Raw genomic sequence first — 144,179 nt, 5'->3', positions numbered from 1 at the left:
CATTTCTGACACTGGAAATGATGCGACCGTCTGTATCTCAGCTGGCGTCTCAGGTTTGCAGGAGCTTCGTTATTTGACACATCGGGACTCAAGAACAAACTTGTTTTTCACTGTTTGCATTTTTTTTCTTAGATTCAATTCAGCATCTCACCTAATAACAGACTCCATGGATGTATAATATTTGTCATAAACACAAATGTTTGCACTCTAAATTGAACATTTATACCTGTTTCTATGCATTTTTAACACGCTGAGCCTTCATTTATTTTACATCAGCACAGTATTAAATGACTATGTCAAAGAAATGTTGATCGAGAGATCCTGCGTAGCTTTGTTTTCAATATGCTTAATCGGTCTGAACGAATCGCTGCGCTGAACTTTTGGCCGCAAACCTGATTCTGGAAATCTGTGCTTGAACCTCGCGGAGCCGTCTGTGATTAACAGAAAGGGAAGTGACAATGCCGAGATCACAGGTCGGCATCTAGCAGCCAGTTAAGTCCACATCTATTATCTTTGTTCCTCATTTCAAAAGCCAGTAATCTATAAACCTGGCTCGACCCGGCTGGCTCGACCCGGTAGCTCAGCCAGCAGCAGGAACCGCTTGGCTCCTCTCACAGGCCTCATTACAGCTTCCTTTCAGCATTCCAGCAACTACGAACAGACCCAAACCGCAGTTTAGCGCTAATGACTCCACGTTGACCCGTATGGATGCACTCAGGTCAGCGCCCTTTAAAAAAGATCCTTCGTATTCATTCCGTGAGTCAGCGGTGGTGTCGACGAGTCCAAAAAAGGTAAAATGCAGGAACACAATCAGCTCTTGACTCATTTCTGTGAATTTTATCCCAACACAAACTGAACCCACCGGAGATGCGGAGCTAAAGACAGAAGCTAACGCAACCGGGCGGCTCGTCGGTGATACGATCGGGAACCTCTCGTCATCCCTTTAATACGGTGGAAACAATGAGTTTTTGTAATTTGTCAGTCAGTCTAAATGCAACACTCCACCTATCGGTATCTCATGCGCTGATGCAAAAGAATGTGGATAAAGCTAACCTCATTTTAGGCACTAAGTTGTGCTTGATGAATAAAGCGCCGTGGAGATAGCGATCAGAGAGGACCCAACTCCAAAGGCAGTCTACTTGCCTGGCAGCGCTTGATAATCTCTTCAATGGTTTCCCTCAGATCCTTTTAATCTGACTTCATATAATCCTTTTTTTTTACCCTCCTGATCAAGTAAATGCTTAATTATGGCTAATGAATTCCATCCAGAGTTTGGTAAACACGTCTATCAAAAAGATCACGCTGATTTTTAACTGGAGAGGGAAAAGAACGGAGGGACAAACACGGGAGCGAAATCACCAACTGGGAACAGGATTCGTGCCAAAAATGACTCTCAGGGCTCCGTTTGGACTTGGAAGAGGGACAAAATGGCAGCTGTTTACCGCTAAAGGAAAGAAAATCTCTTTGTTCTCAGAGCAAAAACCCCAAACCTGCTCTCAATTCATTTCTGTTCATTCTTAGGAAGCAGGACAACCAGGTAACGTGTGCTATTTATTCCTCTGATTTACAAATGCACAGCCTCCAGTGAGGAGGGATTCCACAAAACTAGTCTTTTTTTTCCCAAAGGAGAGTCCAGGACAGCCCAGATGAGGTGAAAATGTCACCTTGGATAGGAGCAAGAGGTGAGATGAGACTATCAAGAAGCCTGACGTTATTTAATCCTTTATCCTGTTTGTTTATTTAAGCTCACTGTGGCTCCCAACAGTTGCTGGTGGCAGCTCGTTACACCCTTAAATTTCTCTCCATTTTAAGGCATTCTGCTATTAAATGTAATGCGGTTGAGCCATATATGCCCCGTAGAAGACAGTGGCATAAATACAATAAGCTGCAACCCCCAGCGGGTAAAGTGCTTTCCTTCCGTCCATGACATCCGTTGCCATAGCGGTAGCACGCGGTGATTGCCGCATGTAGCCGAGCAAATTCTGTTCTGTTTGTTCGTCTTTTGTTTCTCGTGTCAAACACAGTTAAATATATTCATCGAGTCGGATGAATTGGAATCTTCTGGCAGGAAATTTGAGGTACAAGTGACTATAAGAACTCCCAAACTGCAGCCTTGAGTTGTGGCTCAGCGTGGTTCTCTGCTGCTTATTATTATTACCACACACTCTACCGGTTTAAGAAGCTTGTCGCTAATCTTGGCTTCAAATGTTGTTTACTGCAGGATTTGGGGCAATTTAGGGGAGCCCACTGTTTGCTTTGGCTCGGCTATTATCATTCTCCGCCCATGCTTGACCGTTGGGCCCGAACAATTTGTGCTTGGCAACCTTCAATAGGTCTCCCCTAATGAGGCTGATAGAATGACCATTCATCCACAGGGGGGCTCTTGATGCGCCACAGTTCAAATGTTAATCATCCAGGCTACTTTGGCAAATTGACAGAGCCCTATTCACTGCTCGCTCCGTGAATGGCTCCGCTCTAAAAGCCGGGTTTGTATGTCTTCCCTCATTTCTCGACGTGGGTCCGGCCCCAGGAGTCCCTGTTGACCCTGTTTTACAGTCTTCGGATCACACCCAGCGAATTTCTTCTGTTAACGGACAAGGGGGTGGGGGGGCTTCCTCGTCCCCAGTGTCACTGCGGTGTGGGGGGGGGCTGTGGCCTGCTGATGGGGTCCCATCCGGACTCCCTCCATCATAATGTCAGTCCATAGTGAGAGCCCAGTCTGCTGAACAAAAGCTTCCTGTTCACACTTAAACCTTAGCTAACCGTCTTTTCTGTGTGTGTGGGGTGTGTGTGTGTGTGTGTGTGTGTGGGTGGGTGGGTTGTACAGCCCCATCAGTTAATCTGGACATCGAAACACCCTGCATTTTTAGCATTAATGGTGTTAGCATGCAGAGGAAATGAAACACGGTGAAGCTGAGGTTCTCTGGAGTTGAACCAGGATTCATTTTTGTTGGTTTATTGTATTTTAGTCATATATACATATATTTATATTTAAAGAGTGTCATAATTTCGGTGTGCTGACATCATGTTTTGCTCCTTGCCAGCAGCAGAAGCCGCCAGTTTGGGGCCTGAGGCCAAATATTTCAGCATTACATCGTGTCTCTTCCCGGTGTTTGCACGTTAAAACACCCCAGAGGACAACTGGAAGCTGAAAACTTTCAAAGTAAAAACAGTTGCGAAAGAATTTGTGCTGAAGCGTTCATGCGAGAAATTAATTGGCTTTGTTTTATGGTATTTTTGCAACAATTTTAGAATGCATGATAACCTAAGTATGCTAATTAGTGAACTTTGATGTAATTTAGAGGAAAATATAAATATGAAGCAGCTCCCCCCCGCTTGGCTGCTGGAATGTTGCGCAATTCAAATCCGAGCAGCTCAAAATAATCAAATAGAACTAGATTTGCTTATATTATCTGATAATAATCTGTCAATAATCTATTTTTTCTTTTAAATTAATGTCTAGTTCCCTTCTCCCGTTCCAACCGCTGGCTCTTTGCTGTATGCAGTACTCCTCTTCACCACTAGGTGCTGCCAAATCCCGCACGACAGAGTTTAAGCGTTTGATTTCGGATTGAACCCTTTGATTATTCTGCTACAAAAATAAATCCCGTCAAGAAAGGTAAAGAAGGCTTTATTGACGGAGACCACCGACACGGCTCAGGAAACATCCTTTATCCCTCTTCCAGGTCGAAGACCAAGCACAAATCTTAAAAGCACACGTGTATTTGTTTGACCTGCAGAGGTTACACTTTTTTATGGATCGTCCAATTTTGCCTTTAGCGAAGAAAGCCGACCTTGGCCGTATGTTAGTTCAGGATCAAATCCTCTTGGGTCATGCTTATGGATTTTGCTCCGCTGAGAGCAGAGAAATCTATATTTATGTCGCAGTTCAGCAGCATGACGTACAAAGGATCCTGGGGTGGCCAGCGCAGAGGCCCAGTGAATTGTGGGTACTCCATCATAGACGGCACAACCTGTTCATTCAGATCGGCCTATTACACTCTGCTAGTTCATGACTAGCACACGTCGCCGCGCTTTGGCTCAACCTCCCAGAAGCCGCGCCCCTCCCCCGAAAGGGGTGAAGACCACAAGTGTTTCTGTTCCCAGCTGGGAATCTGGTTGTGAACGGCTTTGTCTCCTGTCCGAGGCGTTTTTCTGACACCAGACCGAGCCGGGTACTGGTGGGTTAAACCGGTACTTCCCACCACGTATGCAAATTGCTCAGCCGATGTTCTTGCCTGAATGTCGCACGCCGACGAATTCCGGTCTTGCTGTCACGTTTTGTCGGCTTTGACGAGGCTCCTCCAGCAGGCCCGGACGGCGGCAGGGTGTTCGCGGCATCTGTCGCTGACAGTGATGAAACAACCGTTTAACGCAAGGCGACAACCGACGCGTGTAGAATCATCACTTTTCTCAAGGTGTGGAAGTAGAACTGTCATATTCTTAATCATAATATTCATCCCAGCTCTGAGACCAGATTAAACAGCCCATTACCCCGACTCCCATTAAAGTGCCGTCAGACACCTTGATAGGTCGAGCCGCTTGTGTAGTGGCACATGCGATTCTTGGCAGCGTGACTCCAAAAATGGGATAAAATCCATCATAATTGCATTCTCATATGGTCGACAATGTCAGCATCAGTATTATTTCCATTACTGTCTAGTTTAAACACTGAGTGTATCCGTATAGGTAAGCAGGCAGATACTGATGCGCGTGGCTGTGCTTGTTTGATCTGTTAGCTCAGGAAATCTGTTAGCTCAGGAATTCTGCTTTTTGACACAGAAGTTTAGGTTGTTTTTTTTTAATTTTTGGATTTGCTTTTCTGTCTCTCGTGGTTGGAATCCACAAGACACAGTGCAGATAAATACATGCTAAGTTCTCTGATGACTGTCTTAGCTAGCTGAGCTTGGATAAGTTTTTTGTTTTTTTCTGAACAATTCAAGTCTAATGTTCACCATTAGCTGACTGTCAAAACTGCCATGGTCCCAAACAGCTGAGGTCACTTCTCTCTGAGCAAATAAAGGCAACGTGCAACAGTAATAAAACACGCTTTAACCTGAAAAAATAACTACTATTTATTGCCTGGCGGCTTCTTAGCCAAGCCTCACATATACAAGTGTCAAAAGGCAGGTGAGATAACAAGCGCTAATCACCGCTGTTTACACTGCATCCTCAATGTTAGACTGCTGACACGACAGAGAAGGTTATCAACCAAATTATAAGAGGTTGTTCAGCATTTTACGTGGGTGGAAAATCCAAGGAGCGCCAGCCTGCACATGCTAGTGTTGATTCAAGCTGGAACTGCGAGGCAGAGGGGAGGGAAAGATATTTTCTAGGTAAATGTATCGCTACGTTGTGGGTTTTGCAGTGGTCGTGGATGTAAAAGTCTTTTTTTTTCATATCACTGGACCCGCATCATCATCATCCTGAAAAATAAACAAATTCAGAAGGCCCATGTTTTCTATTTTCAGGAGAGGGGAAAGCATGAAATAGACTTTTCTTCACCCTCAGGAGAAAACTGTATCTCCAACCAAGCCCTCAGGCTGCAGCCATTCTTATTAATTTATTGCATCATCTTTAAAAGCCCACAGATTTGATTTTCTGCTGTAGGTCTGAAAACACCGTCTCTTCCATTTCCTCCTTCTACAATGATGCTTTTATGCGTCCAGTGCTGTCTGTGCCTCTAATGCTCGTTTTCTGTAAGCGTCCTTCTTCCGAGGACCTGTTCAGAAGGATATGATTTAATGTCTGTTTTCAAATGACAGATGAAATGAGGTCACAGGAAGTTTGGGGTCCTGTGCGCTCCGTTCTGTTTATAACAGAGATTAACTTTAATGACTCAGCACAATTTACAAACCTACTGAAAGGAAGAACGGGTGAATAAGACGGGCAGATGCTGAAATCTACAGCAGCCTGTAGTACATCACGTAGGGGTGCTGGAGCCTATCAGTCATCGGCTAACAGCAGGACACACTTAGCATTTACTCACGCAGTTCAATTCATCTTTATTTTTACAATCAATATTGTCTTGAGGCACCCTGCAGGACCAAGCAACCCAGGATCTGACCCCCAACAAGCAACAGTGGTAGGGAAAAACTCCCTTTTAACGGGAAGAAACCTTGAGCAGGACCAGGCTGATGGCCGGTGGGGCAGAGAAGATGGAGGGAGGTCAGATTAAGGAGATAATAGACATATCATGCGAATACATTTAATTACAATGAGCTGTCAATACTAGAGCTGATTGTGTCAGCGGGGTCAGAGGTTGGCAGATCAGCACACAGCTTTGGATCAGCAATACCTGAGATGGGGGGAGGAGGTGGGAGAGAAGCACAAAATCTACACAATCATTTAAAGGCCCCATTCAATCTAAATTGCATGACCTTGACTGTGGGAGGGAACCAGAATCCCCAGAAGAAAGAGAGAACTCCAGAGAGAAAGTCTGATCTGGGACCTCCTCACCGCTGCCCCGGTTGGTGCTCACACTAAAACATGAAATAAAGCACAAAGTACACTTTTGTTCCACTCGGATACGCTCCAGTGCTACTTCATCTTCCAGAAATGTTCTGTATGGGCATCATTAGGGTAGATATAGATAAGATAAAAATAGAGGTGAGAATATGAATTTAGAATCTTTACATTAAATCACATCTTCCCTGGTTGCCTCCTACAGGATGCCATTGGTTGCTGGGTATTCCATTAAGAGATTTGAGTTGCTCGCACCGTCTTTTTGCAGGGCTGTTCCGACTAAATAGAACAGACTGACTAAAGAGAGAAGTTTCTACCTTCCTCCCTTCAGGCGCTGAAACTTTTAAGGTAAATCTACAGTGAGAGGCGAGCGAGTCTGTGCTCTTCATGCTAGAGCTCACCTGGGAGACTGACAAGACCTTGCTTTATGGGTCTGCAATTCCCTTCATGTACAACATTCGAGTTAATAGAAGTCTTCATCCCTGACCAACTTCATCAGGAGCTTACTGCCGAGGAAATTATGGGGCTAAAAATGGCCACGCAGCAGGAGCAAGGTAACTGGGACGTGATGGGGGGAGGGCCACTGAGGCAGGAATCATTACGAGAGTAGATGAGATATGGATGTCACAAAATAAAAGCCCACGCTCGATTCACTGGCACAGACATCAGTGTGGGGGTCAGACCGCCGGCATTAGAACCAGAGGACCACAAAAGAAGTCATTTCATTGATCCCAAAAAAAAAAAGAGCTTGCTTAAAGAATCCGAAAACTAAAAGATTCATCTAAAAACCCAAAAGAGTAATCGAATTATGTCTGCTTATAATCGGTGATCCGGCATGAATAAAGCTGTCTTGTTTACCGTTTTCTTGGATGTCTCGAGGAGCCTTCACAGTGATGCATCGTGGGTACGAACAGGGTCGTGTCAGATCCATGTTGTCGCTGCCGCCTATGAGGGAAAATCACCAGATAAGCATATGGGCCATTCAATCTTGGTAGGCCTGGGGGGATCCAGGCAATAAGGAGTTCCATTTAGGGCCGAATGCTCGCGTGTTATAACTGTCGGCCATTTTAGACTCCTGTTCTCTCGATGCTGGTGCTTGTCCACCGGTAGCGTTACGACAGTGCCAAGCGGCTCTGTTTTGTGGTGGAGGACAGAACATATTGATCACATTGCCTGAGTAGAGTCCTCAAGTACATTGCACAGTTTCCTCCGAGGACACTGGGAGACGAACTTAGCTGCCCAGAAGACGTGCCAAGAGTCGTGATGGATGAGACAGGCGTTCACAGACCGCACGCCTTTGCCAAGCTGACGCCCCAACCTTCGCTAAAGGATGGTTAAAAGAGAAAGCAAGCCTTCCCCGCATTCACTGGAACCTGCAAGGAGAGACATCTGTCATGAGCGGCAGGAAAATTGGGGTCATAGCTTTGTTTTTTTGGCATTTCTTCACCCCGTTGGATGGCTGGTGAAAATAGTCCCTTTTCCTCGTGTCGAAAGCAACCGGCCAGCTGCAGGATGTCAGTGGATTCCAAATGACACCTGACCCGTTCTGTAGAAAGTAAAATGACCTTCAAGCTGTCCAAAGAGCCATTGTTTACAGGCAGGGGTCCAGGTTTCCCAGCGACCTCATAACGCGGCGACATGACTGACAAAGAAAACACAGCTTTTCCGTGTTAACGCACTCCGTAGTTGTTACGAGACGGGGTTGAACAGGACCCGAACGCAGGCCAGGACACAATGGTGGAGTGGTCAAAAAGCTTTATTTACGGGGGGAAGCACACAAAGAACATAAAGGCAGCCCTCCAGGACTGCATGGCACCCAGGAAACGGGCGCCGCCCTCCAGGGCACCGGGAGCAGGAGCGGCCCTCCAGGAAACATGGAGCAGGAGCGGCCCTCCAGGGCCACGGAAACATCAGCAAACCGAAGCAGTCCTCCAGGACCGCCGGCGTCTGCCCTTCCCAGGTCTACCGGTGAGTCCTCCACCACCAGCAGTCCTCCTGGACTGCAGAGAACTCAGGAGTCCGGCGCAACGCGCTCGCCAGGCCACGGAAGGCAGAAGCAGTCCCCCACAACCGCAGGTCCTGGACTGCAGGAAACTCAACACACAAAAAGGGAACCGAACAAACAGCCACACAAGACAAACAGACACCCTGGCACTGACAGGCAGGCACAACCTGCTTAAATAGGCAGCAAGATGTAAATTGCCTACAGGTGCTCCTGCCCGTAGTGCCAGCTACCACCAATTGTGCTCCACACCACCCCCTGCAGGACAACAACCAACACAACCCAGAAACCCCAACAGTAGTAGAGGAAGACAAAAAAAGGCAACCTCCTGTGCGGCCCATGTGTGAAATATTTGTACTGACATCCAGAATAGTTGGCACATATGGATGCTGTGTGCAGCGTTGGCTGTGAGCAATGTCATTTTTAGCTCCTTTGGGAATGAGCGTGGCAGTCTCTGACATGTCGCCATCCCTCAGAACGTGGAACACACTCATCCAGCAAATGAAATCTTCCCTCAGAATTGAGGGCATTTCTATTCATATATTTGTTCTCCCAACAATCTAACGGGAGAAAAAAAAGTATTAGAAGCAGAAAAGATGGGAAAGGCTGTTGCCATGACATCGTCAACGATAGCCGTCAGAGTCTGTCAATAATTGCCTCTTAAAGTAAATGTAAAGTAAAATAGCTGCTGGGACTGGGACAGGACGAGGGACGACCAATATACCTGAGCCTGCGCAGGGCGCCACAGACGCTCGCTCTGCCAATCCAGTCAGAGGGAATGAAAATGGCGTCGCTAATGTACATGAGGACCCTACTGTCAGCAGCTGCTACAGGTGTTGTTTAAACCCAGAGTAAAGTTTCGTCTGAGGTGCGTCCAAAATTTAAAAAAATGTCCCCGATGTGGGCGGGGTTTCTGGAGCAGTGGAGACACACTCCACCGCTCCCCAACAACCCCCATTAGCCTCAGCACCATCGCCACACATCAACACTCATGCTAGCTACCATGCTGTCCTTCAGCGACATTGCTAGTAGCACGGACACGTTTGCCAGGGAGAGCTCATTTATCACAACCACAGCGGTCCAGAGCCGTCCCAGTTCAAACCCAATTCTCCCAGTCCAACATACTTGTTGTAGATCACAGTGTGGACAGGTTCTAGTTATTACAGGGAGGCCGTAATAACTAATGAACAGTGGTGGTTCGTGACAAAAGCTGCCTCCAAAACCATCTCAGCAGGAGCTAAATCCCCTTGTAATAGCTGGGTTTCAACCTATAGGGGGCAGTACTTCTTACTGTTTTGCATCAAAATGTGCCAAATAGAAGTCCCAAACTCAAGAGTTGGTGCAGATTTAACCAACCACTCTACTGTTTATGGTTTAATATCTCTTTAGAGTAAATTTTTTTGGCAACACACGATGATTGAAATGTAATTGGATAAAAGTGTGAGGCTAAACGAACATTCCTGGAGGCAGAGCAACAATAGCTATTGAACTAAAAACACAATTTTGAAGATTGTTCCACAAATATTGACATTAGCAGGGGTTAGCAGTCTCAGCTGCTAGATTACTTTTTACTAGATGCTGTCAAAATTTGCTATAACAGGAATCCATATAAATGTAAAGAATGGGATTTACACACCAAAAAAAGGCAAATGAAATAACAATTATCAAATAAGTCAATTATTCTCCTCTCAAATGCTGCCACTGCCTACAGACACACAGGACTGGTCACCGGTCCGTCTCACTGGGGGCAGATGTTCCCTCACACCCAGACGCCATTTAGATTCTCAGTGCATGTGTTGTCCACTGTGGGAGGAAACCAGAACCCCTGTGGCGATCCAACACGGGCGCAGTCTTCGTAGAAAGGCTCTGAACCCAGTTGCTATGAGCAGATTATGCTAACTGCTATGCAACCGCGCTGCGTGTTCTCTGTGCACGATTGGTTGCTGTGACACACTCTATGAGTGGAAACTGCAGAGATTTCGGAAGTGGAGAAGCTAATACAGGTTCTTATAGCGCAGTTAAAAATTAAACTTAATTAATGTGCCTGACTAATTACACTTAATAACAGTAAACCAGCCATTGATGACTTTTTTTATTCAAATAGATCTCCTAATACAGATTATTCTTTACAGTTGACGATAGTCTGTTTTGCATAATTTGCACATGAATAAACAGTCGTGTGATTTGGGGGATTTGTAATGCAACCTAATTCGGCTGAGCATCAGCCTGGATATTTTTACTTGCTTAATCAAACTGTGAGAAAGCCTAATGCACACGACTAATTGGATTGTGTCATTTAATTCAATAATGAACACAAGCGAAAGAAATAAACAAATGAGCTCTCCTGCTCATTTATACGATTCCTTCCAAACCGCATGGCAAGTGTCAGTACGCAAGGAGTTCGGAGTATTAAAAGCTGCTCCTATGAGACCAGTAATAGGGCGGCAGAGAATATTCGCCTCGCTCATAAAGAAGTTTTCTCCCCACTCTCCTCCACATCTCGCCTATTTTGATCGGCTGTGCCGCACAATCAATCAACAAATCCTTCAGGGTGCGTCTGTGGCTGTATGTTAGCGGCTCCGTGTTCCAGCTTGCTGGCGCCACGTACCTGTCAGGTTTGAAAGTGCCAAGAAGGTCCAACAATCTGGGCAGCTGGAGGCGTCTTTCCCAGGAAAACCCCTGGACAGATGGTTGTTGCCACTCTGGGACTTGTTATTGTGCAGAGAAAGAGTCCCGTCGCTCCAGTTAACTTACTAATGACAGAATGGAGTGAAATGAAAAGGTATACTGGAATCCCGAGCATCAAGTTTTTGGACCCATTTTGAATCCCTTGTGCTCGCCAGTCTGGCACAGATTACATGGGGAGCTAAAGGCTAGCGCTAATCTTCCGTAAGGCTAATAAGACTCTGATCACATTTAGTCCATCCTGATCTGGCAGGTCAACAAGCGTGTAAAAACCAGTGTTCTCATTAGTGCACGGAACATTGATTAAGATTAAAATTAAAATGCGCGGGGAGGCCTGGGGTCTGCACGAGAGCCTCGGCCATGTTTCACGCACCACTGCTAATATATGCCCGCTGAAACTTACACGCTGTTGCTTTTTTAAACAGCTGTCGATAATATCAGTGGGAACAGGAAATAGATCATAGATCCACCTGGTCCTACAGTGTGTTTTTCCACATAAAACACATTTATTAATGACTCCATTTAAATTACATTAAGCATAGTAGCGGAAAAAGAGTGTAGTGGATTGAGGCGTAGACAAGCTGGGCACGCTGAACCCTGCAGGGAGAGAGAGAGAGAGAGAGAGAGAGAGAGAGGGAGGGCGAATGACTTTAGGACCGTCTTGGGTCCACTGATTATGATCAGCCAGCGTCAAGCTGCTCCCTGTAGATATCAGCACATGATCTCAGGTTTAGTACAGCCTCTTAATCACACCAGACACAAAAATCCATTAGTCTCTGTCACTTTCTCCCAAACTCAGGAAACTAGATCCCAATCTGCCATTTGAATGTTATGCCCTCCTCTTTTTTTTTCATTTTTTCTGCAGTCCCCCCCCCCCCCATCCCCCGTTGGCTCCATCCGCATGACCTCTCCCCACACAACTTTACCGTTTCCTAATATCAGCCTCGTATTTTCCCTATAAATTCCTACAAGCGCATGAAAACCGACGTTAGAATGCGTATTTAATATATGCGGTGAGGTGAACCATCACAAGCCAAACACAAACTTTTGCATATTGATCTTTTAAATAGCAGGCGGACGTAACTGATGGCTCTAATTTTGTTTATTCCTCTGTGCGCACTACTTTTGCTCATAGAAAAATCAATAGCGCTTGAGTTATCAAATCCAGAGTGTGATGGGAAAGAGTGCCAAAGGGGTGAAGCGAGTGGCGGAAGAATCGATCCTGAGATACGGCCTCATTTAACAGGCTCCATAAATAGCAGCATTATGATGTTAAGTATTGCCGAAGTTGCAGGGAGGACGAGGGGAGGTCAGAGCGCGCCACACTTACTTTGCCAAAAGCTCCGACGTCCCTTCCAAGAAACCAGACATCCTTCATCACGTGCACGTTCAGCCTATGGGGGAGCTCCCTGCAGCCTCGCTATCTAATCGCATTAAGTCACGTTAAAGACTTAATCAGAATCACTATCAGTGAATCAAGGTACGTCTGGAAGCTAATTCAAGCAGCGTGCGGATTATGAAGGTGGCGGGACAAACAACTGGACAAACGGGGCAACATTTTATTTTGATTTGTTGGGGTTCATCTGTCTTTCTGTGCTGCTTGAGGCCTGTTGCCTGGTGCAGCGTGGTGGCCTACAGGGTCCCGAGCTTGCTAATGAGTACAATGGTGAACTTAAACATGTGCACATCACACAGACATAAAAGCACCGTATCCATGGCTACAGATCTGCATAAAACCCAAACAATCGTAGAGATAAGCTTTGGCTGCAGTCTCACACTGGTGAAAGGTTCACTGGGGTAGTTACTAGATTTTTATCACCGTCTTGTGCTGGTGAATGAAGCTCACAAGTATCAGTGAACAAGATATGAATACGCACGTGTGTGTGGGGCCACAGGGGCAGATGTGTGTGTGGTTTCAGTTCCTTTCTGGGGTTGTTTTTGGGGTTGTTTCTTTTCTTTTTTGTGTTTCTCTCTTTTCTCTTCTTTCCGTCACTTGTTTTGTTCCGTCACATCTGCATGTTGGAATTGTCCATCAGTTTACAGGTTCTCAGCAGCCGGGTTCAAGATTCATTTAGAAAGTAAATTCTTCATATGCATCATGGTTCAGGACGGGTTCGTCGGGCCCATCCTGGCAGAAAAAACTGTCTGACAGCGAGATTCATTCAGACGCCAGTTCTGCTGCCTCATTGCTTCACGGGGGGGGGGGGGGGGGGAGGATTTGATTAGCTTAATAAATATTCCTAAAAGTGACCTCTGAGGCTCGTGGTGTGTGTTGAGTGTTCAGGTTGTCTGGTGTGTGTTCTCTCCTGACTACCCTCATGTATCGCTGTGTCTTAATGTCTCCCCCTCCTCTTTAAACCCACCTTTCCCTCCCTCCAGGCCTGGTTTTCCTCTCCTCTATGGCATTTAGCATCGCCGGCCGTGTTTTTCCACCTGAATTTGATTGATTTTCCCGACAACTGGACTCATTTTAGGAGGATTTGAGCTTGGACTCAAAATCAAACTTTAAAACTCAGGGCTGGACCAACTTTGGACTTCAGTTTAGGTCAATAACATAAAACCCAGACCTCCACACGACACAGAGGCTGACAAATATAAATAAGAAGAACGTGAAGTCATACTCAGTCACAACTGATATATGTTAAAATGCAGTTTTGAAGTAATATAATGCTAAATTAGCCTGAATTTTGGTATAAATGTATATAAATGTGATTAACTCCATCGTTAGCTGTTTGTGAGGGACGATGGATTAAAGCTTTACAAACACACACCAGAAATCAGGAACACGTCTGAAGTCGTCGGGAGCCGCAACATCAGGGGGCTAAACTTAGCCATTGATTATTAATCAGCTGATATCATTTACTGACTTGTGGACGCAGAACGGGATCATACATCTTGTAAGAACATTTTCAGGGGTTATGTGAAGAATCTTGAGTCACTGACCCACTTAAAATCTTAAAAATATAAAGTCAACAAGGATTTCGAGCCAAACGCTGTGACACGAACAAGCTGGCAGCCAAAATGACCAGAATGCTTTGCAGCAGCTGTGTTTTCCCCTTCGTCTGCCTTCATGAGTAATCAAGCATCCCCTGACTTTCCAACACCTACACGGAGGCCAGAATATATGCAGAAATATGCGAAGAACAGCGAATATATGAATCAAATGTAAATGCGTCACCTCGGGTTGTACGATTGAACCATGAAATGTTGAAATCAGAAGCCAGCAAACAAATCACTGGAGAACAGGTAATCAGGCATAAACCCACCATCAACTCGCGCAATCATGCACAAATAAGTGTGTTTTTCCCTCTGTGCTGTCAGCTGACCAGTCCAGTCAGTGAAACAGGGAAAAGTGGGCGGGGCTTCTTTTATTTTCTTTTATTTTGCACTTTGCTGCAGGTGACACTCACATGTGACCTCTCCTTAATCGGTCCCCCTCCCGCCTCTCAACGCCGCATGTGTCTTCTTGGCAGTACTACACAGAGAAGGGCGTAAATGAATCTTTAATGCTGTTGCCCAATATCACACTGTGATCTCATGCTCAATATTCAAGGATAAATTTTGCTCTGATCGTAAAGGGCATCAAGTGGGCCTCTTCTGTTCTGTCTAATTTCAATACAAATCAGTTTTTTTCTTTAAATAAAATGCATCATTTTTGTTATTTAGACCATCAGTAAATTCAGGGATTACGCCCATTTGATGAGCACTGGATGAACCTCAACCAAAAATAAAGTAAGTGAGTGTATATTTTCAGCCAACAGGATAAGGAATGTTGAAAAGTAGACGAGCCCGATCCTAAAGCAACCTACACACACAAGGAGTTTCTAAATCTCAAGGGGGACCGACAGAATCGAAAAAGGAAAAAGACACATCGGGGCAAATGGAAAACACAGCACGCAACATGGAGGAGGACGTGATGGTGGCGTAGGGACTATTTCTAATGGAAAAATCCCAAACGAATGCAAGAGGTGACTATAGGGAAAAATCCTGGAAGCAGCACAAATACGCCTGTTTTTATTCCTGCGTGCTTCCTTGTTCCTCGGTCAGTTTCCTGATTGGCTGCAGTCTTCCCTGTCCTGACTCAGGCGTCATCGCTTTCTAGTCTCACGTGAAGATTTTTGGTTGTTAGTTTCGTATTTACGATTGTCGACCTCGAACTGCTTTCAGAACCGATTGACGGAACAAATTTCCTGGGAAAACACCTCAGACCAAAGATAATCACAGAAGACATAAGGTGATCGGGCAGGAGGGGGACAAAGGGGACAAAACTCGATTATCTTTGTGTGTACCCCACTTACCTGGATCCCCCCGCCCACATCCATGTTGGTTCAACATTAAGGGGACACTATTTTGCCATGAGAGGTGTGAAGAGAAGCCCCCCTCACTCACGAAGGGTTGGAATTGTCTTCCAAACCCTCTTCAGGTACATTTTTTACATCAAAATGTGACTACTTGGGTGAAACGGCCGCTCAAAAAGGATCTGAGAGCAGCGCTGATTATTTGCCAGCTAATCTTTGAAAGAGTTGGACACGCGATTTGAGCTATATCGACTTTCCATTGTGGACATTCACAAAATGTGGTACAGTTGACGGCAACAAGATCTTTCTGAGTGGCAGCTGTTCTCTCTCCATATTGACTAGATCTATAACCAACTGGGAGTTGTCCTTGTCTTCGCACAGAGACATCAGAAAGTGTCTCAGTTTCATGTGGCACAGATGAGCTTGATCAAAAGCTTGACAAGTGCTTCAAGGAAGGGAAGCGAGGAGCAGGAAAACAAAACCCTGTATCCAAACTAAAGAGATCACTTTAGGATTTTTGTGCTACTTGAAGACACCGTGTTACTTCCTGTGATGAATTCTATTGTTAGAAGTGGCCCCTTTTTTTCCTTTTTCACCCGTCTCAATCATCAAGTCAGAAAATATTACAGAAACATTTTTATTTTTTACCTGAAAACGGGCAAGTTTCGCCTATAGTTGCTCATTTTAGTTGGCCTCAATGGATATTTCTGTTTTAGGATGTGAGGTTTCTTTTAAAAATGACAATAATGGCTTTTCTGTAAGAGATGAGCAGGTGGGAAAGTAGTTTCTGGCAGGTTATGTGCCTGACTGTAAGAGTCCCCCTGTCTGCAGGTGGCGCTGTGGCGCTCACAAAGCAGGGTTGAATTATCCAAAAACACCAATAAGAAGGCTCCATGTTCCCATGATAAACGTGTGCCCACAAATGTTCCCTCTAAGCTGTTCGCTTGCGCAATCGCGCACTGCTTGCACATACTCAAGAAAATCTATGCAGCGCACAACATAAAATTCAACAGAAACGTATTAATTAATATCTAAATTTAGAACTGATATAATCTAGTTAATTAGACCAGAAATATTGTTTTCTGTACAATTTCGCAACGTAACTCAATGAGCGACAGGTGTCCAGCCAATAATCCGATACAGTTCACTTACGCTATGCAGCCAATCAGCATTGACATTGTTGTGTATGTGCCCTGCCTTTACTCACTGTGCAGGTTAGCTAGCTAACAACAGTGCAGCGGAGTTAAGAGACGCAAATGCTAATCCCTCATCATGTCGAAACGAACGGGCAGAGCCACATCCACTCATCAAGCCAAAGTAGAAAAGAAATGCGGTTCTTTTAAGATGGAATGGCTGTCGGAGTATGTGCAAATAGAAGAACAAGCGGTCAAACTGAGTGAGATTTTTTCAACAAGATTTTTGTCTTTTTCATTTTACGTCCTGCTATCATTTGATTCCAGGTAACTTGCTATGATCCAAGGTTTTGGTGCTCGCCAGTCTGGCACAGATTACATGGGGAGCTAAAGGCTAGCGCTAATCTTCTGTAAGGCTAATACTGGTGTGTGGCCACAGCGTACCCATCTAATGTTGCTCACAGTGGTCCTCAGTGTGCTCAGGGAGCTTGTGTGTCTGACACATGAAAAATTAGAGGGAACATTGGTGCCCACCTATATAAAGTACACGCTGACCGCTCAAACATACGCGTTAAAAAGGCGAAGCTACTTTTAACATATATTAACGAAAGGATTTCTATATAAATGTTGAGTTGATATTAGAAAACCGACTGATTTTGTTCCCATTTTACCTCCAAAATGAATTCCAGATTTTCAGCCTTCTGCTGACAGTCAAAGACGGCAAAACAAGGAAAACCAAGACGTAAATCCAGTCAGCTCACCTGTACTATGCAGGTTGATTACGTTGATTAATCTATTGAGTTGATTCTGGATTTAAACCAAATGTTGAGTTTTACATTATTTACTCCATCCTAATGTGTCGAGAATGGACCGAACCACCAAGGAGCTGAGGATTTCTGTCTTTTCGTTAATCACTCACTGGTGTCAGGTGGGGTTTTTATATGCTGCTGTCGAACTAATTAAGTGTTGATAGTAAAGCGATGTGGCACGTTCCCTTCGAATGCATCTCATTATTTTGCGGCGGTTTGCTCAGCTGTACTGGAGTCACTGGTGGCTGGAGCTAAACAGATGAGGTCTCTTTCTCTGAGCAGCTGTTGCGGGTTATTGATGACCTCATTAGAATGCTGCCCGCAGCACAACGGCTGACTTTGAAGGACTTCCCATATGCGATGGCACAAACCGCCGAGGAAACGGCGCGACGCTCGCTCCGTGCCAGGCTACATTTCCTAACGGTCTTTTTTAGTCAGAGAAGACACATTTTGGGCCTGTTCCATCAAATCTGAGGCTCTTCCTGCCTTTTTTGTGTGTGTAAATTCTGGTTTACACTCTTCTTAAACACTTTAATCACCGATAGTTGCAATAAATGTGTGGTAGACGTCATTGGACTTACAGTAAGTAAGATGTGCAGGAGTCATAACTTGAATTTAGCCCTTATTTTTAGATTTTCTTTTCCAAGTTATACCTCATTATATCACCTTATTAAGAGGCAAAGCACATGAAACATTCTAATTACTGCGTGGGCCCTGCGTGTGACTGTAAAACACGTATGAAACATGTGGCGGAAGGAGACGCCGGCTAACCGACTGAAACATGGGGAGCTCTGCCAAGCGCTGCAACGTCAGCCATGTCCAGAACCGATGCGTCGGCGCGGCGTTTCAGCCGGGCTCCTGGAACGAGACGTTACCGCTCATCTGTCCGGTGAATATTCATGGCAGCACATGTTTTGTTTGTCAGCGTTTCAACTGAACCCACACCTAAACAAGTCCGGAGCAGCTGCTCTTTGGTGAAGCAGCACAGAGCGGATTCACCGGCACCGCCAGCCCTCGCTTGGACTCCCACACACGGTCCAAGAAAGAGGTCTCTCCAACTGTCCCTTCCCTGTTTAATATTAATGAGCAGTTTATGGAACACAAGCCCATTTACTTTAGCCTAAATGTGCAAATTATGGAGTCTGTTACTCTGCTTCTCACTAGCTTGCTGGAAGTAGTCAGATTTAATAGCATTTTTGATTGAAGAGATGTAGAATTAGGAAAGTAACATACTGGGTTAAGGATCCATCTGCAAGCTGCTCAAATTGGCCTTCACACCCCATAAACTTTCTCCTTCCCAGCCAGACAGTCTCACACGTAGACACACCATAATGTTGGTAATGAAAAGACTTTGCCATCGACACTGGAGGCCAAAATAAACTTAAACGTTGGTTGTTCTGCTGACTGAACCCTATGCACAGAAGGGCTGATGTATGGGTGTAAGAGAGGAGGAGCGGACAGCTGCAGCACATCTGTGAGTAAGCCAGGCAAGTGGATACATCAGACCAGCCCCACAGAGTCGGATCAGGGCCTCTTTTAACGTGATCAATCCATTTGGACCAATCAGAAGCAGTTCTGTTTGAGGGAACGTTGAACCTCTTTGTTACAAGGCAGTGAATTGCAAGCAGGACTCAATCATTTGTCAGATTTTAATTTTATTTGATGATGTTGATGCAGATTCTGGTGGATTAGGAGAACCCCCCCCCCCCCCACACACACACACACACACACACACAAACATCCCTTAAATAGGGGTTTAAAAGGCCCCCAAACAGGAAATATTTTGTTATTTTGGCTCAGTTTTTATTTGAATCTCTTTGAAATCATCACCGTCACATCTGCCCCGTCAATAACAATAAACAGCACCTGCTTTCAGACAGATACTGCATTTAGCCCGGAGCATAAAACTGATGTGTAGACTGGCTGCTTGTTCGTTACCAGCCCGTTTCTCAGCGAGAAGCAGAAACTGGGAAACCTATACAGCCCCCCCGTGGTTCTGGGACATGGCGCTGAGCTGCCCAGCCCTGAAACTGAATGAAATTTGCTCTTATACGCTTTATCCAAATGCCATCTATGTTATTGTCATTGATGCAGCAACATCAGTGACATTAATGCAATGCTCTCCCCCGTTTCATCTAAAACAGAGTTTTTCTCAGCGTGGACTTAAGGGCTTGAAGCTTTCAAAGGAAGCTCAGCCTTTGATGGCTGGATAACATCTGACATTTTCTGAAGCAACTTAAGTGAAACATTCACAGTGGCAGCACATTATCTATCTATTTATCTATTTATTTATTTTATTCATGCCAACAGCGTTTGGCTAGCTTTGCTAGCTCCATTATTTGGACTGCTGAGTGATAGCGGATGAAAGTTTAGATATTTGAATTTAAACAACTCAGACTTATATTTGACTAAAATGTGACCAAACTGAAGCTGGCACATAGTTTACTATTTAATGACACCCCCCCTTTTTTTTAATTCATTTTATTTTATCTTGTGGCATCCTTGATGCTGAAGTCTGCCTACAGAAAAAAGGATGTTAAAAGATACAATTAAAAATTGTGTTTCCAGTGGTTGGACTAAACTAGCTTGGTAGGAGGATGCTAATGTAGCCAACAGGGTGTGTGATTAAAAAGCTGAAGGAAGAAAAGACACAAAAACTGGAAAATCAGAACCGTCACTCAAAGTCAGACGAGGATGAATCATTTTTAATGATTCAGCTGCAGCCATGTGCACAGACCTCGTGAGAATACCCGCCGAGATAATTAGGCACGTAAGAAAGACGCCATAAGATGTCACATGACTTCAGTGTTGGCGAATGTCAGGGCCTGTTCATCTATCTATCTATCTACTTACTCTCCTATATATCCTCTCCTCTCCTCTCCTCTCCTCTCCTCTCCTCTCCTCTCCTCTCCTCTCCTCTCCTCTCCTCTCTCTCTCTCTACCCAGCCCCCCCATCAGCAGGAGGGTCCCCCTCATGAGCCTGGTCCTGCTCAAGGTTTCTTCCTGTTAAAGGGGAGTTTTTCCTTGCCACTGTTGCTTGTCTGGGGTCAGGCCCTGGGATTCTGGAAAGCGCCTTGAAATAATTTTGATTGTAAACGACGCTATATAAATAAAGACTGATTTGATTTGATTTGATTTAAAATGTCCATGTTGTCACCAAAACCAATGGAAGTCCATATGAAGAGGTAAAAACACCAAGACAGTGTGGTGAGACACTGGGAACCAATGTCCAAACCTAAAAGTTGCCAAGAGTTTACAAGGATTACATGTAAAGCATTTGCTGTTTAACTTTCAGCTCTCTGTAGAAGAAGGAGAAGAAGAAGATTGTGCAACAGCCAGCGTGGCCTCTGTCCCACCTTGCAACGATGGAAGCGGCCGTTTGATTCATTGATTGTATTCATGGATGTCTCTTCATAAAATTGAGCCCTCAGGCCTGGAATGTCCTACACAAAGAAGTACAGTCAATGCACCACGTGTTCAGGTTGTCATTAAAACATTGTGTTCCTGTTGTTTTCCTCATCCAGTGGAAACAGGCCCAACTATAATGCACCTCCCTCATATTTCCCCTTTCCAACTTTAAGCTCAGTTCACACTTTAGTGCGAGCTGGCGATGATAAGACATCACACCTGAAGCGTGATATTCTTTCTGGCCTCTCTGTTAGCTTCAACGGGTCTGATCATGCCTCGACACCTCAGTATTCCACTTGATTGATTTTGTCTGCTCTATAAATCCTCGGTGAGCCTGTAAAAAGTGACCAAAACAAGGCGTGAGCAGCACGGGTGGCGCTGCATGTGCAGCTGAAAGCTTTACCGGCCGTCAACAGTCACGCATGGTTGTGACTCCATCTCAGAGGAGGCCAGTAAATGAAAAAATACAGACCTTCTCGACAAACTGCTCCACACGTTCCCTCCTGTGAGTGCCATTTTTACAGCCATGAAAACGTCCTTTCGTCCCATATTTATATTCCCGGAAAGTCTCCGGTCGTTGTCAGAGGACACAGAGTCACGCAGAGATGGCGAGACATTTCATCTCTTTATCGGGGCCGTTTCACCCCGAGCCGACTGGATAATTCAATATGACGGCGAAGATGAAGCTCCGATACTGATGTGTCAGTTATTTGCTCTAAAAAGAAAAGACGGTGGTCTGTTGTAAACAATGACTTTGTCCCCCACTAAGCTTCTGCCATATGTTGTTGTCATGTTGAAATATGATGCATCAACTCCCTGTTCAGGTCCTGCTGTGCGACACGTCATTAGAGAAGGATGATGGCTTGCTGTAATTACACATCATTCATTAATTGGTAACCACTTGTAACGTTATTGGGACGGACGCTGATAAGTTAGCGCTTCCCGACGCTGCGCGCGTGTCAAGAGCAACCATGAGATGAGCTCCTTATCGTCGGTAACATCCGCTGAAGTGATGTTTGTTCGTGCTCTGCGGTGTGTCACATTCCAGTTCCAATTTCATCCATTACAAAATAAAAAATGAGGGGGAAGAAAATGCTGAAATGAAAAGTTTTTAGATGAATGACTTCTGCTCCGACCGCTTCACGTTTATGCCGATCTCAGCTTTCAAAGGGGGAAATCGGCGATGAGAAATGATGGATTAGCATCAAGCCTGGCTGCCTTATGGACACACACTCAGTCCGGATTCAGAAAACCCAAACGCACGTTTGTGCCGCCCACATTTGGCAATATTGATTCATTTAAGGGCTGCCACTTAATGGAAATGCACAGCTAAACAGAGCAAGAGAGCGATACAAAGGTGATACAGAACCGATCCGGTGAAATACCGGCCAGATGGGTGAAGCACAGAGGCCAAAATGACATATAAAAGGCCTGATTTTAATTTAAATTAATTTAAATTTAAGGCTAATTTAAGGCTTACTATGAAGGGGAACTTGAGGCTTTTTTGCTCAGCAATAAAACAAAGATTGAGGGGTTTATTGTTGTTGGTTTGGGGTACTAAATAAGCACGTTGTGGGTGAATCCAACTGGTCAAGAGCAACGAAGCACTGTGCAACAAGACTCTCTGAAGATTCTGGACATCCAGCACTGGAGCTGAAAAGGGAATGCTTCCCCAGCTCTGGTTCCACCTCTCACGTCTTTTATTGCCAACACTCGCAAACAGTAGCCACTGGTTTTTCACCTGCATACAAGTTTGTCACGGCGTGCTAATCCGGCTGTGCTGCAGCTGTATTGGAAGAGTGATCGATGCACAATAGAGCGGTATTGAAAGAGCAATCGTAGCATCATCAGCCTGCATGCTGAGATGATCTGAGCGTCGTTTGTGTGTGCAAACAATCTATATCCAATGTGGAAATTTCCATATTCAGTGAAGAAAGCCTGTGTTTGCAAAGAGGTAATTAAGCTACAAAGCTGGGTGAAACAAGAACCTTTTTATCACAACTCTATGCCTCTATATGACGTTTTAAATGACACTTTTTGATATCCTGGGAGATACAGTATATTCAGACCTGGAGGAGGGAATGCCACCGGAACATCCATCAGCTACCACATCCAGAACTGTGTCAACTGTGTTTAACTGACGTCTGATAGAATAAACCTGAAGCAAGTGAGTTATCAAGAAGATGGTTCTGGGTTTAACTCCAGCTGGAGCGGAGTTGGCATGTTGTGTGTGCGTTTGGACTTCCTACCTTTTTGTACTTGCTCATCAAAAACCCTGCCCAGCTGACCCGAGCCTTCACCTTCCACAACCAAGAGCTTTGAATTAGGGCAAGGCAGGTTTTTCTGCTGTTGGGGTCACGGGGAGGGGGCGCATATGGGTGGAGGCAGGTCCACCCCTGGATGAGCCGCCAGTTCATCATAGGGCCCTATATGAGCATTTGTGGGGGCGATATGTTGCTCAAGGGCACCTCAACAGTGCTCTGAAGGTGCCGTGGAACCTTCCACTACTACCAGAACCCCTTCCTTGTTTTATCTGCACCGGGGCTTGAACCAAGAACCCACCGCTTCTCAGCCCAGTCCCCAACAGACTGAGCCCATATTTTAATGTAATTAAATTCATTAATCTCCATTAAGCACTTTCTTCCTTTGTTGAAAGACTGTGAAATGATTTCAACAGAGCAGTAATCCCCCCCACCCACCCCCCACCCCACCCCTACTTGTTCATCCAGGCATCATGGGAAGATCTGAGCCATAAGGATGGAAATTCATGTGATTCCAGCAGTGGGATCTTTGTCCGCAGCAATCGTCATTCAGCTGTTTTCTTTACAGCTTTACAGGCAGCACCTCCTAAAGGAAATTGAGTTTTCTGGGACAATGACAACACCGAGCAAGGTTCAGCGCACACTGGCCCTTCTATCAATCCAAACCTCTGCTGCAGCTACAGATGGCTCAAGCCGACAGCTCCGGAGAGACGAGCACAGCTCGGCTTGGATATTTATTCACCCCCAAATGGGTCAGTGATATACAACCATCAGGCTCCACAGCTGAGGAGAGTCAGGCACAAACATCACCCACTGACAGGTAATCAAAACCAGAATTGTTCTAAAGTCAGGAAACTAGTCCAGACCGAGCCAGCTGGGACAGACATGCTAGCATTGGATTGGACTTTCCTCACCTAGCATTTTAGCCACGATGCATTTAACTGAATAAAAACAAGGAAAATATGATTAAAACAGCAGGGAGTGTAAAAACTACCGATGATGCGTTTAGCTGCAGCTGAACAGCCTTAAATCAACATAGATTAGACGCCATAAGAAGCCCTAATGTGACTGAGCAGCCACACATACAGCTGCCGTCGAAGGCTGATTCAGTTCATTAAATGCTATTACACTGCGCGGAGCATTTTGAAGATGCTTCGCATCTTAAAATAGTCTGTATTTGTTGACCTACTTCCTGAAGTTGTTATCCATATTTTCCATCAGCGGCTGGCTCCGTTGCCAACCTGGCGACAGAGAGATTCTTTAAAAGGACGGGCAGGAGGCAGCTCGTAATTCTTTTTCCTGTACCTGGAGTCTCCGGTATTGGTCTTGGCATTCTCCCTCTCATCGTTTAATGTTCCTTTTATTTCAGACCGTTTGAATTCCCACACTGTCTCCCCTGGATCGTATCTTGTTACGAACCGAGGCGTTTTCTCTGTTTTGTCATGACTCCCCTCCTCTACCTCCTCCCTCAGCCATCTTGCCTCTCTTACCCGTAGTTCTTCTGCCTGCCCGGGTCTGAAAGGATTAATTGATAGTGAAAGATAATAAATCTTCCCATTAGGCCCACGGGCCCTCTGCCCGTGGCTCATTATGCGGCTGCTGCTCCTCGGAGCAACAGTCTGGGTTTTCCTGATTGTGCCGTTCCGTCACCAGCAGGGTCAGTCCTCAAATGGTGACCTCACGTCAAGACATATATTCCTTCGCGCAGGGCCGCTTAACTCGCTTCATTCTTCTCTGTCTCTTCAAATGTTCACATCCAAAAGTCGGCTGAAAAGGAAAGACGAAGCGCCATCACACGGGGGGACGTCTGCACCCACAGATTTAATCCGCGGACATCTTCAACCCACCTGTCAGCCTCTAGTTCAGACTGGTTTTGGCCTTTTCAGCCAGAGAGTCCTTGACAACATTCAGGCAGTCAACAAAGTGCTCTAAAGGTCACAATATGTAATGTGGGCGGGAGGGAGTGCTGTCAGCTGACATGGCAGGCTCCGCATGATGAACTGGTGGACAGCCGCCTGAAACCCCTGTTTTTTATCGCTATGACGACATGTTTTCGCTATATTCTGCAGTTTGAGCAGGAATTTCCTGTCCGGCTGATCGCGGGTGCTTTCTCCATGCAGCTTTCTCCAGCTTCTGTCAAAAACAGAGACGTGGCGCATTCGGGAATCGGAGTGCCGGATCGCCTCTGAAACAGACTCAAAAAGGTGCTGCTCCGTGGGCAAAACACAAAAAACAGAGCTGGCTGCCAGAGCTGTAATGCTGCACAAATGCAGCTGGTGGATTTAATCGTGGGTCAAAAGACTGGATTGATAAAAATATATGGCAAAAGAAATCTCCAACCCAGCTACAAACATGATAGTGGATGAGAATAGTCTGAATCTGCTCTAAACATCAGTGGAGACTGGACATTTGTGCTGCTCATCCTGGAGATACTGCAGGTCTGAGGGGCTGCCATGAGCGCTGGATGTTAAAGATGAGGTCGGGTTGAGCCCCAAAATGTCGTGCACGCAGTGAGGAGAGTCTCCCGGTGGAAGGAGCAGGTGTGAATGGGTTCAAATCGGTGTTGGAAGAAGAAAACGTGAAGGTTTTAGGACGGACCGGGTCATCGCAGCTGCGTCTTTGCTATTTGCACAAGCGCAACATTATGAACGCGTCATTTACTCGTAGTTGCGCAATGTGGTTGGTTGTCATGGAGATGCAGAAACATGAGCTCAGCAGGAAATGTGTGATTTGTATACTTTTTTATTTAAAACTTCATATAACCCAAACAGCAAACTGTACATTTGAATTATTCACATTATGTGTCAAAAAGAAAATAATTCAATAGCGTTGCTTTAACAGTTCCATGACCCCCCCATGTTCCATGTTTACTCTGATGCCAGTTATTTTAATGTTCTCTTGACACATACAGTTACTAGGAAAACAGGATCTTTTTATTTTTTTTAATTTTTTTACAAAACCTTACAAAAAACTATATTCATAGAAATCCTGCATGTCCACCGAGAGAGAGAGAGAGAGAGAGAGAGAGAGAAAAGACAACCCAAAAGACAATACGACCCTGGTCGGCACCAACAGATTTGTGTTCCAAACGGTTTCTGCCAAACGGCGCAACTGAAAATAAATAAATAAATCAAAGGGCGCTCTTTTTCTAAAGAAGTCGAAACTGCTAGTAGAACACGGGTCACGTTGCTCGCGCTTCGCCATTGTTTTCTCTCGTCTCGTACAGTTCTGTGGAGACGCCTTTATTATTCACACGGATTTATGTACTGAAATAAAGAAAAGGAAAGTAAGATACAGCAAATTCAGCAACCGCACTGACTGAATCAGTCCGTCTCCCTGTAGAAATCCCAACAAATCTTTTATTACAAGGATTTTTTTTTTCTTTTTATTTCACATGTTACAGAGGTGAACGTTACAAACCTGTGTCTAAAACCACCTGCATGGGGCGCTACAGTACACATGAGGAGGGGAGGAGCTAAAGTAGAACCACGTGGTGGCGGCGGCGGTCCTGCTTAAACCAGCTCTGAACCCTGGTTCCAGAGCAGTATAGGTCCAGTTAGGAAAGATAAACTCTACTCTTTACACATTTAAGGTGGCCACCCACCCCCGCCCCCCCCTGGTCTGGCCATCGCCACCATGGATGCAGATAGAATATACCATAATATAATTCATTTTCTTTAACTAAATAAACAATGTTTCGGGCTGTGAAAGTTGGGTGAAGAAAGTAGGTAAGCATCTATCATTTATTCCACTTTAAACATAATTAATTTCTGACCATATAAATTTAGCAAAATACATTTTCTCCTGCATATCTTATCTACATACTCTACTCTGCAGAAGGAAATCCAGAAACAATTATACACAACAGCTCTACCAAACCAACGCTAACTTTTATGCGGTTTATTTAAATCGTGGTGTTATTTGTTGTTTTTTTTCTTCCTGGCATTTCGACAGAGAAAAACCTCACAGAGGCTCGTTGTTCGCTTGGCTCACAGGCGGCGGCGGCGGCTTCATTCTCGACCGTGGCGTCGATGACGTGCACGTACACAACTGGCACCAAAAAGTCAACCAGAGCGCGCACAAGCAGCTTCCTTCGGGATGTTTGCGCACAACAAGTGTCTCAGTCCGGGGGGGGCTACTCAAACAGGAGACACAACCTCCGCGATCCTTGAATATTACTCATCACAGCCGGTTTCATGACACCCAAATCAGATGAAAATGCTTTTCGGGGGGGTTGCAGCAACAGCGGAAGTGGCCTAAAGTTCAAAGGTCAACATTAGACTTCATAACTAAAGGCCTGATCCAATGTTGCCCCCAGTGAGACCATTTTTTTGTGCGTTTCTTAGCTAAGTAAGCACACGTTTGAAATGATATCGTGTTGATTATCCTTCTAGGATTATAAAGAACCAGCTTTGTGTTATTTACATTATAGTGTTTGTTTTCAGAAAGATAAGAAATATACAGTGAGATGATTGTGCCAAATACAATTCACTTTGGATATCTATTACCCTGCATGGCTGATCGGATTTCTTCCTAATCCCATTAATCCCAACTTCGGTTTACAATTTATTGACGTGGTGGACTAAGTGTGCATGAACCGGTCCGTTCCACACAGTTTTGCTGCACCGTCAGGTCTTTGGCAATTAATGTGATTTGGGTTAAGTCGTGTAAAATTCCATGATTAAGAAAAGAAAAAAAAAATCCAATGAAACGTTATGATTTAATGGCCCGAGGTGGAGTCGACGCCGTCTTTGCTGTGCTCGGATGAGAAATCGCTTGTGTAACAATATAGGCGAGTTCTCTTTGAACGGAGGGTTGATGTTGAATCCTGGTTTTGACGTGACTGCAGTTCCCCTTTCCTCCCTCTACATCTACCATTTACTGCCGCTATTGCCAAAGCATTGCGCCGTTTGTGGACATAATCCGGAAAAATCCCCTCCGTTGGTATTCCCTAGTCGTTTTGCTCACGTAAACATCAGACCTGAAACGGATTATTCGTTTCCCCAGAACATTTCAGAAAGGCTTCTATTTTTTGTGTGACGTTTGTGATCCGGAACACAGTGATGAATGCCGTCATACCTGTGTGGCCGACGCTGCCATTTTCAGGTGCCCGTGTTTTGTTAGTGTCCCCATGTCACTGTGGTTGATGGTGAATCTGGTGATCCCGTCTATGCCATTGTCCCTAGTCTCTGGCACCACCCCCGAGATGTTGCTCAGGAGGCTTTTGGCCTGGGGTGAGCACATTGTCATGGAAACACGGGAGTCATCCCAGTGCTGCAGCTCATGTTGTCCTTTCCCGGGAGTCGTCGGTCGTTGTAGGCGTGCATGTTGATCACCGCATCCGTCTTCACCATAGCTGGAGGTTGAGGTTTGTGCTTCACCCGCCTCTCGCAGGTGAACGACAGTCTGATCTCGTCCACCATGGCACTGCACAAAGACCTCTGGGCATAAAGGGAGAATGCGGGGAGGAGAAGAGAGGGAAGGGGGACAAGAGGGGAACGGGATAAATATCTTAGCTTTAAATTGTTCTGGCAGAATGTGTCGACGGGCTGAACATTCATGGTGCGTCACAGCGAGCGTTTGCTTGCGTGCATGTTCGCACAGCCGCCGGCTGCAGCCAACATGGTTCTTTACTGCCGCTGCGTCGGTAATAGAGGAGCAAGCAGAAGTGAGCATGCAGCTGCTCTCTTTCTGCCAGGAAAACGGGAAAAAATGCTATTTTGACATCTTCAGCGACTAATAATGGACTTATTCCCTCACTCTAATTTGCAATAATGCCAGTAAAAATCAGTAATGTGGCCAAGGACTCCGCGAGATTATTTTAAGACGTGCAAATCCTTTTAAAGAAACGTCTGAACTGAATATGAGAGCGCAGCCTTGAGTCGGAGGCGATGCATGGCGTGTCAAACATTTACCACTGGCTTTGCTGTGAGGATGACGTTAGATTAAAATCATTTAATAACCTAAACCCGCGAGGCAAAGATCAAATTCAATGTCTCGTCTGTAGAACTCAAGCTCCCAACTGGTGGGGTTCCAGATTGCAGCAAGAGGATCCAATTATAACTCATCTTGACATACTTTAAATCCAAGAACCCCTTAAAAAGCCACTACAGTGGGACCTCTACTTACGAAATTAATTGGTTCCGGAAGTTGTTTCGTAACCTGAAAATTACGTAAGCAGACACGCGTTTTCCATGTAAATGCCCGAATCCGTTCCAAGCCCCCAAAAATTCGGACATAATTTTTTTATAAATCATAAAAATGCATCAAAACATGTAAATACATGTTACAATTAGATTACAGCTTTAGCGTATTTTTGCCTTTCGTATCCTGAAATTTCTTTCGTAACAAGAGGAAATATTTTCCAGTTGAGAGGTTTCGTAACCTGGAAATTCCGCATGCAGAGACGTTCGTAAGTAGAGGTCCCACTGTATTTGATTTCAAACTTGGGCTGTGATTATTATTATTAGTATAGAGTGATATGTAAAAGTACATTTCTAAACTGGGACTAATCTGATTGATCCTTAGATATTCTGTAATTAATCTGATCATTAGAGAGCCCTAATTAAATTAGCTCCATTGACCTCGTCCATACAGTGGGATGCATACAATAATATTTAGGGACATATACCTGCTCGCGCTCTGCAGTCTTCCTCAGCTTGTAGATGAATTCAGCGATCGCCACGAACACCGACAGCACCAGGCCGGATGCCAGCACAATAAAAATACCACCCAGGTTTTGGATACCCATGGGGCCCGTCTCGCGGCGCTCCTCATCCAAGCAGCTGCTGCCGCTCCACCACTTCTCCTTCAGCATGTGCAGGCGCCCGTCCTCCATGACGCTGAGGATGGCGATGCTGATTTTGTCCCTGTATGGAGACCCTGGAAGGGGCGGAAAGCATGTTTTTATGCTAGCATCCTTACACAATACGCTTCACTTTCACTATAAAAAGCCCCACCCTTTTTAAGAATTCCCAATTATGGAGTAAATATTGGAAGCTCTGTGGTTACCGAGTGGCGTGCCGATGCCGTAGCCTTTGCTGTCGATGAGCCCGCCCACTTTTGTCAGGTTACAGTTCCGCCTGGTGATGTAATCGATGGTGGAGGACTCCATGAGGAGGGCGTAATTCGACTGCATCACCCGCTGAACGCCATCTTCAACAGATTTCACCAGCGACGTGCTCGGCCTGCTGCTCATGAAGGCCCACATCTTCTCAAACGTAGAAACCTTGGATTTCTGAAAGGGGAGAGTTTGCAGCACGGAAAATGCAGGCTCGGTTCGAAACTAGGCAACTTTTCCAAAGTTAGGAGCGCACGTTAACTCGTCGCAGGTTTTATGCTGCACATTTATGCTCATAATGGTGTTGAAAAGCAACAAAATACCTTTGCATTCATCTTCCACCAGGCTTTTTGGTATTACACGCAGTATTATTGGGAGGTCACGTTAATGCCGTGTCTAATCCCGGATAATTACTGTCTGAAGACTCGCAGCCATTTCGAATCGGGAGCGACGCTGTTATAGGAAAACCCTTCATTGCGGGAGAGACAACCTCAATTATCAAGAAATGTCTGATAGGTTAAAACTATTCTGTTACAATCCAAAGCCAATCTTTTCAAAATGATTTTTTATTATTACAAAATGAGGTAACATAGGAAATTAATCTACGCTGAAGAGAAAGCTAAGGAATGATCCATAAAGACTTATTTTAAGAGTTCACCAGGGCCCCAAATCACTCGCAGTAATGTTCTTTCTGCTTCCAACAGAAGGTAAAGGTGAATTTTTAACTGCTGCTCTTAAATACTGGGTAAGACTGGCCACAAAAACAGAACTTTTTTTCTCTACTATGTTTCTGCTTTTACAGTTAGTGTTTCATTAAAAAGTAGGTTTGTGTCAACTGTGAGGTTGGAAATAAAGCTGAAGTAAAAACACAGGGGACACGTTCAGATGCTTTTTACAGGGTTCACAGGTGTCGGACCCTCTCTCACCCGTTGGACCATCAGGCTGCTGATGTCCAAAGTGCGGCAGATTGTGGGAGGAGCTAGTTTTGAGCTTGTCCCGAAGCGGCGTGACAGATACAGATAATATATTTGGCATCTGTGCACCAAATGGGTTGATAGATCGGTAACGGAGCTCCAATTTTGGGGCGACGTAGGTGTGATTCTGGCAGAAGCTCTAGTGGCAAAGATGTTGAATCAATTCCACCGCCATTACGTGGCTTTCAAAGCCTCTCTGCGCTTCCAGAGCTGCCTTCAGCATTTAAAGCGCCTCTCTGCCTCGTTGAGTCCACATAATCGGGCCTTTCTGCGAGCCGGGGGGCGGTTCAGAGGGCACGGGAGCCGCGCCACTCTGATGAGGTAATTAAACACCTGCGTCTCCTTCCATTACTCAGTTCACTATCACCCCTGCGGTTCATCAAAGTACACAAAACCATCTAGAATAACTTTCCTTCAAACTGCTCTTCAGACAAACCGAACTCAAGGTCGATTTATCATCAAAGGGTTGAGGAGCGGCAGCTGGAGCTGAGCTCCTTCTCAGTCTTGTCATGTTCTTGTGTGGAACCTACAGAGAGTAACTCGGTGTTGTTCCTATTTTTAAAGCACAGGATTGAATGTTTTCTGTTATGTGCTGTACAAGAGACAAGAACCCACATCCTGAATGCAGCAGCGGGACTCTTTTTTTTGGGCTGGGGGGGGGGGTCCAATGCTCAGGCATCATTCAGCAGATTCAACACAGCAACATACAGCATTTATGAGCTCAGCTGCAAACTTCTGGGGGTGTAACAAGTAGCGATGCCCTGGAAGGGTCTTTTTGTTCTCTTGCTGTCGACTTGCCGGTTTATTCGGCGCCACGGCAACAGAGGCGGCGGCACAACGTGCAAAAATAAAATGAAATAAACCCGAGCTGAAGAGCCTGCAGGCGAAAAGCTTGGGAAGAAGAGCTTGTGATGGAGGAACGCATCGACCGGCGCAGAGAAGAGGAGAATCCTTAAACAAATGTGCTCGCTGCAGGAATTAATATCTATTAAAACAAAGTAGCACACGCGCAGACATCCGTTCTGGTGCACGTTTCGACAGGCTGCTTCATCTAAAATGGATTACGCGTGCTCCATTTACCTTAAAGAAAGTCATGGTGGCGCCGTCTTTGACCACGCCGTACTCAATCTTGGTCTGCTTAGCGATGTCGTCGGCCGAGTCCACCGGCGAGTCCATCCTCTCCACGGTGAGGAAAGCGGCTAAATTGGCTGTGTAAGACGATATGATGATGAGCGTGAAGAACCACCAGATCCCACCGATGATCCTGGTCGACAGGGCTTTGGGCATCAGCTCCGAGCCTGGATCACCACAGAGGGAGGAAAGAGTTACCCAGAGTAGCAGGAGCCTGCCAACACCGTCGCTGAATCAGACAAATGCAAATGTTGTTTTTACTTTTGTTAATTAGTCTGAAAATGCTTTTGGAAGCCTGGCTGGTGCTGATCAAGGTGCTACCAGTGAGAGAACCGCTCACACAGCCAAGATTGGCGGCTAGGCTAATATCTGAGCTAGGATTTCACAAAAACAACGCGCCTGACCTGCTCCCCGGGGTTCGACATTTGTCATTGATGCGCCTCCTTTCAAGGTGACGGGAACCTGAACGCATCGTCGCGATGTAAAATTAAAGCTTTAATGTGTAGTCAGTCCTCTCACAGCGGTGTCATTAGCAGTGCGCTATATCATGAGCTTCAAAAGTAGAAGACACCCCATTTGCACACCCTGTCCAGAGCCTGATTCATATTCTGCAATTAGAGAACTGTTCACAACTGTTCACACTCTGAAATGGTCTGAAAAGTGTAGCTGAAACACTCTAACAGGAGATGTTTCAGGAAAATAAGAGCATTTATTGCGTATTATATCTTGTGATTATGGTTCTTAGTGGGCCAGTTGGAAGTTGGCAGGTTGGAACAGGAACAAAGTTCCTTCAGATCTCAGGACGTCCACACACGTTCCCTCCTGAACCTGGCCTAAAATGCTGATGCCAGCAGGACACGGCGATCCACCCCGACACGTCCCAACTCCATGAACAAGGTCGGTCCTATGCTGCCGTGTCCTTCAGGAAGGATTACAGGTTAGAGTAAGGCCCCCGGGAATATGTCAGGACATCGGCTGTCAGATGAATGTTGTCAATGTGTGCTCAGCACAATACACGCTATCACGCCAAATAATATATAATTAGTTGATTCCCAGCTCCCTGACACTGGAGAGAGTGTGATCGAATAGATGAAAGAGAGAGAAAAGATCAGAATCATATTAGAGGAAAACCCACAAAACTGTACGGTTAAAGTAATTCATCCATCATTTTGACTGAAAGGCCAGTAATTAAGAAATTAATTTGTAATTGTGCACGTTTTTCACTTTGAGCAGTTAATCTGCGATGCTGAAACGTGCCGAGAAACCAACTACTGCCAACAATCTGCTGCAGGAGATGCAGCTACAACACTTTCTCCTCGCTCACAATAACCAGACCAACGTGTCTGGTGAGGATGCGTTCAGGTGCTCACAATAACCAGACCAACGTGTCTGGTGAGGATGCGTTCAGGTGCTCACAATAACCAGACCAACGTGTCTGGTGAGGATGCGTTCAGGTGCTCACAATAACCAGACCAACGTGTCTGGTGAGGATGCGTTCAGGTGCTCACAATAACCAGACCAACGTGTCTGGTGAGGATGCGTTCAGGTGCTCACAATAACCAGACCAACATGTCTGGTGAGGATGCGTTCAGGTGCTCACAATAACCAGACCAACGTGTCTGGTGAGGATGCGTTCAGGTGCTCACAATAACCAGACCAACGTGTCTGGTGAGGATGCGTTCAGGCGCATCGTCTCCTCCGTGGAGCGTTTTACTGACTTTCCCAGTCAGGTGGTAGCTTTTAAATAATGACGTTTCTGATGAAAGTCTTTATCGTATTGACATGAATTAGAACGAGTGGCAAATTCACTCTCCTCTCCAGCCTTGAAGACAAAAAGCCGCCACGGCTTCTTTCTGACACAATCTAACGAGCTCTGAATGTCGCCCGTTTGGCCTAAAAATCAGTCTCTTATTAAGAGCAGACATATTTTTCAGGAAATCAAGGAGAAAGTGGAAGCGAGAGCTTTGGGAATAAGCCAACTTTTGAAGTCTCTTCAAAAGTCGCTTTAGACGGGGGGGGGACAAATTAATGGGGAATGATCAGACATATGTTTGCTGTGGGGAAAGTGCACTGAGACCCCCAGGAACGCTTCTGACGGGCACAAAGTGTTTGCTTTTGCACCTCCTTACATTTTTTTTGTCCTTTGTGTTGTCGACGACACCTTCCTCCCACAGACAAGCTGCTAGGACCCCCCCCCACCACCCCCACGGTTCTCGGTTGTCCTCAAAGGCTTCCATTTGCATTTTGAGCGTGTCAGAGAAATGGCTTCCGTCTCAGCTGCTGTCACCGTGTTTGGCAGACAAGCGGAGAGCGTCTGTTGATGCGACACAGACAAAATATATCTGGCTGCCGATGCCACCTCCCTGCTTGTGTCACAGTGTGTTACGGAACGCCAGCAGCAGCCCCCTTTCAGTCTGAAACTCACAAGTAAACACCCAGTTTGTTAATCACTCCGCCATAATCAGGCAACTTTAAAGTCGCCTGACATTTATAATCAAGCGAGGCGACGACTCGCAAGAAAAAGGAAAAAAAACAAAGTCAAACCTCGCACGAACACACCCTCATTAGCAGGAGCTTCGGGGTTTCGAATTTGCAAAACAATGGAGGTTTGGGCACCGAGTGGGAGTCACGGGGAGAATTTTAATGGGGAATTCTCCCCTGTTTAGCTTAATAATAAAGGCAACTAACTGGCTCGTTTTGGCTGGATTCTCTGTCCTTCCTGACACGTCGCCGCTGCACTCGCAGTCCTCTGCCCGCACCGGCAAATTGGCCGAGCGCTGCGGAGCGTCTGGCCTTAATGAATTGCTGAACGTGTTTGCTGTCCTTACGGGAGGAGATCCGCCGCCGAGCCTCCCTGAGCCTCCTTGATTTGTCTTGTTACGCGGAGCTTTGGCGTTTTATTACGATAGGGTCCTTTTCCTCCGCCGTTTTCCCGCTCCCTCATTTATTCATCTAACCCCTTAAAAAGTGCCCAGCGTGCGTAAACCCGTTAACGTCCTGTTGTTTCATTTTCAGTCAAATGGACGTTTTTTTTTTCCTTCAAGGAGAAACGGCTTCGGTCCTTTTGATTTAAACTAAAGCGCCACACAAGGCCGCGCCCATCAGCGGGGTCCTTGTCCCACAGCTAGAAGCAGATGCCCGGCCCGTCTGCGGCGACTCGACTGTCAGCATCGCACCAGCCAGCCCTAGCGCGGATGACAGCTGGCATTTGTCAGACATGTACCCTTTTCATCCCCGCATCAGAAACGTCTTGAGCGGGGCCAACGACTCTGTTTCCGGGAGACGGATGTGGCAATGTTTTCCATCCTCGGCTGACAATCTTTGACAAGTGCCTGGCACCTACTCCTGCCTTTTTAAACAGCAGCTCGGTGACAACAGCCCTCCTTTGTCATGGAAGACGGAGCTCCGCGGCTCCCGACAGGTAACCGTCTTGCGAAACAAGTCGTGGAATGAAAATTGGGGAGCTTGTCAGTTAAAGAGGCAGAGAGCGGGAGCTGGGAGAACACAGGGAGGCGAAGGGAGGCGTGGTGCTACTGGGACTGACGGGAAATATACCTTGCTGCATTAAAGAACCGACTCCAAACCAGAAACTGTTGAGGAGGGTGAAATTGTTCTCCACCACATCCGAACCAGGGTTGCACGGATGGGCGTCGTACCACTCGTACGGGCTGAACCTGCAGAACGAGAAGCAGAATAACGGTTAGAAATGAGGAGAAGAAGGGCTGTAGGAGAGCAGCGCCCGGTGGCTTGTTAGGTTCTCTCCTGGCTCGGAGCTGCTGCGGTCTTGCGGTCCTCCCTCCTTCGTGGACGGCGCTTGCGCGGCCATTTTCAATTTGCAGAGGTAACAGAGCGTCACTGCTGGCGCCTCGTGGGCTAAAACTCCCCCGCCCCCGGAACATCTTAAAGGAGGAGATTCAGGCAGCGTTTCCTTTGAGGTTATCTTTGGACGCACGTTTACCTGGCGACACATTCTGTTTCTAGTTCTCAGGGTTTCCGTGATTGGCTTAATCGCTTTATAACCTTGACAACTGCTCTTTCGTTTGAGGAGTTACCTTCAACATACATGGTTTGTTCGTTTGTTTTAAATTCGGGGTGAATGTTCTCAGCTCACAAGAGCCATCACGGAGGTAAAATTAATTTTCCCAGACTGAAATTTATATTCGTCTCAGAGACAGACCCACTCAAATTTAATTATGTGCCACAAAATAGTTCCTCAGATGTCAGCGGTCTTTTTTAATTAGGGCGCTGAACAGGCCTGGAAGTCAACCGGGAAGCTGCTTTTGAAGTATCTCTTCGCTAAATTCCGCCCTCTGACGTCTGGTACTGGTGGGTTTTGATTGGCAGGTTCGTGTTTTCTTACATGTCAACTTTAGCTTCTCTGTGTCCGAGTGCACAGAGCTTCTGCTCGCTCGAACCATCTAGATGTGCTGAATCATGCAGTCCTGTTATCTCTCAATCAAGTTCAAGAAAAAGGTGAGATGACGGGAACAATAACAGCTTTTGGACCCTTCCTGTAACCAGGGCAACGCAAAAATCCGGCCGTCTTCCCGGTTATCATCATTTAACTTGGAAATACACAATGTAAGGTGACATTTTTAGACATGTGCATCGCTCTCTGCTGCCAGATTACTGCTCGGGAAAGAAAAACCTGCTTCTCCAGCGTCGTTTTAGTAAAGTTCTGGCTCATTCATACGTGACTGACACCCCCGTCGACACTCTGATTGGCTGATTCGGTAGCTGTGGATTCTCATTAGGAGCAGCTAGCAGGGAGGAAGCTATGCTGCTTTCTGTACCTCGATTTCCTGCCAGGAAATAGTGATAACTTATGTTTGAGAGATTAATAAGGTGTCAGTTTGCGTCTCGTTGCACTTGCTGTAATGTACTCACGGCTGCGCTGCATTTAATGGCAGCTTTTCAGAGGTGTCGGGATGGCTTTAGCAGGCGTTTACTGTTGCTGTCATGTGAAGCTAAGACTGCTACCACAGTGAGCTACAATAGCTTAATATCATATTATAGTCTTATAGGAAATCGGAGCTTACATTCAAAGTTTACAACATAAAAAGGCAAACTGAAATTTACCATAATTTTACATTTACCGTAATTTCCGGACTATAAAACACTACTTTTTTCTACACTTTAAACACTGCGGCTTATTCTACGGTGCGGCTTATTTATGTTTTTTTTTCGTGGTGCACTATCACAACTATTGTGAATCAGTCATTTTTACTAACCCTCATCAACAAGGAAAATACTAGAAGAAAAGCATATGATGCGACTTTTAAGTTAAAAGCGATCACTCTGGCGGTTGAAGAAGGAAATCGAGCTGCCGCGCGTAATCTTGGCAAACATTACGGTAATCAATGGCGAGAAGGTGGAGACGCCCGCCTGAAGACCTGATCCAAAGCAAAAAGACGACAAAAGCTTTTAGACATAAACATCGCAGGTGGCCCGAACTTGAGAACGTTCTGGAAGACTGGGTGAACACACAGAGAGCAGGCGGCTGCGATGTTTCCGCTGTACAAATCAGAGGAAGGCAAAAGCAATCGCCACCGCCATGAAAATAGAAGATTTTAGAGGTGGGCCATCGGGGAGTTTTAGATTGTTCATTGTTTGAGTAAAAAAGCATAAACAACGTAATTTGTGTGTAGCTGATACAAACGTACTGTATATTTCAAGGTAGCTGCATTACAGACACCGTTAGAAAAAAAAAAAAGCATTTACCGGTACAATATATTTGTTTATGTTGCTAAGCGGATTAAATTAAAAGAAAAGTTAAAAAATCCTGACGTGATAAAATTTGGATTTAATGTCTCTGTATAAACATACAAGTGAAAAGAGTGGCTGTTGTTTCTTACCTGTCTGTCACTCATCAGTGACTGGTCTCTTACGGTAATAAAAACATATACAGGTACTGAATGTTTTCGATTTATTACTATATATTACTATGTGGGATACCTGCAGCTTATAATCCGGTGCGGCTTGTATAAGTACAAAATTGATTTTCTTTCTAAAATTACATTATGCTGCTTTTAATTAGGTGCGCTCTGTAGTCCAGAAATTACGGTACTTGGCGTCCATATTCAAGATGAACCAAACACACTTTGACTATTATGCAGGTAAAAATTAAAAGACTCGGGGACGCATTAGAGAAACTATATTTTACTATAGAAGTTATGGAATAAGAATTGTGACTTTTATGTACGGGGAGGCCGTGAGCTGACGTGGCAGAGTAGAGACGTGATCCTCGCTTACTTTATAAGCAAATATTTCTTTTATCCAGCAGTAAAACACGACAGCATGTAGGCAGCTGCTGCCGTGGCTCGTCTGGGGACGCCATCCTTCAGCCTTCATTTCACTTCATCAAAAAGTCAAAGCTACAGCGAAACTTTAAATCTTGACTTAATAGAAAATGTCCCCATCAGCAGCAGAGTGAAACCTGAGACGCTGAGCGACGTGCCCCAACTGAAAGGCACCTATACACAAATAACCCAGCTGTAATTAAGACAAGACGTCTAGTTTCTGCTAAAAATGCCAGAGTGCCTCCATATCTCCAGTTTTCGAAAGGCCTGAATGCAGTGAAGGATCCTTCACTGCGCACGCCACGACTTTAGCAACCTGGCCGACCCGAAAAAGACAAGACGCGACAATTTGAGCTGATTTCACGGGTCTCACAACGGCACCAAATGAAGACAGAAGAGTGCAGCTGTTTGCTCTCCAGCCCCCGAACTCTCCAAAAATGGGCTTTTTGGAGAACTTCCTCAAGCACCAATTTGCATGAGAAGCCGCAATGAGGAAAAAAAACCCTGAAAAATGGTGCCTGCAGGATGTTCATCACATTCATCACCAGAAAAAACCCACAAGTGAGACACTTCTCAGGCAATCAAATCATTATGTGGGATCATTTCATGACTTATTATTTGGAATGATGAATCTTCCATGTGAATTCAGCTTACCATTTATAAATACACATCAGGTGTGTGTTGTGGTTCTTGCAGATTTGCATTATTATTTGCCTCAGCCAATATTTTATTATTTAAAAACTGTGTTCTCTGACCAATTTGAAATAAATGACAGAGGAAAGGAGAAGTTGCACACTTAAAATGACAGCGACTTCAACTCAGCTTGAGGTTGTTTTTATTTTTTTATTATTATTTTGCTTCCCTCCCCCTTAAGAATGGTGCCATTGGTGTAAATGACCGTGGAGCCAAAGGGTGCTTGTATAACGACGGGGCGGAAAGGGAAATAACTTACCTGGCGATGACGAACAGGACGCAGCTCACTCCCAGGTAGGCCAGCAGGATGTAGACCCAGATGTCAGGAGTCATGGGGTTCAGGAAGGAGAAGAAGCCGTTTTTGGTGGCATTGGGTTTGCGGTACAGGATGCTGATGCCGGTGTTCATGAAGGGTTTGGTGAAGTCGATGGCCTTTTCCCGCATGTAGGTGATGGTGAGAGGAGCCACTGCCAAGTCTGCTCTCTGGGAAAACAAAACAAAACACAGATATGATGGAACAAGACTTTTACAGGGAGTGAATGATGTCATATGTTATTGTTTATTGTTGGCATAAATACTGAAATTAATAAGAAAACAAAAAACTAGTGATATTATGTGTCTAAACTATCGATATGGCTAATGGCACTCACAAAGTTAGCAACAAATCGACCCATGGTGCTAATTAAAAGAGGAAATAGCAAACTGAAACAATAAACCAGGTTTGACGGTTGCAACGCTGATACGCCGAGCGCGGTGACAGATGCAAAAAGTAGAAATTTGAAATTTATTTCACTGTCAGTAGTTGAGAAAGCATGACGCTAATGTAAAGGCCCTCTGTTGCTGTGCATGCTGGGAATGTCCCAGTGTGTGTCTGATGAAAGCCCCCTTGATTCAGGATTATACCAGAAAAAACATCCGGAGCCAATAAATCGTTTAAAAGGGAAAAAAGACAGAGAGCAGGGCCATGACATGGACTACTCACTCATTTAAAAGGAAGAAAAACCAAAAACACTAATATCAAGAAAGAGTAATAAGCACTTTTTAGCTCAAATCACTGACAGGTACCCAGTGGACAGTTTAGGCTAATGGACAGGGACATTGTCCGACACGTCCACCAACCAGTAAGAAGACATAAGTCAAACCAATGACGTTCTTCAAGAGAGAGAAGAAAGATTTCTATATTAGCTTTAGAGTATGCTGGCCTGGGGGCTGCTAACTGATTCCATGCACATCGTCCCACACAGCTGACATGTCCTGTTAGCTATAGCATCCACTAGCAGAAACGTGAAACCTAACAAAATGGGGTAGATTAGTCTGACATTCTCTAAGGTTACTAGAATGAACTGTGGGAACTGACAATTCTATGCTGGAGATAAAGATCTATACATTGCGGTCAGTTATTACCACATACATCCACAAGACAGCACATCCAGAAGGTTAACATTTATTCCTGCGGCCCCCACAGCCCAACTCCCCTGAACACAGGCTGGACAGGAGGTTAATGAAAGCAGCAGCTGGTTCATGCTTGGATAGCTTTTTTCCTCCTTTCTTGCTAGCATATAATGAAATGCAGCAGGGTATCTTTACAGCTACAAGGCTGTTTTTCCTACTTAAAATCAGATCTCATGTTTTTGACATTATAAGGAGTCGGTAAAACTAATGATTGGAATCAAATGTTTTTAAAAATACAGAAAATCTCAATAAGCTGCAAAGAGACGGAGCTCCATGAAGCAGCCGGGGCGCGGTCCCTTTTGAATCGCCTCGTATCACAACCTTTCCCTGTTTCTCGCTTTTGTGTTTTTCCGTCTCTTCGGTCACGCGGGAACACCCGCCCGGGCCGTAAACAAAGGTCGGCGCGAGGTCGTTCCAGCAAGGTGTCCCCCGAGGAGACGGCAGGGTGAAGAACCCTGCGGTGCCTCTGCCGCCCCCCCTAAACTCCTCAAATTTCTACTTCCCAGACGCTCCCTCTGTTCTCTGCTGCCAACTGCAGCTTTGAACCAGCCTGCCACTCAGCCGGAAGATCAAGCAGCTTGTGATTGCAGACGCCTCCACGGTGGGCTAATATACATGCAGCATGTCCTTGTTCTGCAGGCTGCTTTGCTACAGGAACTGGGCACAGGCGAGATTACCTGATAGTGCCCACTGTGTGCCACATGCTTCCCTGTTATCTGGGTGTGCAGATGGCGAGCTTTGTGGCGTTCCCGCTGCAGACGGCCTCACCTGACGACAGCCTGTCAGGCTCCGAGAAGAGAATCCACTGGGCGAACATCAGAAGACGCCGTCTTTATTTACCAACGCCAGCTTCTGTTCCTCCACGTCTATTTACAGGGAGCAATGTTGCAAACTGGGGTCGTGCTAAAACTTTAAATTCTATAATAGCCGCGTGTTGCGGCTCGGACGTTTAGGCCAGATGCCAGAAGGATGTTGTGGGAGTGACTTCTGTGGCACTCGTAAACAACAACAGCTCATTGGCCCGATAAACAAGGGCCTTAACGTGAAGCTTCTGGAACATGATTAGAACATTGTGGATTCACGGCGTGTTGAGCCCGTGACTGCGATTTCCTCAAGAGGTCTCTGACAGGCAAGACGGGCATGTTTGCTGTTGAGGCACTTGACCTCTCGGCCTTGAAGCTGTGGGTCAGCCGCCCTCCCCTCCTCCCCGCCCGTCACGTCGCATCAAAATCAAACTTGTCGACTCTCTTACAGTCACACATCTTCCAAAAAAAAACTTGAAATTGAAAAATCTTCAAATGATGCGATCCAAATTAGAATATAGGTGTATTTAGCTGGAAATGTACAGTAGAAGAAGAACCCTCCAGTATAGAAATGATGTGGGTTGGCTTCAGCAGAGAGCAAACGTTCATCACCGCGACACAAGCAATGATGTGCTAAACATGCTATTATCATTTACAGCGATAACCTATTGAGAGCTAATCGAGTATTTCAGCCATGTTTAGCACCTTCCCAGCGGAGCCCCGTGGCACCGTCGTGAACTTTGAACACTCCACAAACGGCTGCACTCGTCAGTGCTGGAGTGTCTCCTTCATTAGGGGGGTGCATTGGTGTTTATCTAACACTATACAAGTCAGATATATACACCTCGCTCTGTTTATGCATAATTTCTCCATGCGAGATGATTAAAGGGTTGTCTTATCTGTTAATATACCAATGAGTTATTGTGTTCTGGAACGGTAACTCATGGTTGCCGCATTAGAAACAAATAAACGGCCAACAAACGTCAGACTAATGTACTAAAAATGAGCCCAGATTCTCAACTGACAATTTCCTATTTTGATTACATCAAAAATCTCAGCTAGGATCGAATAATCTCGAACTAGCACCTTTCCAGTGCTTCCTGATTTGAAAACCTGAGGTGTGACTGCTTTTATTAAACACTTCCAGATGGTCTTTACATACAGATGTTGCAGAAATCGCGTCGTGTATAGGAAAACCTATGGACAAAAACAGTTGGAGGCTAACCGGACGGCTCTGGTTAGAGGATGAAATTCCCTGTTCAGTAGTGGGCGAGGGTGCGCCTGGGTTAAATTCACCAGATTCTACATCTTTGAAATGTAAACCTACAGCCTCCTTTAAAACAACCTTTTATTTAATCCCCGTGATTGATAAACAGACCGGGGCCGCCCGGAAGGAAGGCCCCCGGTGCTGCCGCTTCGCCGCAGAGTCACGCGGCTCCACTCGCTGCCAGCATTCCCCGCCTTAAGTAATCCATTTGTTCCCCTCAAGGTAATTGTCATTAACGCCGATCTTCCAGAAAAGCCTGGATGGAGGAATAAATGGCTGCATTGGCGGCTCACCTCTTCCGACCCTTTCAGCACCCAGCCGCCGACTCCTGCCGCACTGTTCTCTGCACCAAATGCCACTTAAGCTATTACAAGTTTGCAGCTGAGTACAGTGCTGACCCAGAAGGGCTAAGGACAAAGACAGAGTCCAGACAGGGACACTTAGGAAATGCCAAGAGGGAATTGCCACAATCTTCTCAATGCGAGGCGTTTCCGCGGACGCCGGGGCTCCGAGTGGGACGCGGACAGCTGCGATCGCTCACCGCAGAGATGGCGACCGGAGCGTCTCCGCGTCCGGCCTGATCTATCTCGCCGCAGGAAGCGGTTTGTCTCCCCGAACGGCGTCGGCTCGCTTGTAACTTTTGGGCAACCTTGACATAATTGTGCCATAAATGTAACTGACAGCTTTGCAGGCTCCTCCTGACTCGTGCTCAATCATCACTATGTGGCTGTCTGCTCAGCGGACGCCCTGTTCCCGTACCGTCTTCTTCTTCTTCTTCTTCTTGTTTAAATGAGATGTATAGCTGCGTCGCTTCATTCTTGACACACCAAAGGCAACCTTTGGTTGTATGGATTTTTTTTAAATTATTTTGCAAGTTTAACCGTGCCTGTAACATGTCAAAGTGCCACAATATTCTAAAAAAGATGACATTGCATGGGAACATCCCCACGCTGGTTTCATGGCTGGGAGCAGCAGTCTCTTCATTCCCCATCTGTTGCCTGTCATATGTTAAACTAAGCTAACAGGCTGTTGGCATCTGCTACACATGGAATCATATTTATGGCAGGAAATGAGAACGCGTGGATCATTTCTGAGAAAACTACCGCGCAGTAAAGATTGAATAAAGCACCCGAACACTGACCGAACCGTAATCAACCGATAACTTACGTGTTCTATGAGTTCCCTGATGATGCCGTTCCACTGGCCCTTCTCGTCCTGGGAGCCATATTTCCCATCAGGCACCAGGCGGATTTCGTAGGTGAAGCCCAGGATGCCGGCCAGCTCTTTGAGCAAGTCGATGCAAAACCCCTCAAAACGGTCGTTCCCGACCAGCGCCTTGTCAGACTTCTTAAGCATGACGTATGGCTCCTCCTGCACGGACCCAAACGATCAAAAGGAGACCAATGGTGAGGTCAGCTGCTTCAATTTGTTTCAGCACAAGCAGCTAATTGGAGCAAAGCGACTCGAGCCGATGACTCGCCGTTGCGTTAAACTGACATTGACAGCAGAGTGAGCCCGGCGAGCGGATACGGGAACGTGCTAAAGTGTGAACGAAGGCGGAGGCCTTTCCTTACATCGATGTATTAACGAGAGGAGACCTGAGGGCGCAGAAGCCAGGCGCGGCGAGTAAAGGGGCGGGGAAGGGCAAATGTGGCCAGGCTTTTGGTAACACGCAGGAAGAAAGACTGTTCAGACAATCAATCTTCCTTCCCGTGGTCCTCCATCACACACACACACACACACACACACACACACACACACACACACACACACTGGGCTTTGACCTATACAGGCGAGCCTCTGGTCTGATGTTTTTATGGTCAGGCAGCCGACACTTTTGATTACCCTGTAATATCCCGGCTGGCTGCTCATGATTTGACTTGCTCAGGAAACCCGTCCACGATGTGGTCTCAGCCAGTTGACACCGACCTGGGAGACGAGGCGACGGCTACGACGCCCGTCGAGACGGCGGCGAAGGCAAAGCTTTCCTTTATTTACCTCCCGCGTCCACGTCCCTGTGAAACCGACTCCCGCGCCGCATTTTAAAGCCCCGTCGGTCCATTTAGGCTGGGCTGTAATGCAATTTATTGCCTCCAATAGCAAGTTGTATAATTTACAAATGCGGTAATTGATTCTCCAGCGAAGGTGACCTCTTCTTGTCTGTGGTTTATTCAGTCAACTCCAGCGTGTGTGGCGCTAAGTAAATAGATGGGAATAAAGGCAGCCGCAGCAATATTTATGCCTTCAGACGGGAGTTTTGCTCAGGGAGGGGGGATGAAGAGTAGATGAGGCTGGAGGTGGCTCTGACATTGCGTTAAATGCTGCTGGAATGTGGGCGGAGGCACCAAAAAGTCTGAAAAAACCCTGCTTAATAGCGAGAAAACTCCGTTTCTGACGGGCTCTGAAATAAATAACACAATACGAACGCTCGGCGACAATGCATTTAGGGGCTGAGCGCACAAATAGCCACAAACTTTGCACAAGTTGTCCAATTAAGTTGATCAAAAAGTTTGCACGTTATGGGAAAAGTCATTACCATCTGTTTCTAGCCTTTCTTGCTATTCCCCAAGGTTTGCTCTCAAATCCGTTTTGGGCTTTTTTTTTTTTCCTTTCCCACCATTTCAGACCTCAGAGTCTCAGCAGGGAGGGGGGTGCAGAAGAGACAGAGGAGGGAGGTGGGCTCTCACAGCCACATCATAAGCAATGGAGTGCAAACAATTAATGGAAGAGGGAAAACACATTAAGCGGCCTAATCTCTTTGACAAAGTTATCACTGTAAGGCTGTCAGATGTCTTAGTCACGCGTCACTGCGATCGGCTCCATGCGCTATCACATGATGCTGATAGCTGACTGTTATTAAATTTGAAACTTTAAAAAAAGTAAATTACTTTAAAGAGATGACATCAACTAGAGGTTTTGCAAGTATTCCAGGAATCCAGCGACATTTGGAATGACTTAAAAATTGAAGAAAAGGGTAAAAAAAAAAAAAGATCTGGATGAACAACACGTCGTTGGCGCCCCGATCACGTCCCGACGTAGCATCCAGTCCACACGTCCTTTATGTCCATAATAATTAACATAGGGCACTTCTGATGGACATTAATTATGCATTTCCTTGACCTCCCTTGTCACAAATACAATTTTGCTGTCAAATACAAGCATAATGATAGTGTTTATCGCGGTACGATATCTATTCAGGGAAATTTGGATGTGGAAATACTCACACCGGCACTTCAGTTTAACCCCTGTAAAGAAATCACAGCACTGTGGGAGCAGAAAACTGATATGACAACTGTTTTTTTCCTCCTGTTTGCTATTTGCATGTCAAAATGATCCCTCTGGATATGCCATTGCTGCTTCTGAATGGGTTGGAGTTATCCCGTCTGAACTTAGCAACTTAACAACCACTCTATCAGGTAAATAGTTTTATACTCGACGATGACGATCCGATTGATCAGTTTCAGAAGCAAACACAAACAGGAAGTTGAGTGTGAGGAACATTGTAATCAGTTTCAGTTGTGTTTATGCAGGGCGATCTCGCACTAATGAACAAAAGAATAGGAACCTCAGACATTAGCCTTTACGCTAATGTGGAAGCTCCACACAGCGAGAGAAATACATTAGCGAGTTAGCCTGAAGCGTTGTGAATGCCGCACGTCACATTACCAACGATCTGACTGTTTCATTCCTTACATTTGTGCTCTGGTGTTTATGTGGGACAGACTCTAAAACGGACCCCATTGTTATTAAATCTCAATATAATTGATTGGTTATATGGTACATGCTAACTTAATGCTGTTCGCTACACCCAGAGGTGTGGATGCAGGGGCAGCTGTACTGTCGCTGCACATCTTCAGTCGCAGTGGATGTAAAAGGAACAATAAATGCCGTTTAGCTGCACAGCGGACCTACCAGGATGGTGGAGATGACGAGGGATCGGTTAGCCAAAGAATCAGTGATGTTCATCCCTTTCCGCTTTGGCGCCTCGGTGATGTTGAGACCTCCAGATGCACTCCATTTCCCCACCTGAGGAAGATAAAACCCAAATGTTCCCACGTGTGCCAGGAGGTTCTGCCCTACCTCTGATGGGGAAGCTAGTGCCACAGGAGATGACGATGAAGCTCTGGGATAATGAGCTGCTCAACAATGTTCGCGCCATCAGAACATTAAATTTAAGCAAACAGATGTTTTCCTATCCTCCAGATTTTCCATGAACTCTTTTTCACACCACAAGCCAGCAAGGCCAGATGCAATCTGGAGGATCTATTTGAGTTTCCTGCAGTGAAAATGCACATAAACCAACTTCCGACGCTCGAATCAAAGAAACCGAACGCGCCGACGCCCAAAGTAAACACAAATTATCTAAAATTCTACATCATATTCTCCTCAAACACATATTCCATGTAATTATTTCCCAAACAACAAAAGAACAATTCAAATCTGCAATTACTGCCAACAGGCTACAGCTGATACGAATGCAGCTTGAGGTTGGGAGGTGGATTCTATTGTGAAAGTACGTCTGCTCTGCTGTCTCATTGTGATACACCAGGAGATTTGAACAAATAAATACATGCACAGAGCCCTCAGGCAAAGAAGGAAAAAAAAACAGGAGGGGAAGAGAAAAAAGAGGGAACTCTGGAACATATCATTAGCACAAATCGTCCTGTGGCTGACGGTAATGATCTGTGTTTGCCTGTGGAGCGCTCCACCAAAATCCTCCTCGCAGCCCTCTTGCTTTCTTCATTACAGCAGGGAAAGCTTCTAATATTCGCAGGGGTTGGTGTGCTCGAGGTGGACCCTTTAAAACTCATACCACCCTCGCACAAAGGCATGAGAAACTACTCCTCGTGTCCTCCTGGCTTAATCCAGAGATAGGCAAAGACTCTTATTGGAAAAGCACATTAGTTACACCTTGTCACACAACTAAAGAGGATTCCAGCGGAGAGATTTAAAATATCGGCGCGTGCTTGCAGCTCTAAAAACTCTTTTCAATCAGACCTTTTCACAATTGCATCAACTCGTTGAACATCCAAAGCAATAACCTTCATCCTTAAGGTGTTTTCCTCCCGCAACAGTGAGCATTGCATGTAGCTTAGCCTCCCAAGTGTGCCGACCTTGAGTGAAATCGGCACTTCCAACGGCCTTCTAATAATTACAGCAGGGCTACAACTTGGGCTAATATTCAATTACGCAGGATTAGTTGAGGAAAGTCTCCATCTTAACATTCTCAAACTGTTAAAGCCGATTCCACGGATATACGAGAAAAAAGGGGCAATAATAAAGGCATAAAAAATAACCCCTCCAACAATCCGGATCAGCGCTAACACGCTCGGGCATGTAGGATTTGTCAGCAACGACGGCGCGCTAATGTGGCATCAAATACTTTCGCAAGATGAGCGTGCTTGAAATTAATTGATCACATGCAGAACGAAATGGCGGTGAAAGGAAGAGGGCAAGGCATTTCAAAGGGCTCTATTTTTGAACAGAAGGGTTACGAGCTGAAAAGCCCCGGCTATTATACAGTAGAGCGTCAAGCCTTTAGGGAGTACTTGAGGAAGTCATAATGGGACTTATCCATATTTGATGTATTCATAATGTATGAAAGCCCGCTGGTAAGAGAAAAGCTGTAATAGCCCAGGGGCTACGTTGCCATGTAGTACAATAAAGTAAGTTCTACATTACCAACCTTTTCCTTCTCTCTTCTGTTTTTCTCGTTCTAGTGAAACATGTTTATACAGCTCATTACCACCAAACCGCATTTTGGGCATCACCTCAAATTATCATTACAAGAGGCTGCAATTAACGTCCTAATGTGTACCCTAATCCAATTTGCTTTATGATCCACTAACTTATGCTTATGCTTAAACAGCCAATTTGCTTCCTTGTTAGGAGGTAAATGATACTGTCAGATCTGCGTTATCCATTCCGAATAAAGAGGACGAATCGTAAACTTAATCCCTGAGTTCTGTTTGCCGTTAAGGCGGGCGTGCGTTTGTTGATGGGAGCGAGGCGGCAGACGAGGTCACCTTCTCCAGGCCGTCCTCCTTCAGACTGATGATGTCCAGGTCGAAGTCCGTGCGCAGGCCGGTGGTCTTGTTGAACGAGAGCCTCCCCGTCAGCCCGTCCCAGTGTGACTGAAAGACAAGGCAGGCCGCAAACGCCCAAGCACCTTTAGTCGCTCCGGTTTTATTGATATCGCACACGATACAATCGCAGAGTGGACTGGCTTTTAACAGGAGGAAACCTTGAGCCAGGCTCAACGAGAGTTACACTCAAAATAAGTCCACTGGATGTATATTCACAGTCTGAACAAGTGAAACATTTTTTTAATTGTACATCTCCCTTCGTGGCCTCGTCGACCTAAATTCAGGGGTTTTATTTTGGAGGTGTGCGTCATACCAGCTTCCTCTAACCTTTGTCCCTAAATCCGTGGCTCTGTCACCCCACCAGCGTCCAGTCCTGCCAGAATTTCGTTGGGAGCCGGAGGAAGCGTCAAGGACAAATTTGCGGTGCTCTCCTTCTTCCAAGCAACCCTCCCCCACCACCAACACCCCCCCCCCCCCCCCCCCCCCCCCCCACCTGCCTCATCCCACCTGGCCCCAGGGGGCAGACGTAGCGACATAAACGCCTCCAATGCGTCACATCCAAAAGGCCGATTTGACCTTCGCAACATGTCGGACGCCCTCCAACGTAAATGAAGTGTGTTTTTTTAAATTCTCTCTTTAGATTTTTTAACATTTTAGTTTTTACTCTCAGAAAAATTTAATTGAATCAATAAAACATCTAAAAGAACCAACAGAGGAGCTTTTGAAGTGTTTATCTACTAATGCTACAATACAGTCCTGCTACATTTTGCCTCTCACATGCTGTAATATGCTGAATTATTACATATATCTCGTATGCTGCCCTTCCTCCTGATCATCTGTAATCATTTATTCTGAATAGATGGGGAGGATTCTGCCTTTATAAATTTGAATGGTAAATCAGAAAATTGAAGCACTTCTGCAAATTAAGCTGAGGTGAAAACTAGATTCCTGACAGGTGGTTGAACACCAGCAGCACGAACAAGAAATATTATATCAAGAAATTTCGCTCCAGTTTTGTAATTCCAGCCAACCTGGTGAGCAGATTCTCCACAGCATTTATGGTGATTTAGTAGAGAAGCCGAATACTTTCACTCCAATTATCTTTTTCACCGTTTATATTCAAAACACGTATGATTTGAATTACACTTGAGCTCTTTTCTAATAAATTACACAGGCGCAGCCTCACTGACCCCTCACATCCCACGTGGCTGGATCGCCATTAAAACCATTTGGAAATGATGTCCAGGACCTCCGTCAGCGCGCCACTGGGCTATCTTTCTCATTTATCAAGATCTCAGAAGTTAAAGAATCTGCATCGCTCATCTGTCTGAACCGCCGAGCTCTTTGAAGCCACAGTTACAATAACTAATTAATTTCTTTTAGAACTTTCCTTAACGTAGCTGATAAAAATCAGAGTAACTTCTGCCAGATTCTGCTTCAGACTCAAACTTAGCTTCTTTTCTACCAGAGTCCATTATTATTATACATATGGGCTCTGTCTGGAAACACAGAGACGTTTAGGCGCGTCTATCATGGGGAGTTGGATTTCTGCGTGGAAGTGATTGATTTCTTGGGTAAATCTGTTCTCCCAGATGATGTCACGGCCCACTCTCCGACAACGTCCTGTAGATTATCAATACATGAAGTCCCGCAGGAAAATGTTCTCCCGTCACCTCTTTGATGAAGCTCATGAAGCGTCCTCCAAACCTCCAGGGTTTGTGGCGGTGACACTGCAGCGAGTTCACGGTCATCTGCGGAGCGTGCTGGTAGGACACGGACACAATGTGGACGGCGTCGTAGGTCAGAGCTGCATCTGTCTGGAATAAGGGGTGAACGTTACTTCAGCTGATGCCTGGAAGGAGACGGACGCGACACCAGCTTCAAAGTGAGACGTGCGTCGAGCCTCAGGACCTGTTTTAAGGCCAGCCCTCGAGACCTGCTCATCTTCTGTGGGAACGGTTGCTTTTAAGTCAGTAAGAAGAGGATCAGATTTTTTTGGAGCGCTGAGAACTCAATAAAAGCTCCTGTCTTACGTTTATTTTGTTGAATTGGCTTTGCACTCGGTATCTGGGCTGCCCACAGCGCCGCGGAAACCAGGTGACACCGAGGCGTAGATCAGCAAGAGTCTCGGTAAAATACATCCATCTGTTGCGGCACATTCTTGCTGAGACTATCTTTGTCCCTTTAATCCCAGAGAGGCTGTCGTCCTGCTCATATTTGGACCGTATGGACCCATGGACTGAGCCAGCATCTCTGTCCCAGAAGCACCGAGACCGCTCTGTATTATCCATTATAGACAATCCATTGCAGGCAGATTGTTGCTAAGGGTGACCGGCCCATTTGAGGGTAATTGGGGCAGAAGGGCTAAATAAGTGTTCTCCAGGCTGTCACTGTATATCTGCAGGATTAATGCAGAGGAGCAGTGAGGATTTGTGCCATTCCTGCCAGTGTCTGATCCAGATATGGGCCAATCCCCTGTATTCACAGCTGAAGGGAGCTTGGCTTTACTCTTATACCTGCTATTGAAACGTCTCAAATATCTAACTGCAAAAGCGATCGGGGTTTTGTCCTCGACCGAGGAGCTTCTCAATAGCGACGCCAGAAGAAAACATGGCAACAATCCTTGACAACACGTGTGAAGAGGCTGGACCCATTCTCACTGCACTTTGAGGAGCCCTTCCAGATGCAGCTTTGCCACTCATCTCTTAGAGGAGCTGAAGAAGAACCTCTGTTAGCACCCTGAAGGCGGTTTAGGTTTCAAATATACATAAAGCACCACCCGAGCGAGTCTTCAGGGGGAAAAAAAGACGAATTGGCATTTTTTTCTACGTTAACTCATTAGAGTCAAACTTCAGTCGGCGAAAGTGTCTGCAGAAATATTCAGAAAACAAAACAAAATTCAGCTGAATTTTGTTCTAAAATGCCGGCAGAGGGGATCTCGTACACAAGATCACACGAGGATTTAAGATCCTTCTCGTGTTCGGGATCTTTTGTCTTATTTTACAGAATGGTCATCGTAATTCATCACGTATCTCCGGCCACTGATCAAAGTTCAAAACACGCTATAATGGCAATAACGATGATGCAGAAGGAGATAAACGCTTTAGCGATCGGCTGTGGTTAAAAAGTGTTGACAAAGAAGTTATTTTCTGTATTCTTGGGCAATATGAATTTTTGTTATTCATTCTATGGAAACTCAGCAGCTGGAGCTTCACTGTCCAGGCTAAAGCATGTTAAAGAGAGAGAAGTCATTGAGTTGATACATATGAGGAGAATTTCACTGCCCATACCGTCATGATGCCCTCCAGCAGGCCCGAGTCCGGTTTAGGTGGGATCTGCCTCTCCATTGACCATTTCTCCACTATAGATGCGACCTGGGGATTTTCCACATTGAGGATGCGGAAGCCGGTCATGTTGACGCCACAGAAACGATACGGCTCCAGGTCGATGGCCATCAGGTCCTGTTGGGTCACAACAGCAATCAGAGAGTGTGTCAGCACTGAGGGGTCCTGGATGGTTCCTCCTCACGGTTGAGGAGAACAACGCAGGAACTGATTAAAGAGATGCTAAACTGAGATTAAAGCGGGTAAACGGAAGAAACCACCCAATAGATTTCAAACCCAGGAGCATAAAATCTGAGACTATCTACATAACCATCAAATCCTGCCCAGATGAGAGGCGGTGTGTGTATTTCCTCATCATTTGGAGGTGTTTTAATTGTTTGTAGCTGAGAACATTAAAACACACACACACACACACACTGTTGGATCATGTTAATAATTCAGCCAGTGGAGCTTCTAAGCAAAAGGAAAAAAAAAAAGCTTTTCGCTTTCAGCTGCTGTAATTTCTGGGGCAGCGATTGCAGCTGAAGTGTGAAGTCACATGTTGACACATGCCGTGTCGGAATGGCCAGGGGGCTTGGAAAATACATTTGGATGAACATAGATATTTCATTAGCACCCTGTGGGGTTAGTTCTGGGGAAAGGAACGCATGTAAGACACTGAAGAACATTCGCCGCCAGTCACTGAATTTTCTTCTCCTTTTTTCTCTCTCTCTTTTTTTATCTTTCACACTTGAACACTCCGCAGTGCTCTCTCATGGATGGAGATGAAAGGAAGTCAATGCAGCTCTATGACATTCAAAATTGCAATAAAAAGTAAATCAGGTTAGTCTTTCTTTCTCCAGCTTCTGAAGCTAAGAAAACAGAATAACTGAAGTAGTTTCCAAAGTGAGGGGGGGGAGAACAAATCTTTTGTAACGCCCCCGATTTCTACTGGAAACTTTCGTCGAAATGCAACTTTTTTCCGACAGTGCCTTTATTTTTTCGCAGCAACATCGTGCAACCAATCGTCCCCTGTACGTTCACGACTGCACGTTGAGGCCATTGAGATGGGAAAAATCTCGACTTTACGATCCCAGAGACGGCTGCGGATGGGAGCGGTGACAGACTCATTTCAAAGGACAAGGAGGTTATTACCCCATACTGTCTGCTGTTGCTTTTCATGCTCTAAAAAGTCAGCATTGACTCACCTCGGAAGATAAAACACCAGACATCTACAGATCCCATCGAGAAGAAATTGTTGCACCGCGTATAATGTGCAAATATTCATTACTCAAGGCCCCGAGCGTGATTGTGTGAATGTTCCTTCTGTCAATGCGACAGAATTTTGTCGCTTTTCGCTGACGATAGATTTTGATTCTAGGGAGAAACGATGGACATTAAACCTAAAATGCTGCAGAAAATCAAGAATCGTATTGGTGGATAATAGAAAAGGCGGAGGGAAAAGACTTGAAGGTGTTGCTTTCCGAGCGTTGGACAGGTTCTGTTGTTGTCACACTGTCAAACGTGAGATATGACACGCGTCCCAGCCGGACCGCAGTGTCAAGTCACATCATCGTAGCAGAGTGGGCGAGAGCGTGTGAAAGAGAGAAAATAAGAGCGAGTGAAAGGAGCAACACGGATCATGCTGGTATTCATTCCCATTCAGTCTCTCCGTCGCCGCTGCGGCGGGAAGCGGCCGAGGCTCCCTGCTGGCTCTGCTTGTAATAGTCAGACGAGATCATTTCATCAGAGTGGTGGTGGAAAATGGTCGAGATGGGGGGGGGGGATCAAGCCAGGAGTTCACGCTGAACCTCTGTGAGGCAGGAGCAGCTTACGCTTTCACAAGGTTGCAATTTAAAGGAAATTAAAATCACATTCGTTGAATTGCTAACATATGTCAAACACATGGATATTTTCACTCATTTAACAAAGATCGATCTTCTGAAGAGTCTAAATGTGATGACATAAATTAAATATTCAAAAATGTAAAAAAAAAAAAGACATTCTTTGAATTTAAAAAACGCCGGTGGTGGCATATATGTCCTCACCTGAAAGGCTTCGCTTGACTTGAATATAAAGCAAGGCGTTTACCATACAGCACACTGAAAACTCCATTATGCCTCCAGCTTGTCAAAGAAAATTGATATTATGGACTGGAGCCAAGCCCCACCGGCAATTAGGTGCAATTCATCAAATACGTAAGCGGTAGGGAGATGAGAACGAATGAGATTCCATTTGCATTAACAAGCGAGGTACATTACCAGAGTGGTGAAGATGTAGTGGTAATACTCTGTCATCATCCCCATGGTCTGGGCCTGGAGGGATGCGGAGGCAGAAGAAAGGAAAGGAAAACATGAATGAACAGACGGACCGGGGCAAAAAAAAGCCCTTTGTACTTTACAGCATTTTGGAAAGAACGGGAAGAAAGAGATCCGCACAAAAACCTTCTAATGAGCTTATATTGACTTGAAGATGCTCACGAGATACTCGTTTTGACATAAACGGCTGCCCACAGTTCCAAGACACAAACAGGCCATGGGGGAGGGGAGCTTCCATCAAAGGAGCGCGGTAATCTTAGCCTGCTATTCAAGGCTCCATCACCACCACTTGTTTGGCTCGGGCTACGTTAAAAGCACCATATTCTCCTGGCAGTTGTGCTTCCCATTTAATTGCACCATCTGTCGTGGAAGAAATGTCAAGGTTATGTAAATAAGACCGTGCGCATACTTGGAGGCACATTCATCTCCGCGTCTCTTGACATCGAGTCAAACGCACGACAGTGAAATGTTGTGTCACCCTCCTCCTCATTGTTAGCGGGAGCCGTCGTTACTCTGAGATGTTCTTCCCTTTTTTTTCGCTGGTTGAACATCCACCATGATTCAAGTCTCAGTCGCTCTTCTTAAAAACACTCGATGGAGCCTTCACAGGATGCTCGTTACCCAACGCCCAGATCTGCCCCCGAAACATCCGTCAAGTCGCAGATTTCTCAAGTTTCCACTCGCAGCTTCGCGAAGGAGCCTTTCTGCGTCTAAACGACCTAACGTTAAAGGGTTTTCTGGCAGGTAAGGTTTGCTGCAGCTGCCTGCCCAAAATATTCTACAGCTGACATTTAAGAAAAATGGTTTTCGATGAAGTGGAATAAAGTAGGCAGGGAGGTAGAAATGTCATATTGTTGATAAGTAGAGCTTTATTTCTTTAGATTTTTGGATTGTTCGTCAGTTGTTTACTTCTCTGACCACAGTGTTGGTGTTCGGGGTTGTTTTTAATCTGTTAATATCCACGTTCTGACAAGTTGGTCCTACAGGGGAAGACTTTGGTGCGTTTTTGCCCCAAAACCATCTCGGTCTCTCAAGAGGATGCTGATTCCTTGGTGTGAGACGTGCAGGCTAGCCCAAAGCAGAAATGTGTCACCTCAGATCTCAGTGACTCGGTGGCATGCCTTATTTAAATATCTCGGGAGACGATGCCGCGTTCAGTAAACATGTTAACGGGGGCTGACCAACAGCTTTGAAGGCGTGCAGAACTTCAACAAGTTCTCTCTGCGTCTTGCTCAGCATTAGTTGTTTATTTCAATGTTCATTGAGTTTCTTTGCTGTATGTGAACTACAACCAAACTTGATATCATGCACTTTGACGTAACCTTAATACATTTGCAAATAATGTTTACTGATTTTTCCCCAATCTGATTGAATTGGGTGATATATTGTTGCTCGCTTTAGCATAATTTACGCAATAATCCAACGCCAAAAACACAAACAAAACAGCAAAGAACACAAAGAGAAACATCTCTTGTCTCTTAAGCTAGTTCAGCCCCAGAATAGTTTATATATGGGCATTAAACATCTGATTTGCCCTCCTCCAGTAGACTGTAGTAAAACGTGCACTCAAACTACAAAGAGAGGAACAACTTTATCAAAATGAACTGTTCATGACATTTTGAAGGCCCAATTGAATGATTTTAAACAATCTATGAGAAATCCAACTAAATAAACAGGCATGTTTATTATATTGACAGGGGTCCACCCCCATGTACAAGAATGATGGCCTGGGAGAGGCAATCAGACGTGAACGTGACCTCCATCATTCATCGGGGTCAGTCAGCAGCTATGTCATAATCTTCCGATTTATTAGTTGGTTTTGAGGGATAGAAACAAACTCGTATCCTTATTTCCACAACAACGAGCCTCTGGATTAGGAATACTGGCAGTTGTAAAATACACAGCTTTTCCAACACTCTCAGAAAAGGCTGGGATTTTGCGGGGAGTATTTATTTCTTGTAATCTATATTTTCGCAGGCTGGTGTCAAAACCCCAGTTTCCATCCACTTGGATCCAGAGGAGTCCTTTATAATGTTCTGCAGCCAGAGGTCAAGATTCCTCCTCCTGTCTCCTGATGGCTGATCAAGTCTGGCAGGTGGAGTTAGCGTTGTGGCGGATTTGATTTGTTCAACAATCATAAGAGGATTGCTGATATTAGATGTCTAAGGTCCCTTCCTAATTCTACCCCTTAGCCCAGGTTTTGCACGTTCATGATAAGCAAAGGGGCGTCACAATCCTCCATAACGGGAAGGGGAAGGGGAGGGCTACATGGCGCTCGAAAGGAAGACAGCCGACAACCTCACATGAAACAAAAGGGTAGAGGAATTTTCCCCCATATAGTACATGGTGGCAGAGAGTAGACAAAAAGAGGATGGAGGCAAATGCAAATAAGCATGATTATAGGCTTTCGTAACGACACTAATATTGTCATCAGGTAATAAAGCATTAGCAATGTAAATGTCGAGCTATGTTTGCCAAAATCGCTCGTTTTAACGATATAACACATCCATAGCTAATAATAGCTACAACAATGCCAATCCAGTGCAAAAGGCGGACACTACACTATTGGTTTGTATTCCATGACTGCCTTGTTGTGAACAGGCGCAGGAATGACACGAGAACCATGGCAACCATCGCTATTGACGACGCCGTGTTGACTGTTGGTTTGTGACATGTAGGCAGCTAGCGGCGACATTGGATGATGTAGTAGTAGTCAAGTGGTGTTCCATTTCTTAGGGTAATGTTTTCCCCCTTTCCCCTTGCCAGTTTGTATTGAAGGAACAAGGGTAGACAAAGAGGAAGGGCGATGGGGTAGAATTGGGATTCAGCCAAAGTTTTAGCCCAAGTTTGGAGCCGAGTTTAAACCAACAGCAGCTCTTGTGTTATCCACCACAGCAGTGTTTCCAACCACAGCTAATGAGACTCAGTGCTACCTCTGCAGTGACTATTCGCAGCAGCCTGTCATAATAATTTCATTTAGGATTTAACTTTCTGTATGACTGACTGACCTGTTTGAGAATCTGTGCAGCCATATGGTGGCTACAGTCGAAAATGATCCGGAACTCCCGACTCCGCTTCATTTCTTTAAGAAGAGGCCTGGTGTCCTGCGTGTCAAGAGGAAGCTGACGGATCTTTAGCCTGATGTTGTATCTCGAAGGGGCCATTATCAGCTCCTGCAGTCTTATGAGACCTGAGGAGGGAAAACAGCACTAATGAAGGCAGCGGCAGCGAGGAAGCAGAACATTTCTCTCTAAATGAGACAATGGTGAGACTTTCATTTGAAACATAATCACCTGTGCTGTCATCGTATACAACCGTGGCTGTTTTCCATTTCAGAAACTGCACCAGGTCCAGGATGGCATAGCTTAATGAAGAATAATCCGGGTATAAATTGGCATAAAAGCTGTCCCTATTATCCATGGGGTGATGTTTCCACCGGACCTGGACGTGCGGCACCTCCAGGGCATTGCAGATCGACTGCACGGCATTAGAAGATGAACTGTGCGAGGGCCCGAATATTGCAACCACACCTAAAGACAGCTGGTCACAAGCTGAAGAGGAACGAAACACAAATAGTTTGGAATTTTGTGGTTCTGACTGAACGGAATCTCGTCAACAGGCAACAGGCCACTCACCCTTTCTAGATGCCTCAAAGCTGTCGTAGATGTTAATCCTCTGTATGTCGTATGTTAGTGTGGTGTTTGGCAACAAAGTCCTGTTTCTGTTAATGTTGTTAACGGCAAATTTAAAGGCGAGTTCCTCGGCGCTAACAAGTGAAACAGGTCCGTCCGTCTGCTCGAAGATGCCACCTGAAAAACAAAGACAGAACGTTTGGGTCTCAAATCTCAAAAAGACTGTGCAAACTATTGGCACAGGTCAAAGTGGGAATAAATGAAGACAAATACAGAGAGACATTTGCACTTAGAGCAGCGAGGGGAGCAGGGCCCAGCTTTATATTTGCTCTGCACAGAGAGGAACACAGAGCAACGCTCTCCACTTTCACTGAAACCGAGAAAAAAAACCAATATTAGCGCTAAAGTCCAAAGCTTGAAGGGATTTAGAAGGTGTGTGTGTGTGTGTGTGTGTGTGTGTGTGTGTGTGCTTGCATGTGCCTTCCTGTCTGGTTCATCAGGGCAGCAGAAAATCTCAGGTTCCTGACTTTTATCAAGATGCACTTATATTTTCACCGAATTACCACAACCCCAAACAAAACTTTATTTTCTTTGGATGAGTCCAAGAAACTCCAAAACTTCCAAAACATGTCTGTAAGTGCATCAATGTACCAAAGTCTCGGGGCTAAAGATCACTCGAAACATCTTGGTCGGAGAGTGATATTCCCACAATTCATTGCATCTAACTGCATCTAACCTGTCCTTTACAAACCAGTAAGGAACGCACAGGTCCGGCTCAGGGGTAGTACTCATTGGGCCTTGGTCAGGGGCACTCCAGCCCGTAACTGGCCTAGGATGCGTACTGGCAACCCTCCTTTCCTTTGAGTCATGAAAACACAAATGGCAGCATGTTGCGCAACCCTTCGAATGCAGATAATTCTGACTTTTATTGAAGAGTATATTCAAGCCGCCTCGTGCCAAACCAGTTATTTTGAAAAGCCGCGCAACGTCTTTGCTAATATTTCACTGTCATGTTCTCAGTGTCTAATATTAAACTAGCCTAAATGCTTCTATTTGTGAGTAATTGGTAAAGTAACAACTGTACATGTACTGTCAAATGTGAAACAACAAAGCCCGTCCGCGGTGAAGCCGGAGCCTTTAAGGAGACAGCTTAGACAGCTTTTTACAAGATGCCTGTCGCAATCAGCTTATGGAGACGATCTCCTCTGCCACCACCTCCGTCATATTTCAATAACAAAGCACCATGTCCCTGCCATTTTCCCTCAATTTAGCAAAAAGGGCCCCATCATCAAAAGAAGCCAAAGTCTTTCATCTTTAACTTTTACGAGCCGTCTTTGAGGTTGAGAGAGCCTAATACCAACTGCTTATCACGCATCAAAACACATCCAAACACTGAATCATGGTAACAGATACGTCCTCAAAGATGCTCACGCTTATAAAGGTTACGGACCGAAGAGTGTGGCAGTAATGAGTTCCCATAATTCCCGCAAATTTTGAGTTTTCTTTGATGTAATGAATGCACCTCAAACAAAGCCCCCGGATCTGTGAAAGAAAGAAGAATGCAATATATGTTAGAATGTGGTGTGTTTGGAGGCGCACGGTTGCCCAACATTAACAGGGTTCTGGCTTTCTGTCTCCCCCTTGGTGCCCTTCTGATGGGTTCGATGTTGACCCCATGTGTGTTTAACTTTGTAGGGTTGTGTGGGTTCATTAAAAAAAAAAAGGAAAACAACCTTCAGTTCTCATTAGAGTAACGTCAGCTCCAAAGTGGATAAAAATGTGAGTCCAAATTTTGAAAAAAGGAAACAAACAGATACTAATTACAAGCTGTTGCTGTAGACAAAGTGGCAATTCAGCAACCAAGACCCTTTTTACTATTTATGACTCCAAAATTCTCCCCGGACTGGCTGGCTTGAAAGCGTCACAATAAAATAAATGAATCCTTCCATTTCACGAGGAAATCTCATTAGAGTACATTAGGTAATTGCTGGAGTATATAGTAATTTGACTGTTAAGAGGATAAAACGGGTATTGCTCAGAAGCACTTTAAGATATTTAATAAACGGGGAACACCGGCTCCTTGCGAGGGAAAATCCAGTGGATAATTCTCTGGACGGTTTGACTATCCTGCTACAAGCACAGTATCAAGGTTTAATGCACAGGAGCTGGAGAGGCTCTGTTTAAAAATGGATGAGTAGTAGCTCAAAATTTACTCTAATGATGCACAGATTGGAATATTGCAGCAGATATGTGCACAAATTGGAAGGATTTCATCTTTTTTTTCTGAGAATGTCACTGAATGGGCTTAAAATGAACATGCCTCTAACGGAACGCAGCACAAAGGGCTTTAATTAATCTACAAGGTCCTTTGACAACACATAAATCAGGCACTAATTGCAGCAGTTTTCATAATTTTGGTCTTTAAGGACCATTTTGGATCAGCCCTGATTTAAACTCAAATCGCAGAACGTGAAAAGCAGATGGTCCAATTTTAACTTCACAATTGCAGAAATCAGACCACCACATTATGGGAATGTAAATAACCAGGATGCTTCCCCGTCCTATAGCTCCAGTTCTAACAGAACTATCACGCTGGGTTTAAGATGTGCACGTTCTCAGCAACATTATTGAGCATTCACACTGACACAAGCATATGTCGGAGTGAGCTCAAACAACATTAAATATTGATATTTATTAATTATCACCACAAATTTACCATCAAGGAATCCAGGAGGATTCTTTTTGAAGATCTAAACAACATCTACTGTATGCTTAAGTGAGCTGTGGTGATTTTCTCCCTCAAACACATCCATTTACTGCAGGATATCGCAGTGCCTGAAGGATTTCACATCGGGCCCCAAATGTCCTTACAAATATCAGTTTGCTAGCGCGCATGTTGTGTTCCCACCATAACATGGGCAAACACACAAGGCTAAGCTGTTAATGTGCGCCGGAGTGCCTGTGAGGCGGCTTCATTAGCCACGTTGGACTCATCGGGGTTTCCACTGGAAGCATTTATTCTAAAATTCTGCCCCATGTCAGGCTTGACAGAGGTGAATCCCACAGTCATGATAAAGGTCAGCTGGATATATTCCATGTTTGTGTTTTGATTTCTTCGGTCCTGCCCCACATTTTAGTTTCCACCGCTGCTCCAAATGAACACAGAATTACTGAGAGTGAGGCGAGGCTATTTCTATTTTATTCATGACTGGAAAAACAAAAGAAATCAACATGATAAGGTTGCCCTTGTGGAAACCTGAAATTTGAGCACCAGGCAGGCGAGATCAGTGCCTTTTCTGCTCCTTTGAGCTAACCAAGAAGCTCACCTTGCTTCCAGCTCTGAGCAGCATCACAACACTGATTTTTTGTTAATTACATTATTTCACGTCTGCATTTTAGCTAACTAAAGATTCGTTACCTGCGAAATGTGATGCAGGCTTTTTTTTTCTTCAATTGTGTCAGGCCAGGCTTGTTAATGCAACCCCCCAATAAAACCCCAAACAATGAATCCATCTGATTTTGCTGTTGTTACATGCATGCTGGCCCACTGCAGGTCAGAGTTCTCGTCTGTTGCACTGGTCAGATTGCCGGTCTTGCTGTGAATGGTTCCTTCTCTCCCAGGATGTGCAACAGTGCCCAGTTTTACAATGAACAAGGACAATGAGCAGCACAGAGCACATACCCGCAGCCACCAGCACTCACAAATGCAGCCAATTTCTAGAAGAATATGTTCCTCCATAATTATGTACAACACATCACTTGGGACAAACTGTTACACAACACTGAGACCAGTGATTAAAGCGGCCGATACAGCATTTTCTGCCAAAAGTATAAAATATACTTGTGTGTGTGTGTGTGTGTGTGGGGGGGGGGGGGGAATCCGTTTAATCAACGACAACATTCACAGGAGGAAATTAACAATGCTGCTTTATTGGGGGAGTCTGGCAGCAAGTTGCCTCATTAGTTACTGAAGTCACCTCAAATCAGTCAATGAAAAGAAGAATACACTGAGCTGCTGTACGGGGAGGCTTCTCCCCCATGATTCCAATCCATCCATCCATCCATCCATCCATCCATCCATCTATCTATCTATCTATCTATCTATCTATCTATCTATCTATCTATCTATCTATCTATCTATCTATCTATCTATCTATCTATCTATCCATCCATCATCCATCCATCCATCCATCCATCCATCCATCCATCCATCCATCATCTATCTATCTATCTATCTATCTATCTATCTATCTATCTATCTATCTTCTATCTATCTATCTATCCATCCATCCATCCTCCATCCATCCATCCATCCATCCATCCATCCATAATCTATCTATCTATCTATCTATCTATCTATCTATCTATCTATCTATCTATCTATCTATCCATCCATCCATCCATCCATCCATCCATCCATCCATCCATCCATCCATCCATCCATCCATCCTTCCATCCATCCATCCATCCATCCATCCATCCATCCATCTATCCATCCATCCATCATTCCATCCATCCATCCATCCATCCATCCATCCATCCATCCATCCATCCATCCATCCTTCCATCCATCCATCCATCCAGCCAGCCAGCCAGCCAGCAGGTGTTGGCGTGTTGTGATGTGATCTATAGCAGAGAGCTGTACAACAGCGATTTAAGCATCCCTCTATTAAAGCTCGACCAGTAACATTAAGAACATTTCTTCTTCTGCTTTTCTCACCTTGGGGAATAAAACAGCCAGCATTTATTCATAGTTTTCATCCTGGACGACTGTACGATACATAACCTTCCTGTCACTCTCTCTCTCTCTCTCTCTCACACACACACACACACACACACACACACAGACACAGACTCTTCCACTGGAATTTGAGCTTCCATTTGTCATTTAGATGTATCCATTGTTCTCTTAATGATGTATTTAAATTACTAGTTGTAGCAGCAATAAGGCAGCAAAGAATTGCTTCCTCAAATGCTCTGCCTCATAGCAATCCATTATGCAAAATATGTTTATATTTCATACTATGACAGATTCCTCATATCGCACTTTTCTCTAAAATAGAACAGAGCGGTGACCATGAGTGTGTGTTGCTTACAGCAACGTCCACATTCGAGGTGGAAAACTGCAGCCCAAACACTTTATATTGCATATTTACATGAACAGGGTTTCCACGAGAATAACGATAAAAAATTCAGCGGATGAACAAGGGGGGATCATCAGCATCGCGATTACAGTTTATATCACGAAATCAAACAATGACGAGTTTTCACTTTCAAAGTGTGTGCAAAGCTTTTACAGTGCTTAATACATTATCATATAAATTGAATTTTGGTGTCTAATGTTTGATTCCATTATGAGAGAGGCTGTTTTAATTATGTTACATTGCCCGATCGTTCAGCGTCCACGTTGAATCTCCAGCCGGCTCCATCGCGGCCGAGAGGCATCCGTATTTATATGATGCGATTAGTAGCACTCATGCGGCCCTATAATGTTGTGATATCGCCTCTGTCAGAGGACTGTCAGGTAACAACGCATTTGTAAAATCTAATTTTATGCTCAAGTAGTTCTGCTGCCGCAATTTATCGCAGCTATCGCTCGCCCTCTCGCCTGCTCGCGTTGCCGCGCTCCTTCTCCAGTCTCCACCCTCTCTTCCCAGCTTAGTGAGGTGTTTTGATCTCATTATCATTCCCAAACATTCACACCGGATAATCTTTCAGGGCGGGAGCCTGTGCTCTGCACCGTGCAGGGCACCGCGGTCATGATTAGGGCTGTTGGGGCGTGCTTGCAATGAAAATACCCTTTTTTAAAATTTCCTCCCCACAGAAGCAGAAATAATGATACAGGCTTCTCAAGAATCCTGCAAAAACTGTGTCAGGGTGATTCTTTTGTAGCAGGAAACTGCCTCGTACTGTAATTGTGGGACAACCCAGCACGAACAATGAATTGATTAGGCGAGCTGAGCAGCGGGACTCGAATTCACAAAGAAAATTTTTAAAAAAACCTATCCAGTAATGTCACAATCCACCGAGACCCTCCATTAGACAATCACGTTAAACAATGCACGCTACACGCTGCCACCTTCTCCTGTTGGTGGCCCATTGTTGCCGGGGAGGTAGAAAAACCTCCCCGTGCCAAATCCTCACCTCGCCGCCAGTTCAATCAGAGGCTGCGCCAGGAAAACAGGGCGGAAGACAATGGTGACTGATGCCAAGCGGAAGGTGGCTGTGAGCACTGGCGGGCTACCTGCGCCCATCACGTTGCTCGTGCCATCTATCTCCTTCACCTGCTGCCACCTTTCATTGTCCACACGTGGTGGCAGAAAACGGGCGCTCTTGCAGCCCTGGCATCACGCTGCAGCGGCAAAGTGGGACGTGAGCGTGGCCAGCAGCGGGAAAAGAACCGCTAGATTTTGCATAAACAAAAAGGTCTTTGCCGTTGTGCTGTCGCGCGTTTCTGTGTGGGTTTAGGAAGCACAGGAAGTAATTGCCCCTAAACTTAATCACTGGTTTGGCCACCATTGTCAGCAACTACCGCATTTTCCGGACTATAAGTCGCACTTTTTTTCATAGTTTGTCAGGGGGTGCGACTTGTACTCCAGAACGACTTATGCGTGAAATAAAGACATTATTACAGAATTTCACATGTTCGTTATTTTCACACTGACAACCACAAGAGGGTGCTCTAGGCTTGTGTACATGTACCGGAGGAACGAGTTCCTTTAGCGACGCAGAAGATGAAGCGGTGCTTTGTCTATGGAGTGAGACTTGACTGTTTGGTAAACTTGCTCGGATGTTCTTTATGCTATAGTTATCTGAATAACTGTTAATATGTTACGTTAACAAAGCAGACACGTACTCAATTTGTTGTGGGCCATGTAGCTGAATTTGTTACGTTAGCATACCGTAGCCCTATTCAGCCTGTTGCTAATCCATTATTACTTTAAATTGCCTTTCAAGATTAAATGTCTGTTCTTGGTCTCGGATTTTATCAAATAAATGTTCCCCCAAAATGCGACTTATAGTCCAGTGTGACTTATATATCTATTTTTCTTCTTTATTATGCATTTTTTGCCTGGTGCAACTTAAACTCCAGAGCGACATATAGTCCAGAAAATACGGTAGTACAATCAGGCATTCACGATAACTGCTAACAGATCGAACAGTGGACGAGCTCCTACATTTAGAGGTCTTTAGGTGGGTATTAAATCTTTGTCTGTTAAATTATAAACAGCTTTTATAGCAAACCGTCCAGGTCCTGAGGCAGCAAGGCATCTCCACGCCATCGCTCTGCCACCACCATGATAGTCTGATGCTCTTTTGAGGAAGCTACCCTTTCACAGCTAATGTGACGCCCATCTTCCAAAGATTCCACTATTGTCTCATCAGTCAACAGAGTATTTTTCTCAGATCTTCTGGAAGATTCTGTGTATGAGAAAAGCTGTGCTGGTGTGGCCTGCTGCAGGGCAGATGTTGGTGAATGTTGCTGAGCCCGGAAGGTCCAAACTGCTCCACGTGTCTCCATTTGAGGGTCTTCCCGTGTGCCTTTGAGCCTCTGGTGATGGCAGCAGGATGTGTTGCCTTTGAAAGTGTTGTCAGCAGGATCTTTGGGAATTATTTCTTCATTCCGGCCTAATTGGAGTCTGGTCCAAGTGCAGCTCGTAAAGTTAACCTCCAGCTTTCAAAAATATCTGGCTGACCACAGATGATTCATGAATTAACGCGGGATTGGATGGTTTAAGCCCCATTTACATGACGTTTTGAGAATTTGTTGGAAAATCACCATGACACTGTAGTGCACATGCTGGGCCAGTAGTTGGCGAGCACCAAAGTTTTGCAGTGCACTGATGCTGAGTCACTTCTTTGAGCTAACCTTGAACAAAAAAGTTAGGAGTTTCTTGTTCTATTTCTTATGATAAGTTCTTATTCTATGCTTCTGTACATCTGACGACTGCATAGTCTGTATAGTCGCTGAAAACGCGGCGATCTTGCGTTTGCTCGACGGATGCGGTGACGTTTACGAAAGTCTCTATTTTCAGGCAGTGAACGGATGAACAGTTTTGCATTTTTCAGCCCAAAATATTGCATAAACGGGGCCTCATATGTTCGAGAAATTAAATAATATACAAGCTGCATGGTATGTTTTTTTGTGTTATCTTTGATATTAAATTGAGTTTGATGATGTCAGAAGATTTCAAGGTGACCAGATGAATTTAAAAAACTGGAAGGGGGCTGATACTTTTTCCCCAGCGTTGCATTCTAAACTGTATAATGAGGTTAGAAAGATGTGATACACCACTGACCTTAGTGAGATTGTGATGTGACCAGCTGTGAAAGCTTATTCTGCCATTAGCGATGGACACCCTCTCGCTAGCTCAACATAGCCTAATAATGTCACCGGCACTCATGTGTGACAACTTCTCCAACATGTCGGCTACGCTACGCTTTTCGTAAGAGTTGACTTTTAAATGCTAGTTTCACAACATATCGTGCGATGTTTGATCTCGCTGTTACGTAGGATGACCTCAAACACTTCTGGCCAAAACATCACATCACAAGTCAATTTTTTTTTTCCAGAACATGTAATAGTGCCAAAAGCTGAAGCGACTGCCCATCCTGGATTAGAGAATCTCTGCCTTTCTACGTGGTGTTCAGCCAAAGGCTTTGATCTTAGATTAAAGGTCAAAGTCCCTCCGGAATTCATTAGGTGACATTTTATTGAGCTCTTTCTTTACCCATTATAAAATTCTTGAAAAAAAAACACATTAAAATTGGTTCTTAAATTTCAGCTAGTTTGAAACACAGTCCTGGCAGAGGTGATAAAAGGTTGTAGTGGCAGAGCAGGTTGGTGGCTCCTGGCGAGGATTAGGATATTTTCCATTCTTTATGTGGAATTCCTGAGACAGAACGTAGATTCAGCTGTTGCTGTGATAACCCTAAACATAAGATACTTTTTATCACTTGCTTCTCTATGATTTTACTGTCCTCACCAGGAAATTCCAGACAATTTTAAAAAGTCAAATTAAAATAAAGACTTGGAGCATCATCTACTGACACAAGGACATGTTGTATCTGAGGGATTAACAGCAATTTGCCAAAAAAGTGGCAGGAAATCCCTTTGTTCCATTGTATAAGGTTTGAATGATCCAGAAAGCTGGTTGGTGACTCGGCTCATCCCTTAGGAATAGTTGATACTTTCGGCTCTTTCGCTGTGCTGCTCGTCCGTCATGTGATGCGATCAATACTCTGTGAAGAGCAACAGTAATATAGAGACATTGAGCTCCATAGCCTTTAGATCATGGCCGCAGTTTTATGTTCATATTGTTTGCGATGATTCAGTCAGAGGCTCCGAGGCTTTATTTTCATTAGTGGCACTTTGGAAGGACCTTTTAATTTTACTGTTGCAGACCAAATGGTGGTTGGCTCCCGAGGGTAAAGCACGTTGGACGGAGTAAAAAAGGTTAGATAACAACTCTGGGTCACGGAAAAAAACACTGCACGGTTCAATTGACATTGATTGTACAGCTAAAGGTGCAATTAATATCAAAGCCAGTGTTTATCCCCACAGGCTGCTTCAGGGTCTCTGCTAAAGTGGACGGATATTTTTATTTAGTTTCATTTCAATTAGTCACCGGGCAGATTTGATGCTTTAAGATGCTATATTGGGCGACATAATTTAGTATTTTGACTTTAGATCAATCAATCAATCAATCAATCAATCTTTATTTATATAGCGTCTTTTACAATCAGAATTGTTTCTAGACCATTTCCAGAATCCCAGGGCCTGACCCCCAACAAGTAACAGTGGCAAGGAAAAACTCCCCTTTAACAGGAAGAAACCTTGAGCAGGACCAGGCTCATGTAGGGGGACCCCCCTGCTGATGGGGGGGTGGGTAGAGAGAGGAGGGGAGGGGAGGGGAGGAGAGAGAGGAGAGGAGAGGAGAGGAGAGCAGAGGGGAGGAGAGGAGAGGAGAGGAGAGGAGGAGAGGAGAGGAGAGGAGAGGGGAGGAGAGGAGAGGAGAGGAGAGGAGAGGAGAGGAGAGGTAGAGGGGAGAGGAGAGGAGAGGTAGAGGGGGGAGAGGAGAGGAGAGAATAGGCATAGATCATAGAAAATACATACAGAAATACATTATATTAAGCAAAGTAAGGTATAAAACTCTTTGACAGCGGCATTAGCAACACTCACAGGATGTATCTTGTTTATGGTCATTTTGTGCTGCTTGCATAAAAGACAATAAACATCCCAGACAGGCTCTAGTTGGGGAACTCTCCAGAGCTCAATTGTAACCCAGCTAAGGATGCAGACACTTCATTATTTGTAATAAACTGTATTGATGTCAAGATTATAACATCCCTGCGGATGTAGAGGAGGAGTTTCAGTTTGACGAGAGTCACCTGGATTTTTAAAGTCACCGCAGGAGCGACTAAATATATCCCTGCCCCACTTATTAGGGGATGGACCACACATGCAAAGCGAATGCAGCCCAATGAAGGATAGGGGAAGGTCAGATCATCTGGGACACCTCTGACTAGTTTCTGGGACAGGAAACACACAAATGATCATTTCCCCTGAATTGCAGCCCTGGGCGCTCGCTTTTTATCCATCGCTCTCCAACTTTCCTGGTGGTATAAGGAAGGAGATTAGTCCCCCCAGGGCGTGAAGAAGGGCCATGTACTCAAGAGGATTAGCAGAGAGCACGGAGCAATGAATGTGGAGCCCAGTCAAGCGTAGGACATTAACTCACACCTTGTGAACAGAATTTGACTTTCAAACTGACTCTAAACGTGTTGGTTTAAAACTGGTGGCAGCACATTTAAAACACCACAAAAAGCAGATATTGTGATATTAAAGCCACTGACTGTGCAAAAATAGCCTTTACAAATAAATCCTTTGCACGTTACCTCGTCTATATGGAAATGAACGTGTTGGACTGCGTGAAAGTGATGGGTAGCCAATGTGAAGGATGTCTTGTATGTTCACGACATGTGGCTTCAGGAAGCAGATTAGATTAGTGCCGTAACAACAGATTTTTACATTCCTGATGCGATCTCTTTCCCCCACCCCCAAAAAAACAAGCAGAGACACGCACATCAGTCGTTCAGGGACGATAAAACAAAAGAAAATGATGAGACAAGGCACCGTGTGAGTAAATGGACGTGTTCTCACCAGGTCCTGAATGATAGCTACTTATTCTCTGTGTGGAGAACAAATGCAAACAGCTTATATTTGAGTTCTTCTTCAGACGTTGTTTTACTATTGTAGGTTTATAATAAAAGCAGCCTGCTTTATCACAGAGCACAAGCATTATTCCTAAGCACTTTGCACCGTCTTTTCAAAGCCGATTACAGCGCAGAGAAGGAGGCCAGCTTGTCTTTGCAAAGGCAGGATATTTACATTCCACCGCCATGTGCTGGGAATTTTGATTCGGCTCCAGCTTTTTTTAGTGGGGTGGATTCCTCGCGGTCGAGCGCCTCGTGGCTTCGTTAACATCCCGGCGGACCTTCTTCATCGCCGGGTCCGGTCCAGCCAGGCAGGTGCCGCGAGTCTCATCGCCCGCCGGTGTCCATTGTGCCCAGTTTGCGAGCGAAATCAGCCAAACATGGGAGTCAAAAAGAAATGTCATTCAGCGGCCAGCGGGCAACGTTCTAATGAGATCAGCGCCCTTGACAAAAGTATACTGACCAAAGTTAAACGTCTAAATTATTCCTGCTTTGCCTTCCTGAGTATCTTTGGACAGAGACCAAGAACACCATTAGGACATTTTAAACAAACCCATTAAGCTTGTGTTTCTTCGGCGTCCTCGGGAAATCCAGTGGAAAATACGTAACAATTTTATGTAGTTATTGCTCGGCAAAAATGCACCCAAAACTTTTTTTACTCTTTCAAAAGCACATTTTATCTTCCTGTTGTTGGAGCTGTTTCTGTTAATGACAGCGTGGTTTGCAATCAGCGGACTATTCATTTCCTGATTAAACTATGTAGTTATAACCAACATAAAAGACTGGAGGTCTGAACGGAAGGACTTGTGCCCCCGGCGTCGAGAAAGTTCTGAAACAGAATCTTGCATTTTGATTCACTGTTACAGTAACGTTGATTTGATCTCGGTGAGTCCGGAAATAAAATTCCTCAAGGTTTTGCTGGGGTATCAGGATCACAGGAAGGAACGGAATGCACGACTTGATGACCCGAAACCTCCAGTCGGAGCTATTGTCAGAGGCGGTTTTACCATCGAAGAGGAAGGGTCATGGGAGTAGAGAAAACCCCTAGTTAAACACAGAAGCACCACCAGTTCCCTTCAATTTTTTCCAGTTCTAATCATGCCAATTCAAGACAAAAGCCCCTTCGTGATGCCTCGTATGTGGAGCAGCTCCAGGCCAAACTTCTCCCATCATCACGGGGGGTCTCGGCGGAGTAGCGGAACTATCTCCCAGTGACAGTTGGTCCTATCTCCGTGTTTTTAGAGAAAGGTTTCAAGTCTATTACTAAATGTGGAGACGGCACCGGCCCGTCTAACGGAGGCTGGGAGATGGTTTCATAGAGGTTGATACATGGGGGCTCCTGCTCGTGCTCCACTCGGGGACTCCTAGGACCTCCGAGGACCCCACCGTTTGGTCCAAGCACAACTGGTGGGTTGTTACTCCGACCCAACTGATTACTAATCACAGGTTCTGCCCAAACACAGACATGACATCTGGATTTAACTGCTTCTTAAACAATAAAACTTCTTTTCAGCCCCCGGTGGCGTGTTCTGGCTGGGGTCAGATATCATGGACAGACTGTTCATAATATCACCGATATAAATTAATCTCATGTCCGCCTAACGCCCCCATAAACATTCAGAAACCCGACATTTAGTCTCTGCTGCGGACCACAGATGGCTTAAATATGGGCCCAACTGGACACTTAAACAGCTCTGATGAGGAGATGATGGATGTGGTAGCAATGAACTGTGAATGTTTCACACTCCTTTTCATTCCAGCTTGATTGAAACGCTGTGTAATTACCAGTTATACAAGATTACTGTAAAAATAAACTCTGTAAGCCTCCAAATACAGCATGCCTTTGCATTTTTACCACCCAGGCAGGCTGACATATTGGCACTGAGTTCATTGTTGTGTGAATGCTCGATTAGGAACAAATGCCTCTGCGGGTTTAAACCTCTTGTATTTCAGAAAAAGGGACGGCGGTGGTGAAGCTAACAGCAGCATCACCCGCTCCGGCAACATCTCGACTTACTGCGGCAACTTGTTTTCTCACATGGCTTCCTCCAGCCTCGCCCTCGGAGCGATCGTCACACACGCTGCACAGCAGAAATGGTCTCCGCCGCTCACTTCGATCCCTGACGTGGCCACGCGAAGCATCTCAGTGTGGAGCGCTAACAATCCGCCAGGGTTTGCTCGCTGGGAGAACACGCGTGTGAATTGTGTGTGCAACATTTGCAATAACGTGCGCGATCACTCGCCAGAACAAAATAGAGGGGAGGAAAAAAAATGAGGTTTCTGAATGCAGAGTGTTGATTTATAAATAGAACAAAGGCAACTTTGAGATAACATGAAGCTGAAAACCCACCAGGTTAAATATTGTCCCTGTGGAAGATAAATAAGTGGAATGAAGTAATAGTGTTTCATCTCATGTAACACCATTTTAAGTTTGCAATTAAAAAAAGAGGTGTTTTAGGATGAATCTGCTACTGTTATTTACTTTAGAAACAGATTAAATTTTTCATTTATTCATTCAAAAATAAAAAATCTATCAAAGAAGAAGAATCGCTGATATTCCAAATAATAAAACACATCCTTATCATTGGCCTAATTCCCCTGCTTGTGTTGTTGTAACTGTAGATCTAATATAATAATGGAGCATGCTAACAGTAGCAATAACGTCACATTTTGTGTTTAACTTTCACTTCTTTAAACTATCTACAGAGAACACGTGGTCTGGTTGTTTAGCATGTGTGAAATAACACGGTTGGAACACTTGAGCTGCTTTTAGATTTTGATTGAGGGGTGATCACTTGGGTCCAGAGGGGGGAAGCTAAAAGGTTCCCTCAGCAACACAGGCCAGGAGAAACGACTGTGGCCAGAAGAGGTGCTGGACTGAATAATAAGAAAAAAGGGACAAAACCCTTAAAGCCTCAATGCTGACAGCTTCATTACTAGCTGAAACCACCTGCCGGGCGGCTTTTACCTATAAAAGACATCAAAAATAAACGCACACGCTGCGATTTCTGTCTGGCCCCGCCGATGGCTGCTCAGTGTCGACCCAAGGTCACGTTTTCATCGTCTACCTCCCCTTCTCACACTCTACGTTTTCTATAGTGCCCGTTACCTGTCAAAACAAGCACTGTATGTTGGCGATTCATTATTAAAGTGCAGAGGCTGCAGCCTGTCCTGCTGATGAATACAACTGCCACCTGAATCAACATGAAAAACACACAATAACAAATGCGCTAGCATAACATAGAGCAAATATCCCCTCTGAATGATTCCTGCCTGTTTCTTAAATTAGATTTAATATGTTTATCACACAGGAGGGAGTGATTTTGTGCTGACTAATCCACGTGGAATCTTTTTTTATTAAAAAAATGGCGCGTGATGCCATTTAAAGGTCAGTCTGATATACACTCCGATCCAGGAGGGGGCAGCAATGCATCTCAATGCTGACTGTCAATCACCTTAAATAAACAAATGATTTAACTCTTTTTTTTAAAAGATACATTTGCAAAAAATAAAAAAATAGGACCAGAAAATAAGCAACTAACAGAGCAAATGCTCATGTAAACTAGGAGAAGGCTTCCAAGCCGATCATTTGAAATTTAGGCCATTTTAAAATGCACAGAAGGATTTTTGCAGTGTTTTGCTGTGAGCTAATAGCGCAACAATGACCTTCACTGCATTAATCAGACCAAGCTGACTGCAGTCTTTGGAGGGTTTTATCCTCATCTGTAGCTTCCTCTTCTTTTAATTAACGCTTCATTTTTTTACTTCTCTTGTTTGCTGAGTTAACACTCCTGATGAAGGACATGGAAAATAAAACCCACTCATTTCACGACGCTGGCAACAACTGCTGTGAAATAAAGGCAACTTCTGGGAGAAAACACAGCAATAATTTAGCTACAATGCTGCAAAAACCCAGAAGACACGACCGAACTGCCACATTTTTTGTGTTTGACAAGCACATAGCATTGCAATAAAAGTCAGCTAGTCCCTTGCTAATTCCAGTAAATACTGCTGTAGCATTGCATTGACTACAAAAATGTGCGATGGTAGATTTTTTCAGGTATTCTAAATTATAAATTGGCCATTTACTGAGTCTGGTTTATGGTGGAATTGAGAAAATGAAACCTTCTTAACCTGTACTCTCCTCCACGGTGATGTTTAAACACAGAAAGAGAAGAAATGTCTAAAACCATGAGAGATGTTAGCTTAGAAACAGCAGATTTTCTATTTGGAAACCTTCATCCTGCTCAGTCGCAGTCCTGCAGTGCAGGCCATTATAACTCAAGGAACATTATTTCTAATAAACCAAAGTCCATTCTTGGAAGACTATAATGTATATTTGGATCATTGCATATTCAGACTCCAGGATACATACTGATGCTCTGTCATCAAAGGGATTATATTAACAAAGAATGTGGAGTATTGTGGTATATGATATTAAAAAGGTGTCTAAAAAGAGATACGTTAAAAATAACTCATTAATAATTTACGTGAAGACTTTTTTTTTCTTCTTTTTTTAAGGTGCTTGTGATCAACTCGGGATTTCTGTCAGAGTCTTGCTGATCAAAAGCTTGTGAATCCTGAATGTAGCCCAGCCTACACAGGAAAGCAGAAGCTGTCCAAGTAGCACACGTGTGTTAGGGTGACACACTGGGAGGCTGGTGACTGCTAGCTCCTGCGGACACCCTTGGAACCGGGTGGAACCGGCCCACAGAGAAGAAGAAGGGCGCGTTTGTTTTATTCTGCCAATCTAAGGGAGTAAAACGATAAAGGCCTGAAAGCGCCGCTAAATCCACCAGCCCAGTCTCAAGGGTGCTCCTGGGATCAGGGAGCGTAAAGAGAGTGAACAGCGTAGCGAGAGAGCCGCGCAAAGAGAAACAACCGTGACATGCTCGCCATCTTAAGGACTTTCACGTGACACTAGTTTAGTGACAGTCAATCCGGCGACAGCACTCGAAACCCGAACGCGGCGATGGAGCCGGCGAGTGCGCGGAGTGAAGGGCCTGTTTAACCATTCAAAGGCAGAGACGGCCCCAAGCACCGTGACGCTTGGAGGAACTTCAACGTGAGCTCCTCCTCTTTGACCCGTGGCGCTTTTCTGAGCCCCGCTGGACGGTGCTGGATTGCTGAGTCGCCATCTATTGGGAGGACGCTCCGCCGCGTCATGTTGGATGTTTGAAGGAGTAATTCATCAGTCAATACAGGCAGCGCTTGTGGTTCCCGGGCCCATCGTGGCGGGTGAACGGGGCTTGATTCTCCCAAACATGTGTGTATAAGACCAACCTAAACTGGCCCAATGAGTTAAAATCAAGTTAGCGCTAAGGAATGCCCTTGTAGATGCAGAACGTGGCATCGACGGCTCATGAAATATGTTGCTGCGAGCGCAGGTTACGTCCACACCATCAATCCTCGGGATTCATTTGGCTTGGGAGATGAGTTATTCAATAATTCATTGTGTAATATTTGCCTGCAAATTAATCCTTATTCAATGTGACAGGGCAAATTAAATGATTGCTTACCAGGTAATTTGGATGTAATTATTCTTCTTTCAAGCTTTGGTCTGCCGTGTTAGTCGTTGTATACGGGCTGTTTAGTTTGGAGCCCGACGTTGCCGGGAAACACGTGCGTTTTCACGAGTCCACAGTCGCTCTGGATCGTTACGCAGGAGCATGCGGAATAAAAGGTCCCATTCGCTTTGCTTGGAATTGAAGAATATGGACCCTATTATTATTCTGTGCATAATTACTTCATTGTATTTCTACCTTGTGCCACGAGTCCCAGCAAAATGATTATTACCACCTTTTGACCAAAAAAAGGACCTTTGCTATCAATCTTTTTCACCCTAAGAGGTGGAAAACAATTAAGCTTACTCAGCGGCCACCCCCATTGACCCCCATTTAGCCGTAATGTCTGTAATGAACCTAGCGTATAAAATATGATCCTAACAGCAGAATTTATTTGCGTGTGTGAGACAAAAAATTTAAAGAGAAAATATCTCCATCAGCTTTTTTGCAGATATGGATAATAGATCCAGTCCACCTGTCGTGCTCTGCATAGGAATCAAAGAGCAATATACAGTATGTGCTGCAAGTGATAGTATAGTATAAATTGTATAAATGATCCTTTCAGAACGCACATCACATCTCTCGGCTGATGGAAAAGTGTTATTTTTCCACTGAAGTAGCAGCCGTGCTTGTAAGTTCAATTCAAACTGAAGGTCGACTTGATTAAGAGGAAAGTTGGACAGGAATTAATTCATGTGCTGCTCTTAACTGTGAACTCTAATTACACCAGTCTAGAGAATGGAAACAGTAACACTTCAATGAAGTGACCTCAAAGGCAATTCTTTTGTTCCTCGCTGCTTTTTCCCCCGTACAGACAGTGAGTTATTGCACCGCGCTGAAACAATTACTGTTAAACATTAACACCTTTGACATTTTAAAAGCACAACTTGTGGCGAGCTAAGCGCCACACCAGAATGGTTGTTCTTTAAATTAAATACTGAAAAGAGCAATCACCATGTGCATTCATCATCCGGTCATCTGAAGTTTGTTGTTTGATAAAATATTTGTTAAAATTACTCTTGTGCTACCACCCGACACACACACACACACATAATTCAGACCTGTTCACAGTTGCCAGCGGTCCCTCGCTGCTAGCCTTTAGCATTAGCATCGCTACTGCTGCTGTATGCAAGACCATATGGTTGATGATGCACATCATAGTATAGTAGCTAAGGTGCAAAGCCCGACAAGAGAGTCTCATGTAGTCATGCCACCACTTGGGACGCATCCTGGCCGTGTCGACACGTACAGTCTAAAAGATGACTAATGATGGTCGCAGACTCATGGAAGTATCACGTGTGACTCTCTACGTGACACAGAAGTTAGCCTACCACATCCTTTAGCATCTCTGCAGCAGAGTTTAAATATCCACCATATTAAACGTGTATTTCCTGCATCATGTTGCACAACAGCGGGACCAAAACATTGAGGCTGTATATGACGGTATAATAAGAGTACAGAAACAGTCTCATCTATCTATCCTCCAAGCAGAGGCAGCCCCGTTACCGCCGATCCCTCCTGGGCCGTCCGCCCTCAAGGCACTCGTTTCTGTTGGCCACGATATAGGGGAGCGCTCAGCCCATGCATCCATATTTTCTACATCAGCGAATTGCAACACGTCCACTCGCTTTTCATGAAGTGACTGACAAACTTTTGATGCTGAGCAGAGCTGCCGGTCCGACCAGAACGCTGGTCAGCAAGCACACGAGGCAGAAATGACCGAACTTCTCCTGTAGAATCGCGTGAACAGGCAGCACCGTGTCACCTGCCAGCGAGTCACAGTCGATTGCTTTGTCTTCCAGAGCAGGGGTCTAGTTTTTGAAGTTTGTTGTAAGCAGGATTATCCCGAGGCAAGTATTTGACAATCTGTTAGTGGTTTCCTTTTTTTTCCTTGGATATAAACCTATTGTTTACAGCTTCTGTGCTTCCAAGTAGAGGAACGAACGTGAGGGATCAGCCTCCACGGCCACGAGGTGCCATCGTCTCCTCTTTCCATCTGTCTGCCCACTCTTACGGGGGCTAATTATCCTAATCCCTTGAATCCTGAACGTAGGCTGGTGGCGCACGCCTCAGTCCCAGGACGCTAACGTTTTGCCTCCCAGTTAAAAAGAGAAAATTAATTACTGCCTGCCCTGCTGCCAGTGGGAGGAGGAAGAGGAGCGGCAGCTGCAGGAAAGCCCCTGCCTGGCAGGTGTGTGTGTGTGTGTGTGTGTGTGGGAGGGGGGGCTTATGTATGGGCCATAACATCAAGTCGGTTATTTGACCAATCCTGTCTGAAAGACCTGATGGCATCTTGTGGTAAGAACCCGGAATGCCAGAACTGAAGCTTCCGCTCTTCCTTTTTAAGATTGCTGGGGGACAAAATGACTCTTCGGTCCAGAGGATTTACTGACATCCACATTGGGATTAAAACTTTACTCTAAAACTTCAAAAGTGTTTGAAATGGAGACCGGGAGACTTTGTGGCCCGACTTGTTTATTACCACCACATGACTTTGTGACCCCTGGGTGTCCAGCAGTGTATTACCGTATTTTCAGTTGACAGAATAGAGAGCGGCAAAACGACACTGGCCACTGGGAACGTCAACACATCTTATATCTTGCGTTAAAATCTGGAAATCCTTGCATTCGTTTGAGGATTGTCATTTATTTAGTGTTTAAAGAATTGCAATCAAAGATCCAAAAAAGAGGGACAGATGCTTGTGACTCCTCTCCGACCACTGTCACGCCTTTTGGTCTCTTAAGACAGATTATTAAATTTGTGCTCACAACTTTACTGTGGTTTCTCAATATTTAATGAGAACACACTGGGGTGATCATTACTGCTAATTATTGGGCCACTAAAAGACACTCTGTTATTACTCAATGGACTCAAACGCAGAGACATAGCTGAGTTTAGGTGCCGGGTACGTTTTTCCGCTTCATTATTATGACCATGTCATATCTCAAGGGATTTAATTGGGTGTGAGGGTGTCATGAAGCGTGCACTTTAATGGCATACAGTATGTCATAGTCTTGTGTTTGAAGGAGGATCAATGGGGAAGTAACAAAGTATGCTGAGGCGAACTTGCATTCAGCACTGAGATGAAAGAGAGCGGCTTCCTTTTACCAAATGTCATCCATTATGGAGAGCAGAGGGGCCATTTCCGAAATATTTTTATAGTCAGGGAAACATAAAAGCTAATGCACACCGTGTTTTGCCCATTTTCTTAACACAGGCGAGTGGGTAAAAATAAAATAACCTGTTAGATTTATGAAAGCTTGCATCCTAATCCAAAACACTCACGTGGCCAAATCACACGCTCAGTCATGCTTCTGCTTTGCCAAGGGAACGAGGCCGAAAAATACCACAATCAAAATCGCGTTTATAGTTTGAATCTATGCTTTTTTGGCAGCCGCCGAATCACACGTTCTATTTGTCTCAAAGGGACTCGCTCTCATTAACACAACTACTGATCTGCAAATGAACTGCCTGAAACAAGGCCAGCCTGGCTCGCTTTTAGGTAAACAATGTACGGACATCTCCGGCGCTAGCATGTTAGCATCTGATTGGAACCCCTCAAAGACAATATATTAAAACAGACGTCATCTGAGGAGAGTTGAATCACTCCCATCTATGATCAAATATATCAAAATTACCCAACAGAATATAATATCTTCAACTGAGTGTGTGGCAGAGATTTTGAGAGATTTTTCAATTTAATTTACCCAAATTCTTACTGTGACTCCATTAGGAACTGATTGAAACAGAGAGGAAGTACTAAAATATTGAAATATTGTAATCAAAGTTGTGAATAATGAGGCTGCGGAGAGTAAATCTCTTTAGAGTAGACGGACTGGATGTTTTTCCCAGAGGGAACAGACACCGTAACCAGTCAAAATCAAGTCAATCAGTCGATACACAAAAACCCTTTCATTGGATGACTGAATGAACTTCCTCGCTCTTAGCCAGTAAACTGTAACAAAAATAACATATTCACTTTAGCAGCAGGGCAACACATTTACAAATTCCCGGGTGGTTTAGGTTTTACAAGACCTCTGTTGAAACTGTCGCCAAGTGCATTTCATTTGATGCAATATGTGCCTGACCTGTCACCCAGATGGGTAATGGAGGTCGTCGGTGAGCAGGTTGCTATGGAGGTAATCAAATACCCAGTAGTGCTGAAAGTGTTTGCAGTGTCAGGGTATCGTGCTCTTTCCTGACCACAAATGTGTGTGAAATGTTCTCTTTCCACAGTGAAAATGGAGCAGAGAACATTTTCCTCTCTTCATTCGCTCAGCGAGTGAGTTTAATCCATTCGCGTGGACTTTTTCAGGTCATTTTGAAAGTAACCACGACTGTTTTTTTCGGGTTTTTTTTACCTTGTTTTTATAGTGCGGTTTGGCGATGGGGTCAGTAATGAGAGGGGCAAAGATTCTAAAAAAGATTGTCAGTAATTGAATAAAATGCCCCTAGTGCCCCACCAAGTTGGCTGACGGACAGCAGTAATAATAATCCTCTGATGTTGTCATTTATTTTCATAGAAGCAATAACTAAAGATCCAGTTTAGGTGACAGTAATTGCCTCTTTTAATTTGAAAAGTAATTAGTCACATTACTGGTGTTACGTGCGACACACTTGCAATCAGTTAAGTGTCCATTTCTTATACAAAATTCACGGTTTCCTTCGGGTGTAACAGCTGGCTACCTACTTAGCATTGCTGAGTACCATTAGCATTAGCGTCCAAAGTAGCAGAGGGTTTGACTGGACCCTTGTGAACAATGTTTGAGTTGTCGTAGCAGTGAGCCGTAATCTATGAGCAGGTGTAAAACATTCCCCATTAAACCAGTCGATCTCCTCAGGTCGGCAGCTAAATCCCCCCCCCCCCTCGCCCCCATGATGGTCACACTCGGAATCCAGTTTTCAGGAGAGTTTGTGTTTATTTACCTTTTAACCAGAACAAACGGGGTTACCGCGTTTCATATTTCAAATTCTGAACTGAGTCGCTACGCGTTTTTGTGTTCCAACTTTTACTCCTCTCACTCAGCTGCTCGGACCAGTGGCTTTAAATTGGATATTTCAAAAGACTCAATTCATTTTTGGATGGAAACCAGGAATGTGACAGTTCCAAACATTTTCCAAACGATCAAGAGGATTTTTTTTTTTTTTTTTTTTAAAAATGATGTAAATTAATTTAAAAGAATCCAACGATTGCACTGGCCTGATTATTTAGACCTGCGGTCTTTAGCTCCTTTAGCTTGTTAGCTCTACCTTTTTCTTCATTGTCTTTGAGTTGTTTCTACTGCTTGGCTAGAGTCCACCACTGCTGACCTCGGTGGACAACATCTGGAAAGATACAAATCTGTCTGTACACCAGAGTAATACCAAACCATTTGGTGACAAGGACTGCCTCCACAGATCAGAGACGGGACTGTAGCAAGGCACAGATCAGTGGAAGCCTACAAAAATGTCTGCTACACCGAAGGTTCCCAGGAGCACAGCAGCCCCCGTTATTCCAAAGTTTGGAACATCTCGGAGTTTTCGCAGAGCTGTTCGTCCAACCAAACTGATCAATCTGGGGAAAAGGTTCTTGGTAAGGGCCCACCAACAGCCCAGTGGCAGTGTGCAGGTGGGAGAAAGTTCCAGAAGGTCACCCATCACTGCAGCACTGCAGTGATCTGAGCCGGACTCCTCACAACCCAAATGGAGTTTTAAAAGCATCTAAAGGACTCACAGTGTGAGAAACAACATTCTTTGGTCCGATGGAGCCAAGATTGAACTTTTTGGCCTCCATTCTCAGCATCCCTCCAGGGAAGCATGGCGGTGGCGGCGTAATGCCGACGGAGGTGTTTTTCAGCAGCTGGGACCTCAGACTGGGCCGAAGGTTCACCTTCAAACACGACAACGACCTTCAGCGCATAGCCAAGATGACACAAGTGTCATGGAGGCAACCCGGTGAAGGTTCTTGACAGAACCGCCCTCAATAGAACCCAAAATCTCTCAATGGGACCGATATACTGCAAGGAATGGTACACAGGTGAGTAGCAATGCAACCAGCAAGCTGTGTGAAGGCACAGGCTAGCCACTGTACACCCCAAAACGGCTGAGAGTGGGCATCTATCCTTGGTTTATTGTGCTGCAGGTCGCACCTCACTGACAGAAGGAACTAATTAGAGTAATCACCTGTCCTCCTGCAGCACATGGCCTCCTCCTGCTGCTGCTGTTGGAAAGCAAAGGAACTTTATTTCTCCATGAAATAGTGCGAGCTAAGTTGACAGCTAATGACCTTGATAGTGTGATAAGTGTGCCGGCATGCATTGGTGGATTTTAGCACACTGCACTTGACTTCCAGAGATGCGCTCCCACCTTCACATATCCTCATTAGGAACTCTTTGCTGATCATTACCACCTTAAGTGCCTTTAATTGATAGTCATCTCTCACAGATGACTTTCCCATTATTCGCTGACTAGCTCCTGCTGCTATTGTCCTTATAGTCCTCTCCTCTGCCACACTGACTGGACTGAACAGGTGAACTGAAGCATAGTTTATGGCCTCCTTGGAAAGGCCAGGCGCCTGCTGCTGTGTCATGCCATACAGGTTTGGCCCGAATGCAGGCATTTTGTTTTGCTTTCAAATGATTTTCCCCGTTATACACCTGGATGGTTTTAATTTGGGATGTGGGATTTGTGTCCCAACGTGCATTTGATCTCTGTGTGGGTCCTTTTTTACCTCTGTATGGCCACAACCACCAGTTTATCAGCATCCAGCTCATGTTGTTGCAGTGGTTTCCATCCATTTTGTCTATATCTTTGCCTCTTTGTCATGTAATCTGCACACCTCAGTGAGATAAATGCTCTGCTCTCCCTCACAAATTACAACAGTGACATGCAATTCCCACATCTCAGTCTATAGATATCATATATATATTTATGTCAATAACAGCAGGGGGATACAGGGTGTCAGGGCACTCCATTAGCTCTCCATTAGGAAACACAGCAGCATATCCCCTTTCTTTAAAAAAGCGAAGTAAAAACCTTCAACGGAAAGTTTGCCGAAGTCACCTTTTTCTTTTCTCTTTTTTAAATCTCTTTGCTAGATAAATGCAAATTGTGTTAACCCATTATGGTTGCATAAACATAAACACACACACACGAATAAAAACAAGCAGACAGACAGACAGACAGACACACCCCCAGACAGACAGACAGACAGACAGACACACACCCAGACAGACAGACCGACCTGATCCAGGCAGACGGGCTAATGCTATCTTAATGTGTAGCATTACAGCCAATTTGCCAGGAGGGAATTCTTTGTGTTCAGCATCTTCCTGCCGGTGGATTTCAGATGGCCGCTGTATAATGATGCATGCCTTTCTTCCTGCCTCATAAAAGATACAAGAAGGAGTCCTGCTGAGAGTCATTAGGAGGACCATTTACACTCCACTTCTCTTATTCACACACTTTTTCCAGCCTTTGAAGAGAGCCACACGGATACACTTGCATCGAGGGAATGAAACATGACTGGCGCGGCACAGGTGTGAATCTGCCCCCATTGTTACAAATTAAAGCAGGAGGGTTACACAGTGGATACATGAATATGGTGTGGTACACGCATGTGGGGAATAACATACTCAAATAATACAGCTCTGCGTCTCCTCTGCGGTGCCGCTGTTACCATTTTAGAAATTCAAGCAAAAGTAAAATTTCACCAAAATATAACCTTTTATTTATTCATTGCTTTCTGCTATTGGACTGTTAAATCAGGAGTGGCCAAAATTCTGAGAACACCTGACCAGATCAGAAAATATTGAACTGTTTAGCCTTTAAAACGTGATTTGATTTTATAATGTTCATGAAAAATGCAGACGGCTTCTCTGAGCACTACAAATATCAGCTGAAGTGAGTGTTTTTAGCCACACTGAACCGGGATATTTGTTTTCGCTCCCTTTTGTTACAGCAGCACAGCTCTACTATGAGAACGTCAACACTAATTTGCCTCCATGTCCTCTGCTAATCCAGCCAAACTCTTGTCTCTGAATGGGCAATAGAGCCGTTCATTTTCCCAAATTGCTCACGCCAAATTTGCGAGCTGGGGTTGCGGTCTGGACATAGAGGAGGACGGTCCGTCATTGACGGTGTTCCAGCCGATTCCTCCTGTCAGAGCTAATTCCAATTTCTGAAGTTGCAAATATTAAGCACCACCGTCCACATTTGTAATACAGCAACAGCCACGATGTTGTTACTTGTCCTCGCACTAGACTGTCTGTCTTGTCGAGCAGGGCAACTGCGACAGCCAGGGTAAGAGAGACAGACGGACAGACAGACAAGCAGGCGACCGGGGGGAGGGAGGGATTTGTGAAGTGTCCTTGGCCAAGTTTCACATCCTATCAACACACTCTATGATCAATGCTGATCATGAACTTGCTAAGAAATGTACAGACTCCCTTTTTCAATTAAAGCCTGTCAGAGAGTGTGACAACCATGAGGTGACGTGAACGGGAGTGGCGTGCAAAACCCTTTGATAATTAAGAAGAAGCCGGAGTGACGAACAGCCTCACTTTCGGCTCGTGTTTGAACAAACTCTGTCCTGATTGCATTTGGAGATACGACGACATGATTCTGGCGGAGGCTTAATTGAAACGCGTTCCCCAAAACTGTGTGTTCAGTGGAGACACGCTGAAACTATGGCTGCGGTGACGCTTTAATGTCTCGTGTGCTGAAGAAATTGTGTTTACGCGCGGGAATACAGGCAAAATACAACAGCTCCAAAGAGGCTTTAAACTAAACGGGTCGTACAAAGATGGCGCGTTAGGGCTTAGCCTTATTTAACAACTGGCAGCGAGAAGAGTGACCTTATGATCCAGGCTCAATGCGGGAAACAAGAGGTTTCCACGTTTTTCCCGGTCTGAAATGTGCATTCATAGTGCATCGGAGACTCTGGACATTTCAAATCACAAAGCCAACAACTGCTCCTATTGATTCCCGCATCCACTGCAGCTCCAGAGAGTTTATAAAATTAAAACGTTGTCTGGAACAGCTCGGCCAGTATATAATAGGCCAATTTTTCTCCGCGCATCCACGCTGACCTTTTGTATCGAGAGAAGCAAGGCTGAGAACACGTGCCATCACCACCAGGCAGCGCTTTGCTGCTCCACGGTTACGTGGTTGAGCGCCTGGATATGAGGTCAGCCAAGAGGGGCAACCGGGCCGTCACTGATGCAGCCTGAAGGAATCCCGTTTGCGGGAATGGAGACCTGTGCCTTTAAACAAAGCAGTTACATTGACTTCTCTTTCATTTCCTTTAGGAAAATACTGAGAGTCAACAGACAAAGCGTGAAAGTTTACTCAGGTGCAGCTCACTCTATACAAAGAAACTGATATGTTTCAATCATTAGTAGGATATCATGTTTCTGATCTTATAAAATGTGCACATAAGCAAATATATAAGATCTTTCTCTCTGGGACTATAGATTTGCACGTCTACCTAGACACAAACATGGTCAGGAGCACCGCTACAGCTTGTCAACAAAATGACCTGCTTCGCCTTGAACCAGGGTGGAGCATCTGTCTCCAGGTGTGACACATTCCCAGGAAGACATGTAGCTTTTCAATACCGTCCGTCCTGGGAGGATTTGAGAGATGAATGCAGGAAAGGTGGAGGTCTGCTCCATCAATAGGTGGTAACATCTTCTTTCAATCTTTATCAATCAATCTTTATTTATATAGTGTCTTTTACAATCAAAATTGTTTCAAGGCGCTTTCCAGAATCCCAGGGCCTGACCCCAGACAAGCAACAGTGGCAAGGAAAAACTCTTTAACCCTTTAACAGGAAGAAACCTTGAGCAGGACCAGGCTCATGTAGGGGGACCCTCCTGCTGGGGGGCTGGGTAGAGAGAGAGAGAGGAGAGGAGAGAGAGGAGAGGAGAGGAGAGGAGAGGAGAGGAGAGGAGAGGAGGAGGAGAGGAGAGGAGAGGAGAGGACGGGCACAGAGCACAGAAACACACACAACAATACACTATTTATACAGCGGGTCAGCGGGGCCGGAGGTCATCATGCAGCTCTGAAGGCGGCGATACCTGTGAAAGAATACGGGGGGGGAGCAGAAAAACTACACAAGAATCAGCATTTGCTTCTTGAACGTGCTGCAAACTAAATGGAGCAGACGGCCAGTGGGTACCACAAACCAGGGTTAAAAAGGCTCAGAATTGCATGGTCACTCTCTATATCACCATTTTATCTTCACATCTTATGATTGATGTAAGATTTTCATCACAACTACACATTTAATCCCAGTCCAACAGCATCATGGCGGACATAAAGATTGTTCATTATGATTGCCTGAGGCCAGAGGCAATGCATTTAAAAAATGAATTATACTATGTAAATATGACGGTAGGAATTAGAATCTGAGGGTATAGAGGTCTTTGAAGCAACAGAAGCTGAAGCTCGCCCAGCTCGACTCTGAATTTGGATTTGGAAGGTGGCATAACTAATCGGGGATCTTTAACTGGATGCACTGCAGAACGTGCAGCCCGGGGGAGGTTAGCGCAGTCGCATTGGTCTCCTCACGTGTGTGTCCTGTGAAGGACTGTCCCGGGTGTCTTCTGAGTGATGGGGGAGGTCTTGGCATCCCCACGATCCCAATGAGCAATAAAGCTGAAGAATGCGCACGCACTTTAATATGGCTAATGTTGTTCCTACACAACCTCCACAGTCCAGAGGTTAACGTGGCTTCCACGAGTGAGAGTGACTCTTAGACCAAGTCAGGCCATCACTTTGAAAGCCTGGCTCATGTAGATGTGGGGGTTTAATCACTAAAGTGGCTGACGGGGTGAGTCCCTGGACATATTTTGAGATATGGCAAAATGACTAGTTGTTGGAGGGCGGTGGTAGCGGTTGGGGACTGGGCTGAGAAGCATGGGGGTCCCTGTTCAAACCCCAGTACGGACAGCACAAGGAAATGTTCTGGCAGTAGGGGCAGGAACACCTTTAGAGCACTGCTCGAGGCACCCTTGAGCAAAATACCGAACCCACAATTGCTCATTTAGGGGCCTGCGATGAGCTGGCGACTCGTCCAAGGGTGGACGTGCCTTGGCCCACTCCCCGTGACCCTGTTGTTGACAGGTTTGTGCAAAGTTCCACACCCGGGACCCGTGTTAGTTTGCTGCTCCGCACCCAGAAGCCTGAAACATTTTTTTTAATTTATCCTGGTCACTTTCTTCAGGCAGTATTTATGTTTAGACCTCTTCCACAAGGCTTCCCCTCTCTACCAGAAATTTCTAAATGTATTTAGAGTATACACTCAGAGACATTCAGCAGCTCCACAGCTGAGCTAAACGCGCCTGGATTTGGATTTGTAACCGGGTGTTTTAGCATTTGAACACAAAACAGCCCTGTAGGAGGGTCATGAATAAGCCTGTGGCTGCAGTTCCTCCATTCTTCAGTAGAAAATGAGATAAAAGGTAGCATGTAAAATTAAAGGCAGGCATCACAAAGACTGATTCAACCATTGGAACAAACAGAGATGGTTTTAGGCATTTGAAGTCCGAGGGGGGCTGTGAACTGGATTTCTCCAGGCTCACGTTCACAAACATGCCAAGAATTGAATATCCAAACTCACTTATTGGTGAATGAATCATTTAATGGTGGAATCATGCTCGACAGGCGCTCTGAGTATGAAACGCTGTTTTCCCTTTGTTATAGCGTCAATATCAGTAGAAGTCTCGGCTTTAGCAAATGCGCGAGGCTGATGCTGAAATACTGATGATGGCCTCCACGTTTAAAGGCTGTTCCATCACACATTTAACCTTCAATCACGTAGACCATTTTAATGATTATAACCGTGATTATGTCAATTCTTTTCAAATGGCCTCGCTGGGCAAGTCGCTGGACGCGGTCCATTCGCAGCTGTTGGCGCAAATGGACGAGAATATAGGAGCTAGAATCACCCCGTGCTTTCCTGTGCGTTGTGCACCACTGTATAATCTGGACCGAGATGACACGTTGTTAAGGGTACTTGGACTGTACATTCAAGATGAGCCGGTGAGGGAACAGCAGCTCTTCACCTGTTAGCATTTTGAGCCTAGATGGACAGGATTGCTACCCTATTGTGCGGCTATTCTGAAAAGCAACTGTCAACTACGCTGTGAATTCTCTGACATGGAGATAAGGTGGCAGAAACAGAATGGGAGACAATTATGAAGCACTGTGCAATCACAGGGGTCCCTGTAAGGCTGAGCGGAGTCTGATGAGCTGGTATGTCACCGGAGCTCCAGGGCTGCACAGCTAATCAACCACCAAGGAGGGGCATGAAGAGAACGCTCACTCAAGTCCTTCATCACCACGCTGGGAGGAATGCAATCACCAGGCCATTTTTATGTGCTGCTATTTTCACCTCCCCCCACCAATGTTGACTCTTAAATCGGCATGCACGGTTGCCTGGAAAGCACTGCATGGAGTCAGAGGTGGCTTGTGAGTGCAATCAGAAACTTTTGCACGTGCACTGCGATTCCAAATTCGACAGGACTTTATCAAGATGGGAGCAGCACACGGACTACGGGATCTGGAATGAAAGGGCGTGAAAGCTGTTACAGAAGTCGGGCTTCTTGATCCCATTTCCCAGAAGCACCGCAGCACGGCATGATGCCGCCTCCTGCCCTTTGTTACAAGTATGAGAGTGGTTCCAGGGGTAGCTAATGCTAACAGGCTCCACTTGGAACCTCGACGCCTTCGTCGATCGATGACAAACTTTTTTCGTCTGTCTGAACCTCAGCGAGCCGGACTAGCAATCCATTCACAGGCCCTGTTGACTGTCCGACATCTGAAGGACGCGGCAGCAGGGGGAGGAAGCTTAAACAACACTATGTGTGGTTAACTCTCTGATTTTTGCTCCATGCTGGGAACAAGGGACGCGCACATCACAAGAGCATCTCAGATAATTAAATTCTGCTCTACTGAGAAATTTCCATTTTTGTCTTAGTGTGCGTCAAACCGACCCCCCCAAGTAAACAATCAATTCTTTTACGCGGCATTCCTTTTTGGCTAGCCGTCAGTTAAGCTAAAATGGCAGTTGTCTTCTTAAGTGATAATTTTGTTTGTAAACTGTCAGCACAAATAACTGTTTATTTAATGGTAATATTGGTTTTGTCAAACTACAACAATGTAATAATGTTTTTTTGGGAATTACAAACACCCTCATTTGGCCATTTCCTAAAGGTACGAGGTGCTCACTGCACATGTGTTAAGATGTTATTATTAAAGCCAGTTTCTTTAGAACTACCCTAAGATATGGACACATTGGTTATGTGGCTATTTTACTGTAAGTTTAGTTCTATTCTACATGGCGAGAACGGGTCTAATCACTGTGGCAGATTGGAGATCTTTGTGTAGTGAAACACTGAGCAGCGGCCGTTAACCACGTCAATTCTTTGAGGCCGTGCGGCTTGATGCCAATTACCTAAATAGTTGTCTGACAGTCGAAAATGTATCCAAGTAGCAACTCGTGAATCAAAAATTCACGAGCGACAAGAAAATGCTGTAATGGAAGATGTTCTGCTTAAAGGTACCCGGTAAGTAGATGCGTGTCCTTCCTTGTCTCGCACGGTTTGTGACAGTGACCTTTACACTGACATCACACTCTGTTGTTTGCAAGTTGTACTTCTACAGCCATAATCCCATTTAACAGGAGTCAAGACGGCAGCTCAACTCTTGCAGATCCCCAGATGACCTTCCCCTGCACATTTTACCATGAAAAGTCTTATAACGATACATAATGTACATGTGCATTATGGAAGCACAAGAAGACCTGAGGTGATTATAGTATTTGTGTCTGGAATGGCAGCCGTGCAGTTTCTTTTAAAACATTCTCGCCAAATTAGCAAATAATTGCGGCAGCATTCCTTTCATGCAGTTTAGATAATAGCCATTTCATGACTGAAGATCACAGTGATACAGGCAATTTCATGTTATTGTTTTGCTTTTGTTAAAAACTAATTAGCAGCGGTGCTTAGATTCTGAAGTGGAGACTCAAAATAAAAGCCACAGCTTTAGGGGTTAAAGAACAGAGCTCGGTTTCGAAATGCTTGAAAAACATACCTACAGTATCATTAGGATCAATAACTAATTTTATGGTGTCTAGTTTTGATGTCTTTCTGCTTTAAGTTATCATTGCAGCATTAATTGCATGTATGCATGTTTATTTAGCGCTCTCTCATTAAAAGGACTCTTGAGTCCGGCGCTAACATCAGCGGTGTACCTTAGCCTGAGTCAAGGCTCGTGTAAATGTCATTTCTGTTGCACTGAAACCAACCCGGATGATACACGAACTTCTGATGGAGAATTGATCTTCAAAGAAAGTGTTTTGTATGTGGTGACAAAATAACACCAGCTCGTATGATCATCTAGTGGCCACTCATCTCGTGCGCATTAGCTCCCGCTCCGTCGATGATGATATCTGCCTAGTTTCATACGTCTACTGTTGGTCACATGCAGACGAGCCGCCTGCAGATGAGACACGAGGGAGCTGTTTGCGGATAACCGCAGTGCTCTCTGGGGGAGAACCTGGACGGTACATCATCAGCCAGTAAAGCATTTGCTGAGACAGGGGAGACCATCCCATATTGTCTGGCCTGCACACAGACTGAGTGCTGAGTGGAATCTTCTGGGTATTGGCTGTGTTAACTAAATTGACATTGGCTTTCCACCTCCTGGCTATCCATCAGTGGAGGGATGAGCACAGGCTACCGAGGTAAGCCCCGAGTCTTGTGCTCTCCCGCCCGTCGCATTTGTTAGGCTGAGCTAGGAGAAGTGGGGGTGTTGAAAGGAAATACCTCTAGTCCCAGCTACACACGTTCATATTTTTGGCGATCATTTGTAGCAGTTTTGGCCTGAAGAGGTTTGTCTTATCTGTTCCTCCTCTCCAAGGGGAAATCTCACAGTTGATTAGCAACTCCTGCTCTACCCTAATGCTCCGGGGGCTCTACGCCATCTTCCCTTATACACTCCCTTGTCATGCAAATACTCACACTTCCTCTCTTTCTTTCTCTCCCTCTCTACCCTAAATACGCACTTTCAGCTGCCTACAGTCATGGAATAGCAATTTAGGGGAATCACACAACCGAGACCTGACATTTATAACAATTGGGGCTTGATTAATAGGGCAGAATGAACCAGTGTCGGCCTCCATTCACCGTCTTCAGCCAAAGTTAAATAGGTTTTAAACCTTAGCCGATACATCCGCCGACAACTGCCGACAATGACAAGGAAAGGTCGCGTGGTTGGACCGTGCGCATCGAGTGCGCATGTAACAATATGCGCCTGTGGTGTTGGAGGTGACCGCGTTTACACGGAGCGCCTGGGAAGGGATAAGGTAAAAGCAAATCTAATGCTGCTCCAGTGAACGGCAGGTGGTTGAAAGGCGGTGAAATAAAGCAGAGTCTTATCCAGCTCGGGGCGACACATAAAAGGTGGCGGCAGCACCACGTAGCAGGGATTTAAAATTTGGATCAAAAGGTTCGAGCTAATTAAGAGGCTAAATAAAAGTCCCCCCAGCGTCATCTGCGTAGCCGCCCTCGCTCTTTCAGGGCCGCTCTCTGCCCTCGCCGCGCCTGTGGTCCATGCGTCTGCACCGGAGCGGCCGCAGCCGAGAAGCAAGGACGAACGGCAAGTAATCGCAAAATTCCACGCTAATGAAGCGGGTGTGAACTGCTGCCACCACCACCGTGGTGATGGTGATGGAGCTCTCCTGGTGGTGTTTGCCGTCTCCAGCGGAGCCTCGAGGACCGCTGAGGTGGGAGAGTCAAATGGAAAGGACAAGGGCACATAATAAAGACGAATGGCTGGAGCATGAAATTTGATTCATTGCCTCAGTTCAGAAACATTCAGGGAGAAACGGCCAACATTGACATAGCAGGAATTTCAAGCTACTGTCAATCCCAGAAGCACGCGTCGCATTAGAATGACTCGGAGTCAGCCGGGGCCCCGCGTGGGGACTTAAGCAGAACGTGGACCACATCAATCAAGCTGGCGTATCTAATATATGATGTCATCAGTTACGGAAAGTGAGAAAAAAAAATCTGCCATTTTTGTGAATAGCCAAAGCAGATTATTCACGTTACCTACCTCTCATAGACATGATATTTAATATGAACGACGATAATTAATAATATCATCATTTCTGAATCCCACTCGGCATCCGCAGCGAGCCAGGTAATTTCCCGGTGTTGCCGGGTGAAAAGCTGACATTTAAAGCCATATGGAACTCAGCACCTTATTTTGTTCAATAGGCATCAGAAGCATATGCTTCCATCAAGACCTTTTGCTTGCTGAGCACCCACTTTGTACAATATGAAAACACCATCTGCTGTGCTAGCAGCGGCTAGGCTAAGATAGCTGGAGCAGGAACGCTTCCCTGCTGTGTCAAAGGATTAGGTTATTGGAGGGTTTTACTGGAAGACCTGCTCTATTAGCCCCTAGAGCCTTGGATTATTGGATGATCAGGGAGCACATACATGGTCCTTGAAGTGCACTTAAAGGCCTCCTTATAAATATATTTTGTATTTATTATGCCCTGTCGGAGAAATCAACATGTATTTGATGAGCGTTACCTTGAACAGAGGTGCTGACGAGCTTTATGGCCTGAACTCAATAACAGGCTCAGAGCTTCAGAAATGCTCCACTACGTGCTGAGGGCCCGTTTATTCGTGAAGGTGGAACGTTTCCCTCGAAAGCAAACAAACGGCACCACAGAGCGAGTACAGGAGAGAGCACGTTCAGGGATGGGCCCCGCTGCTCGACAAAACGAACATCTGCCGCTTCTCATCAGCGAGATTGGAGCTAATGACGAGGTGCGAGTGTGATGACAGAGACAATGGAATTGGATTGTGTACAAGAGGCCCAGAGAAACCAGACATATGTTTTGGACGGTCTGTTGTCGTCCATAGCATGTGTGTCCAAAGCTCCAGATGCTTAAAGAGGGTAGGCAGAAATCCGGACCTCTGCGGGGCTTTTCCCCATCTTTACGCATGCTAGCGCAGGTAAAAACTACCGCCGTGCCCCCTCCTTCCTCCTTCGATCTCTGCCTTGGCGGACAGATAATGGAATTACGCTTCAAAGGAGTCGCTCGTTGTATCCCATTCTTCTGTGACCTCCACCAGCCTTTGTTCGTATTCACCACAACAACTCCCAGGACCCGAACCTCCACCATCAGCTCCCCCTCTCAGTCTGGGGAGATTAAATTTAGATCAAAATGAAAAATTCATTTGCACTCAGCAGCTGATGGCCGCCTTAATTTGATAGCGCAACATCCCGTCTCGTATTTATCCCCCCCTCCTGTTTTTATCCCCAAAATCTTTTTTAAACCTCTTCTCTTCTCTCTGCCAGCTCCACCACCCCCTTGTGGGTGATTCTCAATCCAAGCAGCCCTTTGGGTTTCCTACTTTGTTCAAAGTAGAATTGCAAAGTACCACCGGAGCTTTCCGCGGTCTCTTGAAATATGCCTGAGTCATTTCGAGTTGAGACATTTGCACAAACCCCGGCGAGGAGGACGTCGGGGAGAGAGCACTTTCTATAGTTTCCTTGCAGACTTCATCTCCTGGAAATGCCTTCCTCTCTCCGGCTGGGCCTCGGATGTGGTCGTGTCGGTTGCAGACCGCGAACTCCAGCTTCTCCCAGTTACTTTTTGCACCTCGTCATGTCTCGTCTTGTATTTGAGCCTCCACACGTTTTGTTGTTATGGTAAGACCGCCGTGTTGGCTCCTGGGGAGCTTTAACATACAGACCGTGGGATCAGGCGCTGTCGGGGGTGAGCGAGGAGCTACGGAAATGAAATCAACACGAAATCATGAGGTAGATTGATTAACTGGCACTGATTAAGTGTTTTAAGTATTAGGCAGATAAAGCAATCGATTATTCAATAAATCCCTGTCAGGCAGTGAATAACCTTGCTGAGTGCGAGCAGAGAGGAGACAACAAGTGATGAATTACTTTCATCAATCCGCTGATGAAAGAAAAAATGTATAATCATCTGTCATGACCGAACGCCGTAACAGGGACTCGCAGGATGACGATTTTTAAGTATTTTCACTTAAGGGGAGCACGAAAACACATCAAAAGGAAAATGGATCCAGTCGTGAATTTACGGCTTAGCTATGCACGTGAGCGAATCCATTCCACGTTGGCCGGGATTGCAAGACGAAGGATACCTGTATGCTATTTATTATGAGAAGACTTTATCAGCAGAAATGGCCCCCAGGAGGAGGCTGTCAAACAGGCGGCAAAGAAAGGAAATGACAGAAAGCAGGTAGATGCGTCTACAGAGAATCACAAAGAGGGCGAATGAAGCGGGGCCGTCTTTCATCCCCCTCAACTGAAAAGCAGGAAGCTGCAGAATGAGACGGCGCGACCATCTGGCCCCGACGTCGCTGCAGAAGCGCTAAAATCAATGACAACAACTCTACCTTGGATGCCCACCATTACCCAGACGACATACTTGGAGGACGGCGCTGGCCACTAACCGCCAGCAGAGACGCCGCAGACAGTGATCAAACGCCGCGATGATTTCTCGCTGCTTATTTTTGTGTCGGTGACAGAGCTGAGAGCCGACCACCGCCCCCCTCTGCAACAGAGCCCTCTGTCGGCTTTAAGCTAGCTGCCCGAGACGGCAGAATCAGACGAGGTGTGCACGGGTGGGCGTCAACAAAGGAAACAAGCCTTCCCGACAACACCACTCAAACAGCGGTCATCAATAAACAGATCAAAACACCGTCAACACTGACGTCCTATTACAAGAGAAAAGGCCCGGACCAATGCACACAAACACATTTACATGCAGAACCACGGCGGCCAAAGGCAAATAAATCTGCAGCTGCTATTTTATGCAACGTGATGGTGGGTTTGTAGTTATTTTAAAGAGGCTGCAGCTTTGTAAGCAGAAAAAAAATCAGATACATAAACACACCTCATACAAGCCGCACTGTAAAACCTCTCAGAAGATCACACAAACACAGCAGCCTTTAGAATTTGTCTTTATCCTCTTCCTCCTTTCATATTCAGGTAAGTTCAGTAACCTTCTCTTCAATGTTCCTCTTCTTCGCTTCATTTTGCTGAAAATACAATCTCAAGAACACACACACACACACACCAAAGACAAATGTCTCCTTCACCACAAGCAATGATAGATTCTATAAAAAGCAACAGTGCTACTGGGGCAGCATTTCAGGGTAAATTTGTCTCAGCACTTTTGACATTTAAAAAGAAAAAACAAACAAAGGCTGTCACGTCTATTTCAGGTTTTCCTTTGAGCTGCCGCCAGTTTTCTTTTCTAAACGTCCTTTTGTTCAAATAATTTGGTTCGAAATCAGCAGAAGCAGAGCTTTTAGAGGACGCTGTGCAGCATTTGCGAGTGGCGTCGGAGGCGCGGCGTGTCCACGGGACGCAGCAGTCAGTCAGTCACAGGTGCACGCTGGGCCTGCAGGACAGCTGCTCCCGACGCCCAGTCAGCACATCCTGTTGTCCTGCACTCTGGGAGGCTTTCACCTTCTGTTCAGACCCTCTTTTACAATGATGTTCTCCATATTTAAATTCACCCCCCTTCCACAAACACACACACTCATGCACACTAAAACTACACAAACAGGTATTTTCCACAGGTAATAGAGTGTATAGTGTTTTTCTAATCCATCCACTTGAACCCATATATATAGATATTTTATTTGTATTTATTTTTGAAACCCCAAAGACAAAGAGCTCCGTTTGGACGCTCTCCCCTCCCGGCTGTTCTCTCCTCCGCTGCTGCCCTGCTATGTTAATGAGAGCCGATGCCATTTGGAGTAATTGTCCTGCGTGGCACTCCGCCAAATGTCAGAAACGATTTTGCCTCATGACAAAAACCGTATTGATCTCCGTCCTGTTCCTGTCTGTTGGCGGCGAAGAACGTTTCATCACGCCGCGCCAGCCTCCAGAAATGACTTTTCTCACGTTATTCTTCGGTGTGAGATTGGAAGCAGACAAGCCGGACAGTGTCTGCTTCCTCCCTCTTTTGTGGAGGACCCTCAATCCTTTTCTTTTCTCTGGAATCTTTTTTCTCCATGTGGGGGCTGAAATTTTGGGGTCCAACTTTACTTTATCCCCAACTTGCAACATCTGGTGCAACTTCCCAACTGTACTAGCATCTTAAATTCATTTTCTCCTCTTTCTTATGACAGCATGAAGCACAACTACATTAGAAAGTGAGGGGGAAGGAAGTTAACCAACATGCTGGCTGAAGGACCAGAGGAAGCAGGGTGCGCAGAGGTCACACCAAACGCGCACATTCGATGCATGAGAGGAGAGGAGACCTTCGATTGTGCAGACAAGGGTCCGCAGAAACGCGCAGCTGTCTGATTTGTCACCGTCGTTTCACCAAAAGTGGAAATTCTCACATGAACGGGTGAGGGGGGGTGGGGGGCGACTCTGGTTTTAGTCCTAAAAACAGCCGCTACCGCTGCGGACGCACGCATCACCGACCGCACTGACACGAACCGAGGGGAGCGGGGTCAAGGTGAAAGCAGACGGCCGCGTGTGCGTGCGCGCGTGTTTGCACTCACCTATTCTGATAACGTGGGGCATCCCACTGGAGCGCTGAATCCAAAAGAGGCACGCAATCAACGAGGTCCAGTATTCCCAAATCGCAGTCCGGCGAGGCAGCCAAGTATTTCGCATGGTTGCAAAGTCGCTGGATCCACTTTTTCTTTTAAAATTCCAAAGACGACTCAAATTCGCTCCTCAACACTGAATTCGACGGACCATCTATGGGTTTTGACGTCTGCGTCAGATGTGCGCTCATTGTACTTGGTCAAACATTTCTTTTCTCTTTTTTTTTTTGTTCTGTTTCAAGTCTGAGAGCGGCTTGATCAAGATGAAGCACCTCGGGTCCCTCACAAGCGGATCGGTGTTAACACCTGCGAACGCAGGCTGCTACAATCACCCCGCAGGAGTCTCTGAATCCCCTCCTACAGCCGATGCTATCTGTCTGCTGACAAGTGCCAGAGCAACAGCCGAGCCTGACTTCCCGCGCCTTTGTGAATGAGGAGAACTGCGCCTGCGGAACTTTGGGTCGCCTCGAACGATCCTGTCCCCCGAAAGGCGGAAAAAAAAAGGGGGACGAGAATGACCGTTGGGGGATTTCAAACGCAGTCCAGAGATGCGGAAGGAGAAATCACGGTGCAGTTTAATCACAGAAATCCTTCAACCGCCTCTTGAAAACTGTTTCAACAGTAAAATGAGACGATTGGATCCGCCGCTCCTCCTCTCCAGTTGCGCACAAACCGATAATCGAACGGTTTGGGGGGTTTTGTTGGGTTTTTTAAGTCCAAATTTGTTCCGAAACCTCCCTACGCGGACGTTTATTTGTTCTCCAGTCGATGTTGGGAGGAAATGTAGTGCAGAAAGCCGCGCATCTGCGTGCGTCTGACGACCCTCCTCCAACGGTGCCACTAGAGGCACGCGTCGTTACGCATACTTGTCAACTGTGTCCAAGAACTTCTTTGTGGCGCTGAGAGGGATCGGACCGCTGATCGGGTTCTCTACCTTTCCGCCCGCTCTTCCCTTTTATTATCCTTTAATTTCATCGCGCCTCATATTTAGATTGCGCTGCCCCGAGGAGTCGCGGGAATCTGGATTTGTCCTTTATTTACTGAACGGGCACAAATTACATTTTTACCCTTTGCCTCAAGCAACAAAAGACCCCCCCCCACCACCACCACACACACTCAAATACACACGTGCGCTTGCAGGATTATGAGGTGTTATTTTTTTTAAATGTTTTTATTACATGGGGGGGAAATGCCAGTTGAGGATTTGGATCCTGACAAATCAGTCTTCTTATCAGTATTTCCCGAGGCTGTCTGTGTCAATGAGTGCATTAATCCCCCCCACCCCAACTGCCTGGTGCATATCTGTTCCCTCTTCATTTCATATAAAGATAGAAAGAGCCGTCAAACACAGGCTGCAGGTTCCACGGTCACAGAGGGGAGAAGAGCTGCTCATGGCTCACCACTGCAGAGGAAATAAAAGTGAGTTTCTGATAGATAGATAGATAGATAGATAGATAGATAGATAGATAGATAGATAGATAGATAGATAGATAGATAGATAGATAGATAGATAGATAGATAGATAGATAGATAGATAGATAGATAGATAGATAGATAGATAGATAGATAGATAGATGTGTGAATGACACATATGCTAATGATTTACAGTTCCTGAGCTTATTCTGGGAAATGCTTTGCTACAATTCTTTGTGCTGGTGATGAGACAGCGCCGCGGCTCATTGGTTTTATTTTTCTGCTTGGGACGGGGCAGAGGAATAAACTGTGCATCAGGGGGCATGCAAGCACGAACAAGCCAGACTGACTGTCGCTGCATATTCATGTCTCCCAGTGCAGATTTATCGCTTCTTGGCACAATGTAAGGACTATCAACGTGAGTTATGCGGCCCGGCTCGCGCATTATCCAGATTCATTGACTTGCTGCTCTTTCAAACACAAAATGTACACAGCTCAAGCAAACAAGGCATTCTGAGTCTGTGGGTGCCCTCTATGGAGAGACGGGGGTCTGTGCTCTCCCAGGCTGACTGCTGTGGTCAGTCTCTGGCAGGAGCTCCTCACCTGGAAGAGGAGGAGAGGAGAAAGAGTTCAAAAAGGATTTAAAAGTGTCTTTTCATTTTGATGCTAGCTTTTAGCATTTGAAGCAGTGATTTTGGTGGATTAGCTTTTAGCTACACAGTCACCATTTTATTCTTTATTCTTCTCCATGGACTGAGCCTCCTCCTGTCCTGCTGCACACACTAGGCAGGCTCAGATGCTCAAATTTAGCCTTTTCTTTTTTTTTAAATTTCACTGCTTTAGTAATATGACAAAAATCCACGTCCGCATGACCTGTTTCTGTGAAATTATATTGCTTTATTGCGAATTCATTCTCTCATACTAGTGAAATTCTCCACAAATTCCGGGAACTATTTAAAGAAAGTAGCTCCTGCTGGGTACCTCCACGATTTAACTCCTCAGGGTCATAATGGGGAAATATTTGAGTCTTGAGGGTTTCCAGTAAAAACTGGTGATGTAGGTGTGTGCTGAGTGGCTGAACGAAATCTCGCATTGAAGATTTTGTACATTTATATTTGATGGTTACATCCTTGGAAGTGTAGATAAATATTTACAAAGACAAATATTGGAATACACGTTATTTGCGTATATATACATAAATGCACACATCCTTGGGTGACGATGAGCACTATTTATGTACATAACTGACGGCATAATTTGCTGTGAATAGGATGCACCCAGTTTTGCTAGATGGTGCTGTTGGGGCAGCTCATGTGACATATGTGGAGATTTATTAGCAGTATGAACAACTCACCGCCACAGGATGAGAGTTTTTCCAGTAAACTCTCATAACCAATTGACATCTAACTAAATATATGTAAAATACATATCAGATCACCGGTGGGTCGATCTGCAGATCATCGGCATGGAAACCAAGTCAACAAGATCACAAGAACGGTCACCAATCACAACAGAGATGGAGGGATGGTGCTTCAGATGCCCACAGACCCACGCGGGCTGGAAGTGTGGGTCCACAGTGAGCTCCACCAGGACCAGCCCAAACCAGTTCCTGCATCAGCAAATAGCAAAAAATAATAACCAAGCTCCAGACCAAGTCTGCATTTCCTCAGAGTGGCTGAATTCCTAAAAAAGGACTTTCAGTGTATAAAAGCAAGCTTTTAAACTTGACAACCTCAAAAGATTTAAAATGGCAGAAGTTAAAACTGATAGGTCAAGTTTTAATCAAATCAATCTTTATTTATATAGCGTCTTATACAATCAAAGGGGAGGGGAGAGGAGAGGAGAGGAGAGGAGAGGAGAGAGGAGAGGAGAGGAGAGGAGAGGAGAGGAGAGGAGAGGAGAGGAGAGGAGAGGAGAGGAAACCATGACCCAGTGGGGTGACAGAGGCCTGTCAGGTGATAAGGAGTCTTGTCTGAACGACGCTGAGCTGTGGCCGTCATTCAGCTTTGTAAGCAAACGAGGGTCATGTGCAGCAACCAGCACCAGACTCAAGAAAACAAGTACAAAAGTGAGTCCCAAACAACTCCTTTTTATCAGCTTGGAGCTGGAGTGAAAGGGACTCCGGCCTCCGCGCAGTAGATTATGAAGTAATTTCAGTGAACCCTTTTGGGCTGGAACCACATTCAAATAGGACGGCACTTTCTGCTCTATTTTACTCTCAGCGAAGTGATTGCTGTTGCATTTACAAGTGACCTGCAATCAATGCCTCGTCTGGCCGGTTGGCCATAACTAATGGCTCCCCGAGCACTGAGTCTCCATTGTGGAGCCGGAGACATTGACGAGAGGTGTACTTAGTTGACAGGATCGATCAGCGCGTCGTGGTTTTATATTTATTTATTTATTTGAGGAGCACGCAAGAGAAGAAAGAGGACAATCAATTTCCACGCGGCGCCTTGCATATTTGCTTATGATTGGTTGGAGAAGATGTGCGGTTGCAGACGTTAGATTGTTCAGAGTCATTTGGGGAAAATTGCTGCGCTCCAATTGAGCCCTGAAAACGGATCGTGTGAAGCATTTTCACCATTGATTTCGGTTTTCTGTCCAAGACAAGCAGAAAGAACTCAGCGGCGAGAACAAACGTAACGCTGAGGATCGAAGAGCCCCTCAACAATGGCCTTCTGTTTGAAATTCATCTTGAAGCCTTCTGATTAGAAATGATCCTCCTTCTTATCTACTTACGATCGTCAGTGGAGCGTTGGGCTCGTCGCACAGCAAGAAAAAGCGAATCGCTCCACACCGAAAAGTCAACTCTTATTTAAGAAGAAAGTGATATTACAAGAAAACAGGTTTAAAATGAGATGGAAACTTTTGAAATATCAATGATCTTGTCTCAAAAAGACACAAAGCGTCCACTCAGGCATCAGGAAGGAGAGCGCGGAGCTGCTCTGCACATGAAACGTGGCCTCCAGAGATGACGGCGGGGGCTCCCTTCCATTTGGTCACTGCAGATCATCAAATGTCCATTTCCCCTCTGCGTCTGCATCAGTGCAGCAGCTGCTTTGCTGATGGATTGAACGGCAGCTTCAGCCTGACGTTCGCGGGCTTCCGCGTGCAGACGAGGTTCGTGAGGAATCGGCCCAATTCTAACGCCGACGACTCCGTTTACGCAGCGCTGCAGCTCGGAGCTGGAGGCCTCCCGAGATGTATGTGCCGGCGCGGACGTCTGCGGCGGCGGTGTGTTTGGGAGAGAGCAGGCAATCACAACCTCGATCAGTCATCCAGACAGTCTGGGAGATGGGAAATGACTGCTGGTGGGATTCGGCCGCTGGTTATGAATGAAAAAGGCTCAGAGTTATAATGGATTCCTGACTAACCTGATCCATCAGCTGAATTATTGGAGTTATCGTCCCTATCACCCTCATCCATCTTCAATAAATATTAAAAGACAGTTTATAATGTGGAGCACTTTGCTAGCATGTAGAAAAACCCATAAATGAACACATACAGCATGTTCCCAGGCACTGGGTGCTGACAGACCGCTTATATCTTTGTAACAATTCCCATATCTTCGTCTTTTTTACTTACTTTACACTGTTAAGGGCTGTGAACGCACTTACTTTTAAACCCAATGGACGCTTGTGCAACCACTAAGGGTGTAGCTCGCGGGGAGGGAAGAAGAGCCGATATGACGGTGATGTAATAGCAAAGAAAGAAACCACGTGATCAGCGCAAGAAAAACAGTCAGTACGCAGCGAGTTTAGGTTTGGCTGAAGTACTAGAGGCTTAAAGCACCATCACCACACCTAGCATGTTTGCTAGGCAGGGCTTCAAGTTCTGCTGCGAAGCTTGGTGAGATGTGTGTTGCGTATTTGTCTTTTATCTGCAACAGCAGGAGGCTGCAATTGGTCTGGATGATCTTTAAAAATCCTATTTTTTCTACAAGCTTTTTCATCCTAACATAACAGATTAAAAAGTGCTGCTAATTCACAAGGCTGCTTATCTCATCTCAGTGATTCACTCTTCAATATGAATTGTACCGATGTCTCAAACTGGACAGGATGGTGGGAGGCAGTGCTTGGCGAGGGCAGCAGAAGCTCTGGACAATCCAACGAAGGACAGGAGTCCCTTTCAGATCTGATGTCATCCTGATGGTCATGTTCTTCCGTCTGGCCCTGAGTCATGCAGCTGACAGGCAGCCAGACGTGTGGGACATTTAACAGGACGAAGAAAGAAAGAGTTTGGATTTTTACACAAATGCTTTATATACAAATTACACACCCTGTTAATCATTTCAGTACAATTCACGTGTAGTTAATGTTGATTCTAAATTGAATCCCTGTAAATTTAACATAGAATTCAGCATCATTGTACTGAAAAAATCATTAAAATTTACACCTACCATAATTAATTATACATTGAATATTGGTATGATTTACCAGTTGATCTGTAAAGTGATTTACATTAGTACTGTATTTTTTACAGAACATTTCTGGTAACCACAGCTGCCAGCGTTTTACCGTAAAAACAACGGGATTTTTTTTTACAGTGCAGTACTGGCAATAAAATAAATTGAAACAACAAAAACAGTCACTCCACAAGGCGTTTGCAATTGAAATGTGCAATTGATTCGAAAGCGCCTTTTACGACATTCAAAGTACAGTGAGTCTCTCACACTCACTGTACACACGAAATACTGTCTCTCGCCCGGAAGCAGAAACGGGCACTGGGCCGACATCGCAGGATCCATCCTACAGAGGGAAACGGTGGTGGCTCGTCACACAGGCTCCAGCGGGATGGGGGGGGGCTCCATCCCTTCCCACGGGTTCGCCTACAAGCTGGTGCTCCTGTTGGACAGTTCTCTGAGCTGTTTCCTGGCTTTGCCCATGTGCTTCTTCAGCCGGAAGATCTCAGGGTCAGTGAGGTCCCGCGCAGCCCTGTGTTTTATCTAATGGCTGGCTTTAGTCTGTGTAAGAAAAGTCTTGATCGTACTTGGGGGGGTACAAGTGATCCCTCTCACTGTCCGCCACCGTGTTTGACAGTTCACTGCCGTCAGACGTGTACTCCTGGTCACTGTCTGTGGCAGCGGCCACCCAGCTTTTTTCTCTTCACTGTCCTTCCTGACATTTCTCTGCTTCCTTCGGCGCTTTGCGGGAACAGGCCACCATTCAGACACCCCCCCGCTGCCCTCATTTGTACCCGCACCTCCCTCCCCCAGCTCACCTGTGCTCATTCCTCCCCCACCCAGCTCGCCAGCCTCTATCCCTGGCACCCCACGCTCAGCTGTCACCCGCCGCACTTCACCTACCGCTACACGCTGTTCACCTGTTTGACCCAAGTCTCTCGTGTCTCCTGCCTCACCAGCTCACCTGTCTCACCCATTCCTCACCCGTTAAATTTAGAAGAATTTTTAAAACCCTTCTTTTGACCTACAAGGTCCTCAGAGGCCTCGCTCCATCCTACCTGGAGGAGCTAGTGATACCTTATCAGCCCAATAGACCGCTCCGCTCTCAGAATGCTGGTCTACTTGTGGTCCCCAGAGTCTCTAGGAATAGAATGGGGGGCCGAGCATTTAGCTACCAGGCCCCCCTGCTATGGAACCAGCTCCCTGTCCAGGTACGGGAAGCTGACTCCATCTCTACTTTTAAGATCAAGCCAGATCACAGCCAGATCAAGCTCCTCCACACTGAGCATGGAGCCCGCTCCCACTTTCACCCCGTGCCTCCTGCTCAACGCGGTCAAGTTGGCATTCGCCGCCATGACGGCCGCACGCGGTCGGCCGCCAACTAAAATAAAACTACGAAAAACACAATAAAACAAACATTCACACTCACAAAAAAAGGATAGAATAGGAAAAATGTGTTTTGCACAGTCTTTCATAGTTCTCTCTCTCCCGCTCACACTCCTTCCACCACCAGCAGAAAGAAAGAAAGAAAAACAACTGCTGCACTAGACACCAGGAGCCCCAGTAGATCTACGAATGGATGGAATGATGGATGGATGGAATGATGGATGGATGGATGGATGATGGATGGATGGATGGATGGATGGATGATGGATGGATGGATGGATGGATGGATGGATGGATGGATGGATGGATGGATGGGTAGCAATGAAAAGTTTCCCACAGCAGGTCAGCAGGTTACCCGGTGATGCGGTTTCACTTGTGCAACCCCCTCCCGCCACAAGGGGCGCCAGTGCGCCACTTCCCTGACGACATTGCAGTTCAAGGACTAATTCTGCCTTGGAAGACACTCTTTCTGTTACAACGGGCCCATATTACACTCCAGAGTTGATCCTAAAACAGAGCATGAAAGGTCACAGAGATGTGAATAAAAGTAAACACACTTTAAAAGTAAAGCTCGCCGATCAGTAGTTTTTAAGTCTGTTTACTTCTGTCAGCACCTCACCGGGAGCCACACTGAGAGCTCCAGATCATGACATGCCCTGCTGCTAATACTCCGTCAGCAGATACCCACAAGGCTTTGTTCCAGAGGTTATCTTCTCTCTCCACTCAGTTCACACTGTAGCCTATCTATCAGCCACGAAGAGGGAGTGGCGATGACAGCCACAACACGATTAGATGCCGTGTCAGCTAAAATTGCGCAGCCGGTTTGAAAAGGGCCAGTCTTTGTTGCTGTTTACACAGCATTTGCCCATCATTAGGCTTGGCAACGCTTGCTGCCTACTACCATTCAGATTAATTAAAATAAATGTACACATAAGAGTGCACGTGAGGCTCCCAGCCAGAATCTTGAAGTAAGACTCAATTAACCTCCGCGACCTCGTGCTAACACAAACAACGAGAAATTAATTATATGCAGCATCCACCCCAGCCAAGCTTACTGGCTTCAAAACTGCATAATAAATGGTTGGGGAAGTGTTTCCACCTTGTTTTAATTTGCATCTGCCAAATCAATGACCCATTAAAAGAACGCTCAGGTGGCGCGTTCAAGGGAGTGGGATATTTTAGCGCAGATCCTCACTCTGTGCAGCAGGGAGGACTGATGTCAAGTCTCTTCTTCTTGACATAAAACCGAGCCCATTCCTTTCAGACAGGTCACGCGTAATTGCGGCCTGAAAGCCGAGCGTTTGTCTTAATCGTGCACACAACCTGTGAAAGGAAGCGTCTTGCTAATTTGAAACGTGTTTGCGTTTGTGCACAATAATGTGATCCCTGGACTTTTATGTTATCACATTGGCAGTTATGAGTAATTGCTCCCCGCAGCAGTCTCTACCCCCGGACAACTTTTAATTATGTTACAAAGTGCACACGCTCTCCTGAATTAATGCCTCCGCTGGAGTCTGGAGCGAGCAAGTTGAGTTGAACAAGGACCAACCCACTTTAATAATTTAGCCGAAATAAATAAACAAACTCATCCGTGGAGGTTTGCTCTAAGTGTTGCGTTTGGGATCATTCAGATCTGAAGGGCGAAGGAATTGAAAAATAACGAGCGACAAAGCCACGGACTGCTTCCCGAAGCTTGATGTCAGCGGGGAAGATTTTTAAGGGGAGAAAGAGCACAAACGGAGGGCTGACTACACCAGCGAACCCACCGCAACACGTTCCCGGGGCCCCGTGGATCATTTCTGTCATGTACGGCCTGTGCCCGGAACATCTCTCCCTGCGGAGCTGAATGCCTGCGTGCTGTCCATCATGGGTGCAGTGGAGGAGTGTGGAGCACAGCTCTCCTCATCCCTGCTTTCATGTTGGGGGGAAGGCCCTCCCAGCACCGTGGCAACCACGATGATTATGGCCAAATAACAAAAACCTAAAAACAAAAGAAAAAGTCTATTTCACTGCTGAGTGTTCTGACCACGTTCCAGACTGCTTAGGGGTCGTCCCTAATAATTAAATATAATTATCAGCATCTACGGGTTAGATTCATCCAGCTACCAGCTAAAAAGGCAACATCTGAGGTCATCGCTGAGGGGCTGCCTTAATCAAAGATCTTGTACATGGATAATCACTACAAGTGAACCTCGCCTGGCTGCCATTTGCATATATTGACTCACAGAAGTCAGTCTTCAGTCACACTCTATCCGGGACGGATCAGCACATATGATGTTATCCGCACTGAGCTGGAAACATCAAAAAAAACAAAAAAAACACTGTCTTCAAATCATTTTTTCACACGTCGGCGTGGATTCGGTTTGATGTTGATTCTGTTTAATGGAGAGAAGGAGTGAAATCCTGTAACTCTCGTGCAGAGTTACTGCTGAGCTGCTGAAGAAAGACTGAAAACGTCAGCGGGCTGTTTGTTTGAAGCTCAACGCCGCCGCGGAGCAGCTCATGAGCAACCCTGCAACCATCTGCTAACGAAAGCAGGTGAGTTCCAATGAACCATTTCTGCTACCTGTGTGTCCAGCTGCATTGCTAGGCTATTGTGTGGTGTCTTCAAAAATAGAAAATTAAGGGATTAATTAAAGTGTTTAATAGGCAATTGTATCGTATTTTCACATAGAAACGTGGAATTCATTTGCTTGTATTTCCAGGAACAGTATAAAGGATTCTGTCGGGGCTTTTTGAAACGCTGCAGAGAAACTTGGTTACACTTTTGTGCAAAAGATTTAACGAACGCCTCCTTGACGTAGTAAATCACGTTCTGACAGTGCGGCGTGACGTCTTGTCAGCTAAACAATATTGTGGCAGCGAAGCAGCAGGTTACTGTAGTTGTCATTAAGCAGTGCGCCGCTGGTGTTTGGACATTCTGAAGGAGATTGTCACTTGATTCTGGCTCAAAGCAAATCTTTAGGGGCCGGGAGGGAATGCAAGAAGATGCTGAACCTTAATAGTCCATGAGATTTGCCAGCTGAAGCCCAGAGCTGTGGATCCACCAGAAAGCAGCTGCAACGGCTCCACTCAAAGAGCGGACGTGTAACTGTTTTAACAGGAGGAGGTTGCAGAGGTCTAATTATCCTCTGTGTCTGCCGTGTCAGCGATGGCAGACGGGCACGAGGCCCTTCCTGCCGCTGCCAAGTGAGCGCCTGTTTACTGTAACTACATATTAAGGTGTCAAGTACAGCTGAGGCCGCTTCCTGTGCTGCCCGGCTCAGCCCATGGGAATGCTTCTGAGGAGCGGATGCAGCAATTATCCTTGTGCTGCAAAGTGAAAGGTGGAATGATTTGTATTTACCATCCAGTGAGTGGTTAACGGCAATGCAATATGCTGGAATTATGGGGATTAGAGACCGGGGATTTGTGTAGTGTACAGTCAATAGAGTTTCAATCAGCACATTAGTGCTACCTCAGTAAACGGAGGGAGGGTGATGGAGGGCCAGCTGTGTGTTGTGGGAAAGGTCAGACAAGTTTTGTGTTTTGAGGATTCTTATCAGCCATATCCAACGGGCACACTTCTGTGAGACCTTTTTTAAACATCAGCGGTTGTGCTCAGAGGTAGTCTCTTGAGTAAATTGTCATTCGAATCATGTTGGTTTCGTACTACCTTCAGCTGTCAGAAACTCTTTGTACACACACTTGATCTGAGTGGCTAACAGCTTAGCATGGTGGCCAAATGTGCATTTGTGCCCATTTGGGGCGTCTGGAAACAGAGGAAATCAAATATCTAGATATGAGATTGGTTTGTGGGTGCAGTCAGTCACACGGATCCTCCGCAGGTGTTTCCTCTGTTCGCCCTGTAGCTCTGCCAAAAATGGCAACGTCAGCACGGCCACCATGGCGTTAAGGACACGCTGACGGCATCAGCGGGTCGGACGGTTGTTACGGTGATGGACGGACCACTAGGCACTCGCCCAGGCTGCAGGCGATGGTTAGCTACACAACCCTGTTGGAGCGTCATGTTATCTGAGAGTAATGAAGACTTGAAATGTAGACAGAAAAGCATCGAACTAATCGCTGCAGACGGCTCTGAATCTGCAAACCAGAGGAATATTCTGGAATATTCAGTATTGCCTCATTATAAATTCCTGCTGACCGTTGCGTTCTACGTTGTTAGTTACTAGCCTATCAGTGGGTGACAATCTCGGTAGTGGGATCGGGTGTTTTGGCGTTTCCTGTGGAGGGGTGCTCTTTTATTACGCTGGTGCAGATTATTGTTGTTTTTTTTAAAGTATAGGTATATCTCAAACAGTGATTCAGTGAAGGCAGCCGCTGCTGACAGTCACCGAGAAGAGAAATCAAATTTCATCGTTTTTATATCAACTTTTCTCCCATCGTGTCAGCTGTCGTGTTGCTGTCGTGTACGCTTACGTGCTGAGGCTGTTGTTACACAAGTGCTTCAGCCTGCAAGAGGATTTAATAAAAAGAATTTAAAAAAAATAAAGTAAAATAAAAAAAGTCTGTAAAGAGAAGTTTTTACACCGTTTACAAGTGGGACTGATTTTTACAAAGGTTGACTCCGAGTGGCACATCAATTGTGACAACGCCGCGCTCTAACCGTGCATGTAATTGGAACAATCGATTGCAATTTCATAAACACAAATGTGCATAAAGCACAGAAGCGGTAAAGTGAGCTTTTTTTTTGGTTTGGTTGAGTGATCAGAACTGCGTGTCTATCAATTTCCCCGTCTCCCCCTCAGGCTTGTTTATTGTTTTCTCCATTGTGCGCTAGATGGGGGGGTTGTTCTGGTCTTCTATCATCTCAAGGAGAAACAGCTTCACAGCCCCGTCGAAGGATCAGTTATCTCTCTTCAGCAGAACAAAGTTCTCGTCTTTCAGGCTCGAAAATATGTCCTTGGTCCTGAAACTGAAGTGTTTATCGAATAAAAATGACTTGAGTGTGTGAAATTGCTCCTCGAGACCTTCTGTGGAGAAATTAAATAGAGGCTGTGCTGGAAAACCAGGTGTGAAAGAAAGCGTTACTCTCTTTACACAAATGTCCCTACATTTGGAAACCTGTCCATTTTGCTAGCTGCCTTCCAGCTGTCCGCACTCATCTGGACATTGAGGATTTAAGGGACTCAGACATGTTGATGGAGAGGATTTAAATTTAGAAAGTTTCTCTCCCGGATCTGATCAAATCACATCACATCAGCCCTCGAATCAGGCTTGTTTCGATCAAAACAAACCCCCCTTCCCCTGCGACCACATTAACGCTTGCTTACTTACATGCCCATTTCTTTGAATATTCAATAGTAAAAACACTTGACAGTAGAAATAATACAGTTTTATAAAATGAGCAAATAGGAACTGTGGCATTAAAAGACGTACAGCAGTTACTGCTATCGGGTGCTGAAAGTCAACATCTCACCGGGTCCTTGTGTAAAACATTTAGTTTGGTCTCAAATGGTGAGAAACTGGATTTATCAGCTTCAATCAAAAGAGGAGCGATTCTACACAATCCTCACCCCCGTTTTATCCATGGCAGCGCTTGGTTTCAGAGTCCCCGTAGCTTACGTGCACGGGGAACCTCCTTTTGGCTGCTCTGCCACTCACAACTAAAGATGCACGTGATGCTTTGAGGGGAACGCGTGCCAAAATTCACAGGTGTGGACTTAAATCAGTCTCCTTTCGATGGATGAGTGGGAACAAGAACATCACCAGAGCATGAAGGGAAAGCAGAAACGTCTCAGAGGAAATAGAGTTAATGAACAGACCAGCCATTCTTACCGCATGTTTAGCATTGATATGCAGTCAATCATTGTTTACCAGCAGCACCCCAGTGAAGATACAGAGGGTTAATTATGTTAAGTTCATGCACTGTAGTGATCCTCTCAAAAGCCCATAATAACCACCCTCATTAAACAGAGATACAGAAACCAAAGGAAGGAGGAGCTGCAGCAGTGTCTTCACGACCGCATGAGCCCCCAACAGTCCCCCACCAGTCCAGTCCTCCCCTGGTGTCCAGCTGTGTTCAATGGGAGGAAACTGAGCTCTGGTGCCAGCTGTGATTACCCCCTTGAACCAAGGTTGCAATCCAATTACAATGCAGTCAGCTATGAGGGCACCGGCGCCACGGCTAACTGAGCTGACACAGGACGTCGAAAAGTCCAGAGATTTGGCAGAACTCTGGGGATGTTCTCTCTCTCTCGCTTTATTATACATAATATATGCAGTAGAACAGACACCCGATGTCTCTGCAGGTGTCACATGTTATAACTGTTTACGTACATTACTTGTGAATGATATATGAGTCATAATTGACTGTTTTATTGCTGTGATTAATTAGGTGGATATACCATCGGAAGAGGCCGATTCCTCTCATCGTGTCTACCCGTCCTTGTTCTCTCTGTCGTTTTTTTTGCCTTGCGAATCACTTCAGGATGGCTGAGTTTTATGGAAAGTGTTGGACAAAAAAGTTTAGCTGAGCCCTTTTTTTGTCCCATCACGTCCGTTTCAAAGAGCAACGATCCATCTCTAAAAGCCAGCTAAGAAATCCATTAGCGATGAAATCCAGTTCCCTCAGTCTTGTCATTCTTTGGTATCTCTGCTGCACCAGAGGTGGTTGCAGAATTTAGGCTCCACCACCAGGCAGAGAGTGAGAGCGTCGAGATTTGCAGGGTGAATTAGAGCATTGAAGTAAAACATGAAAGCTCGTTGATGCATTGGGGTTCTGCCACGGCGCTGCAGATGAACAGCTCAGCTGTCTGTGCCTGGCAGCCTGGAGACCGCCCTGCCGAGATCCACCTTGTTGGCGGTCCTTTGTTTGAGCATGAGTGAGGTGAGCGACATTTCATATGCTGCAGAAAACAGGGTTTGGGCCAGCGTCGCCTGCACAGAACAACTGTTCACTCCTCAACTACGGAGATCAATTCTTTTTGGCAGTGTGTCTAACGACGGGGTTGGCAGTAGTTATTGATGATCTGTGGGTAATCATAGAGGATTTGGAGGACCAGCAGTCTTAGTTTAGAGTTATTGATTTATTTATTTTTTGGTGGGGTTTTTGGGCTGCAGCTGAAAACAAACAGTAAGAAATGAAGCAGGAATCTCAAACAAGCAAACATTTGTGCGTGTGTGTGTGTGTATGTACACAAAGAATGACTGGAAGTGCAAAAATAGGGTCTTTTTATTGAAAACCTGTGATCTGATTCCATTTAGTATATTTGCAGTACTCCTGTTTTTATTTCCGCTGCCTTGCAAATTGCCCCCTTGTCGTTGTTTTGCTCTCTAATAAGTCTAAAAATTGCCGATTTTGGCTTCCACGGATGAATTTCAGCCCAGGGCTGATCAAGTAGGAGACAGAAAAGTAGACATTGAAGTGTCTGCTCTTGGTTGTCGTCGTTCCTCGTGCCTCTTTATATTCAGCCTGCAGCTACACCGAGTGCGTCGGTAACAAGCCCCTCTTCAAATGGTCAGTCTCACCTGACGCCGTGTCACGAACTCTATTGTTTAAATCGTTAACTTTTATGCACATTGCACACTTCAGCCAGCACAATGGAATGTGATGAATGACTTTGAAAGGACCATGAAGCCAATGTCTATAAAGTAAATTTATCAGCCTGAACCTGATCGGCGTGGCTCGACTAGCAGCTTAATCGGCTCTGGTATCACTAAAAAAGTGGCTTTTTTGTGAATGGTGTGAAGATGCTGACTAGTCTGTGTGTGTGTGTCTGTGCCTATGCAATTGTTTATGTCAGTCAGTTTAAGACAGACCACATTAGCATTGGGTAGCGTTTACAGACGACGGGCTGGTTTTGAAAGGCTGTTTTCTGTTTTGATGATTATGGATCAATAATTCCATGAGTCTGTTGCATCCCGGTAGTCTAAAGTAAGTCCTCAAGACCCGGACATGTGAATCTGAATCAGGCACTTGAGAAATCGGAAGGGCTCGAGCATCAGATTGAGGAACCTTAAAAAGCATCGTAGCACGACTCGACAAAGTCGCTTTCCATCCTGCGCTCGGCACGTTCAGAGGATTGGTCATGTGCCCGACAGCATCCCACTCAACGGCCTGAGATTAGGCTCCAGTAGAGGTCGTGAACTGCCGAGTTAGTCACATCCAAGTCCGGAATCGTCTCGCAATTACTGTAATGCTAATCAGCCAGTAATCACCTTGAGCGCACGTCAAGCCCCTGAAAGAGCAGCCTCCATTCTCATCAATGCGACCACGTGGCTGACACACGTCCCATCCTGTTACGGGGCCTCATTTGAACTGTCTCCGGCAGGAATATGCTGACTGAGATATCATCCTCCAGCTATTGTTCCTCGTCTAATCTCCTCGCTTTTTCAATTTGAGCTTTTCACAGAAGTGAAGTGAGAGGACCTCCAGGTTTGATCTGCACACTCTCAAAAGAAAAGGCAGCTCCTGATATATGGAAATGAAAGCTGCAGCTAATGGTTCCTGTCCCAGAGCCCGGTGTGAAAACTTCAAATGACTTGTTTTGTCAGAAACGACACTCAGAGCCTCGACGCTGACGACACAAAGGGAGAAGATAAGTCATTTGAGAGAATCTGGGACAGAAATTTGACGTTTTTACATGAAATATTCCGCTGCGAGTCGGTCCTCACTTTTTGATTGACTCATCATTTCATTGTCATTAGTTGTGACCTGTGGGAGAGATCTTAAAACCCGCTCATTTTCACACCTGAATGTTTCCGCTGCGGTGCCGAACGGATGGGGAACACGGGTGTATTGATGAGTAGCCCGATACGTCAGGCATGATTTATTTATTTGTCCCAAAAGAGCATGAAGTATCACGGCTGCTCCTCATTTGCCGGTGTCGGCTCCATTCTTCTGCTGCGCATTGTGCCATCTTTGCGAACCTCTTATCACTTTATTCCAGAGCTGCCACTCTGTTTCTGATGCAAACGCTCGGCCTCCAGGTTATTTAGGAGGTCCCGAGCACAATACACGTGTCACTGTCAAAGCGTATTTATTCGGCATTTATGGAGGTAATAACCAAAGTTTCGCAAACTTCGATTCAGACGGGGAGTGTTAAACTTGGTAATGAGGAGAAGAAGGCATGCTGGTGTCATTTCAGTTGGAGGATACCTTATGTGAGTGATTTCTGAGTGTGCACAGCTGCCCCACAGCATTATCCTCAGCTGTGGCATTGTTATAGCTAAACTCCCCTGAGAAACAATTAAAATGTTGGAAAACAGTGGAGTCGGCGTAATGGATTTGGTTGCGGCTCCATCACACATTAAGTCATATTTTGTGACCGCGGTGATGCGTTCGCTGCCCCATCCGAACTATCGTTAATTGGGGGTTTTATTTGTCGTGATTCTCGTGGCTGCAAAGAGGCAGAATTATGAGCATTAAATAGTAAAATGCTGCACATACAGCAACATATGAGGCGTTACTTAGTCAAATGGAGCCTATTATGATGTTTTATAACTTCCTCTAAAGCTGGTCTTTCTACCATTAAGGTGACAGGTTTACTGTTCATTTAACGAAACCATTTCCAGAAGTCTGCACCATACGGCTGCACTCAGAGCCACCAAATCAATGACCTTCCAGCATAATATTACCAAATCTAACTGATTAGCTGAAGTGCTTTCATTAAGCTACATGATCCCTCTCTTGCCCCTGGCCTGGCTGTATGGGGTATTTCCTGACAATAAAAAGGTCAAACCTGGCAGCCTGCAGAAGGAAGTCACCCTGGTTGCCCGCTGTTAGCATGTTGACATTAAATTTTACCCTCGTTCATTTCTTTGTATTTACCTTTTACTGCGGGCTTCCACAGATGTGAGGCAGGAGTGCAGCATTTTCAGGGGAAAGTGTTTAGCGGCGAACGTATACTGTCACTGCTGGAAGAGCAAGAGGGAACAAAATGAGAGAAAACAGGTACATCTCCCCCAGGTCTATAATCCTGAGATTACTGTTTGCTCTGAGGCCGCTCTGACTACACTCCGAACCGCCTGTGCTTCACTTCTAATCTCCCTGGCCCCAGCTGTCCAGGAATTGATTTGAAGATTCTCTGAATCAATTACTCTTCTGTCTGGGGCTCACATTGCTTGTGGATGGCACCCACATGCAGGCAGGCATGACAAACAAATGTTCCCACACCAACCCTTAGCTGGACACACATGTACCTTCACCTCCACTGCTGAGTGTTAACAGGCCTCAATGGGATTAGCCAGTCCAGTATCAGATTCCGCACCTTTATTTTTTTGGTGATTTCTGGTATTTTCTGTACTCACTTTGCGAAAACCCCTCAATCATACGGGCAATGCTCGTGTTTGGCAACTGAAGATTGCAGCGGATGTAACGATGAATGCGTGAACATTTGAATTCCAAATAATATTGCGATTTGCTTGTATGTAGAGTTCCCCATCATCAGGTTTCCAACCACACACTTGCTCTACTAGGCGCATGAATAATACATCCGTGCAGGGACTAAGGACGGTTTCTGTGTAAGGAAGAAGCTGGAGAATGTCTACCAAATGCCTTCAATTGAGCTGATTATTTATTCATTTATTTTTTATTGAGTCATGAAATCCCACATGTGAGCCCACAAATGTACTATTATTCAAGCGGGGAAGAAGAAATTGACTCCACCGGTGCAGGGGAACTTTTAAAGGTGAACTTTCTGACCGCCTCAGCAGTAATTATCACCGCTCCAAACGGGTATTCATTCACGGGCATGAACTCTGGGGTGGTGGGGAATTCTTTTCATTCATAAGTCCAACATCCTTTTCACTTGACTGTTTCTAGTAGCTGAGGAATGCAATTTGCAGCTGCAAAAGTAATTGCTGTTTATTGCCAATTTAACTAATGAGTCCTAAAATAGCCTCAAGGGTGTTGTTCTCTGGCAAGACGGCAAAAAAAACCAAACAAAAAAACACTATGAGAAACAACGCGAGCAGGAAGAGTTGAGGAATGTCCTTACACACACACACAGCCTTGTCCATCTATCTTTGTGGGGACAGATATATGCATTACCCAGCTCCTTAATCAACCCCCAACCATGATAAGTAACCACCTAAACCTGCCCCATAACATAAACCCAAATCTAATCTCAACCTTAAAACCAGGTCTTAACCCTCAAACAGGCCTTTGAAGTTGTGAGGACCAGCCAAAATGTCCTCACTTCCTGAAAATTTCCCCTCTTTGCCATTATTTTGGTACTCAGCATGTAGCAAGTATAAGAACAGAGACACACTATTTTCTTGTGTCCTCAAGCTACTCTGGACCAAAGCACCTCAGTCTAGAAAGAGATGTGTTGCTTTTTGACTGACGGCGTCCCTCGGCTTGGCCCCAAGCTCCTCCCCAAGTAGTTCCTCATTAATAATGCAGCATGATTTTGCTTAAACCTGCCTGTTGTTTTGCTTAGATTGAGCCTGAGGGCCTGTGCTGCTCATCAACACACTCCTGTTCCTTTGGTGTCAGGCTCTACTATGATTGTACAGCATGCATGAGGCAAAGGCACCAGAGGTACCCACTTCCACAGCTCCACCAGGGATTAGATAATGCTGTTTGGAGGGGAAAAAACCTGTGTGCGGGACAGTCTGGTTCGAGGAATCGTGTTTCTGATAAAGTATCTCCCAGTAAAAATTCCTTGATTGGTGAACACACAGGTGAATTTGCAGTTTTGTGTAGCTTAATTGGTTTGGCTGTTTTTCCAGTGGCTGAACTGCACCCCCTTGGATGGACAGCAAATGAAGTGCTAATAAAGAAGTGGTGATCAGTTGTAATTCTGGGCAAAGTCTTTCCGAGACAAAACTTTTGGCTCCCTTCAAAGATTCCATTTCAAAGGCAGGGCCTTTAACTTTGTGACTCTCCTCACAATTTTACTGCCATGTCAACACTTTGTCATTGAAATAGAAACTAAACTTAGCAGGAATATTATATGCCCTAACATCTCACCAGGCCCTTCAAAAATCAAAAACAATCAAGCACAGTGATGGGAGAAACCATTGCTCAGAGAATTTCCTGCTATACACTCCATTGAACATTGAACATGAACTGAGAGTGGCTATTTCCAAACAGCAACTCCGCTTTGAAAAAATTTGCAAAGCAAAGCAAGCCTGAATGCTGGATGAATACTAGACTTCAATTTCAGAAACAAATAATAATTTTAACTGAGATGCCAAATTCCGGTTAAAACTGTGTTTGTTATTCTGGATTCATTCCAGTGTTCTGGATCAAATCTGGTCTGAAAAGGTGAATTCAGTTTAAATTCCTCACTGCTGTTCAACATGGTGGAGAGTAGGGAACTCAGTGAGGAAGAAGAGTCCCAGTTAAAGCTCTTCATCAGGATGGAGGCTCTCTAATATAAACATAATATATAATTATGTTTTTAAATTGAGTTGGAAGTTTGTTAGTATTGCTATTTTTCAGCATAACAAACAATAAAAACTGTAACATTGAAATTTGAAGTGATATGTACATATTTTAGAAAGAAAACATTTTTATGTATTATTTAATTTATTCAAAACAAAGGAGGTGCGATTGATTTGGGGTGGGTGGGATCGGGAGCATCGAGGCCTGGGGGGCTTACAATGTTCTTATATCATCAAAGGGGTGCTTGAGAAAAAAAGTTTGGGAACCACTGCTATAGACAATAAAAGAGTGAAAGAAACACAGAGACCAGACAAATCTCATCCTAGGTTAAAAGCCACAAAGTTATATGTTTAAGATGCCATTTAAGAGCTTGTGTGGGCCCATTATAGCACCAGGAGTGAAGTCTTTTCTACTTCCTGCCTCTGAAATGAAGCCGGGTAGGAGCTGAGAGTGAGAAATTGCCAGACTCCCATGTGACTGTAATCTATCAACACTTTTAAACACTGTTACTATAAAAAATGGAGGCCTCATCTGCCACTTGGCCCCCTTGCTTCAGATGTGTGATACATAATTTATCAATAGCCCTTAAGTAGTCTGTAGTTCCCTGAACAAACCTCTCAACTTTCCTCTTTCAGTTGCAATGTGATTTAATTGCCTAAATGAAACATTAGTGAAATAGAGGCTGGTCTTTGCGAGCACCAGCCTTTGAGGGAGTGCTCCCTTGCGCTCTGGCAGGCTAAGCTACACAGCAGCGAGTTGTTGCGGTATCGGTATGACGAGCCGCGGCCGTGATTCATCACCCTGATGGAAGTGAGCGTGACGGCTGACATTCAGTGTGTCGTGGAGGGACGCCATCAGTTCATATTAACGCTCTGTGTCCAGCGGCCGGTCTGAAACAGTCGCAGACTCGGTTGTGAGACGTCACCTGGATGGTTTGAGATGGACGACATTGACCTGATGTTTACAGCCTTTCCGTATAGCTGCATTTGACTGGACAATAAACAACTTATTTGCCATAACCTGGTTCTTCAGGAATGTGTTTCATGCTTTTAGCTGCATTAGAGTGAAGGAAGTTCAAAGAAAAGTAAACCTCTAAATCTATATAGATATATAGATATCTTTCTATATATAATGTATATGCAGGTTTCAAAGGAGAGACTAACACAGAGGAGAAATTGTGCAACCTAAACCCCTTTCCTCTAATGCCATATTTGTTTTCTAGAGAGGATGTCATCACCTCTGCTGGGTTACAGATGTGGAGGCCAAGGAGACCCAATGCCGGCGTACCTCACTGCCCCCCCCCCCCCCCACCCCCCGCCAGCGTCGATCATCATTGCGGGGCCGTAGTGGCACTAAGGTTATTAAAAACACAGCCTCTCCATCTGTGGGCGCCACTGTGCTTCTGGCCTTTTGTCACTGTGAAGATGCGGCCCATCAGGCTCTTCACCCTATGAAGTGACAGGAGATAAATCCAAAATCCGATATCAGCTTGTCTGTCAAATATCAACAATCCCATCTGCCTCCCCCGATAAGACCCGTCTGGCATCGCGGCTTCAGAGTCGTCCACGAGGCGTGAACAATTCTGACTGATGCTTCAAAAAAAGGAAGTGCGATAAAATTTGAACCGGCCTCATTAAAGATTAAATGTGGTAAACGCTTGAGCCTGACAGACTCTCCGCTCCACTCTTGAGCACCGACAGTCAACACTGATTTCTGCACGGAGACGCCAAAAACAAGAGCCCGTAATTGAATAAACGATGCAACAAGCCCATATTTAGAGCTGTGCATACTAACAATGCAACTGATGACTAATGTGTGTGTTTCTTCTATAAATTAGACTCTACTTGGTATGAGTCAGACCCCTTCCCCCAGGAAAACAGCATTATTTTCTATGCTTTTTCATCCACGGTGTAAGTTTGTTTTTCTCCTGCCAACAACACACAAAGAACTGCAGACTAAAATATGTTTATAGCCTCTCGATGCAAGAATGAGCAGGTGCGAATTGTCAGCGCAGCCGGCTGGATTCTACGTTATTAATACGTGGAAGCAGATGAGTATTGCCATCCCATAATGTGCGGCTGCGTGAAAATGTGGAATTAAAAGAAAGATTCAAAATGAATGAATATAGCTCATTTTCCTTGGTTTTTCCTCTTTTAAACTCGTGTTCAGAGTTTTATTTCCATTGCAGGTTGTTACAAAACATGTATAATAGTGTAATAATCCTAATGTCAACATCCATAATTAAATGACTGGGGGGGGGGGGGTTATTCCACTGACAACCATTAAAAAGGATTGTCTGACGCAGATGGGCTCGAGGCTGCAAAATCCCACACATTCCCATTCCTCTAAACTCTTCAGCGGGTCCTTGAGGAGGAACCAACCTGTGAATAAAGAATCAGACACCATCTGCAATTTGAAGTGACGCTTCTCCTTTTTTGTGACACCTTCATGCAAACTAAATTGGCGCCATAGTCGTGTTAAATTAGGTGTCAACCCTTACAGCTGTTGCTGGTCCCAAACTTTGTTTGAAAAGGTGTGTGTAAAGAAAAAAAGCCATTATACTATTAACACACTGCACTGACCTGATAACTGGGTTTAAGTTGAGTGGGACTTCTGTTCCCCTTCATTTGGAACTCAGAGATCAATAGGATTCGACGGAATGGAGATTTCCCAACATTGTTTCATTCCCAAAAATCCCCATGATGCATCTGTTCAACCACTGCAGCGCTGGGAAATAGAGGCTAACTGAGCCAATAATGGAGGGCAGTAATAAATCCACTAGCTTGAAACAAGTTAGCACAAAACAAGAAGGAGTAGGTGAAGGGACCAGTGTGCATCATCAGTTTCGTTTCTGAAGTCAAAACAAACCAGGATAAACCTTCCTTCCCTGCCACGTTAAAGGTCTTAAGGTGGGAAAGCTATCATGAGAATATTGCACATAATCTGTAGTATTGTTGCCGATTGTTTTCAACGTGACAGAGGGAGCAACCAAAGGAAGGTGGCGGCAAACCAGGAACAAGAGGTTGGCTGGAATGTGGTGAAGGAAAGGGGAGAATGGGGGAGGACAGTTGCCAGCTGAATAAAAAAAGGGGGGGGGCTTTTATCATTTATTCATTTGAAATGGAAAAGCAGAGAGGCAGATAGAGAACATACCCAACTAAGGCCTCTCCCCCCCCCTCATTTGCATTGAAAGGACTGCAGGGTTTGTGTGAAGGCTGAGGCTTATGAGCTGCATGGAGCAGCGCAGGCCCCCTTGAGCCAGTTCAAACTCCCACATATCGCTGAACATGTGAGAGCTCTGAGCAGAGGCAAGGCAAACAGCACTTACTGCCCCCGCTCCTTTTTGGCAGCCATGCATAATGAAGACGGGAAAAGTAGAACTGAGTGCCGTATGTTGGTGCGTAAGGCTGAGGTTCAGAAAGGCGTTAACTGCCTGATAACTGAGCCCAAGCTCCGGCGTATTCCAGCTTCAGACGCTGGACTCGTTCTGCTGACATGTTTGAAGCAGACCTGAATTGTAGCGATGAAAAAAAAAGCGTGAATTCATATTTTGGGATTTTTTTACTTGGACGGCACATTTAGGGAAAAGCTGGAGTTGGAGAAGACGTTGGTGGTGTTTTCAGGAAACATAATAACAAATGAGTTTGACCGCTTTATGTGCACACGAGGAACCTACGTGGAGAAGTTAAAGGTCCAGGGAGGAACCGACGGAATGTGTGATGACAGTTTGTCTTTTTTATTGGTTTATGAATAGAAACCCATTTATCTTCTTGTCCACGAACGCATCAACCCCTGCAGACTGAGATCTTCCACCCCAAAAGACAGCGACAGTTGCTGCCTCTCCTGTCGCGCACGCGCTTCCACATCAGTTCCTACATTCTCTGTGAGAATCCCGCCCAGGTATTGTCCGATTTGGTATCAAACAGTGAGTATCCAAGCGTGACAGCACTTCTTCATACCTCACACGACGGCCACACCAGCCCGAATTAGCTAAAGAACGTGTCGTGCACAGGTGCACATTTTACAAGGCTTCAATCAGTTAACTCTGGAATGTGACACATCCATTAAACCAATCAGGCTGAGACCCTTCGGTCCATTCAGGCGCCAGGTGCAACTGCACGTGCTGTGTGACGGCGTGGGTGCTCGGCTGGCATCAGGTTCCATTCTTCGGTTCAACAGACATCACATTTGGATCAAATCCCCAAACGTCTGCTTCCATTATTATTCAACATTATCTTGTGTTTTTCTTCTACATCATGATTTTTTACAGGTTAATTTGCTTCTTATGTTTCATGCAGACATCAACCATAAACCGGGGCAGGTCTGTGTGTGTGTGTGTGTGTGTTCCCTGAGCCTGCACGACCTGCACAAAAGGATGCATTAATAGTTGCAGCCCGGCACTGTGATCACCTGTAACTCGGCTGTTGGCAGATTTTTCAGTTGGCTCCAAACGCCTCAATTAGATCCAAAGATCGTTGTGTCCCTCAGTGAGTGGTGCAGGCAGGACTATCTGTACCAGCGTGCACGTGCAGAATAAAGGCCAGGCTGGAGGGAGGGGGCAACAGGCTGACCAGCCCTTTCCCTGGCTGTCAGGACCAATCAGTGTTTGGCAAGTTAATGGAGAACACAAAACCTATTTAAAAGCTACATTTACCACTTGGCTGATTCCATTACATTGTGTAATTTCCAGGTGTCACATTTCCCCTCTACATGTCTGTCTTAATGCTCTCCCAAGCACACTCTGATTAGTTAGCCTCGGCTGGCTCCCCCATATCCACTCTAGCGGGACACCCCATCCGTTTACATCCGCTCGGGAGGGGGAGAGCTCTTTGCAGCACCTTTTCTACAGGTGTGATTTCTGATACATGTAAAAGTGACGGCAGACACTGACCACCGCGGTCAGCCCTGTTTGCTGGCTGACCAACCTTTTAATCCTCACAACGCTAATGCTGCCTTGGTGGCTGGAAAACAGTTTACGGTTGAATTTCTGTAACCTGGGAAGAAAAAAAAAGTGAACTGATCATCGTTGAAAGGTACTAGCCAAAATGTGTTTTATTCTTTAAAAAGAGGGCACAGAAAACAATTATTCAACATACAGAAATCGATAAAATACATTTTCAATAAAAACATGCACCACATTTCGGATCGCTACGGTAACGCCCGTGGCCACTTCAGATGACAGCCTCCTTACTGGCCGCTATGGTCGCCACGGTCAATGACACTTTCCCATGAGTACAATCCCATAATAAAAACATGGTGGACAATGGCAGCCAGGCACATTAGAGGATCTTCAGCTGAAGTGCTTTTCTAATACTGTTTTTACCCACAAGAGGCTTCACAGTAAGTTCAGAACACACAAACGCATCACAAGACAACACGATGAGGTTGGACATGTTTAATTGGCCGATACCAAAACTCCACTGCGTAAATTTTGCTCATCAGCATCAACCATACCTGTAAAACCACTTCAGAGCAACCGACTGAAGTTGTTTAACTAAGACTAGCTTCCTGTTTCTAGAAATAAAGAGGTTAAGCTTAATGGGGCAGACTGGAGGAGCTAAAATAGGTCCTGAGTAAGGCTGGCTTGTTATTTTTTTAATAAAACAGTAAAATGCCTGGAAGCACCGAGCCCATGTTGCTCGTTAGTTTGGCTAACATCTCTGCCTCCGAGGCTCTCCGAACATCAAAGTCCCCAAATTACCTAAACCGTCACGGTCTTCAGCTAAAGATGAGGCAAACATGTATCATTCGCCGACTGTGGAGGCTTTTTCGATCTTCATCCTCCTGGAAACGAACAATGAGCATGAAATAAATATGACTTTGCGTGATTGGCTCTCCTCGTGCGGACGATGGGTGGATTCACAGCAGCTCCGTGAGCGAAACACTTAAAACAATCAGCTCAGAATTCCCAGCGGTACCAGTGGTGATCAGGAGAAAACCTCCAGTACTTTGCTGAACATGCTGCGGATGTTTAATCAGGGGGGCAGCCATTGAATTTTGCTCATAGAGCGACTCGGGAAATCAATGCTGGCTCAAGATGCATTTGAGGGTTTCATTTAACTTGTGACCTGAAGCCTGGCTGTTCTTTGGGTCGAGCAGCCACCGGGGAGCTGCCACCAGCAGCTCTTTCTGCCACTGAACCCTCCCATTAACTATCGGCAATTCGTGGATTAATTGCACATGTCTTGTGTTTGCCAGTGACGATTCCCCAGTAATAGTCAACAGCCAATAGTGACTCTTCAGTAGAGCTGGTTGTTATAGCAACGCTCACACTGTACGTTTATAACATCACACAGGGGGGATTTAAATGGTGTTTGTTCAAACAATTTGTTAAAAAATGTACAACACCCTATATTAAATATATTTTAAATGAATTTAATAAATGAATGGATGGATGAGTGCTAATTAGACCACACACTACAAAGGTTGACAAAATCATTTATTTTACGTACACCTGTTCATCTATTTTAAAATAATCGAGGCGTTCAAGCACTTTTCTTTCTGTTTGCCAAACTGCATTTTCTCGTGTGATTTACAATCGTAAGACAAGAAATGACAGTTCAAACAGACAGACAGGCAGGCAGACAGGCAGGCAGGCAGGCAGACAGGTATAGCGGAGGATCCGGTTGTTTACAGGGCTGGTAATTATTGCCGTTGGACCGGTTGAGCCCTCAGTGCTTCTCCTGTGTCACGACATATAAGTACAACGTAGAGCACCGAAACAGGGGCAAAATTAACATACAATAACGAAAATCTGTGACGCAACTGCATAATGTGCTGGTTTACATTTGAATTTGCACGACAATGTCGTTGCATCTGAATTCCCGAGCGTTCGGCTGTGCACATACATCATTTATTGCTCTTCTCATACATACTTCTCTTTTATTAAAACTACAATCATCAGTCTCCACGATGCAAAATAAAACCTATAATCCAAAAATACGGACGCCTCTATCCTGGTAGGCTAAATTACAGGTCAACGGGGTTGATTTGCAGGTCGGATCCTTCCATTCGAGTCACGACTGCATTGCTCAGTGCTGGAAGAGTACATTAAAAGGACCCACAGGGCCACTAATGATCCGCTCTTCATCAATGTACAGCTTGCCAGGAAATGTCTCATCCTTTAATGAACAGTTCTGCAGCCAAACAATCAATTTGCACACATGTTAACAGAATTAAATACAAACCCTGGAAATCCACTCGTGTGGTGGGTGGATGGGATAATTGTTAACATGTACATGTGTAAAAACGATGGAGGGAAAACCACAACAAAGCAAGCTGTCCATCTTTCTCCGGGTCAAATAAAGTGTGTAGGAAGGGTACCATTCGTCATGTGGGCTATGAGCTATTTTCTGTCTGCTGAACGACTGGAGGCGATCCTTCAGGAATTCATCATCTATCAAACTGGGTGATATCCCCTCTGGCGGGGTGGGAGAGGATGAAGTCTGACACCTCTGGGGGTCGCCTGCGGAGACAAGGGTCAATCAGGATGCATTAGCTTCGCGCTTAACTCTGGCAGGACTCGCGCTTTCATTAAACTACGCTCACAGATGGTCACGATGAAGACTCGGGAGATCTGCTGCTGCCCTCACATGCAAATACAGCCTTTCCTCCAGCCCTTTTCCTTCTGTTTTACACATTTAAACACCTGTTAGACACTCACAGATTTTCACCCACGATCACATTCAGACAGTGCAGATGTGATACTTCTTATATATTCATATAAAGAACTATAGACTTGAATAATCTAAGTAGTTTTTTTGGAACTGTGTTTTGCATCTATATAAAACAAGATATGTTACCAATAACTGGAGAAATTCACATCGCCTGGTAGCAAAACACAACCAAAACTGAGTGAACTGATTTTATCATTTATTTTACATTGAACCACATGCAAAGGTGACCTTTTTGGGTTTATTTCAATTATTTCTGAGAGGAATGGTGTAGCTGCTGGGAGAGGTCAAACAGGGGGTAAACGTTATGTTACAGATCAAATAAATAATTGTTGTTTTTTTTTTTTAAAGTAACTCCCAGAGACCAAAAAACACTAGAGACATGAGGCAACACTGTCAATAAAGAAGACAAAATACAAAGAGGGAAACAGGGAGAGTCAGAATGAGGTGAAGGTGGGGGTTAGTTAATGAGACGCAGGGGAAATTAGGGCAGGGGAGACATAAAGCAAGAGTGTCCCTCCACCAGAGTTAGTCGATAAAGTTATAGAACTTTGTACTAAATCACTTTGATGATCTAAATACACAGCTTTTTATTTCATCTTTTACTTATTTGCAGTTTCAAACCAGCTGTTGGACAAGACAGATGCTGAGGAGCAGAGTTTTGTTGAATCTAAACCCAAAGAACTCCAGCCTGGAAATGGGACGGGGTTTTTTCTTTAAAAAAAGCTAAGCAGAGTTTGGTGGATAGACAGAAGCTTAAACAAATCTCGGCAGGTTGCAGCACCGTTGCTGCTGAAGGTAGCAACTTGTTTGCATGTTCATCGGTACGTTAAATAGCCAAGTTACCAAATAAAAGATATTATAATAAATGGAATAAACAGTATAAGTGAGAGGAACAAGCCAACAGTCCTCTAGTGGCTGCTGATATGAAAGCAAGCTGCTCTTTACTGTGGATCTGTCCCGTATTTAAGTCAAAAATCCATACTTAGCCTGTTCTTGAGACACAACATACTGTCCCAGGAGTGGATTGTGCCTGTTTAAATACATTATTACAGCAGGGCTGGTAATGAATGCCCACAGGGGAAACACACAATATGCATGACTGCTTCAGGATGGGGTCCTCATCAGGGTCTGCGCTTACGGGACATGATAAGGTGGTAATACAGTATCTCTATTTGTTAAATGCTGTCTAAATCCTTCCATACATCAATTTTGTCACACAATAGGATGGCCTGGAGATCATTTTTTCCACTTATCCGCTAAATTTTCAGGGCATCTGATCAACAGATTCCCCCAAATCGGATATTTTGGCTAAATTACGACGATTAACAGCTAAACTGAGCCACCAATGAGGGATGGAAACACTCGCGGGCCTGATCATTGAGTGTCAGTGATCAACTTAAGAACTCATAAGATTCTGACAGCAGAACCTGGCTAGCTTGTTCTGGCAAAGCTCACCAAAAAACTCTTTCTCCCTTCTTATTTCAGAGCAACTTCAGCCGACGCTCGTTTATTCCCTCCGCTCGGATCCTTTCCTTCTGCTTTCAACTTTGAGCATCTGTTTTTACCCAGACAGCACCGGATATGTCAGCATGGTCACGAGAGCGAATGCGGCATCCATGGTAAGCAGATAAAAGCTACTGGATCTGCATATTCTGGCACGCTGACGCTACCGTCTGCTCGTGTAACGACCGCTTGTACGCACAACTATCAAATCAATAGAAAATGAAAAAGGCATTTTTATAATTAATCCATCAGCCAGACGTCAGGCTTAGCAATAAGCCGTCTTGTTTAGAGGAACACTTATCTCAATGTACCACGCTGGGAAAGGGGGCCGCGGCTGGATGATGTCAGCTTTGCTCCACTGGTTTGGTACATTAAGCTGACTATTTGCTCTATGTGAGAATCAATAATGGGGCATCTGTAGAGGACTATTACAGCCGTAATCTTACACGAGGCTGCATCCTCCTGAAAAAAGAAAAACCTGGTACAATGTCAAAGTTGCGGTCACAACAGGGCAGAGAAAAGGTCCAGAAATAGGAGCCACAGTTCTAGAGCTGCTTTTGCACTCTCACATCCCTCCAGCTCGACCTGTAACCCAACAAGCTGAAGACAAGCAGATCTGATTGGACAATCAGTCCGCTGACTTTTCCCACATTTGGGATTTGCTGCCGCCCCCATCCCAAATGCTTCTGTTTGTCACACGGACCCTGAGCTGCTGAGCCATGATTTTAGAGTGGACCCTACCTTCCCATCAAGCACTCTTCAGTCCAGGCAATCATCCGTGCCCTTACGTCTGTTCCCCTGGCAGTTGCCATGACAACAGCCTCTGCGTGATCAGGCTCCTATTCATGGAATGACACTTGAATGACCACTTCATGGATCGCTGAAACATACTAATGTGGATAAAGAAATACAGAACGGCATATTTGATCACTGATTTTAACTAGTCCCCAAATCTGTTTCAAAAAGGTTCATCTCCATTTTGCCACTTCAGGAATAATGGCTGGACCAGTGTTTTTGTTGGTTTTGTTTGCCCTCTTTCAGTAGTTTTCTCCTCTTCTGACTAACTTAGAGCGAATCTCCGGCTCACTTTTAATACTCGGCTCCCCTGCGGCTGGAAAGCTGCACTGATAACACACTTGATAGCCGTGTGGCAGATTTCTATTACAGGATTCCCACACGAAATCTAATTTTCAACTGCAACAGACAAAAAAAAGTAAGTGAGCGTTTAGAAAGAAAAAATAGAAATCAACAAATGCTTATTTGCTGCTAAAGCGGCGTGTTCCTGTTGCGAGGTAATTGCTCAGGCCTGCACCAAATCACATTGTTATGTTCTCCTGCTTTTTCCCCTCCACAACCTGAGAGTTGTTTAGCAAGGCTGTAAATAGATTAATCTCCTGCTCTGCTGTTCTGATTAGGTAGCTCCACACACACCTAGTGCAGCTGACATTCTGGTTGAATTCAACTGGTTTCAGATTGTGCTTTTAGGCGGTGGACTATTTCTTAGGCGCAAGCATCATGTTTTTCTTGATGAGCTGTGCAGCCCACATCCTGGTGAGGATTCCATCCTGGAGCCAGCTTCCTGCTCGGCAGATCTGGCGCTCCGAGCGTGCCCTTCAGTCCCACCGTTAAGGAGAAATCAGATGTTGGTTATCGGTGAGCATCGCTGTCTGAAGCTCCTCCATTCATGAAGCGCTCCACCTGAGGCGTCCCCTCGGGCGGACGGCTGACTCGCTGAAACACTGCCGGTGTCTCATGAGTCCAGTCCCCCCCTCCCCCAGACTGACACAATCATCCACCTGCGATGGTGATAGCAGTGTGTTCCGTAGTCTTCCTCCAGGGAATGCTGAAGCACCCAGATGTGCTGCTGTGTTTGAAAACTCAAGAATGTTTCCACTCCACTAGAACCCCCCCCACCACCACCACCACCACCATATTGAAGGTGAATGGAGAAAACATAAAGAACGTCTTCCTCATTCGCACAGCACAGATTAAGATGTGACTAATGCCGTCGCTGAACAAGGATTACGCAGGCACCTCGCAGCGAGATGAGTGCTTAAATTCCTTCAGCCTGGTTGCGTTGCAGTGAGCTCAGATGAGCGACTGTTGATGGAGCTCAAACTATGTCAGTGGCGCCTGTTTGAAATAGATTCGTAAAATCAAAATCTCTGCATTTATAACCCATTTGTACCTTAAAACGGGAAAAAAAGCATCCAGTTTAGGCCCTATTTTTTTCCTTTATTGAATTCTTTTGGGGGTCTGAGGGACACGTTATTGACACATCACACACATCACACGCATCACACGCCGTCTCTTACTTCACATATCCGCTCCACACAAAATGCACAGACGTATTTGTTGTATAGATGCAGTGTTGCCTCCAGAGCTCAGATGCAGTGATAGATTATGACAGGGCCTTTTCTCTACCTGCCTACAGGGCAGTTAGTCATGTGTGGTTGAAGTCAAACCGGCCCTCTCAGGACCTTTTCAATCCGAACCATATTCTGTCAGCAACCCCCATCTCCTCTACAACATTCTGTTCCTGTCATCCATCAATCTCTACCTTCGCTTTTACTGAGCCCCGAGCCAGGCCCGGAGATGACAGCAACTGCTGGTGGGCTTCAGAACCGCTTCCTCCCTCCGCACCGCGTCGGCAGAACGGGCCATCGAGCAGCAGACATTCAATCACATGTGACAGTATGAGGACCGCAGACCTCAGGAAGGAGCTGCACGTGGTGTAAACAGGCTCTGACAGCAACACTGACTAACAATCCACACATCTGCAGGAGCAGCAGCTATTTATATCAGCTAAAACCCTCCAACAACCAGGTGACAGAGTAGAGATGAAGCAAAGCGGAGAGCAAAGACAGCGACATGAAACACAAAACAAAACACGTCTCAGCCTGACAACACAAGTGAGTGAGCAGTCGACGTGTGTTGGAGCGGAACACCTTTTTAGCACTGACACGCCGCTTCGCTTCCACTCAGAAACCCCAGACAGCAGGTTAATGAAAGCCATATAATAACTGTGATTTTTAACCTTTCATCAGGGATTAATTGTTTGTCATTTAATTGGTGGTGACATTTTTCTTTAACATTGAAACACAGTAGTTTTTAGTTCTGCGTTTAAAACACCTGCAGGTCACGCAAGACAGAAATTCTATTTATGGCTGTGTTTGCAGGAAATGAAGGTCCTGACATAAAATGCTCAGTTTACAGCTCACTGCTACACTAATACCATCATCTCTACGCGGCATCTATAATGTTCTGTCTGTCTGTGTTAAGGAGCTTTAGACCCAAACACAGGTATAAAATAAAATAAATTCAGAACTGTCACTTTATCTCAATGACCTTTTTAGTAGGAACAATATGAACGTTGCAATCTAAATTATACATGATGTAGTTTACATCTTACGACCCTCCCCGTATGTGCCTGTTGGATTCTCCCAGTCTCTCTCTCTCTCTGTCTGTCTCATCTCCCTCTGTAACCTCACCACCAGACCTAAGTACCTTCACGTCTTCTACCTTTGTCTCTTCCGTCCCTGAGGTACCTGAAGCCACAGTTGAGAAGACGAGACGAAACCTTAACGTAAACGCGCGGCGGGTTCACCAAACTAAGGCAAGCTTGCACACCTTGAGCCATTTATTAAATAAAGAATTGAAAGTGTCAGTTCTGTTGTTTTCTGGAATTACAAGAACAAAAAAAAACTTGCTGATACTCGGGGGTAATAGGGCAATGCGAATCGGAGAGCGGATTAGAAATTAACTTGTTTTCATCTTGTTTCAGTTCATTATTTCAAAGAGAATAAGACATTAAGAAGTTCTTTCAATAAACAAAGGCTGATTAATTTCCATGGCAAACAAAGTCTAATGGCTCCTGTCTTGCCGGAGATTATTTTGGAATATCTTGCTAAAACACAAAGATGCCTTTCATGTAACCCCCCCCCCCCCCCCCCCACCACCACCACCACCACCGCTACATTTTTTGATAAAGTTATAGTTGTCAGAGGACAGAAAGAAAGCTGGAAGCACAAAGCTAAAGTACAAAGAGTATTTTTTAAAGAGCACGGCTGTTTTTGTTGCATTTTACAAACGTGCCGTTTTAGAACCCGACGCCTTCAGCATTCATCATTGAGGAAAGCGTGTTTCTCCTCAATTCCGATTTGTCTGTGTTGTATTAATAATGATCCAACAATATTTTCCAATCAGAATGTGGCATTTAGAGGAGGAACGAGCAACGTCGGTTGAATTCAAACAGGTTAGCCACTTCATGACTGAATCAGCGCTGTCGGGGACATCAAAGCCTTATCAAAGCCTCTTTCTTTTTCTAGTGGGAAGGGTTCTAGTTATAGCCAGGCAGAGTAAACGACGCGAGTCGGGGAAATTCTGTCTGATCATCATCAGCCTCGACGCTTATACTCTCCTTTCATGCAGATCTTTAAGGAAGGCGAAAAAGAGAATTAATTACATTGTAATTCCAGGTGGAATCGCAAAGTCACCAAAAGTTTTCCACCGGTTGGTCTCTACATTTGACAGTTACACACTCAGGCTGTGATGCCTGGACTTTAAATGAAGACATTTATACAAATATTTAAATGGCATTTACATGACTTGGTTAAATAATTACATATCTAAAAGCTTAAATGTTTGGCGTGTAAATTCTGGCACCACCTAGTGGTGAGAAGATCAGCATTTTTTAACTTCTGCCTCCACGTGCAGACTTCAGATGATTGTTGGTGCAATGTATTATAAAATCACTAATACATGAAGTATATCCATGAAGTATTAAATAATCTTACTTCATTCAGTTATTAATCATGTTTGATTTAACTGTTTGAACTGAACAGCTTTGTTGTAGTTTATGTTGCACCCAAATGATGACACTTTGATCAGATGCAGCCCAGGTGTCACGCACGGTGTGAAGGTCCACCTTCCTTATCAAACCTTAATGCCATGCTGGTTCATGAGAGTCGGGGAGGCTGAAGCTGACCACGACCCTTCATCAGGGGAACCCCTTTAGCCAAATGTTGTTGTTGGTTGCTGAATTTTCCATGGTTTTTGCTGCAGAAGAAGCCAAAGCTAAAGGACCAGAAAGTATTTGCTCTTGAAAGGTGTTCAAAGGGCTTCACCTTTCAGCAAAGAACCTGTATGAGAGGTATTATTAGGGTTGCACTTTAAATACAAAGACTTTAATATAGCATACAGCAGAGGGAAATGCCACTGATCGGGTGAACCTGGGTCGACTACCATGCCAAGCTTACAAATTGTGATCTATGGTGAATAAAACCCTCCACACTAATGAGGTACTTTTCATTTAGCAGAATGAATGTAATGGCTGTTGTTTCACATCATGGCTTTTACCTGCACAGCAGTCACTGTAGCGACATTAAATGAACATGTGCAATTTACTGCGACTGTGAATGTCATTACAGCAGCATCCCCAGCGTGTTGCAGCATATTAGGATCCATATTAATCACTGCAAATTGATCTTGGTAAAAAGGGACATGGAAACGCGGCAGAAAATACAAAGGCGACCAGATTGATGGCCGATTTTCTGCAAGGTAGCTCATTTTGTGCAGCTAAACAAGTTGGGGAAGGACCCAGAAAGAGCTGGTGACAGAGGGGCACTTGGAGCGTCTCGGTGGTCACGATCAAATCCCAACACACGGCAGATGAGTAATTCATCCAGTCTTAATGTGCTGCAGCTGCAGTCTAATGAGAGAGGCCCAGGGAGGAGACCTGGGCTCAGGGTCCCCACGAATCTGCATTTGTCAACCAATCTGAACGATGGTATTCATGGAGGGACACAAAAATCCCTCTTTTATCGAAAGTGAAGAGAAAAAAATTGGATTGGGCATAGCACCGTTTGGAGGAACGGCTTTTCTGTCAAACCTCATCGGACAATTGACAATATGAATTGACAAGAGTGGAGTCGACAGCATTTATGTCAGTGATTTATGGGGACAGATTGTTTAATCGTTGTCAGGTCATTGTCCAAACTCTTTGGCAGAATGGAGATGTTTCAGGGGAACTAAACTATCTTTCATTTTATGATATTCATAAAAAAAACCAAATAAAAAACCTTCTCAGCTCAGTGGGGTTCTAACATTCGTCTACTTGAAGGGCAAACTAGAGGTGACACTGAAATTTCGAGCGTTGGTTTCATCAGCTTTTATCCACTGGAAGAGCATAAGGAGGCCACTTGTTTACGTGTTATCAGCCCAAAGGCTTTCTTGCAATTCTTACGTTGCCAAAGAGCACTAAAGGGAATATTTTCCCCATCTGGGAAGTACCCTAAAGTGATTTAGCCACAAAATAATTGCGACCATCGAAAGCAATTATATCGTGGTTTTGTTTCTCCCCAGGTTCAATGTTTTTCTTGGTTTTGTTTTTCTTCTAAAATCCCAATTCCTATGTAAGTAGTTGTCATGAATGGCAACACTACCAACATTTACACACTAAGGTTCTTTAATGAATGGAAACATCTCACAGTTGTCGAAATGATGTCAGAGTTTTCTCTGTATTTATGCACGTGTGTTTGAGTACCAAAATCCATATTCCACTCGCAAAGTGAGGTCATTTTTTCAGGAGAGAAGACCATTTGCCTGGTCCTCACAGCTTCAGAGGACTATTTGAGGGTTAAGACACAATCCTACAGTAATGTCGAAGGTGTGCATCTGAAAAGGCCATTGTACCAAATGAAACCACAACTTCACAAATATGTAATTATTTTGAAATGTGAAAATGATGCTTGTTAGCAAAGAAACAGCGTTTATCAGACGTGGAGTGTTTAAACTCAGAAGTCCACTCTTATGTGCTTGTCATTTTGTCAAGTGCTTTGTGTGCCAAAGAAAAGAAACCCTTTTAAATCCAAGAGCAGAGACCCTTTCTCTGGACAGAAGCGCAGCGATTCCCAATGATTGTTTTACCCTGCAAACAACCACGCAAAGCCCTCCTTACATATCAAGTGTGCTACATTGTCATTATTATGCTAAGAGGCCTACATTTATATTTGAAGAGTTTGGGAAATTGGGAACAAAAAGCAGTGTAGACTATGTGAATGTTTGAGACCGGTCGGAGAATGGCAACTAGCAACGGGGCACAACGAACGGTTCCTTTGTGACTTTACGTTCCAAGAAACTTCTCATCCAACACAGAGCTGGGCATTAGAAGCCCCAGCCCAGTCAGGAGGAACCGTAATAAGGAAAGACCTTATGAATTATTGATTGTGATGGCCCACCCTCCTGCAGCCCAGCACCCTTTTAAGATACAGATTCTCTTTAAATCCAATAGGCTTTGCTGCGCTCTCAGTTGTGGCTCTCTGAGCACAGCGGCTCTCGGAGAAAAGGAGAGCGATGGATGTTCCAGAAAGAGAAACCAATTAGAGGCACCATGGTGTCCCTCACCCTCCCCTCCTGCCAACATGTTGCTATCCAGAGAGTCTTTAAGTTATCTCTTTTGAGAAGACTCAAATCTTTATCCTCCTAATGTCCAGCAAGAGCTCTCCATGTGAGGTCCTCCAAAACTTTCTTTTCTCCTCGTGGCGGTCCATCACCCAAGACCCTGGATTGTTAGTTTCCTGTACAGCAAGAGTGCACTTTTGATTCGCAACAACACACAAATAACGCTACAAGTTTGTGGATCACGCACACACACACGTGCATGTGTGTGCAGTTATGATCTATTTCTTTATTTATGCTTTATATTCCCCAGTCTCATTTCTCATTCGGGAAACATGTCAGTCAAGGACGGTGCTGGAGGTCTGCTCAAGATACACAAACTGCAAATAAAATCACCTTTTAAGTGAGAGATGCTGTATTGACAAGCAAGCAAACCTGTTTGATAGCATTTATTTAGTGAACTGTAAAAAGCTGTCTCAAAATAAAATGGTTAGGTTTACGGTTGACTTCGATGTTGGTGGATATTCGCCAGTGATTGAATCATCATAAATAGATAAGCCTCATTACTATATGACAAGTGTGTTTATATGTAGCACTGGTGTTTTGCCCCGAGTTTTATTAATTCTATCAATCTGATGACCTCCAGCTTCAATTTAGCCTGCTCGGCTTCGTTAACTAGGGCTGGAATAAATTCTGACAGCAAATTCAAGGAGAGAGTCCTTGGTTCCAGGGACTGCTGTGCTAAATGTTGCATTAAAAAAAAACTACCTTCATTTTCCAGGTTCCTGCAGTAGCTCAGGATCCATAGAATTTGTTGCCTCTCCAGAAAAAGAGGAGTGGAGTGAGATTGGGTATTCATGTGCATGCTCACCTCGAGGCAAGTTCTTCACTTATATATGACTGTGTATAGTATCCATTCCACAGCTCGCCATGCGAATCTCAGCCTCTCCCTCGCTCATCCAGGCAGGTCAGAGGGGCTGCCAGATAAGCAGAACTATATTGAAATATTCAACAGCAGAGACTAGACCAGGGTCTTAATGTTCAGTGTCTTGGTGTGCAGGATGAAGAGGAGGATGGGTGAAGGAAGAAGGGGAGAATGGCCGGGGAAGAAGAGGGAAAATAAGTCGATAGCTAACCAGCGTTCTGCAGCCTGTCTGTGCAGGATGTGTTTGTTTCCTGACATCCAGAGCCCTCTCCTGGCCAGATGAATACTGTGTGTGCCGTTTCTTTCCCCCATCCAGTCACCGAATCCACAGATTTATCTAAAAACTCCACTGTAAAATACTTTAGACTACAGCCCGAGTGGAGTTTGACAGCATCAGCCTCAACGTGAGGATACAAGTTCATAGGATCAAAAGAGCTTCATCAACACACATTTGCAATACAAAAAAACTAAAAACAAAATCCCCACTGAGTGCAGAAAAAAGCAGCTGCAGGAAAGTCTGGAACTCAGCAGGAGACTGGTGGTGCAACCATGAAGTCATTTCTGCTGCTCTACTCATGAGCCGAAGCATTAAATGTTGTTACTTATGAAGTGGCTGAGGTGAATGCAACGACACAGTGGATTCCTGGTCGTGTTCAGGCGGCCACATTCCGCTTCTTCATCATCTCTTTATTCAGGTTTGCATCACAGAGGCAGCGATTATGCCAGCAAATCCACCAACGCCAGCCTTTGGGCGATTGATTTTGCACTTTTGTAGGATTCCCAAATGGCTTGTCAAATATTTAATATTTATATTAATACATAATCACACAGAGCAGCATATAAACCTCCCCACGCAGTAATGTGTGTGGCCCCAAAAAGCCACATTTATCTCCAGTGTCAACATAAAGGCACATTTAATTAGCATGTTATAAATATTAGAGGTTTGTGACTAGTCACATCATCAAGTGTTTCCCAATAACATGGTAGGTACTGTAATACAAGCTCTCACTCATTGATAATCAGGCAGATAACCAAGCAACACTGGACCTTGTGACCTCACTTCATCAGTGCTCAGATGCTAAAATGGACACACTGAGGTTTGATGCACAGTCTTGAAACATGTAGTCAAACCCGATCGACAGCAGCCGTGCTGCGGCTTAAAAAGAGCTTCAATAACTCACGTAATTAAGGCTCTTTTCTGCAGCAGAGGAGAGCTTCCATGTAATCTCCATCACGCATGAAAGAAAAATGCAACAATACATTTCTCACATCGCGTGAGGCATTTTTCACAGTTCCGGGGACGGTGGGAGCTCCGTCTGTTGCAGTTGAAGCAGAGGGTTCTTGGTTCGAGCCCCAGTGCAGACAAAATGTGGAAGATCTTCTGAGAGGAAGGTGCCAGCACACCTGCAGAGTACTGCCGAGGTGCCCTTGAGCAAGGTATCAAACCCAAAATCGCTCATATAGCGATAAACTGGTGCCTCATTCAGGGGTGGACTTCCCTTCACCCATCTGTGCGCCCTCCCTGTGACCCTGAAAGTGATAAAGTGGTTAAGAAGACGATATTGCATGGTTCCCACATGGACTAGTCAGCTGGTTAACCTAAGAGCAGAACACACACACTCAGACGCACACATACTCAGACACACACACATTCAAGCTCAAAGACTTCAGCAAGACAAGCGGGTGCAGCTAATCAGTGGATTTCTTGGGCTTTTTATTTTTCTGACAAGGCAACCCAGTTTGCGCAATGTGACTATAAACTATTCATTTTCTCAGTTTAAATCATGATAAAATTAAACCAGGAAGGGAAACTTTCACTCCGATTGCATCATTTGCAACTGCATCACACACGGAGAACTTCCCTTTTCCTGAAAGACCGGATCATTCCATGTTTGTTACATTTTTGAAGTCCGTCTTTCACCACCGACAATGTCACGGAGTGCGGCGCTCTGCATTAGACATTAAAAGCTCCCTATATCTAAAACAGGCCTCTGAGCATTAGAAGGAGCTGCATGGCTTTCAACTTTCCCTGAAAAATGGCTGCATATGCTCTTCCAGTCCTTTGTTTCCTGATGGTTCCAGCTCTGTACTGCAGGAGCTGTGGAGAACTCGAGACTTCAGAGGATCCTCTTGAAGCCACAACATCAACCATGCGGTGCAGAGAGTGTTAGAAAAGTGTCCAGGGAATTTGACTGTTTTCACGATAATAAGTAGAAAGAGATGGTGTTAACTTGGGAAAAGTAGCTTGAGATACACATGTCACCTTTGCTGACTGCTGTAAGACCATTGAAATTCTATTAATCTGACAGGGTATACACAGGTAGTGCTGCACCTAGAAATGTATGTGTGTGTGTGTGTGTGTGTGTGTGTGTGTGTGTGGTGTGTGTGTGTGTGTGTGTGTGTGTGGTTTGGGAGAAGGCTGTGCAGGGGTTCAAAGGGTCAGGATCATGGTGTGGAAGCATTCTGAATGTCAAACTGAGGGAAGCAGTCAGTGCTCTGTAGCATTTCAGGCCCAGCCTGTTAACGGAGGTGTTTTCTTCATACAAGGCTGCACACACAAAGTCCAAACAGGTCAGACCGAGAGGTCAGACCGACCTGACCACGCGCAGCATGTGGGAGCAAATGCCAAAGTACAACAGAGGATTTAACAACAGCGGCAACTGCTGTTGACTCGGACAGCTGCTAGTGGCGAGGAAAGATAACTCAATATTATTTCCATTTTATGTTCTTCTTATTTGTATTCTGCACCAGCACACAGGCGAGTAGAGGGAATGAACGGATCCTGGAAAACTGTCCGATTTTATTTTTGTATCGCCGTGCTGGGGCTGAACTCTTGCCCTTTGGTCAGGAACTCAAATGAGAGCCAATTTGTGTCAGCGTTGATTTACATTTTAAATCATACTGCTGGGATTACGGTGCTCGTGTGTGGTTCTTACCGCTCGCTGTAAACGGAATATGTGTAAACCACATCATGACCATTATTCTAATTGGGTTTATCTACAACAGTGCTTCCTGCAAATTTAGCTAATTTACCGAGCCCATTCTTTCATCCAATTTGGTTTGTCACAGAGATTGGTGACATCCTATCAGATAGGATATTCCTTTTCACAGCAGAAAAAGGTGTTAATAATGACTATTCTTATATGTCCATTTACATATAATTAACAGTTGTTACATGTGTTATATGAGGCCTTGTAAATTCCTCTTACAAAGAAGCTTAATGAGCAACATAAGCCTAACTCAACCCACAGTTGTGTTCACTGACCAGTAACGATGCACGGGAGTGGTGGTGTTGTTTATTTACTGAGCAGCCAACAAGGGCTACAAGGGTAACTACAACACCCACAAAAGGCCATGTTTTTATCTTCATAGGCATGAACACACCTTAATGAATAGATTTATTCTTCTTCGGTTAACTGGTACATTTCCTGTCAGGGTCACCTGGGTGCAGGGCACCAACAGCATTCACTGACACACTCACACCCAGGGCCGGTTAGTTCCCAATCTGCCTGATGTTCACATTACGAGTGTGGGAGTGAGAAATCCATTTTAAAAATGCAGAATGCTACAAATGGGTTCCAATAAGCGTTCTCCGCCACTCAAAATCCCCTGGAAAAGTTAATTTCCCAGGTAATTTCAGTAGAAGCACACCAAGGTTTTTTACAAAATCTCAGGTAAATGATAAAAGTTAGTGGAAAAGGGGAAATGGAAAAACTCCGATGAGAGTCAAACCTGGAACCATGATATTCAGCAACCTTTATATACCCTAAAATAATATTTTTGGGGAAAATACAGCATTGTAGAGAAGGAAGATCATGCCCAGGTGACCACGTTTGCTTTTTATTCCATTTTTGTCTTTTTATATTTATTTTGAATATATTTATAATGAATTTGTGATATATCAGTTTGTGAATAAATGCATATCCAACTCTTGAACTTTGAAGAAAGTGCTTGTTCACCCCATTCCAAGTCTCGATAACATCCATATTTCCTGAGTACAACAGCTGCGTAGTTTGTGTTTAGTCATTTGTGAAACATTGCTAAGAAATTTCTTCAGCTGAGAAAAACTGAAATGGGAGCAAAGAGTGTTCATCAGCAGAGCATTGAAAGTCCATATCAGGGTTTATCTCAGCTTGAGATAAATCTACTTATCTACTATCTTAAAACAAAATCACCTTCATAATTTCATCCCCTTCCCCCAAAGAAAAAAAACATTTTTGAAACTTTACAATGTTCTGCAGTTCTTTGACTCTAAGCAGTTTAAATCAACTAATTTAAGGGTAATTAGGACTCATTAGAGCTCAAGTGTGTCCTTATTGTAAAATGGCCGCCGTAGCTGTTGTTTTTATTCAAAGACAGGTGCAGGAAGTGAGAACTTTGAAGGCTGCAGAGAAGGTGAAGCTTGACTTTCTGAATATGCCTTCGGTTGATACAAGAAGCAACAATATGATGCTGATTACGAGCGTTGATGATCTGATTAACTGAGCATGAACCCATCATGTGCATTGTAATCAGCTCCATTTTTATTTACAGCTCTCCGTCTCCCCGGTGAATACAAAGAGGGAAAATCAGACTTTCACTTAAACAATCTACATGGTGGAGGTGGGGGGGAAATTCCATCATCAGTCTCCAGATTGGGAGCACACAGCAGTGCTCATGGCAAGAAAGAGATTTTAAGGACTTCATTTACAGCATTATCTGCCTAATAATTGGGGTTAAAGCCAAAGTCTTGCTAGTATGACTGAAATCCTCCGGCTTTATGAGTAATTATACAGACATTTCCTGAAAACCCCAGAAAATGACAACAGCGGTCATGCCGCAAGTCACAAATTTACATCATGTTAGGAAGCAAAAATATGCAGGTTTATGGAGCAAAATAATGATTTGTGTTCATAACCACAAAGTGAGCATTCAGAGAGAGGGAGGAATGGCAAAAGAGCCAAGAATCATTATTGATAAGGGTGTTGGAACACGTTCAATCTTGTCATTACTGTTCCTTATGAAAACAGAATCAAAAGAGAGGAAGATCCCCCATGGTGACATTTAGAAAGTGAAAGTTTGCATCCGACTGCTTTGATACATCAAAGAGTTGGCGGTTTAAACATGGCTTCTTTGAAGACTCGCCGTATGGGGAAAATGTCAAAAATAATAGAGGCACTTTGCAGAGGGGAGCATATGCTTAAGTTTTATCGCGCAAGTCATCTGGATGAAATAGGAAGACAGCAGCCAGGAATACTGTACAAGCAACTTCTGGATCAAAGGAAGTTCTGCTTCAATAGCTGCTGTTTATTTACCTAAAGACTGACGAGCAAATGAAATCCACTACAGACACAGCAATTTTACATGAGGATGTATGTCTCGGAGGTGTTGTTTTGCAAAAAAAGACAAGAATTTGAGGAGCTAAATGAAGCCCTTAGTTGACAGGACTACTCACTTTTAGTTTAGTCAACAGCAAATGCATAGAAATCTGTGTAAACACCAAATACTCTGAATTATAGAACACAAAGCTTCACTTTACCAGCACTGTTCAGGCAAATTCCCCTTCCAAACACAACGTAAGACACAAAAAGACAGCACGGTTTATTGCTTCCTGTTTCAGTTTGGACCTGTGAGTGTCTGCTGCTGGTTCAGTGCAGAACAGGCAGATGTGCAGGATTTTCCTCCCTGATGTTATCTGAGGGCATTAGCGACAGCGAAGGCTAAACAATTCTCTGAGGAAAGTTCAGCCATTTCTTCCTCTTCTCATGGATGGGAAAAGCTGCAGAAGTCTTTTGTATTTTGCCGTCAATCCCGGGATAAAGTTCGACATTACAAACTTTTTTGTTGCAAAATTATAGCGATCTCTGCTGAAGCTGCCGTCCTGCAGCAATTTACAACTTCCCAGACAACTAAATCACTCTCGGTTACTATTATGGAGATTGGTGTCGTCCGTCTGGAGACTTTTCGAGGCGGTTGATGTAATTTTCTATAGATTTACCGGTAAATCCCTGCTGCCCACAACATTCAACCCTATTAAGCCTGGTGCTTCTACCCAGCATTCATAGTGGTGCTGTGTTCTGGCCATGGCCTGAAAAGTGATGATACACGGTTTTCCCCGCCTGTGCTTCCTCACTGTTGTATTGGGACATCTCTTCCTCTTTCCTCAACACCTCACTTCTCTGCTCTTTCCATCACAATAGGACTTCTTGTATGCCATTGCTGCCTGTAAGCGTGTAATCAGTGTGGAGCAGGGAATAACATATCATCTGCTATGCCTGAAAGCCCCTGCCAGCCACAGGCCTAATGAAATATTAATCTGTGGCTCCCCGCTAATGATAATGCACTACCAAGCATGGCTTGGTTCAACTGAGGCGAGCACATTCCTGTCACACTCCTGTTAGGATGGGAAATCCCTGCTATAACAAATGAGATTGGCGTCTGTGAATCAAAAAACGGTTCAAAAGAGGCTCGTCCACACTTTGTTTTCTTTACTGTCCAACGTCTGGAACTGCTACAAATGTCCACCTCTTAATGTCTGCGAGCTAGCTTTAAGTGTCAGTGATACACAAGCTATTTACTGTCTTAAATGGATGGATATTTTGGCATCCATTTTTAATAACAACAAAAGTGTCTTCATGTTTCATGTTCATGAAAAAAGAAAATCTAGTCACCTGGGGATAAGAAGGGATAAAATGTGAGGAGACCATACAAATAAATGGTAAATAAAACGTTCTAATAGCCATAAACGACCAGTCCTTAGACTTTTTGGATCATTTTTCTTGAAATTCCACCATATCATAGGCTACATGCATGCATGCATCTCCCTCATTGACAGCTACAGTCCAATCAGGGAGGTATTCAGCCACACTTCTGAAGTACAACAGATCAAATCAACAGAGCAGGGGAGTAGAAAACCGATTGACAAACAAGATATAAATGAACACTTCATAAGGAACTGTCTGCCTCTGTTGTACCTTGAAGCAGTATGTCTCTCTTTTCAATTGCAATTTATTTCAGTCTAGTGAGGAAGGAAATATTTGAGCGTAAAATAATAAGCTACCTACAATCAATTTTGCAGGAGATGATATCAGCGCCGTAGTAATGAAAGTGCAGATCTAATCTTGGGACCTCTGTTGTCAACAGTGATTTAAAACTTGCAGCAGAGACACCACGCTGAGACAAATCCTCTTAGCTGCTGTAGATGAAGCTGAAAGCGTTTGCTCCACAAGAGAAGACAAACAGAATCCTCCCTGTCGTCTTTGAATATTCTCATCCTCCCTCTTTTGGGTGAGCAGGCAGAAGAAATCTGGGGAGGGGGGAGAACTTTCTGCCCCATGCTGCCACCTGGAGTTGAGGCAGAACTCCAGGTCTTGGTGTTACATGGTCACGTGGTCTCAGAGGGATCCACAATGAAGCGGATTAGGAAAAAGAAACATACATGACAGGTGCAGAGTTTGGTTTGTTTGTGCTGAGCACACGATTCCTCGTGGATTCTCAGCATTTGATCAGTGTGTGTGTGTGTGCGCGCGTGTGTGTGTGTGTGTGTGTGTGTGTGCATCAACAATCTGTGCGTATTCCCACTGGAGGCAGTCAGCAGGATCCTGGCTGAGGGATTTCTGCCCATCAGGACTTGACAAAGGGAACAGATGGGTTTCTCTGAAGTGTGCTCTCAGCTTGGAGACCACCACCATATCCCACCCAGCATCCGCACCCTTCCAGCCACTCCATCCACCACGGCCAGCTGTGCACAGCATTTATAGTCTCATGAAAGCAAGTGATCATGTTTTCATGGTGAAGACAGTCGGATACTTTGAAGCTTCTGGGTTTCCTGACATACACAGACCAAAGTGGGTAAAAGCTCTACGCAACAATGAAAACTGGGCTGATGGTTCCAGCAATTTGCAGCTAGTCCAAATTAAAATGAATTTTGGCCAAGAGCCAGATAATAAGGTGTCCGAGGGTCAATAGAGAACTATTATCCACAGCTGCACCTGCTGTTTCCCTCAACTCTGTTAATCACAGCTCATAGTTGTGGCTTTAGAGTCCAGAGTTTTACTACTTTGTTTGAGACAATGTTCTCATCAGCTTCTTTTCACTCAGCACAAGTCAACAGCTGCTGCTTGAGGAGTAACTTTTGAAAATAAAAAATAGGGGGGGAGGGTGAAGGTAAAGAGCTGAAAAGTAAATTTAAAGAAAACTTTAGTCTAGACTTTCCAAAATGTTGTATCCCAAACCCAAATGAAGGCCAAAAGGCAGCCTGTGGCTACAAATTAGTGTGAAAGTTCATATCTGTGACCTCTCCGTGTTGGCATGACATGTGTGGGTCACACCGAATGTTTAAATTACATCTAATTAGCACATGCACTAATTTGGGCCTGAGCAGAGAGAGGGGGAATGTGATTCTAATTGTCAACCGAGCCCGGTTTGCAGTTTGAGCACCACTGCTCATCGTTCCGGAGAAAAGGCATCGCGAGGACAGCAGCTCGCACGCACAGCATTTGTTATTTTAGGCTAAATAAGGGCAGAAGCAGGAGGAGGAAATGTGTCATCAATCTATTTGTAAACAGTTGCAAAAAGGGAAGAAAAAAAATCTGACCTGTTCGCTGTCAGACGCGCTCATCACTCCTACCCAGCGTTATCCTTTTGTTCAAAACAAAACCGCTAAGAGGAGCGTGAAAATACCAGCCTTAGCTCCTGTTTACAAGATGCTCCACATTGCTTGGTTCTATGCCGTTAAAGCACATTTCAACAATATTCTGGAAAGGCTGCCTTTGCCTTGTTAATGTTCCCACACATGCAGGCGCCATATTAACTGGCTTTAGTTATTCTGGGAGTGTGGATAGAAGTCCCTTCACTTATTTGTGGCTGTGATTCCATATCAAATCACAGAAATGTTGCAGTGCCACTGTTAAATGCATACGCTAGCTGAGCTTGGAACAGTCCGAGGGTGGTTCCCCACTCATCTCCCGTGTGCCCCCATATGCTCCACAGAGGGTAGCACTGGGGAAGTGGGCTGGAGCAGTTGGGGGGGCTGATGACCTTGCTTAAGGGCAACTAATTAGTGATTGGGGGCAGGAGATTATTCCCTCCCTTCCTGCACCAGGAGAAGTTTAATCCAGTGACCTTCTGTTCACAGTCTTCGTCTGTTCACGAGCATTGCTATGCTTGAGGCTACAGGCACCCTCTTGTGAATGAAAAGAGACAGGGAACAACCCAGAGTATATCGCAGCTGCACTCCAGCATTATCACATCAAGGTGTTTTTCCTGCATCTGTATCCCAGTGAGACTCCAAAGGACAAAGCCTGTCTTTTCTCCGCAGCCTAATAACCTTTATAATCGGCCCCGTTGTTTCTCGTTATTATTATTCTTTATTGATTTTCATCATCGTCATCCCCCCCTCGCAGCACTTTCCCCCCACACCCACCCATGAATTATTCTCCTCCCTCTCCTCTCTCATCCTTCTACTTCTCACTCTCTCTTTTCCACTCCCCACACGCATACAGTTGATGTTCCAACTCCCAATCGATTCGGTGCCCCGAGCATATTAAGTATGGTTCTACTTGCAATCATGCATGCTGAAAGTTTATTGTTTTGCAGATGGAACTGTGAGGTGTAGCAGTCTTGCCGTGCAGAGGGAACTCTGGCAGCTGGTGTTGGAGCGCAATACCTCTCGTGTGCCACTGCTAATCCGTGTGTTCTTTGAATGAAGAAGAAGAAAAATGCCAAATTCAAAATGTATTTAGCAATAGAACCAATTCAAGATACAAATATGACAGAGCTCCGGGCCAGTTTATAACCCTACAAAAACAGAGTCCATTGCCAGGGCATGAAGTCTGACCACCTAACTATCCCTTGACCCAGTCTTTTTTAGAAACACAAATGTAAGTTATTGATGCTAATTCAGTCCAATCCAGTCCTTCTTCTTGGATGACCTTGTCCTCTTCTGCCAGTCCCATTTGATGTTGGTACAGTCCTTCTTCTCCGTTGTCTTCCCAGATAGCCCGATCAAAGTTCACATTCTTCATGCAAATATGCTTATCAACACAAAAATGCTGTCCCGTTTTCCAATGGTGTTTAACACCTCCAGCCTGACTTCCTCCTGAGATCTAAACAACAATCCTGTCACAGGAATGTCTGTGATCTTTATTACACTTGCTAATGATTCTACCATGCCTAACTTCTAAAGTACTTTTAAGAGAAGACAGAAACATATAGTAGGACACATGATAACAAGATAAACACAACTCTTCACTGGGACTCACGTTAGCTAAGCAAAATAAAAGTTTCACATGCAAAAGGAACTGAGGAAGACGTGTATGGACTAAAAATATGGAAAAGACTTTGGACACAAATAAACATGTTGACACTGTTTACGGTGTGATGAGGGGACCACGGTGAAGGCCTTGTTCGTGACTACGAGCATGTTTTTGACCCTTTTTTTTCATAATGGAGGACCAGCATGATCACATCTGCCCTTATTGTTGAACATATTTAGTGATAAAAGTTAATATTATGCAAATGTCAATAATGTTGGCCGTCCATGGTCTGTGAGCGTGGGATTAAATGTGCCTTTGTGTTGTCCTGTGTGGTGAAATATTCAGGTACTACAGCATCTATATATCTATATCATTTGATTCGGTGGATCATGTGGATTGAGAGTGGGTAGAACACTCTGATGGCAGTTGTGAAATGCTAACACACGTGAATATGAGGCATCATCCGTGTGGTGGTGAAAGTTTAGATGGGCCTGTTTGTAGCTGTGTCTATAGAAACTATAGAAGGTTTCAGCATCCATATATCTACATCATTAGATTCTGCATCCCAAACCAACAAGCAAACATGAAACCAGTCAGTCAACCAAGAATTTGTTACATTGCCTTTAAAAATGTTATGGTCAAGATCATTTTTCTGGGGGAATCAGATACAGATGAGTTTGAAGTGTAGATTTTATGTCTTTCATATTCATATTTTACCCGTGGCTCCAACATACAGTACTAACCAAACCTTCTGCCACTGGGTCTTCTCTAATTTCCTTGGAACAGACTCTCACATCATCGTTATCTCTGTCTGTGAACAACCTTAAGGGATTAATAACACGAGAGACGGAGGTGGTGATAAATGACGCCTTGATGGTCCCCAGTCTGGGACCGTACAAATGAACTTCAGCACACTTGTCATCATTTCTCTCACTTCTCCGGGCTCCACTTAACCACTCCATTATCTTAACATATCCTGCTCGCCGCTTCATGTTCATCACACTTTCAGCAGCATCTTGGAGTCCAGGTAAATGTGATCACAGTGGTAGAGAGACGCTGACGGCTGGTTTCACGTGTTAATATCGATCTGATTTGGCTATTTACTCAGTAAACAGCTACAGCTGTGACATCATGCGTCACCCTTTGCTGGTAATTTTTTTCCAAACCCAACCTTAAATATCAAACCCTTTTTTGTGCTTATGTTTGTGTAGCCCGAGAAGCCTGATTCAAGGAACAAAATCCAATCTAAACATGTTAGAAATGTATTATGCATATGTATAGATACAGCTGGTGCTTCAGTGGAAACACACACGCACACACGGGCCACAATATGAATTATTCTCTGTCTGCTGCTGCTGCCGCCACAAAATAATGATATAGATTTTCTTATTCCGTCTGACTTTATGATGCAGTTC

The 144,179-nt window shown here is 45.0% G+C and overlaps 1 protein-coding gene across 2 annotated transcripts; it reads right to left on the bottom strand.

The window, feature by feature from the left end:
* Positions 1-25,785: 25,785 nt before the first annotated feature.
* On the bottom strand, positions 25,786-96,366 carry grik3 (glutamate ionotropic receptor kainate type subunit 3). Of its 2 annotated transcripts, none has more exons than XM_057045176.1 (16): positions 95,445-96,366; positions 58,103-58,276; positions 57,761-58,018; positions 57,476-57,657; positions 54,411-54,464; positions 52,117-52,287; positions 50,500-50,643; positions 48,767-48,874; positions 46,653-46,766; positions 43,908-44,111; positions 39,478-39,701; positions 35,782-35,900; positions 32,176-32,393; positions 30,073-30,298; positions 29,693-29,943; positions 25,786-28,502 (listed from the first exon to the last, which is right to left on the bottom strand). In XM_057045176.1, the coding sequence occupies exons 1-16, from the start codon at positions 95,557-95,559 to the stop codon at positions 28,308-28,310; spliced, it is 2,757 nt and encodes a 918-aa protein (XP_056901156.1). In that variant the 5' UTR covers positions 95,560-96,366; the 3' UTR covers positions 25,786-28,307. The 2 variants fall into 2 exon arrangements, with proteins under 2 accessions (XP_056901156.1, XP_056901157.1); XM_057045177.1 differs by lacking the exon at positions 95,445-96,366 and adding an exon at positions 71,334-71,532 and having other exon boundaries at positions 25,786-28,500.
* Between the last annotated feature and the right edge of the window lie 47,813 nt (positions 96,367-144,179).

This window comes from Takifugu flavidus, chromosome 10, assembly GCF_003711565.1.
Source record: "Takifugu flavidus isolate HTHZ2018 chromosome 10, ASM371156v2, whole genome shotgun sequence".
Classification (NCBI taxonomy): Eukaryota; Metazoa; Chordata; class Actinopteri; order Tetraodontiformes; family Tetraodontidae; genus Takifugu; species Takifugu flavidus.
Note: the sequence above shows the minus strand (reverse complement) of the source record. Positions and strands in the feature narration are given on the sequence as shown.

Coding starts and splice junctions, on each gene's coding strand:
- grik3 (XM_057045176.1), bottom strand. CDS start 95,559: ATGCGAAATACTTGGCTGCCTCGCCGGACTGCGATTTGGGAATACTGG. Junction 50,644..52,116: donor TGCTGGAGGGCATCATGACG/GTATGGGCAGTG, acceptor CCCTTATTCCAG/ACAGATGCAGCTCTGACCTA. Junction 44,112..46,652: donor TCGTCATCTCCACCATCCTG/GTAGGTCCGCTG, acceptor GGGTCCGTGCAG/GAGGAGCCATACGTCATGCT.